The 129,770-nt window shown below is 38.8% G+C and overlaps 1 protein-coding gene and 1 long non-coding RNA gene across 2 annotated transcripts; both read right to left on the reverse strand.

The window, feature by feature from the left end:
• Positions 1 to 8,971: 8,971 nt before the first annotated feature.
• On the reverse strand, positions 8,972 to 12,607 carry LOC134761771 (uncharacterized). Its single transcript, XR_010140871.1, has 3 exons — positions 11,766 to 12,607; positions 10,052 to 10,148; positions 8,972 to 9,148 (listed from the first exon to the last, which is right to left on the reverse strand). It is a non-coding gene; the product is annotated as an uncharacterized LOC134761771 (long non-coding RNA).
• A 15,979-nt stretch (positions 12,608 to 28,586) lies between these two features.
• SCIN (scinderin) lies at positions 28,587 to 106,931 on the reverse strand. Its single transcript, XM_002818193.6, has 16 exons — positions 106,545 to 106,931; positions 99,286 to 99,440; positions 96,262 to 96,423; positions 77,523 to 77,672; positions 59,237 to 59,329; positions 56,985 to 57,117; positions 56,263 to 56,351; positions 55,314 to 55,529; positions 52,910 to 53,031; positions 46,004 to 46,094; positions 41,690 to 41,860; positions 37,877 to 38,054; positions 37,485 to 37,606; positions 32,652 to 32,729; positions 30,297 to 30,357; positions 28,587 to 29,602 (listed from the first exon to the last, which is right to left on the reverse strand). The coding sequence occupies exons 1-16, from the start codon at positions 106,741 to 106,743 to the stop codon at positions 29,475 to 29,477; spliced, it is 2,148 nt and encodes a 715-aa protein (XP_002818239.1). The 5' UTR covers positions 106,744 to 106,931; the 3' UTR covers positions 28,587 to 29,474.
• Positions 106,932 to 129,770: the final 22,839 nt, after the last annotated feature.

The raw sequence follows: 129,770 nt of genomic DNA on the forward strand, positions 1-129,770 counted from the left end.
TTGAACCCAGGAGGCGGAGGTTGCAGTGAGCCGAGATCACGCCACTGCACTCCAGCCTGGGCGACACAGCAAGACTCTGTCTCAAAAAATAAATAAATAAATCATTGTTTAATATTTTAGATTATAAACTATAATTTCTAAACAGTTAAAAATTTTTATTTTAGATTTTACTCAAATATTAAGGAGTATTAAATATATAAATTCAAACTTTTTATGAATTCCAAGAATATAAAATTATTTTGATGGCTAAAAAATTATGTGCAAAGCTAATGGGAATATAAAATGGTACAGTCACTTTGGAAAATTTTTTGATGGTTCCTCAAAAGGTTAAATATAGATTTGCCATATAAACCAGTAATTCCATTCCTACGTACATACCTAAGAGAAATAAAAACATATTTTATTAGTCCATTTTCACACTGCTATAAGTAAATATGTGAGACTGGGCTATTTATAAGAAAAGAAGTTTAATTGGCTCGTGGTTCTGCAGGGTGTATGGGAAGAATAGCAGCTTTTGCCTCTGGGGAGGCCTCAGGAAACTTTCAATCATGGTGGAAGGCAAAGGGAGAGCCAGCACTTTACATAGCTGAAGCAGGAGGAAGAGAGAGGGGGAAGGTGCTACACGCTTTTAAACAACCAGATCTTGTGAGAACTCACTCACCATCATGAGAAAGGCACCAAGGGGATGGTGCTAAACTATTCATGAGAACTCCACCCCCATGAATCAACCACCTCCCACCAGGCCCCACTTCCAACATTGAGGATTACAATTGCACATGTGATTTGGGTGGGGACATAGAGCCAAGCCATATCACATATGTCCACACAAAAATTTGTATATGAATGTTCATAGCACCATTATTCATAATAGCCCCAAAGTGGAAACAATCCAAATGTTCATCAGCTGAGGAATGAATAAACAAAATGTAGTGTATCCATACAAAGTAATATTATTTGGCAATAAAAAGAACTGAAATACTGATGCATGCTGTAACATGGATGATGCTTGGAAACATTATGCTAAGTGAAAGAAAGTCACAAAGGATCAAATGTTGTATGATTCTATATCATATGTATGTATGACTCCATATAAATATTGTATGATTCCATATATACACATATATATGGACGTCTGGTATAGGCAAATCCATAGAGACAGAAAATCTATTAATGGTTGCCTAGGGCTGGGAAGGAGGAGAGGTAAGAAAAAATGGGAAGTGACTGCTAATGGGTGTGAACTTTCTTTTTAGTGTACTAAAAATATTCTAAGACTGATTTTGATGATACTTACACAATTCTGTGAATACACCAAAAATCACTGAACTGGGGGGAAGAAAAGCAAAAGCAATCTCTCAAAACTAAATAGCTTCTATCGGTAAACCATGTTTCTTTAAAAAGACTTGCACACTTGCCCATGTACAAGGAGTTTTAAATCTAGCACAGGTTTACAGGTTAAAAAAAATTTGCAATACTCTAGCTCTTCAGGATATATATGTAGGCTATTATTCATGTCATGTTTAGGAGAACTGAATTTTGATTGAATTCATTACAATTTCTTTACTTCAAAGGAAAAAGATCATCAGGCTTCAATAGATCTCACTAAGTTTTTGCATCAAAATATCCAGTTATCTGAAGAGTAAGATTTGCTGACTTGCAAACAATTAACATATACTAACTGATTATCTCCTGTGTCATATGCAAGACTTCACAAAACAACAGAATGCCTTTGAGGGGTTCAATTTAGGTTAGGATTGTGTCCACTATGTTTTCACGTCACAAATAATTCCATTCCAAATAAAGTAGAAAAATTGCACTGCTACAACATCAAAGAAGAGAACTAAACAAAGATTAAGCAAAGGTATTTGGCAACCCATTGTGCCAGCGCATGGAAACACAAGTCTCCACTTTGGCAGCTGTGTTTGTATACATTCCAGTCCAGGCTGAACATTAGGACTCCTTACCACATTGAACACCATGTGACTGGTGAAGCTTCAGCATAAACACAGACAGTGTTATGTATATGGATTCACTTTGCAACCTGATATTTATGTCATGTAAATTAAATATGCATTTGTACAAAGATTGAATATATCAGTATATATGCACAATATTTAGAGACTGCCTTCTTGCCAGCACTGTACTAGACTCTGGAGAATTATAAACACATGACTATATCCTAGCTATTTATAAAAACATGCAAAATAAATACAATATGTTTTTAATCATTGTCATCATGTATCTCACCACATATTATTTTTCTTCATAATTTTAACCCTAAACACACTACAAATTATTTAATTAATACATAGGATCACTAAAATTTAAATTTGCTTTTTTTTCCTTTGTGCTTTTTCTATACACATGATTCTAAGTGACTTAAAAGGGTCCAGACTTCTCTTTTTCCATTCTAACGATCTCTGATAACAAATCATTTCACATATAGAAGAGAGAAAATGTTGTTGGCCTTTTCTTAAATTTTTGATGTTTCCAAAATTATTTGCGAAAGCCACTTTGGGGACTCTTCTGAGATTGTGGAACTTTCTGCTTTATCCACTAATGTCCTGGAACCACAGCCTTCATTGAGGTCAGAATTAGAAGTGACTATATGGAAAGATCTTTTTTTTTTTTTTTTTTTCAGGAAACCCTCAAATCCAACACTCTGGTCTGCGTGTATATGTCAGGGTTCCTAGCTGCCAACAAATAAAATCAATTATGGTTAGTTAAGCAGAAAGTAATCTTAAAAAGATGTTAGGGAGCCCTCTGAATCTGCTCGGGGGCCAGAGAGCCAGGCTTAGAGCCTGGACAGTTAAGAACAAAGTTCTAACTTAACCATTGATTAACTGCCAGCAAAGACAGACCTGCAGCCATTGTTGGGCAATGCCATCATAGACTGGTACTTCTCAGGATGAGCCCTGGACAAGACTGCCACAGCCTCAGCTACGGGCACCTTCATAAACTGGGCACATCCACCAGTGTCCTCATCAAAGTAGATCCCACGGTGCCATTGTCCCTGGCTCCAAATTTAAGCCTGATATGCTTGCATTTGACAGGTGGTATGTAGGCCCCATGCTTGTGCCCCCCCAACCCTCACCACTAACTGCAAGGACAGATGGGAACACTGGCTTCTAGGTTCTCTGTAGGAGATGGGCTGTCAAAAAGTAGAGAAAATGTTGGTCAAAGAGTTGGAAGACATAACAGTCTAAAATAGTCAATGAAATATATAAAATCCCACATTGCTTTTTAGGTTACTTAGCTTTTTTGTGAGCAATATCTTTCCTTGCACTGAGAACATAACTTCTAAGATAGATGGAGAGGATGGGAGAAGGGGGTTTGAACTAATGATTCTTTCCCAACCATGTTATTCCCTGACTCAGAATTCTTCTATCTATTTATCTTCTTATGTATAAATTTCGGCAACATAGAATTTCAATTCCTGGAGTATGAGATTTTATAATAAATTTTGTGGTAGAAAATTTGGAAAAGAGGAAATAGGGCAATTGAAAATCTGGCCAAAGAGGCAATGTGTCTCTGCCTTCTTTATGGGCCTGGAATGCTGCTGGAAGTAACTTAATTATCCACCCATAATAATTGAAACTTTTACAAAGCCATGGTTATAAAACACATCTGGGCTCTCATCACCTGCCACCCCACCCCACCTTGCTTCCACATTTTTCTTTCTTTTGAAATATTCTTCTCTCCATAGTGGTTATCTTAAACCTTTTCTATGTGCCTCATGTGTTCGAATACACCATGTCCTTTCTCACTCTGTAGATAATCATACCTCCCCAAACTCTGTGGCACCATTCTTTTCTCCAGTGACACTGGAAGTGAAGAGCCATCTGCCTGAGGCTAATCTTGCTCCAGTGCCTAGATCTATCTACCCCTGCTTTTTCTCAGTACCTACCATCTCTTATTTAACTTTATGCTGTGTTCTGAAACTTTACATTTGTACTAGTTATTTCTCTGCAATATGTAAATATTTTCAAGGCTTTTGCATTCTTAAAAAAATCTGCAACCCCAGATCCTGCTGTACTTACTGGGCTTTCCATTGCTCTGACTGCCAAACTTCTTCAAGAGTGTTTCCTGTACTAGCTTTTTCTGTTAACTCATTTTGCTGAATCCAACGAATATTTCTGGGATTTTTATCTTCCTTGATTATGCAGCAGCTTTGACAATACTGATACCTTCTCTTTTTCCTGGATTTCTTTTTTTTTTTTTTTTTTTTGAGACGGAGTTTCACTCTTGTTGCTGAAGCTGGAGTGCAATGGTGCGATCTCGGCTCACTGCAACCTCTGCCTCCCGGGTTCAAACGATTCTCCTGCCTCAGCCTCCCGAGTAGCTGGGGTCACAGGTATGTGCCACCACGCCCGGCTAATTTTGTATTTTTAGTAGAGACGGCGTTTCACCATGTTGGTGAGGCTGGTCTTGAACTCCCGACTTCAGGTGATCCACCCGCCTCGGCCTCTGAAAGTGCTGGGATTACAGGCGTGAGCCACCGCGCCCTGCTCTTTTTCCTGGATTTCTTTGATACCTCAGTCTTTTCCTTCTCCCCTCCTCCCTTGTCCTCCTCCTCTCAGGCTCCTTTGCAGATTTTATTTTCCGTCTTGTTTACCTGTCTGAGTTCATTTGGTCGGCTACAACAGAATATTATAAACTGGTTGGCTTATAAACAACAGAAATTGATTTCTCACAGTTCTGGAGGCTGGGACATCCAAGTCAAGGTGCTGGCAAATTCAGTATCTGCTGAGGGCCCACTTCCTGGTTTATAGACCACTGTCTTCTCCCTGTAACTTCAGATGGTGGAAGAAGTGACAGGTCACTTCTCTCTCAGACTCCTTTCATAAGGGCACTCTAAAGGGTTAAAGTCAAGGATGCATAGCTCAATGATTTCTTACAAAGTGAGAACCCCCTAGATCTCTGCAGTGTTGTATTTTTGGGGCTTGTGTATATGTGTGTATTCTATTTTATGTGGGATTTTTTTACAATGAACATGTGTATGGGTTGAATTGTGCCTCTAAAATGATTTGTCCGTGTCCTAATTATAAAAAACCAAGTATGTCCTCATTTAAAAAAAGGATTTTTTCAATGTGATTAAATTAACAGTTTTGAGCTAAGATCATCCTGGATTAACTGAGCGGGTCCTAAATCCAATCACAAGTATCTTTACAAGAGAAGACACAGTGAAAAAGGACATAAAGGAGTCAGAGATCGGAGTTATGATGCCGCAAACCAAGGAATGCCTGGAACCACCAGAATCTGAAACAAGGAAGAACTTTCTCCTAGAGCCTTTGTAGGGAACATGGTCCTAAAGACACCTTGATTTTGAACTTCTGGACTCCAGAACTGCGACAGAATAAATTTCTGTTGTTTTAGACTACCAAGTTTGTTAGGACATTCCTGGGGAACTAATACAGCATGTGTAATCATTATGACAGCAATAAAGTAAATATTATTAAAGTACAAGATTTGCAGTCCTCCCCCTCCCCCTACCTTCTAAGGAGGCACGCGGCCTTTGCCAGCTAAGCAAGCTTCTGATTGTTGTTTTGACCTTGATCACGTTGATGGGTAGAATTGAGCTGAAAGCTCAGGATTAAACTCTGGTTTTTTTTTTAAATCTTGCCCAAATTCCTATCTAAAGGGTCTGGGGAGTCATGCCCTCAGATGGGTTTTATACCCTGTATACCATGATTTACTTTCCAACCTGACTCTGGCATAACATTATGAGACAAAGAAGAAAATCAAAATATTTTACCCCAAAACATGTTTCTTTGCCATATTTTGAAATGGCCCTGCAAATCTGTTCTTTATGGGGGAAAATTTGCGTCTGTAAAGAATCTCTATTAACATATCTACATCTTTTTCTTCCAGACCCTCCCAATCCTAAAGAGATTAAGATCTGAATAGGAAACATTTGTCATCTATTGTCTCTAAGGGCAGCCACTTCAGAAGAACTTCGGTCTCCATGATCTTTATCTTAACCTGAACATTCCCTTTCTATCAATCCCAGGTCTTTAGACAAACTCAACCAATTGTCAACCAGAAAAGGTTTAAATTCACTGATAGCCAGGAAGCCACGCCGCTTTGAGTTGCTCCACCTTACTGGACCAAATCAATGTATTTCTTAAATGTATTTGATTGATGTCTCATGCCTCTCTAAAAACGTATACAACCAAGCTGCTCTGGGACTACCTTGGGCACATGTTCTCAGGACTTCTCCAGGGCTGTGTCATGGGCCATCGTCACTCATATTTGGCTTAGAATAAATCTCTTCAGATATTTTAAAGAGTTTAACTCTTTTCATCGACAAAGCTTAGGATAATGAGGGTGGGATATGAATGAAGAAAAACGTTAGAAAAATGAGCAGCTTCAGGAAAGAACAGAAGATCTGGGGGAAGGCTTGCTCTGGGTTCTAGCCCCAGTGGCCAATTTACCAGGGAGTAATAGATGAGGCCCAAACATGACAATATCTCTGCTCTGACATTTTGATTTTGTTAATTTTCATTTGATATCAATGAGTGAGGCCAGCATGAGCATCAAATACTCATATGCAACAATCTACATAACTGAAAACTCCAAGGCCACATGTGGTGTGTCATGCATGTCCTTGTGAAGAAGACCACCAAACAGGCTTTGTGTGAGCAACAAGGCTGTTTATTTCACCTGGGTACAGGCAGGCTGAGTCTGAAAAGAGAGTCAGCAAAGGGTGGTGGGATTCTCATTAGTTCTTATAGGTTTTGGGATAGGTGGTGGAGTTAGGAGCAATGTTTTGCAGGCAGGGGGTGGATCTCACAAAGTACATTCTCAAGGGTGGGAAGAATTACAAAGAACCTTGTTAAGGGTGGGGGAGATTACAAAGTACATTGATCAGTTAGTATGGGGCAGAAACACATCACAATGATGGAATGTCATCAGTTAAGGCTATTTTCATTTCTTTTGTGGATCCTCAATTGCTTCAGGTCATCCGGATGTATACGTGCAGGTCACAGGGGATATGATGGCTTAGCTTGGGCTCAAAGGCCTGACATTCTTGTCTTCTTGTATTAATAAGAAAAGCAAAACAAAATGGTGGTGAAGTGTTGGAGCAGCGAAAATTTTGGGGGAGTTGGTATGGAGAGATAATGGGCGACGTTTCTCAGGGCTGCTTCAAGCGGGATTAGGCGCGGTGTGGGAACCCAGAGTGGGAGAGGTTAGGCTGAAGGAAGATTTTGTGGTAAGGGGTGATATTGTGGGTTTGTTAGAAGGAGCATTTGTTGTATAGAACGATTGGTGATGGCCTGGATGCGGTTTTGTATGACTTGAGAAACTAAACGAAAGACACAAGGTCCAAATAAAAAAGGAGAAAAATAGGTATTAAAGGACTAAGAGTTGGTAGTACCCAGGATGTCCAATTAGAGAGTGTCCAAGTGGATTCAACATTATTGTTTGCTTGGTTGGCGAGTTTTTAGGCTCTATCCTTGAGTTTTTTTATGTTGTCATATACCAGGCCAGATTGATTTAGCTAAAAACAACACTCTTCATTTAAAAATATAGAGTCCTCCTTTCTCAGCAGTGTGTAAATCGAGGCCTTGGCAATTTTGGAGCAAAGAGAAACGCAAAGCCAGCAATTGTTTGTTAAAGAAGGATTAGAAACGGCTAGGAGAGTGAGTGAGATTGATAGTGTGGTGGAGACAGCTGGGGAGAGGTAGAGGGTGGCATAAGAATGGGAACGAGAATAAGAGTGAGTATAAAAGTAAAGAGTAGGACTTCAACAGGGCGAAAGTATTGGAGTGTGCCCTGTCAGCAAAGATCATCTATCCACTCTAAGAGGGAGTCAAGAGTGGCGGATTGGGGATAGATTTTCACAATGGAAAGGAAATGAGAGGTTTTAAGAGGCAGGCTAATGGCTTGTAACCTACATGGAAGAGGTTATGAAATGACGACAGAATAGAATGGGCCTGTAAGGCTGGAAGGAGTTTTTTTTTTTTTTTTTTTTTGGTCTAAGAACCATCTGCCTTGAGTGGAGAAGGATTGATAGGTGGAAACTTCATTTGGAGAGTAAATAGGACTGACCAATGAGAAGGAGAAAAACTGGCCATGCCATGAGGGACAGAAGTTGGAACACTAGCTGCTTCTTTAGCTACCTTATCAGCATAAGCATTGCCCTGAGTGATGGGACCTGATGCCTTTTGATGGCCTTTGCAGTGAACGACTCCAGCTTCCTTTGGAAGTAAAGTGGTTTTAAGAAGAGTTTTTATTAAAGAGGAATTAATGGTGGAGGACTCTTGCATAATGAGGAAATTTATTTTTGCCCATATAACAGTATGCTGGTGCAGGATATGGAAGGCATATTTAGAGTCAGTATAAATATTGATGCGTAGTCCTTTTGCAGGAGTGAGGGCTCGAGTTAAGGCAATGCATTTGGCTTGCTGAGAGGTAGTGGAGGGGGGCAGAGCGGTAGCCTCAGTGATAGATGTGGAAGATACTATAGCATAGCCTGCCTTTGCTGGTGTGTGGCGATTAGGCCTGGTGGAACTGCCAACAATAAACCAAGTGTGATCAGGGTGAGGAACAGGAAAGAAGGAAATATGGGGAAATGGAATGAATGTCGGGTGGATTAGAGAGAGACAGTCATGGGGGTGGGGGCCAGCCTAAAACAGTAAGGTTAAGTTGTTTGGACAAAAAGGCTGCAGGGCATGGTCTGGCTCTTGTGTAAGAATTTTGACTGCACAGCCCTGCACTTTAGCTGTGTGTAATGAAAAAGGGTTGGAATGAGTTAGGGAGATCTAGTGTGGGAGCACTCTCTAAAGCTGTCTTCAAGGAACAGAAAGAGGAATGGGGAAAGGATTTAGGATATATGGGGTCAGCTAGGTTTCCTTTTGTGAATTTACATAATAGTTTTATTAGGATGGCAAAACCAGGTATCTAAAGATGAAAGTATCCAACCATGCCCAGGAATGAAAGGAGCTGTTCTGTAGAAGGGGTTGGGGTTTGAGAGATCAGTCAGACACGATCGGCAGGGAGAGCATGTGTGTTTTTATGAAGAATTATGCCGAGGTAGGTAATGGATGGAGAAGAAATTTGAGCTTTGGAGGGGGATACCCGATATCCCTTGGAGAATAAATGTTGAAGGAGCAGGAAGGTGTCTTCTTGAGAAGATTCAAAGGAGGGGCTACAAAATAGAAGGTCATGAATATATTGAATAAGGTGAGAAGCAGACGGGTGGAAAGAAAGTAAATCATGAGAAAGAGCTTGGCTGAAGTAATGAGGGCTGTCCCTGAAGCCTTGCGGCAGTACAGCCCAGGAAAGCTGCTGGGACTGATGGGTGTCAGGGTCCGTCTAGGTAAAAGCAAAGAGAGGCTGGGACCAGGGGTGTAGGGGAATAGTGAAAAAGCATCTTTAAGATCAAGAATGGAATAGCGAGTTGTGGAGGAAGGTATTGAGGACAAAAGAGTGTACAGGTTGGGCACCACAGGGTGGATAGGCAAAACAACTTTGGTTGAAAAGTGCAGATCCTGAACTAACCTATAAGACCTGTCTGAATGTTTTTGGACAGGTAAATTGGGGGAATTGTAAGGAGAATTTATGGCTTTAAAAAGCCATGCTGTAACAGGTGAGTGATAATGGGCTTTAATCCTTTTAAAGTGTGGTGGGGTAAGGGTGATTAGATTTTAATGGGATGGTAAGGGGTGCATGATCGGTCTCCAAGGAGGGAGTAGAGGTGTCCTATACTTGCAGATTAAGGTGGGGAGATACAAGGGGAGGATTCAAAGGAGGCTTTGAACTGGGGAAAAGGGTGGTAATGAGGTGTGGCTGTAGCCCAGGAATAGTCAGGGAAGCAGATAATTTGGTTAAAGTATCTTGACCTAATAAGGGAGCTGGGCAGGTGGGGATAACTAAAAAAGAATGCACAAAAGAATGTTGTCCAAGTTGGCACCAGAGTTGGGGAGTTTTAAGACATTTAGATGCCTGGCCGTCAATACCCACAATAGTGTTTTAAGGGAAACACGCCCTTGAAAAGAAGGTAATGTGGAGTGGGTAGCCTCCGTATTGATTAAGAAGGAGACGGACTTACCCTCCAGTGTAAGAGTTACCCAAAGCATCTGTGGTGGTCCTGTAGGCTTCCGAAGCGATCGGGCAGTGTCAGTCTTCAGCCACTAAGCCGAGCAGATCTGGGAAGGAGTCAGTCAGAGAGCCTTGAGCCAGAGTTCCAGGGGCTCTGGGAGTGGCTGCCAGGTTGGACAGTCCGATTTCCAGTGGGGTCCCGCACAGATGGGACATGGCTTAGAAGGAATCCCGGGCTGCGGGCATTCCTTGGCCCAGTGGCCAGATTTCTGGCACTTGAAGCAAGCTCCTGGGGAAGGAGGTCTTGGAGGAACCCCTGGCAGCTGCGGATCAGGCATTTGGAGTTCTTGTGTGCTGGAGATGTGGCTGGGGTTTGTCTCACAGTGGAGGCAAGGAATTGCAACTCAGAAATACATTGCCACTTGGCTGCCTCTACTCTATTATTGTACACCTTGAAGGTGAGGTTAATTAAGTCCTGTTGTGGGGTTTGAGGGCCAGAATCTAATTTCTGGAGCTTTTTTAAAGTCAGGAGTGGGTTGGGTAATAAAATGTATATTGAGAATAAGACAGCCTTCTGGCCCCTACGGGTCTAGGGCGGTAAAGTGTCTAAGGGTTGTTGCCAAATGGGCCATGGACTGGCTGGGTTTTTATATTTGATGAAAAAGAGCCTAAATGCTAACAGATTTGGGAGAGGTCAGATAAAGAAAAAGGAGCATTAACCTTGACTATGCCTTTAGCTCCAGCCACCTTTTTAAGAGGAAATTGTTGGGGAGGTGGGAGAGAGCTAGTCTAGGAAAGAAACTGTAAGCCGGACCGGGTGTGAGGAGGAGAGGTGATAAAAGGATTATAGAGTGGGGGATCGGAGGCTGAGGAAGGATTGGGACCCGGCTAGGCCCGGAGAGGAGCAGCCTGGGGAGGAGGGGAGAGGTCAGACGATTCCATAGAAAAGGAGGATTCAGAGGACTCAGAAGTTGGGGTGGAGACTGAAGGAACAGACAGGAGAGAAAGAAGAAAGATTTGGGACGAGTCACATTGGGAACAGAGACTAGGGAGGAACCGATGTGTAAAAGAATGCCTGGACATCAGGCACCTCAGACCATTTGCCAATTTTTTGACAAAAATCATCCAGGTCTTGTAAAATGGAGAAATCAAAAGTGCCGTTTTCTGGCTACTTGGAACTATTGTCGAGTTTGTATTGGGGCCAAGCGGTATTGCAGAAGAAAATAAGGCATTTAGGTTTTAGGTCAGGTGTGAGTCGAAGGGGTTTTAGGTTTTTAAGAACACAGGCTAAGGGAGAAGATTGGGGAATGGAGGGTGGAAGCTTGCCCATAGTGAAGGAAGTAAGTTTAAAGAGAAAGGTAGAGACATGGAGAAGCGGGGTGGGGAGCAGCCCTGGGCTGCAATGTGGGTGAGCAGCCAAAGCAGGCGTCCCTGCAATTGACTTGCCACTGAGGGAATGTCGGTGAATGACCAAAACAGGCATCCCTGCGGTAATCAGACACCAGTGGAATGTGGGTGAATCATCAGGCAGGCGTCCCCACCGTGATTAAACACCAAGGGAAGACTGTCTTCCTGAGTCTGTGACCAGAGCTGGAGTTTTGGGTCCACGAATAAAATGTGTCTCCTTTGTCACCACTAGAGAGGCAAAAGAACTGGAATTGGAAGGACAGGGAGATTGAAGGGTAGCGAGAGAGGCTGGAGGAGAGAGTGAAAAGACCGCTTACCCGATTTGAAATTGGTGAGATGTTCCTTGGGCTGGTTGGTCTGAGGACCTGAGGTCGTAGGTGGATCTCTTCACGGAGTGAGGGTGAGGACAGGGGACTGGTCTCCCAAAGGAGTCCCTCTGACGGGGGTCTTCGGCACCAAATGTCACACGCGTCCATGTGAAGAGATCACCAAACAGGCTTTGGGTGAGCAACAAGACTGTTTATTTCACCTGGGTGCAGGCAGGCTGAGTCCGAAAAGAGAGTCAGCAAAGGGTGATGGGATTATCATTAGTTCTTATAGGTTTTGGGATAGGTGGTGGAGTTAGGAGCAATGTTTTGCAGGCAGGGGGTGGATCTCACAAAGTACATTCTCAAGGGTGGAAAGAAGTACAAAGAACCTTCTTAAGGGTAGGGGAGATTACAAACAAACTTTTTAAGGGTGGGGGAGATTACAAAGTACATTGATCAGTTAGTATGGGGCAGAAACACATCACAATGGTGGAATGTCATCAGTTAAGGCTATTTTCACTTCTTTTGTGGATCTTCAATTGCTTCAGGCCAGCTGGATGTACATGTGCAGGTCACAGGGGATATGATGGCTTAGCTTGGGCTCAGAGGCCTGACATGGTGTGTACTCTGTGTAAAGTGGGGAGCTAGTTATTTTGCACAGGGCAGTCCATGGTCAGGATTTGCCATTGTGCCATTTTAGCCAGCCACTGTGGCTCTTTCACGACACTAAATATGGCTCAGACTAGGGACAGTGATTTGCACTATGTTTACCTGTGATATCTGTCTCTGGGTTAAATATAGTATATAAGTTATGTACACCATTTTCTTCCCCTGGATGACCATGGATATACTTATCCTGAGACTTATTTCCTTCATTAATATAAAGCCATCATGGTGGCTTTAGATATCCATGCCAAAATGGCACATGATGTTTGGAAGACTCTTTATCCCAACTTCAGGCATCACCAGTTAAGGGAATCTCCTGCTTTCATGGACAAATCTAGCTACCTGATTTCTGGCTTCTGGTTTTTGAAGGTGCTGTTCAAATACAGCCAAGTCTGTATTTACCTGTCTATTGTTTACCAGCTCATAGAGACATAGATTAAGTCCATAGACAAATGGGTGGTAAATGGTGCTTTTAAAAAACATAAATAGGGCCGGGCGCCGTGGCCCATGTCTGTAATCCCAGCACTTTGGAAGGCAGAGGAGGGTGGATCACGAGGTGAGGAGTTCAAGACCAGCCTGGCCAACATGGCAAAACCCCGTCTTTACTTAAAAATACAAAAAATTAGCCAGGCATGGTGGCGGGCGCCTGTAATCCCAGCTACTCAGGAGGCTGAGGCAGGAGAATCGCTTGAACCTGGGAGGCAGAGGTTGCAGTGAGCAGAGATCGTGCCACTGTACTCCAGCCTGGGCGACAGTGCAAGACTCCATCTCAAAACAAAACAAAAACAAACGACAACAACAAAAAACATAAATAGTGGTGTCATTGCCTACTTTCACCCCTCTGAATTTGTAGGCTGGAAAATACAATAGCCATTCAGAACACTATACATTCTACAGCAATTACAATTTCTACTCGTAATATTCCATGAGTTGCCCAACTTTACTGATAAACTCTAATGCTATCTGTATCTAAAATAAATGATAGGATGTATATCAATACCTTGAGGACTCCTTCCCACAGCAGAGGGTGCAGCCCCAAGCTAGAGAGGAAGATCATACAAGAGAGTCTTGGCATCACCTTTCTGTATGACCAGGTTCCCCAAACACCTGGCTCCTTCAAAATAATGGAGATAATCAAACAACTTCAGTTGCCTCCCTTTCTTATTTCATTGTATCCTCTGAACTCTGCCATAAACTCCATTATGCATGCCAAAACTCTAAAATGTGGAACAACATTGTTTCTCAGAAGGTATTGTGTTACTGAAGAATCCAGGCTCAGGTTTGTCGGAAAGGGAATGCGTCAGGAGAGATTTTCACCTACATAGCATCTTTGGTGTGTCAATACTCCAGTGAAACCCTGCCCACATTCACCTCTTCCTTTGACCTTTCTAAGGAGTTAAGGGCCCTGCTCTATCATTCTCACTACTATTTCAGTTAAAGCTCATCAGTTCCCTGGGAGGTGAGATCTGGCAAAATATATTCCATCTAAGGATCACAAGCTAATGACAATGTCAAATAATTAGGAAAACTCAAATTTGCTCATTCTTGTTTACTGTTTACCTAGAAGTTGGCATTAGCCAGAATGATTTGGATAACATCAACATTAGTTTTATTTCATGAATTATTAAAACCTTAGATTGAGTCATAGTAAACTTGCAGGGATATTTTAATTCAGTATTGTTTCCAATCAGCACAGAAATAATGGAAAACAATTTATGATGAGACATTTTTAGTAAAGGTGTCATTTTTATTATAATAACATTAAAAATAATCTCTCTAAATAAGATGGAGTTTGTCATGTTAACTAAATTAAAGCATCAATTTTTTATAGGCAACAGGAAATATGACTACTGAATTCTTATTCCTATATTAGGAGAAAAGTATATTAGAAATTATCATTCTGAAGAAATGGAGACATGATGAAATGCATGCAAATGCCATAGTCAATTACAAACTAGAAATAACATCTTAATAAGGGACTGATATTGTCAAATAATACTTGGCTGCTTTTCACATCAATATGAAGAAGAAAAAAACAACACAGGCTGCAAAGGCCCAAGGGAAAATAATACCTCTGATTTGTCTGCCACTGATTGCATTATACAAGGAAACTGCTAAACAATATCTTTGTTTTTTTGCTAATGCAAATATATATATATACATATACATACATATATATAATACATATATATGTAACTTAAAAATTCGTGTCCAGGTGCAGTGGCTCATGCCTGTAATCCCAGCACTTTGGGAGGCCAAGGCAGGTGGATTTCCTGAGTCTAGGAGTTCAAGACCAGCCTGGACAACATGGCAAAACCCCATCTCTACACAAAAAATTAGCTGGGTGTGGTGGCATGCACCTATAGTCCCAGCTCCTCAGGAGACTGAGGTGGGAGGATTGCTTGAGCCCAGGAGGCAGAGGCTGCAGTGAGCAGAGATCACTACTGTACTCCAGCCTGGGCAACAGAGTGAGACCCTGTCTCAAAAAAAAAAAAAAAATCATATTATATCCTTTAGTACACACATGTATGCATTTTTGTTGGGTATATACCATGGAGTGGGATTTCTGGATTATAGGATATGTGTATGTTCATTTTAGTAGAAAGTACAAAAACCGTTCAAACCCATTGTATCAATTTATACTTCCCCAGTAGCGGATGTAAGCTCCAGTTTCAGTACCTCCTTCTCCTCTATTTTTACTTGGCATTACCAAGTAAAATATTTGATTTTAGTCATTTCCTAATGAATAAATATTAAAGTTGAGCCACTTTTTACAGGTTTTTTTTTCTTCCTCCTACCTCTCACCGTCACCCAGGCTGGAGTGCGGTGGCGCGACTCGGTTCGCTCCAACTTCCGCCTCCCCGGGTTCAAGCGATTCTCTTGCCTCAGCCTTCCGAGTAGCTAGGATTATAGGCGCCCGCCACTACGCTCAGCTAATTTTTTGTATTTTTAGTAGAGACGGGGTTTCACTATGTTGGTCAGGCTGGTCTCGGACTCCTGGCCTCGTGATCCACCCTCCTTGGCCTCTCAAAGTGCTGGGATTACAGGCCTCAGCCACTGCGCCCCGCCTTTTTACAGGTTTAATGGCTACTTTTCTATCAGTTTTTGTGAAGTGCATTTATAAGCCAGTATTTTCCTCTGAGTTGTCCGTTTTATCCAAGAGCAAAGAACACAGTGGAATGAATGATAATTCTACATACGCGGGGCATTTGTAGGCTTTTAAATTCAAGTCCAGTTCAAATCAATTAGGTTTAAAATAAATGTTCAGTGTTTTCCTTTCAGTTCAAAGTAATTATCTACTTATTTTTTCAGCAAAAGGGCTTGCGTCACTACACAACAGTATAAATTCACAGTATATAGCTTTGGAGAATGATTGGGACAAGAATTGCTTCATGACTGAATAATGAGTTAAGTGGACAGATGCTTTATGCTTATAGTGTGTTCCTAATCATTACCGGAGGCCAAAACATTATTCAAAATACAATGTGAAGGCCATTCTCTTTACCAGAACTGCTAGAAATAAATGGTGGGAAACATTATTTGATGAGCTACCTAAGATGAGATGAGAAGACTGAGGATTGTGCTTGAGAAAATACAGAGGATCTAAATGGCTCACCAGGCTCTCCAGCACCAAGAGGTAAATGCAGGACTTCTGTTTGACTGAGTTGAGTACGAATTTCTTGAATCAGAGAGAAAAGATGAGGCTGACCTCTACTAACAGTAGGCTTCCTGGGTCTTTCTGTTCTTTCTTTCTTCTGATTAAATATTAGATAAATATGCCAATATATCAGTTTGAAGAGACGCAAGCATATTAACTTGCTAGGGAACACCTGTATCTCTTTCTCCACATGTACCCAGTCTAATGTGTTTGGTTTTAGATTAGTACATATGTTTGGCAAACATATAATATTTTATGTGTATGTTTACAAAAGTAATACTGTGCTATGGATCAAAAAGTTTTGACCAGTCTATACACCTATTAATAGTTTATGGGTGAACCTGTAACCCTACACTTTGATGACCACTAACATTTTAATATTTTAACATTTGCTAATCTGGTAGATAGATAAAAATATGATTATTTTATTGTGAATTTATTTAATTAAGAGTATCTTAGACTATCTTTACATTATTTACTGGTCATTTTCATTCTTTTCTGTGAACTTTTATTCGTGTCTTTTGGCCATTTTTCTATTGGGTTGCTGACTCATTGATTTGTAAGAGTTTCTTTTCAGTGAAAGGAATTCCTTATGTAGCTATAATGTTAGCTGTATGTATTACATATTAATTTCTAAGTTACTCATCTGTTTTGGGTACTAGATACAGTGGATTTATCATATCTGTGGGTTCTACATCTGCGGATCAAAACTATTTGGGGAAAAAACAATAAAATAACAATACAACAATACAAAAATAATGCAAATAAAAAACCAATATAGTATAACAACTATTTACACAGCATTTACACTGTATTAAGTATTATAAGTAATGCAGAGATGACTTAAGAGTATACAGGAGAATGCTATAGGTTTTATGCAAATACTACACCATTTTATATAAGCGACTTGAGCATTCAAGGATGTTGTTATCCATGGGGGTCCTCGAGCCAATCTCCCGTGGATACTGAAGAACAACCGTATGTCATATTTTCATGTAGTGAATGTATCATATTTTTAATTTTATGCTTCATGGGTACATGCATCTTTGCTGTGATACATTCAGAAATTATGCTTATGTTCTTCTCTTTCCATCTTTTGGGCAGGTTAAAACTCTGCAACAAAACTGAATAATCATTTTAGGCACTTAGCAACTTTTATTCTGCCTTATCATCTTGCTGCTGATCTCATTTTTGATATTGCCATTCAATAAATATTAACTGAGACCCTACTATATGCCTAGGCCTGTGCTATAAATTGGAAATGAGAAAAACCACTGGCTAAACTAGAGAAACATCATCAAATACAGTGTACCCTGGGCCACTCACCTTGCCCTTTACTAATGTTGTGAAAAAGTACTACTTATTAAATCATTTTATTCTCATTATCCTTCAAAAAATATTAAGCTTGACTCAGAAGATATTTATAAATATTTTTAAAAATTATTTTTCACTCAATTACATTCCTAGAAATGTTAAATGTCTACTTACATCATTTTTGTTGCATGCAGGACTAGTGCTATATTTATTCAGGTTACACTGCCATAGCAAGAAAATGCCTTTTTAGGTAAATGTTCCTTTAGGCAAATGTTAGAGTTGGATCACATGGTCATAATCAAGTTGAAGTAAGGCTGAGAAATCTCATGCCTGCCTGGATGGCCACATTATCTGCTAAAATATCAGTGAATTCTATGATTAAAAAAAAATAGAGATATTCAATACTAAGGGACATTAGCTTCTACCATAGCCCATTTGTGTGGTAAGTCAGTTGTCTCTTTAGTTTTTTCATCCCACATGAAGGATGAAAAAAATTCATGTGGGATGAATTGTTGGACCCTACATTGTTCATCCTTTAGGGCCCAACAATTCTGAGCTTTTGGCTAAGAATCTAGAATCTCTACATGAGGCAAAGTTCTTTCCATGGGTTCTAATGTAGTTTCTTCTTTTTCAATGACCTATATAGACTGGTAGATAATGTAACTGCCACTCAGTGTATCAGTATATACTGATATACAATGGCATATTGGAAATAAAATAGAATGAAATAATAGAATACGATAGAATGGAATGGAATGGAATGGAATCAGGGTAACTGCGATAAAAATTATTACTTGGAAAAGGGAAGAATGGAAAACATAAAAACTCACTTTTCTGTAGCTTTGCTGAAACCTTGCAGGACAAAAATTGCTAAGATTCTCTATTGGCTACTTGCCAGTAAGTAGCTTGATATCATTAACTTACTTGAACTTGGCTCTGCTCCCTGGGATACTCCCCTGTCCATTGTCTTTTTGATCTCTTGGCTTTGCCCTTAGGGAAATTGTTCCCTGTCCACAATCCTTTGGGGCACATCTACAGTGAATGTTGGAAGGCATAGCTTCTTTTCTACTTTAGATGTGATAATGGCCAAGCAATTCTAGGTTTTGAGCTGAATACAGCATAAGTTTCTTAACTTTCTGCTGATTCAGGGTTAAAGTCTTAGGCGATGCTTTATGATTAGACAATCACATGCCTTTGTAAACTAGGTTTGCAAGTTTTTTGGAATGCAGTATGCTCAAAACCATAGTTGACTCCTGATCTATTTGTTTCCAGGCAGTTGTATATCAAAGAAACCAAAAAGGCTTTATCTGACTATAAGCCTTACAATGCTATTGTCACTCTCTCCGTTGAATTAATAGCAGCTACAATGGTGGGGAAACAACATCCTTAATCTGATTTTGTGTTTGCATTGGTCTCTATTTTTGGTTGCAAACACATAAGGGAAGGCTCTTGAGCAAGGTCCTGAGTAACAACTTAACTACTGTTATTTTGTTTATAGAAACAGTTGAGTTTTCCCAGTTACTAGTCCCTCAATTTAGATTGCTTGCCATCTGCTGATAATAGAGCAGGATTATATCCCTTCATCTCTGCATTAAATTGATTAATTTTTGCCTGCCTTACCCTCTGTCTGATAGCACATTGCTAAGAGCAGCAAGGAACAGCCAATACACATTAATATCCTGAATTTTCCAAACCCCTTTTCCAGGAAATATAGGCTTTGTAACTACTATTAAAAATTTTACTTAATGTTTTATCATAGAAGGGATGACTGGCCTCCCAGCTCACAAAATCTATTTACTCACTCTCAGCAAGTCTACAATTAAGGCAGAACTAGGACATTTTTAAGGAATATCCCACTTCTGATAATAGTTTTTATATTAATTAGGGTACAGACTAAACTGCTTAACAATGAGATTCTGAAATGCACTGACTCAAACAAGGTAGAATATTCTTTCTTTTTGTTTATCAATCTTTACAAATTTATTTTTCTTCGCCATGCAACACTTTATTCAATAAAATGGAATAAGCGTGTCCTTGCCTATCAGTCCTAACATGAGCACATCAAGTCATAATAGGGAAGCTCTGCCATCTGCTATGTGTGGTTTCCATCGCTGGCCTCAAAGTGGCTATTCTAGCTCTCATCATTTCTCAGCCAGTGGGAAAGGAATAGACAAGTGGAGGACAAAGAGCTTCCTTTTTAAGAAGGTGACAAGAAATCTGCCCTCATAACTCATAGAACTTCTGCTTGTGTGTCATTGGCCTGAATTTAGTCAGATGACCACACTTTAACTGCCAGGGAATGTGACCTATTATGATATGCAGGCAGGGTTTCTATTACTAAAAGAGAAAAGAGAAGAACGGATAATGGAGATCATTTAGCAGATTTTTCACATCTGTTGGGAAGAATGGCATGCATATTCAGAAACAATAGTTTTAGCTCCTAGATAACATAAAAATTATACATTTTTGATCTATATTTCATATTTTTAAATATGTTCATCATATTTAAAATTTATCAGACTGTTTTATCAGTCTGATATAATATTATTATAAGAGATATATTATTATAAGATATATTATTATTATATTATATTATTATATTAATATATTATTATAATATCTTATAATATTATTATAAGAGATAAATTTGTCTTTATGTTTTGAAGGAGTTTCCCCTAACTTCTACACAGGTGTTTTTCATCCTATTTTTCACTTCTCACCTCTGCATATATAATAAACCTCATCAAGCGCAAAGTACTACAAACTAGCAATAGTTTCTGGCATTCAATTTTTTTCACCATCACCCTACCCTCACCAGCATTCTTGTTTTATTTATTATTTATTTTGGGCAATCATTGAGTTTTTCCCACTACCTCCTCACCCCTTTTGAGTTTTTCAGAACGTTTCCATGAGTAGCTGAACATTTACGCTTATAACTCCTTTCTTCATCATATACACTTTTTGACGTGTTGGTTTAATTTGGTTTTGTTCAGAAAGTTTCTCTGTCTTCATCATATTCTGTATATTCTGAGACTGTGCCATGCTCTTGTTCATGTCTTCCTTCTCTTTTCAGCTGGCTTAGCTGGGGGTAGCAGCTGAACTAATTCCTCCTGACTTCCAGCAGCTGTGCTTGTTTCTTTCCCAGCATTCATACTCCTCCGTGAAAGACTGTGAGGTGAGTAGGCAGGCAAAATACATGCTTAACCATTAGAGAAACTACAATGAAGTGGTTCACCTAGTATATCTGGCCCAAATAATAACAGTGGAGCCAAGATTATTCCGAAGGTCTTTTAATTAAAGGACCTAACAAGACGCCATGCAGTGTTCTCTAGTATTACATCGCTATTGGAATCAACCACACTGCTTTCAGACAAAGCAATGGAACTCCAACAGCATCAGTAATCTGTCAGTTATATTTGGCTATTAGGTGTCATCTTGGGAATACCCGGGAAAGAATCTGGTTCCACCAAGACTTACTTGAAAGTTTACTCTTCTGAGGGGAGAAAAGCCATGCCTGGATAATTGAATGAAATTATGCTCTTTCTTTTTGGTTTCACTTAATTATTACCTTAAAATCCAATGAGTATAAAATACATTTTTTTAAAAACCCATAAAGCTCAAACTTTTAGAAGCATGTCATATTTTTGCAAGCTATGGAATACCTGTAATCCTTATTAGGAAATAGGACATAATTTTCAGGGTTTTTTTGTTGTTAACTTTTTTCATTAAAATTTGGGGAATCACTATTCGGTGACCATTTCTGCCTACACATTCTTCTGGGCTTGTGGCAGTTTTGGTGCTGAAATATGAGCTGATTTGCTCCCATATAATTTATGAAATTCCTTGGCAAATATTTATAACTATGTTTGATGGTGACCTATTCTCTTTAGGAATGTCATCATAGAAATCATCCATGTATGGATTTTAGAGAGGCCAGTTAGGCATTATGTAAGTTTTTTGTTCTGAGTTACTGATGACCTCTTGGAGCCTGAGACATTACAAAGGGAAGAATAGAATGCAGACACAAATAAGCAGCTGATTCAAGGACTGTAAAATAAATGTTCACTCTGGTGCCCTCCATAAAAGTTCACGTGAAATAATACTTGACCTTATAAAACATGACCTTTTTTGAAGCACATTTATATTCAGAAGTTGAAATCTCAAAATAATGATTTCTCTTTATCAAATCTGGGTTAAACATTATGTACCATTAGAAGCCTATTGGCTAACCCTGACTGATAACCTGCTGAGAATGTTATCTTTCCAGCGATGTCCTTCCTGGATTGTAAAATACATAACATCTATAGATATCCTGTAACTGAGAATAGAAAAATACCACTCTCAAAATCCAAAGCTCAAGGTAATCTTATGAAATTAGATCCTTAGTTTAAAATATTTTGTTTTTGGTTTAACTCAGCTGAAATATCCTATGCACTCTCTTGTTTCCGTAATTGTCCCACACATACTTTTGAATTTCAGGTAGTGTTACTGTAATTGTGTAGACAACAATAACCTTATATGAGCTCAATATGTGAGTTTTTTTTTTCTGCCCAAGTATGAAAGATTGTTAGATTGAAACAAGAACAGACATTTTTCAAGGATTATGAAAGAGAGGAAATATTGACTATATTTTCCCCCAGTTGCTATTTATTTTATTTTATTTATTTTTTTTTTTTGAGACAGTATCTGACTGTTGCCCAGGCTGGAGTACAGCAGCATGATCATGGCTCACTGCAACCTCCACCTCCCAGGCTCAAGGGATCCTCTCCTCTCAGCCTCCCAAGTAGCTGAGACCACAGGTACGCACCACCACATTTGGCTAAGTTTTGTATTTTTTGTAGAGATGTGGCTTCGCCATGTTACCCAGGTTAGTCTCAAACTCCTGAGCTCAAGTGATCCTCCTGCCTCGGCCTCCCAAAGTGCTAGGACTATAGGCATGAGCCACTATGCCTGGTCCAATTATTTTCTATTTTAGAAATGAGGAGGCCAGTGCAATGGTTCATGCCTATAATCCCAGCACTTTGGGAGGCCGAAGCAGGAGGATCACTTGAGGCCAGTAGTTCAAGACCAGCCTGGACAACATGATGAAACCCTGTCTCTACAAAAAAAAATACAAAAATTAACCAGTAGTGGTTGTGCACACCTGTGGTCCCAGCTACTTAGGAGGCTGAGGTGGGAGAATCACCTAAGTCTGGGGAGGTCAAGGCTGCAGTGAGCCCTGAGCACACCACTGCACTTTGGCCTGGGAAACTGAGTGGGATCCTGTCTCAATAAATAAATACATTGATAGATAAATAGATAGATAGATAGATAGATAGGTACATAGATAGACAGATAGACAGAGGTCTAGGCTGATGGTAGAGTTAATGGAAGAGAGTGGGAATATTGACCAGCTTTTCAAGGTATCAGCTTTTACCCAATATACCAACTGACTAGAATACTAGCTTCACCGTACACCTTTTTACCCAGGCAGAATAGCATCCCACCAAATATGTCTACATATTGTGACAAAGATGTCTAGGATCTGTGAATGTTACTTTACATGCCAAAAAAAGGACTTTGCAGATGTGATTAAATTAAGGATCTTGAGATGGAGGAGATTATCCTGCATTATCTGATGGCTCAATAATCCACTGGACCATTGGACAACATAAGCAAAAGCATTCTTATAAGTGAGGGAGGGAGGCAGGAGAATCAGAGACAGAGAAGGGGATGTAACCAACAGAAACAGAGGCCAGATAGGAAGACACAGATTTTGAAGATGCTATTTTGCTGGCTTTAAAGATGGAAGAAGTGGACACAAACCAAGGGAGAGGGTCTTGGGAGAGGAGGATGCCACTGGTATCTGCCAAACAGAGGCCAGCAATGTTACTAAACATTCTATAATGAACAGGCAGCCCCACGAAATAAAGAATTATTTATATGTGTATAGTGCCAAGGTTGAGAAACTGCCTTGTTAGACACGTTAGGACCTCCAGCAAAGTACGGAATAGAAGAGATGAGAACAAACATCCATCTCTTGTTCCAGATCTTAGTGCAAAACATTTAATTTTCCATTCTGAAGTATGCTGTCAACTGTATAGTTTTTGTAGATACTCTTTTTAAGATGGAAGACCCTCCATTCTATTCCTACTTTGCTGAGAATTTTTACTATGAATGGTTGCAGAATTTTATCAACTGCTTTTCTATATCTATTCAGATGTTCAAATGGTTTTTAGTCTGTTAATATGGAAAGTTATTAATTTTTAAATGTTAAAATGAACTCCTGGGATAAAACCCAGTTATAAATTGCTGGATTCAATTTGATAAACTTTTAATACTTTTACATCTATGTTATGAGGGATACTGGTTTTATTACTGTCTTAAATGTGTTTTTTCCTCCCAATCTGCGGTAAACTTTCTTAAATGTTTAACAGAAGTCACAGTGAAGCACAAATCGGCCTGGATTTTTCTCCGTGAGGAGATATTTAGACCAGGCACTGTGGCTCACACTTGAAATCTCAGCACTTTGGGAGGCTGAGGAGGGAGGATCACTTGAGCCCAGGAGTTCCAGAACAGCATGGGCAACATAGCAAGGCCTCATCTCTGCAAAACCTAAAAACAAACTAGCCAGGTATGGTGGCATGTCCCTGTGAGTCCCAGCTACTTGGGAAGCTGAGGTGGGAGGATTACTTGAGCCCATGGGGTCCAGGCTGCAGTGACCTGTGATTGCGACACTGTACTCCAGTCTGGGCAACAGAGGAAAATCCCGGAGTCTCAAGAAAGAAAAGTTTGACTATAATTTCTTTTTTATTTTCTTTCTTTCTTTTTTGAGACAGCGTCTCGCTCTGTTGCCCAGGCTGGAGTGCAGTGGTGCAATCTTGGCTCACTGCAACCTCCACCTCCTGGGCTCAAGTGATCCTCCCACCACAGCCTCCCAAGTAGCTGGAACCACAGGCACTCACCACCATGCCCAGCTAATTTTTGTATTTTTTGTTGAGATGAGGTTTTGCCATGTTGCCTAGGCTGGTCTCAAATTCCTGGGCTCAAGTGATCCACCTGCCTTGGCCTCACAAACTACTAGCATTAATTTGATTTCTTTGTGTGTGTGTGTGTGTGTGCACATGCATGTGCATATTCCTACTTAGATTATCTATCCATTTCTTCTTGAGTTAGCTTTAGCAGTTTCTGCCTCCCAAGGAATCTATTTCATCAATGTCAAGTTTATTGGCATAAATTATTTCTCTTATATATTTTAATGTCCATAAGATCAGTGGTGGCATCCTTCTTAATCTTGATATTAGTAATTTATGTTTCCCCACTGTTTTCTTATTAGTCTGGCTAGAATTTTATCATTTTATGATTCAGAAGAACCGTTTTTAAAAAAATCTATTAGCATTCCCTTTTCTCTGCTTATTTTGGGTATAATTTGTCATCTTTCAGTTTCATAAGGTAAGAACTTAGATTATTGATTTGAGGGCTTTTTATTTATTTAATGTAAGCATTTAATGCTATAAATTTCCTTTTAAAAAAATTCTAATTTCTCTTGTGATTTCTTCTTTCACCCAAATATTTGGGGACTTGCCAGATATCTTTGACTTCTCAATTAGTTCCATTGTGATTAGAGGCACAGTTTGTACGATTTCATCTTTTTAATTTGTTGGCATTTGTTTTATGGCCTAGAATATTTTCTATCTTGGTAAATATTTTAAGTTCCCTTAAAAAACAAATATACATGCTGGTGTTATTGGTGGTGTTCAGTAAACATCAAATCGGTTAAGTTGGTTGAAAGTATTGTTCAAGTCTTTTAGATTTTTGCTGATTTTCTTCTTATTCTGTAAGCTACTGTGAGATGATTTCCCTATTCCAACGTGATTCCATGTATTCTTCCATTATGTTCATGGTTTCATTTTCACGTGAAAATTTGTGAACTACATGGAATTTATCCAGGCACATTTAGTAAGATGTGGATCCAACTTTTCATTTGTTTTTCCTTTAAGACCAAAGCATTGCATCATGAATGTTTTAGGTAGCACAATAAGCTCAGTTGGTATTAAATAGAAAAAAAAATTTTAGAGAATATGTATAATACATGTCATACTTTAAAAAATCTAACACAAGTCTTTAAAATTAAAAGGGGAGTTAACATAGTGAAGAGAAAATAAGACAACAGAGCAAGGCAGACAATTTTTGAAAATATATTTAAAAAATTACAACACACCCATCCTGTATATATAGTGAATACTATTATTCTTTTCTTCATTTTGATTAGAATTATATCCCTCTGAATAACCTATACAGTCCAGAAATTGTTTTGAAGCCAGTTTACTGATTATCTTGCAAAACAAAGCAAACAAATGATAGCTAAGGCCATAAAACAATTGTTGACTTTACCTGGGTACTATGTTTCCTGGTTGTTTGCTCAAAGTAATGCCATAACTTGATTCTTTATTTTAATTCTTGAGATGTACTACTCTTTTTAAAATTATTTTTATTTTTGTTTTTGTAGAGATGGAATCTCACTGTGTTGCCCAGGCTGGAGTACTGTGGCTATTCACAGTTGCTATCATAGCTCACTACAGCCTTAAACTTCCTCTCGCCTCAGTCTCCCAAGTAGCTGGGACTACAGGCACATACCACTGTGCCCAGCTTATTATTTCTTACTAGATTAATTATTTCTAATTAGTGCTTGATTTTTCTGGATTCATTTACATATATATATATTTTTTGTTGATTAGTCACAAATTTCACACAACTAGGAGTGTACTATATTGTTTGGGGCAAGAAAGGGTCCATAAAGCACTGGTAGCTGAGGCTAAATATATTTGTTTTGGTTTCTGATCCCCAAAATCCATGAGTAAAAGCAGAGAAGAAATAAATCTAATATTTCATATTAAAAATTAGTAAGTATTAGCTCCACCAAAGAAAAAAAAGAAAGTAATTATAAAACGTTTCTATTTATTAATTAGGCTGTATGAAACTGCATTTCAATTCCAAAGGACTAATTTCTATAAGGAATTACATGTAATTTGAGTTTTAAGACTACACAGTATCATTGAACAATGGAACACTCTCTAGAATAATTTTCTTTAATCCCGCAAACGTTCACCTTTTTAGAAGTAGGTTTTGTTTTTGTTTTATATGGATTTTGCTTGTGTTGCAGATGTTTCTTCAAGCCACATCAGCTTTAGGTGTGAAATTAAAATACCAACTCCATAGGGCTCATAAGTGTTCTTGCAATAGCAGCTGTAGTTGCTGACAATTTGTGTTCACCTCTACTGGTCAGGCTGAGCAATGGGCATAGGTACTTCCTCCCCACAGTACTTGTGCTGCTGATGCTGTTTTTTGTTTGTTTGTTTGTTTGTTTTTGTTTTTGTTTTTGTTTTTTGTGAGACAGAGTCTCACTCTGTTGCCCAGGCTGGAGTGCAGTGGCATGATCTCAGCTCACTGCAAGCTCCGCCTCCCGGGTTAAAGCCATTCTCCTGCCTCAGCCTCCCGAGTAGCTGGGACTACAGGTGCCCACCACCACGCCCGGCTAATTTTTTGTATTTTTAGTAGAGATGGGGTTTCACTGTGTCAGCCAGGATGGTCTCGATCTCCTGACCTCGTGATCCACCCGCCTCGGCCTCCCAAAGTGCTGGGATTACAGGCGTGAGCCACCGCCCAGCCTGATGCTGCTGTCTTGTTACCATCACTGCCTCGGATTCCCTGGGTTTGCGATTTGGAAAAGTAGTATTCTCACATCTCAGGCTGTGATGAAATTTTTTCTAGTCCAGTGGTGACAGTGGAAGAGAACCCTGTGGAATCTCCCTGTTTCTCTAGACTTCAGCCCATTCTACCAGGCATGCTTTCCTTTCAAGGCCTTTGCTGTTGGTACTCCTTCGGCCTGGGTGTAACCCTGAGGTTCACTCCCCACTCACTATCGATTCTTTTTTTTTTTTTTAATTTTTATTTATTTATTTTTTTACACAGAGTTTCACTCTTATTGTCCAAGCTAGAGTGCAATGGCGTGATCTCAGCTCACTGCAGCCTCTGCCTCCCAGGTTCAAGCGATTCTCCTGCTTCAGCTTCCTGAGTAGCTGGGATTACCGGCACCTGCCACCACGCCTGGCTAATTTTTGTATTTTTAGTAGAGACGGAGTTCACCATGTTGTCCAGACTGGTCTCAAACTCCTGACCTCAAGTGATTCGCCTGCCTCAGCCTCCCAAAGTGCTGGGATTACAGGTGTGAGCCACCGCACCTGGCCTCGATTCTCTGTTTAGATATCACCTACTTAACTACACCTCCCCTGACCATCCTATTAGTATTGCCTAGCCTCCTTCCCTGTATTTTCTTCTCCACAGCACATATCTTCTAATGTATTTTATAATATATCTATGTGTTGATTTGGGTTTTTTTTGCCACTTCTGTAGAATATAAACTCCATAAAAGTTTAGATTTTGTCTATTTCATTCATGTTGAGTCCAAAGTGCCTGAAAGAGTGCCTGATACTGAATAGATGTCTAATGAATATTTATTGAATGAATAGTGCCTTGAAGTACAGCTTCTCTCTGCTTCCTTACCTCCCACGCAAGCTCCAGGATCTCATGGGAGCATTCACCATTAGGCCATAATAAAACTGGGCCCACTTCTCCATGCCAGGACCCAATTTGAAATACATATGCCCTTCATTTCCCCAGAGAGAAGGTAAGAACTCCTCAGATCACTTCCCTGCTTCATTTCTTCTTCCCATGGAAATGTACCTTCCCCTCCTCAACTACCCAGTCCTCTATCCAATGACCAAATTCAGTTCCTACTTTATTGGGGATCCAGATTCTGTCTCAACTCCTGTTTTCTGGGGACCTATGTTTTGCATGCAATCTCATATTTTAAAATTTTCATAATGATCTGACCATGAACAGCTGTTGAATTTTGACCACCTGAGGATGAATTAAGAAATACTAAACTCAAATCTACTTATGCATAGATGTATTTGACCTTAAAATTAATAGTGTAATTAACTCATCAAATTTGAATAAAATGTCATTAACACAAAACTTTCGAAGAGATGTATTTTAATAATGAAAGACAGCATTAGTGAGGTTTTTCCTGTATGTATCTTTTGTGATATTAAACATGTACTGTCAAATGTCTATCTATCTATCTATCTATCTATCTATCTATCTATCTATCTAAGTGGATAACAATACAATTCATTTTGTCATGAAAGAGCTGTGTTTTCAAAGGCTTTTAATAAGGTTAAAAAAGATAAAATTCCTCTTAGAAAATAACGCTTAGCAGTTAATGGCATCAAAGTCACATTGACTAAAGAAGGAAAATAGCAATCAATTGTTAAAGCCACCTTAACATAAACCTTATTGCAAGTATACAAATCTTTTGAACACAATCTATAGAAAAGAGAATAACTTCCAAGGCATTACAACTTTTTCTCTGGCATGTTAAAAAACAAGTTTGACTAATGGCTAATGCATTATAAAATTTACTATCTGACAAATCTCTCTAGATTATGCATAGTATTTTACTTTTGAAAGGTCATAAAAAAGATATAAATCAGTTTCCATAAGAGCTAATATTGGCCCATAACGAAAGTTTCCTTCAGGTTATTTTAATGTATTAACGTAAGAAAACTCCAGTTTAAGAAGAATTTCAAGCCAAAACTAAGCATTAAAAAATAGGCATTTGGTTGAGGTTAATTTCTTTTTTTTTTTTTTTTTTGAGACAGAGTGTCTGTTGCGCAGGCTGGAGTGTGGTGGCGCAATCCTGGCTCACTGCAACCTCAGCCTCCTGGGTTCAAGCAATTTTCCTGTCTCAGCCTTCCAAGTAGCAGAGACTACAGGCGTGCACCACCATGTCCAGCTAATTTTTTTGTATTTTTAGTAGAGGCAGGGTTTCGCCATGTTGGCCAGGCTGGTCTCGAAATCCTGACCCCAATGATCCGCCTGCCTCAGCCTCCCAAAATGCTGGGATTACAGGTGTGAGCCACCGCGCCCGGCCTTAATTTTCAAAAGACAAATAAACAAAAAGGTTTTCTTGTTCCTCTCCCAAAACAGCAATGAGATAACTGCCTTGTAATGTTTGTTTGCTTTTTACAAACACCAATTTACCACTTGCTGGAATCCCAGCCCAGGAACCAGCCTGTGAACGTGGGTGGCTCATGGCCCTGTTTTATGATGACAATTGGTGTCCTCTTGTCTCTTCCAGAAGGGTCTGTCTCAAGGTACATTTTGGCTAAAAAGAGTTGTAAAGACATATAAATTCAGTTAGTTTGAGTTAAACTAAAGTAACTGCAGATTGAAAATTCTTCGAATAAAAGTAATAAATTAAATTTCCAGAAGAACAAATAAATATTGGCCACATTGAAAATGAAAATTCTTTGAATACAATTCTTCAAATGAAAGTAATAAATTAAATTTCCATTGACCAGGTAGACAAATACAATTTCTTTTTGATTTCTCTCATCTGCCATGAAAGGCAACATGCGAGTCTCATTAATGCCTGAAAGAATTCCAAGTTTTATGGAATTGTCCTTGTGGCATAATTATTGTTATACGTTTCAGTAAAAGCAAAATTGTGCCAGAAAGAACAGCATTGTCAAAAGGAAGTTTATAAAATCTGGCTTATCGCAGTCATGGAGGTTTTACTCTTATCATAATAAAACAAGGGTTGAAATGAATTTAAGTTTTTCAGGTTAAATTGATATAATTCTATTCTAGATTAGAAAACAAAACATATTTTTTCTTGTGCCCATTTGGAAATTCTCCAGTTCAAAAAATCCCATTACTCTTTAGTTTTGAGGAGGAATGCTAAGCTACTTCTTGATTTTGAAATGTATTTTTGTAAGACATGGTGGCAAAGAGCAAGTCAGACACTCGGTCATAATGGTGCCCAGTTACTGCTATAATTGTCCATCGATTGAGCTTACCAGACTTCAGAGATTCTTTTTTCTCAACTTCATTAGCATCTTTGCCAATCCAAATAAATATCTGAAAAATGAAACAATAACAATATGTATGATTTTTGGGATGTTGACTCAGTGCTAGGCCCTGTGTAAAGTGCTTCACACACACATTGCTCATTCAATCTTCACAATATCCGCAGAAGTTAGGGATGTGGAGGCGGTGGCCCAGAGAGGTACCATCACTTTCCCAGTGTTCACACTTATCAGGAGACACCTAAATTTACATCCAGCCAGTTTCACTTCAGATTTCACACTTGGATATTTTATGTTTACATGGCATTTTCTAGTTTGTAAAGTGATCTTTCACAAAAAAAACAGATTGTCTGGGTGGATTTTTTTTTTTCATCCACCCCCTAGGGTGTGACAGCAGTCGAAGGAAACCAAAATATTTCACCTCTGAATACACTTCTTTGACATATTTCGAGATGGCTGTTCAGAGGACTTGCAAACAGAGATAGCCCTGCAAAGCTGCCTTTTGTAGGGGAAGATCTGCATCTGTAGAGAATCTGCAGTGGTGCAGCCGGACTTTCTCTGAGGCCTTCCCTTTTCGGGATCTAGGGAAGATTAACTGAGAGTCTCACACTCTTAAAGGTCTGAAAGAAACATTTACCATCTATACTTTATGTGAGGTTTTATCCATAACAAGACCACCTTTCCTAGCCAGGCCTCTTCTCTCCCTCCCATAACCAGTTTTGGCATCCTTCAATCCCCCATTATTTCTGTAACTTCAAAATGGTACAAAAGCATCAACCATCCAGCCATTTATTTAGTTCTTGCATTCTGTATGACTCCTGTGCACATTAATATATTTGTATGCCCTTTCTCCTATTAATCTGCCTTTTATCAACTGATTTTTATGTGAACCTTTGGACAGTGAAGGGGAAATTTTCCCTTGGCCCTTACACAGTCATTATCCCCATTTCCTAGATGTGGATCTTGGCTGGAAGAGACCACATGTGGACCACATGTAGAGCTTGTCTGTGGGTGATCCCAGACTCCCTCTAGGAACCTTTGATTTAATGTTAGTGTTTTTCTCCTCTAGTAGCTTGCCCTCCCTATAAGATGTTGGTAAAAATGCTATAATGTTTAGTATTTAAATAGCAATTTTTTTAAAAAAATTGATATAATTATACAATCTGTATATATCCTTCTCCTTGTCAAGTGTGTGGGTGGGGGTACTTTAATGCTGAAAAAAATTTCCTGAATTACCTTATTTTTGAAATCACTTTAAAATCGCTGTGGCAGAGCAATTTTGGTCAGTTACATTTAGATTGTATTCTATTTCATACTGAAAGTGCTGAAATATTTGTGTGCAGGGAATAGAACAAATCATGAAAGCATGGTAATTTAAATAAAAAGTATGATTTTAAAAAATGAAATGTGGCATGGTAAATATTCTAAAAAGTATCCATGATTACAGAAACAGGAGTTGACTACAAATGAGAAAAATTAAATATATATCTGAATAAGGAAGTGTAATTCTTCTTTAATTCTTAAATACACAAGAATGTTTTATTGACCTGGAGATTAAAATCTCATCTAGAAATAAGTAATCCGTTCACTTGGCAAGAATCTGAGCCTGGGCCCTCAAGTCAAACATGGTCATTGTAGATCAGAAGCTAGGGTGTGATATAACTGAATGGTTTATCAATTGGGAACAAACTTAAAAGGAACAATCTCTGTGCTTGACTCTACGACTAGGCCTAATTCAGATAAGCATTTCACACTTGTTCTATATAGTTTAGTTCATAATATACTTACTTTTCTCTTTCACTGTTAATTTACATAGAGGTTAAAAACCTATCAGATGTGGCATGTCAAATCACCATTAATTTCCTTGAAAATTAAGATAAATAAAACAGTAACATATTTTACTGTGTAGATTCAAAGCTATTCTGCCTGTTTCTTCCCCAGGGGAGGGGTACCCATGACTTCTTGTCAAATTTCAAGAGAAACTTTGAATATGTCAGTTTCCTCAATGGCATTGTACCCCCATGACACTGTACACACGAATGCACTTATTAGTTAAATGAATTATAAACAAATTAGGAATGAGTAACTTACAAATAAATGAAAAATAAAAGTTTTTTGCCTACAACTGTAAAGCCAAAGACGGTAGCTCTGGAATTATTTTCATAGTAAGAAATCAACTTGCCATATGTATTAGTTTCATTTTTTACCAAATGTGTGTATGTGTTTTTTAAATACAGCCTAAATCTCTAGGCTCATTTATATCTAGACTTACCATTTCTCAAATCAAGTTCTGTCTTCTCCCAACCAAAAATGCATTCTCTTCTTATGAACAAAATGTAGTTTTACCTGTTCCCAAGCATCTAGTAACATGACATCATCTTCTGCTAAATCATCCTGTGTGAACTCTCCTGGAACCTCTTCAATCTGAAAGGTATAAAAAGCTATATGAGCAAGAAGTAAAGCAGTAATTTTTCTAATACATAGGATAGAAATGCCCTGTATTTTTTTTTGAGTATAGTGAAAATAAAATTTGGTAGTAATTTTTTTCTTCTTTTTCAGGTAATAAAAATTTAAATAATTGTTCATTAATTTGGCATCACAAACTAGTAGTATTTTATTTGGCCAGCACAGTATTTAATATAAACATTGCATTTGTGAAATTAAATAATTCAAATATAAAGCTGGTGGAACCTTAAATTATTTTGAACTTTGAGAGGAATGTGGCTATGTGGCCTGAGTCTTGAGGCATGCACTCAAGCTTTTGTCTTTTTTTCTGCAAATAATTAGGAAGACCAAAGAGTGCCAGAGGTAAGACCCCCCTCAGATCACCACTCCTCACAGAGTAAGAAAGTACTCTTCCTTGGAATGTATTAATAGCAATCTGTAACCAATCAAATCACTGTCAGTATACACTGGTCTTATATAAAAAATTACATAATCCTGCTAAAATTTCTCTGTTTCTGCCTATTGTCAGTGAAACTTTAACTCCTCCACTTTAAAATGCTGACCCCATGCATTTGGAGTCAGTGTTTTCTGGGTGGCTATCCTTAAGCTTTGCATTTCAATAAACTATATATTTAATCACATTTTCTAAATCTCATCCTTAGGGTCGACACATTTGAATGCCCACATATATAGTCAATTTGCTCACAATCCTCTGTACTTCCAGTCCTTTATGACTAGTTGTTTCACAGATTTATGTTGCCTATCTAGTTCCTAAAAACATTTGAGTTTATGGTCTGAGTATTAAATTATCTTTCACTTTGTAGGTCAAGATTACTTTTAAAAAGTCAATAGGGCCAGGTGTGGTGGCTCACGCCTGTAATCCCAGCACTTCGGGAGGCCGAGATGGGCGGATCACGAGGTCAGGAGTTCAAGACCAGCCTGGCCAATATGGTGAAACTGTGTCTCTACTAAAAATACAAAAATTAGCCGGGTGTGGTGGCAGGCGCCTATAGTCCCAGCTACTTGGGAGGCTGATGTAGGAGAATTGCTTGAACCTGGGAGGTGGAGATTGCAGTGAGTCAAGACAGTGCCATTGCATTCCAGCCTGGGGAACAGAATGAGACTCCGTCTCAGGAAAAAAAAAAAAGAGAGAAAGAGAGAACAAGTCAATAGGCCTGGTCATTTTAATAAATCAAAAATTTTCAATAAGATGACATTATAACATAATATTGCATATACAAATTTTTTTTATTTTTAATGGGTTAAATTGTGTTAAATTATAGTTAGCATTAAAGGGTAATGGAAGGGTTAGCTTCATCCACCCAATACCAGTGGGCATGTATTAATCTAAAGTTCAGTATTTTTAGAGAATTCTGAGTGAAAACCCCCCTGATCCTTAGGCAGGAGTTTGGATTTTGGTTCCCCATTCTTTATTCACTCCCTCTGGCATGTGACTTTGCGGTGCTATGGAGCTGACTGGGGCCTTGGCCATGTCATATTAGCAAAGGCGACTCAGCAAGGGCCTTTTTGTGTCCTTGACTTTGTCACTGGAAAAATATGTATAAACTCAAAACATGCGCCCAGCATAGATAAACCTAGTTCCCAGCAGCCTGCAGACATCTGAGCATGACAATTCATGTTTGTTGTAATCTGATGAGATTTTGAGATTGTTATACAAAATAAACAAAACAAAAAACCTTGACCATTTAGAAGGCAAAGGATTTGTTTATATTATCTTTTTAGAGGACATATACCAATCACATAATGATTTTAAAAAGAAAAACTTTAAATAGCACTTACTTGATGTCAGGCACTGTTCTAATCTTTTATATGCAACAGCTAAGTTATTATTCACAACAACTCTATGAAGTAGGTACTAAGATTACCACCATTTTAGAGTTGAGACAACTACAGCCCAGACAGGCTCAGTAACCAGCCTAAAGTCACACAGCCAGCAAGTACTACCACCAGATAAGTGACAGCACATGGGCAGATTGGTTCTAAAAGCTGTGCTTTTAGCTAATAAGCTCTGCTGCCTTGTAGCTGCCTTGTAGGAATCTACACGTGTAAAGCCTACTTTCTGATAGTAATTATAAGATCAAAGATTTGTTAGCAACAATCCTTTGCCTTAAACTATAAAGGGAGCAGAAGGGGTTCCAAATATCAAACAAGAAAATGAGTTGGTGCAGAGGAAATGTATATTTCTCTTAAAGGCTAATATATGTGCATAACAAAAAGCCAAAGACTAACAGATCTTTTTTCTTTAAACACACTGAGAACAAAGCCTAGGTACTTGTTTTTGTAAAATATATTTTTCTTGGAAACAAACATCTAATTTATAGCAATGTTAATAAATAATTCTAATAAGAAATTATAGAAGCATATGCTGAAAAATAAGTTGCTTGGATGCAGTATCAAGTTACCAGTCAAAACAATAAAACAGCAGATTTTTCTGATGACAAATCTATAAAATATAGCAAGTTCAGGGATTTCCTGTAAAGTAGGTGAGCAAATTGTGGTATACAGCAAGCAAATATTTATCTCAATGCACTGTTTAAATCTTTAACTTGTAGGTCAAATCATTTATAAGCTTCAAGGGAGACTTGAACCACTTCATCTCAAATAATTTTATTTCTAGTAATCAAAATATCTGACAAAGTACACGGGAAATTTTCTTTCCTGTGTTGAAAAATAAAGTTTTCATTTATTCACTAGGGCATGTTGACCAAAATCTGTAGATCAAATTTTATATAAAAGAAGAATTCATTCTTTAAATGAAAAATTTACCAAAAACTTAGCATGTCGAACAGAGAAAGTATAACTTTTTTTTGAAATTTAGGTGAGAGGCTGTGGTTCAGGATGATATTTCAGAGCCCAGTGTAAAATCACTCCTGTATTCTTTTGTATTGGATGTTTGTTTCCCCCCAGAATTCCTATGTTAAACCCCTAGCCCCCAATGGCATGGTAGTAGGAGGTGGGGCCTTTGGGAGGTAATTAGGTTCAGATGAGGCCACGAGGGTACAGTGCCCCTGCTTAGTGTCTGTCTTAACAAAGAAAGAACAAGACTAGAGCTTGCTCTCTTGGCCATGTGAGGACACAAGAAGGCTAGGAAGTGGCCCCTCACCAGACATCAGATCTGCTGGTGCCTTAATCTTGGACTTCTCAGCCTTCAGAACCGTGAAAAATAAATGTTTGTGGTTTAAACCACACAGTCAATGGTATTTTTGTTATATAGGAGCTTGAACTAAGACATGCATACACATACTTCTAATTTTACTTCTGACTGGACTGGAAGTCAAAGCTTGTAAATGACTATGAAATAAAACATTCCTGTTGATATCAGTTAATTTGTAACTGCATATATAGCTTTCTGTGATTTTTGCCCAGTGATCATAATATTTCCATAATATTTTTAATTCAGTCAATATGGTGAAAATTTTTACTCCCCTGGGAAATTGACATGTAAAATTTACACAGTTTGATCAGAAATAATGATTGCTGCCCACAGAAAATGCCAAATTATTAAATTAACAAATCTAGCCACATATATATTCATACAGCAACTGCATGCTCACACAGGTATAAAGTAGCTGGTACTTTTAAGAGCAGCTTAATCTATATAGGACATCACAACATTAATGCTTTCACATTAATTATATCATTAACCCTTAAAATACCCTGTGTAAGGAACAGAAAACCAAATACTGCAGGTTCTCACTTATAAGTGGGAGCTAAATGATGAGAACACATGGACACATAGAGAGGAACAACACACACTGGGGCCTATCAAAAGGTGGAAGGTGGGATGAGGGAGACAATCAGGAAAAATAACTAATGGATACTAGGCTTAATACCTGGGTGATGAAATAATCTGTACAACAAACCCCCACGACACAAGTTTACCTATGTAATGAACCTGCACATGTACCCCTGAACTTAAAATAAAAGTTAAAAAAAAAAATATCCTGTGTAGAGCAAAGGTTGTCACCGTGGTTTGTGGGCAGGCTGAAACTGAGATTCAGAACAGTAGCATGTCTGAAAGTGTCAGAGCCACATGTGAATGCCCATCCTGGCATTGTTAGGTTCTATCTCACTGTTTTTTGTTTTTTTTTTGAGATGGAGTCTCACTCTGTTGCCCAGGCTGGAACACAGTGGTGCCAGTGGTGCGATCTTGGCTCACTGCAACCTCTGCCTCCTGGGTTCAAGAGATTCTCCTGTCTCAGCCTCCCAAGTAGCTGGGACTACAGGCACGCACCACCATGCCTGACTAATTGTTGTATTTTTAGTAGAGAGGGGGTTTCACCACATTGGCCAGGCTGGTCTTGAACTCCTTGATCTCGTGATACACCAGTCTCAGCTTCCCAAAGTGCTGGGATTACAGGCATGAGCCACTGTGCCCAGCCTTTTTTTTTTTTTTTTTTTACAGAGTTTTACTCTTGTTGCCCAGGCTGGAGTGGAGTGGAGTGGCATGACCTTGGCTCACTGCAACCTCCACCTCCTGGGTTCAAGTGATTCTCCCGCCTCAAGCCTCCTGAGTAGCTTGAATTACAAGTGTGCACCACCACATCCAGCTAATTTTTGTATTTTTAGTAGAGACGGTTTCTACATGTTGGTCAGGCTGGTCTCGAACTCCTGACCTCAGGTGATCCACCTGCCTCAGCCTCCCAAAGTGCTGGGATTACAGGCATGAGCCCCCGCACCCAGCCCTATCCCACTGTTTTTAAAGACACTTACAACAAATCTTCCAGTTTTGTTAGAGCAGCCATAAAGCCGAGGTGGATGGTCTTCAGCCTGGGTTTCCAGTAGTGGTGAGGTCTGGTAGTCTTTTTTCCCTCCAAGGGAATTCCAGAACTCCTCTGTGGAAAACACACTCAGTTATCCAGTGCATTTTCAGGGACATATGCTTGCTGTTGCTTTACATGAACAAATATTATCTCATCTTGATTTCAATGTTGAGAAATTACTTAAAGAAATCAGGTACCATCACCCACCCACCTCTGCAACTAATGGAGAGATTGTCAACCCTTATAAGCCATTAGAAAGTGACTTTTTGGTGAAAAAAAGATGATTAGCAATCATATCAGTATAAATTCTAGTTAGTGCCCTTGGCCCCACAGCACACACACCTGGCTCCTTGCCTTCTTGGATCCTTAAGGTTTTGCACTTGAGGACACTTGCTACATACTCTGCTCCTTTCTCCTCCTCCTGGCTAGCACCTTTTCCTACCCAGATGTAGCCACTATTTTGTGGCAGTTTCAGGACAAAAACATCGTTAGAATTCAGTGAATTTGCATCAACATCAACCTGGAATATGAAGAAAAATAAAACAATGATTCAAATTCATTGCTGCTCCCTCAATAAACATGTCCCAGAAGCTGTGACTGTGGTGAACCATACATAGCCTTCTGCCCTATCCCAGGAAATTAATTCAGGGCAGCTCTGGGACACCACTATGGTGTTTTAAACCCTAGAGTAGGAGCACTTTGGTCTGTGTCACTTGTGAATTTGTGACTCTGTGTCTGTCTCTGTGAGAAACTGTCTGACCATATGACTGTGCTACTATGTCACTGGTATGACTTTCTGCATAATTGTCAAACAAGTGTGACGTGTGATTCCAGAAAGAGGAAGAAGAACCAGTAAGCAAGACTGAGGGGGAGCAGCTGAGACGGAGGAGGAAAACAAGAGTGTAAAGTGATCTTGAGGCCAAGTGAGGAAAATGCTTCAAGAAGGCAGGGGTGATTTGCTGTGCCAAATGGTGCTGCTTGGCCAACCACACTGAACTGCCAGGATGAAGGCATCCATGATGTGGAGAGTTGAATTTCGCCAGGTTTGTCAGGAGCCTGTCGAAGGAGAGAACACTAGAGGTGGAAGGAACGGCTGTTGGAAGTTTTAAAGGGATGTCCAGGAATTGGGAACATTCAGGAAAATGGTTAAAGTCCTCTCTCAGCAGGAATGAGGCACAGACCAAGCTCAAAGGAATCTATCAGATGTGATGATGGAGAATTACAGGAACCAAGTCTGGCTTCCAGGGCTTCCAATTTCTAATATAAACAGCTCATTATGGGTACAGAGGAAAGAGCCAGGATGATGGCTAGAAGGTGACAAGAGACCTGTGCCCAGACTGGTGTGAGATCAGGAAATGAGATCTAAAACAGAACCTTTATAAAGCCTTAGCCTGCCGGGAGATGAAGACAGGAAGACCTGTAAAATGACCTTGACTGGTGCATTTCAGAGAGGTTGGGAATGTGAAAGCTGGTTTGAGAGGCTGCAAGGAAATAAAGAGATGCACACAAAGCAGCTGATGAGGTCTCACAAAGGAATGTCCACTGGGGAAGAGATCAGAATGTAACAATGGTGCATTTTGGTTGACTTTCCCATCTGAAATCAACTGAGAATGCCCATAGATAATGAATGCTTAAATGTCATTTTGATAGTTTTTAAATGTCAAAAAAAAAATAGTCATAATTAAACACAGAAGAATCCGTGCACAGAAGGTTCTGGATGAGATCAATACATATGCTGGCATTTAAACCATATGACTGAATGAGACCACGGTGAAGGGGCCAAGGCCGAGGCTTGGAGCGCTCAAGAACTTAGAGGTCAAACAGAAGAGGAAAACGCAGCAAACTGACCCAAGAGGAGTGGCCGATAGGTTAGGAAGAAACCGTGGTAAGTGTGGGGATACATTCACCTAGTGAAAAAAGAAGTGTTCAATAAAACTGGAAAGGCCGAGTGGCAAATGCAAGTGGGAGGTTGAGAAAAATGAGATCAGAAAAGTGACCTTTGTTTGTGGCATGCGGCAGGTCATTGGCAAACTAGATAAAAACCATGTTCAGTGGACTAGTGGGATGGACACCTGATTGAGGTGGCTTTAGAGAGAACTGGCTTTAAAAAGTAGAGATGGTGAGTGAGTGAAAACACTCAAGACAAACCTTTCAATGATATGTGCTCTTAAGAAGGACAGCGAAATGATGCAGTAGCTGGAGAAGGTCATGGTCAAAGTCAAGACACAGTTTTTAAAGAAATGACAGGAGGTTTTTGTTACAGCCATCTTTGTAGTTCAAAGTGAATGATTCCAGATGGAAAAATAAATTGATGATACAGAATGAAAGGAGATTACTGCCTGCAATCATGATGAAATAGAAGTGGAATAAATGCACGGGAAAGACAGAAATCCAGGAGATCCCTTAGGAAAGCAAAAGAGGGAAGGATCCGAACAGAAGTTGGTGGCCAGATGGGCAGGGGAGGACTTGGGCCTTAGATAGGAGTGATAGTCTATGTAATAAACACTTAATAAATTATTTATTGATATATCACTGTATACAAATATATTACTCATTGCTAATTTATGGATAATAGTATATATATAATATATATAGTATATAATATTCACTTATGAGACACTTCATCACATGGAAATTCCTAATATAAAATATTTACTAATTTAAAAATATAAATAAAAATTTGATATTTATTTCATAAAAGAGGAAGGAAAGAGAATATATACACAGATGCAGACAAATTGATAGAGTTGCAGGGGAGTAGATAAGGTGATTTATGCCTGATTTATCTTCTCTGTGAACTCTGAACCAAAGTTATCAGTAGAGAGAAGGAGGTGCTGGGGATCTGGGGAGAAAGGAGGACATGAAGCGTGGGGTGTGAAGGAGGCAGCGGGTTCATGGATTCAGCTACAGGCCTGGAGAATTGCCAGAATGTGCATTCTGGAGTAAAGGAGCCAAAGGACAGGAGAGAGTTGTCAGAGATTAGATGACTGAAACAGATTTCTGAGGAGCTATAGTTACTGCAAATGGCAAAATTTAGTATAGGACCATGTGAGTGTGAGATGAAATGCGGTCAAGGAAAAGACTGCTGGAAGAGAGAAGCTGGAGAGATGGAAATAGTGAGATAATGAGATAATGGCTGAAGTCATTAAAGAAGAGGAGGACTGGCAGTTCAGTCTATGAAAGCACAAGAGGTCTAGAGGAGGGAAAGTCTGATATAAAGGAGAGAGGCAAGATAAAATCAAAGAGGTAAGGGTGAGCAGGGAGTGAACTTGTCCAGCCCCATCCCTGAGGCCATGGTGAGTGGGCCTTGGGAAAACACAAGTTCCACTTGAGAGGGCTGCCGGGGAATCTGTCCTCAGAGGACAGTCATAGAGAAATCAGGTGCAGGGAGAGGGAGGCTTAGAGAAGAAGTTGCAGGTGGAGGGATGAGATGACCAACCCAAGTTTAAGGGGTCTGCCGATTGACTTGTATGGAGGGCAAGTTTGGGGGAGAGCTCCAGGCTTGATATGCAGAGCATGCCAGGCAGCGTAAGGGTGATGTGGAAGACCTGGATTTCAATGGTGACTGGGGTGACAGGATTGTTCTAATGTGAAAGCACCTAGCCATTTAAAAACCTGGGCAGGCTGGCCTTGTCTATACCTGGAGGTCTTCTTATCTTGTGGCACCATGGCATGGGGTTTGATCCCAGCTGCTGTCAGAAACAGCTCATGGGGCCAGTTCAGTTATGGTTCTGGTCCAGTGTGGTGGGACATGCCTCCCATATTTGTTACGCTTGTGCAAACGAGGGCCTTCCCTCTCAAATGTCTCCAGTGTGGTCAGTCACCTGACCATCACCCGTGATCCATCCACCTCAGGCCTTTCAAGATGGAGCTTAAGCAGCCTCATGCTTTTGACAGCTAATTTGTGATAGTATTCTTAAAAATTTATTTGTTTGGGTTCAATGTAATTGAAAAATGTGAAAGTCCTGGTATCTGGAGTTTTACTTTTTACTCAAATCTCCTGCTTTAAGTGTTTTTAAAATTTTGAACAGTGGATTAATTATAGAAATGAAGGGAGTTTATTTGCCAAGTTTTAAAAGTCTCATATTTGCTGATGGCTCATGTCCATTGGGAAGCCCATAACTAGGGCATGTTTTACGGAATGCATGACATTACCTCCACAATTCTGGTGATAGATGCCAGGTTTCTCCGGACTTGAAAGAGGCGTGTAGGGGGAGCAGGTGCCTGACCTCCTTTCTTTGATGTTCCATTCTTGTAAATAATGAGCGGTTTGTCTTTGAACAAACTCAGCAGGTGAACAGGCTCTTTGCCTTGGGAGACTCGGATCTGATGGGGGAGAGGGGGAATAAAAGAAATGTAATTAGGAGTGCTGTGAAAGAAGGTTTTAGTTCCAAATGTGTTCTTATGTTGTCTTTTTGAAAATAAAACAAAAAATAAAAAGTCAAGAGCAGGAGGAATGATGATTAACAGAACATATAGGTTAATGATAATCAATTTTCCCTGTTGACTTAAGAATCTTTTGTTATCGCAGGCACGGTGTCCGTGAGTAGTTTCTTGTCAGGGGAAACATAACCATGCTCCAATACTTTCTGTTTTTGAAAAGTATGAAGATGTAGTCTGTTCATCTACATCTCCGAAAGAGAAAAGGTAACACCAAGGTGCTGGTATCTGCGACCTTATGTGAAAATCACTCTTCTTTCAAGGGCACCAGTAACACTTACAGATATTTACAGAAGTACTAGAATCTCATGTGTTTTGGATCTGGTTCAGAAGGTTAAGAGATATGCATTCAAATGCTTCAGAACATAAGATGACCCCAAATCATACTCATTATTTCTATATCTCTGTATTTGTAAAATAAAAAAAATTACACACACACACACACACACAAAGATTTCTATGCAAGCATTAAAAATGGGCAAAAATAAACAGAATATGTTTTCCACTTTTTAACTTACCTATAGAAATGTAATACTAGATATGCTCAATATAAGAAACTTTAAAAAATACAGTATAAAGACATTTCAGGATGAGAAAATTGAAAAAAAAGGGAAATTATTTGCTGGATTTTATTTATTAGCCCCAAATATTGGATTAGAATTTCCTATTTCTCACACAAACTATTGATGCATTTACATAAAGAGTCCAAATTTCATGTCAGTCTCCCATTGTTTTCATTTGTTCTGCCCTATGCTAAAATTGAACTGTCTCACTTCCCCTGATTTGTCTTTTCTAGAAGCCAGGTGAACGGGAATGCTGATGCATGTACTCATTACATGCATATACATACATGCATATAGGGAGGCCAAAAGGCATTGAAAATAACTGACTTCATAAGTATATTTCAATTAGTAGGAATTCAAATAAGTGAGAAGCAAATTATGGAAATGTTTTGTCAGTTATAGTCTCACAAATACCTAAAACTGTTAGCTTAGCATTTCATATAACATGGAGAAAACTTTAATTGCCAACATGAGAGAAAGAGAAACACTGATTAAGGCCCATCCCTTACTGTCAAAGGAGAATAAGAAAGAAAAAAGGCTGATTAAAAGATGTTCAATATGGTTAATATAGTCTACAAAGGAGCGTTGAAAACCGCAATACTTTAGTTTTTTCATGCATTATTGTAAGCTACTGCCATCTAGCGATTAAACTAAAAATTACCATTTTGTTGTCAATTTAGGATTCAACTGGCTGACAACTCACGGTAATTCATTAATTGAGTGCATCAAATATAGTACTATGAAATATGAAATATGTAAGACAATGCATATCTTCAAAGTTTTTTAATAGTTTGGTAAGTAATACCTTAAAGATCAACTAAATTCCATAGAATTGAGTGCATTTAAAGAATTCAGTCATTTCATTAATTTATTAATTAAAAGTAGCAAGTTAACTTATTTTTAAAAAGTTAATATGTGCCTTTAAATTTAGATTTAACTTGTTTTATGTATCTACTAACTTGTATCAAGATGGAAAGGAAACCAGCGGGAAGACCAACTTCAGCCTTCACATCTTACACTTTATGTTCTGAAGTGTCTAACTTGCCTCTCTCAATTATTACATTAAAATAAGCAATTACACACTTACAAAGATTTGAAAACAAGACAGAAAAACCCTTTTGTACCATATAGAGTCTTAGCTCCCTCGACACCAGGAATGAGGAAGTTAAACAGGCACAACCATGTAAAGGGAGTGTTTAATGCTGCTGTATCAGAAACTGTATCACTTGGCATTGGCCAAGTAAGCACCTGCTTTCAGTTTGAACTCTAATCTGTAAGATGCTTTTCCCACCAGATGGGAGCAGATGGCTTCTCAAAAACTGGCCAAAGACAACAGGCAGGCAGAAAAGAGGCAGCAGTGTGCGCAGCTCCAGCTAGGAAGACACAGGGAATGAGAGAGAGGGAGAGAGAAAGCTCCAGCTAGCTGTAGGAAAAAGGAACAAGCAAGTACCCTCTCACAGAATGAACAAGAAAGCAGACAGACACACTGGGGCACACTAGAGGAAAACAGGGTTTCCTTGAAGTCTGTGTGTCAGTTATACAGTAAGGGAATCTAAAAAACAAAGACCCAAAAACTTTTTCATGCTAACTAATAAGGGTCCTGAAACAAGTAGCAGATACTCCACCATAAATATAAAAGGAGGAGCAGTTGAACTTAGGAGAGTACAGAAGGTTGAACCAGGCTAGAAACAGCAGTCTCTTAGACACAGTGAGGAGATCTAGAACTAGACATTGATGTTGTCTGACATTGTATAACATTTAAAGTTTTATAATAAATAAAGCAGCATATTATCTCTTCCTGCCCCTTTTTCTCTATCTTAATCTCTGTCTCTAGAGACAGATAAGATAGATAAGTTAGATAGATAGATATACTAAAAAGTTGACTCATTTATAATTACATGAAATTTTCATTTTGAATTTTGATTCAGTCATTCTCGACAAGTAATTTTTTATTTCAGAAATACCCAAGTAAAAAAATACATCTCTCCTCCCTCTCACGCTGTCCTCTCCCTTGCCCTTCCTCGTCTCTCCTCCCTCTTTTCTCATTTCTTCCTCCATGATTTCCCTCTCTTCTCTTCCCTCTCCTCCCCTCGTATCCCTTTGCTTTCCCCTTTCTCCCTATCTTTTCTCTTTGTCCCTCCCATTTCTGTTCGTCCTTTCTCCCTGTCCACCACTTCCTCCCTCACTTTTGGGTGTTGGACTTTGTTTCAGTAAAGATTCTGGTACCTAAAAGGGAAATATAAGGACCCATGCTATTTTATCAAGATTTATTTCTGTTTACTTGTGCAAAACATAACTTACGCATGTTTAGGATTTGCGAGTGTAAGAAAATGCATTTTTTTAACCTATTAATTAGAATTGTTCATCTGTGCTTGTTCTGTACTGTTGTATTTATTTCCCATTGTTGCTGTAACAAATTACTATGATTTAGTGGCTTAAAACAACACAAACTTATCATCTTACAGTTTTGGAGGTCAGAAGTCTGAAATGAGTTATGGGGCTAATTTAGTAACTGGGCTAAAATCTGGAATAACAATTTAGTCACGGGGCTAAAATCAAGCTATTGCAGGGCTATACCTTTCCAGAGGCTCTAGGAATCAATCTATTCCTTGCTTTTTCTGGCTTCTAGAGGTTGTCCATATTTCTTTGCTGGGGACTCTCTTCCACCTTCTTTTTTTTAATTTTTATTTTTTAATTGATTAATAATAATTGTAGATATTCATGGGGCACATACAATGTATAGTGATCAAATTAGGGTAACTAGCATAACATCATCTCAAATATTTATCATTTCTTTGTGTTGGGAATGTTCAATATCCTTGTTCTAGCAATTTGCAACTATATAATATGTAATTGTTCCCTCTATCCTCAAAGCTAGCGATCGCTGGTTGAGTCTTTCCCATGCTGCACCCCTCTGACTCTGTCTGGCTTTCTGTTTTACTTATAAGGACCCTGGTGATTACACTAGGCCCACCCAGTAATCCCAGATAATCTCCCTAGTTTAAGATCTGCTGATGAACAACCATAACTCCATCTCCAACCTTAATTCTCCTTTGCTTTGTAATATATCACACTCACAGGTCCTGAGGATTAGGACATGAACACCTTGGGGGCATTATTCTGCCTACCGTATCTGTTGAACAACAGCTGGAAACAGTAATACAGGTAAAACCGTTTTAATGTCAAGCAACTATCATTGGCATAGGGTGTGATTCTAATGGGAAGATTCTTTTGGAATCTTACACGTGTTGATAGTTTTTGTTTTTGTTTTTGTTTGCTACCTCCTTTCCAGAATCTGAGAGAACTAATTTGAAATGAGAGTAGGAATATTTGAATTTCAAAATGAAAAACAGTTCATATCAAGAAAATGTCAAATTTCTATCCCAACTTGGGAGGGAGCTATAGCTATCCATTGAGCTAGCAAGACTTTAACTTGTGTGAGTTTTGGGGGTAAAAATATCCCAACCTGCACAGCCTGTCCTCCGAGGGACCGATCCAACTGAACAGTCAGGAAGGCAGATGTTGTCAGCTCATCTCGTGTGGCATTTGCTCCTTGCCTAGAGGAATGAAAGTGAAACGAATTAGCTTGCCTTTAAGTTTTAAGATCGTCGCATGTAGGCATTGCAAGCAGAGACAAGTTATTATGAAAGATCAAGAAGAAGCGAACTGTTTTAACATGATATGAGCTGTTAAGCTATGTTTTTGTCAAGGTATCTAACATTTAATTGTCCTATGTGTTGTCTAGAACTGTATATGGTAGGCATTTTTATCTCCACTTTAAAGAAATTGAGCTTTTGCTCCTTACATAATTTAGCTAAGTAATCGGGTTCACCTGATTTTAAGTTGGAGCTGCCTGTTTTTTAGAAAACACCTCTACAGTGAAAAATAATCCATCTGAGATGAAAATACGAGCCGAACTTATTAGGTTGAATGTTAGGGGCATTTTGTCTTTCTTGCCTTTTTATTTTTTTTACTTTTTTTGAGACGGAGTCTCGCACTGTCACCCGGGCTGGAGTGCAATGGTGCAGTCTTGGCTCACTGCAACCTCCACCTCCCGGCTTCAAGTGATTCTCCTGCCTCAGCCTCCTGAGTAGCTGGGATTACAGGCGCCTGCCACCACACCCGGCTAATTTTTTGTATTTTTAGTAGAGATGGGGGTGTCACTATGTTCGCCAGGCTGGTCTCAAACTCCTGACCTCATGATCTGCCCACCTCGGCCTCCCAAAGTGCTAGGATTACAGGCATGAGCCACTGCGCCCAGCCAGCATTTTGTCTTTCTATGAATATTTGGTAAGCATGAACCAAATGTCTGTAACCCAGAAAAATCAAGAAAATAATAATGAGAAGTAGACAATGGAGAGGCCCCATTTTGTCATCTTAGCAATTCCATAAGGAATTATTTATTATTATTATTATTATTATTATTAGAGACAGAGTCTCACTCATCACCCAGGCTGGAGGGCAGTGGCGTGAACTTGGCTCACTGCAACCTCCACCTCCCAGGTTCAAGCAATTCTCCTGCCTCAGCCTCCTCAGTAGCTGGGATTACAGGTGCTAATTTTTGTATTTTTAGTAGAGACGGGGTTTCACCATGTTGGTCAGGCTGGTTTCAAACTCCTGACCTCAGGTGATCCACCCGCCTCGGCCTCCCAAAGTGCTAGGATTAAAGGGGTGAGGCACTGCGCCCTGCCCACCATAAGGAATTATTAATAAGGCTGTACAAGAGGCTAAACTTCCAGCACTCAGATAAGGGTCAATCAACATGTCCAGTTCATTCGTAGCCTCTCTTTCTAGGGTAGCTTGTGGCTGTTAACTCTGTGTCACCTTAACCTGTAAAGCAACTTGTGGGAGATCTGCTGTTTGATGAGCTTGTAGAGAAGACAATAAAAGAAAACAAAACAAAGCCCCAGACATGGTAAAAGCATTCATTGAGCATTATTTATTTTTAGCCAGCTATCCCATTTCTATTTGACTAGTGGTTAGCTTAGCAGCAGGAATACTAAACTTGGATTTAGACTTTGAAAGTTAACTATTAGATTGGTGCAAAAGTAATTGCTGTTCTGCTATTAAAAGTAATGGCAAAAGCCGCAATTACTTTTTTTTTTTTGGAAATGGAGTTTCGCTCTTGTTGCCCAGGCTGGAGTGCAATGGCGTGATCTAGGCTCACCACAATCTCTGCCTCCTGGGTTCAAGTGATTCTCCTGCCTCTCCCGAGCAGCTGGGATTACAGGCATACACCACTATGCCTGGCTAATTTTGTATTTTTAGTAGAGACGGGGTTTCTCCATGTTGGTCAGGCTGGTCTCAAACTCCTGACCTCAGGTGATCTGCCTGCCTCAGCCTCCCAAAGTGCTAGGATTACAGGTGTGAGCCACCGCGCCCGGCCCACCCGCAATTACTTTTGCCCCAACCCTAATATATCTTTTCTTCTAAAACTTTGACAGTAAACTGTTCCATACTCGGAACAGATTAAAATAACCTGCCACCTTGGGCAACACACACACACACACACACACACACACACACACACAAAACACACACACACATACACCCCAAAACACTGGGAACAGGGTGTATATCTTATCATAGAATTTTCCATTGGACCAGAATAGGCAAATGGTTGATGTAAAAATGTTCTACAGAGGGGTGCAAAAAAAAAAAACATGCACACAAATGTTGATAAGAAAATAAAAAATTCTTTCCCTAATAAAGGAACTACTAAAAACGTAGTGTTTTAATGTCAATAGCCTACATTTCCGAAGAGCCTATAATGTTAGGCAACACATCTGTGTGCACTGGAAGCACAAGGTGAGGAGTTACACAGAGCTGCATGACGATGGGCCACCGCAGGGTCTGTTATCATGCATTGTTTCTTTGTCACATCTCTGGTTTCCTGAGTTCTCGCTTCCAGCTGTTAAAAATGGCTGCTTTCCATTTTGCTTTTATTCTGGAGGGAAGAAATCCAACCACCAAACAGACAATATTACCTAACTTTTGTCTTCATTTTGCTCCTTTTATTTTTTTGGAGTATTTTAACTAGCAAACCTGAAAAACATCACTAAGTTCTGCCTCATGACACCCTGAACAAATACTTCTGTACTCATCTTAAACCTCTCTTCTGGATCCCAAGTACCACACTGCCATCCACACAGATTCAAGTATTCCACTCCAATCAAGAAATAACACAGTCGCTCTTTGTTTCTAATTCTGAAATTGTATACTGAACAAAAAAAGCAATCTACTTTGACATATTTTTTCTTTATAAACCTGTGGTGGTTGTTGCTCATTAAAGATGAGTGCTGTGTAAAAATGGGAGTTACTACTTCAAGAGATTCATCATTGTCATCTGTTCAATTTTAATTACCTGTTATTTCAGATAAAAGATCATTGCTGAATTTATTTTTGTCCTGTCATTTCAGAATACAAGTGATTTCATAACTGATTTAATTCTAGTTTCTCACCTTTAACTCTGACTCTTGGACTTAACCTGTTTATGTCCCTGTATTGAAATTATCACATAAACTGGAAAGTTGTTTAATTTGAAAGCCAGTCTTCAATGCAACTGCTTATTTTTTGAAAGCCTCTTCACTATCTTTATGGAAGCTTTTGAAGTTCCACAAACCATACAACACTAACAAACTTACATACTTCACATCCATGATTTCAAATGGTGAAGACTCACAAGAGGACTCTGAAGTATCTAACTTATATTCTTGATATCCCCCCAATATATACATTCTTATGATGGAAATGTTGAACATTTCAAATTGGAAAGAAGAAAACTAAATGACCATCCCCTCCAGCCCCATTCCAAAGACAGTAACTTTTACCAATGTGGTGCCTTCTCTTTCTCTTCTTTTTCCTTTTGCATTTTTTTACAGTGTGGGCCAAACCTGTCTTCTTAAGATTTTTTAATCTCAGGAAATAAAACACTACCCATTTATGCTCAGACCAGAAACCCAGGGGTCATCCTCAACTTTGTCTTCTCCTTTCCCCATTAACAGTTTTTCTGGTGCCAATGCCTTAACACCTTGCAAATTTGTTTCATTCTTTCCTTCCCTGTTGTCACTACACTAAATTCAGGCCACATCATTCAGCTGGATTACTGCAACACATTCCCAGTGGTCTTCCTGCCGCTAGCCTTCCTCCACCAATCCATTCTGTACATGTCAATCAGAATAATTTATCTAAAATAAAAACCAGGCCAGGTGCAGTGGCTCATGCCTGTAATCGCAACACTTTGGGAGGCCGAGGCAGGTGGACCACTTGAGGTCAGGAGTGCAAGACCAGCCTGGCCAACATGGTGAATTACTATCTCTACTAAAAATACAAAAAATTAGCAGGGCATGTGGTGTGTGCCTCTAATCCCAGCTACTGGGGAGGCTGAGGCAGGAGAATAGCTTGAACCCGGGAGGCGGAGGTTGCAATGAGCCAAGAGTGGCACCACTGTACTCCAGCCTGGGCAACAGAGTGAGACTCTGTCTAAAATAAAATAAAATAAAATAAAATGAAAACCAATCATGTAACACCCCATACAAACTCTTTGAGTGACCCCCAATGTCTTAAAAATAAAGTTTGTCCTCTTCAGCATGGTTTATGAGGCCATTTGCAATTTGGCTCCTTCTAATTTCCCTCGTTTTATCTTTTGCTCCCTAAATGTTCTTCAGCCATACTCTATGACGAGTAGATTGGAGCACACTATTTTTCTGCATTTCTTGGATCAACTTCTCTGTTTGCATGCCTGTCTAGCTCCCACTTCAATGTCACTTTTTCTAGGAGCCTGTCTTAGTTCATTTTCTGTTGCTTATAACAGAATACCTGAAACAGGGTAATTTATAAGGAAAAGGAACTTATTTTTACAGTTATGGAGGGTGAGAAGTCCAAAGTCAAGAGATCACATCTGGTGAGGGTTTTCTTGCTGGAGAAGACTCTGCAGACTCCTGAGGTAGTGCAGGTCATCACACAGTGAGGGAGTTGAGTATGCCAGCTCAGGCTTCTTTCTCTTCTTATAAAGCCACTGGCCCCATTCTCATGATAACCCATTCATCCATTAATGATCTCATCCATTCATGAGAGCTATCACCTCTTAAAGGCCCCGTCTCCCAATACTTCCACACTGAAAATTAAGTTTCAACATGAGTTCTAGAGGGTACAAATATTTAACCAATAGCATAGGGGTATGGTGGAGGGTCTGTATATAATGACCCAAAGATCACTCAACTTGATCTTACATAAAATCCTTTATATTGCACTAAAAACACCTGTTAATCATCTGTTTCTCATTACGTATAGGCTCCTGAAGGCACAGGTTATAGTTTTCTTTCCACCACTGTATCTCCAGAAATTAGTACAATGCTTGGCACATAAAGTGCTCAATAAACACTTCCAAATGATACAAGAAATAGTTAGTATTTAAAACTTAAATTTAGCATTTAAAATTTGTAACCTGATTTACTCTATTTTAGTATGTCCACATAGGCATTTATATGAGTGGCAAATTGTTAATTCCTCAAAACACTCTTTTGCATTACTTGCTTAGTCTTTTTTCGTTTAATATAAGTACCACAATCAATTATGTTTTTCATATTCAAAAGAGAATTAAGAGGAAGACCATGAAATAAAATGCAAAAGAAAAGTTAACTGGGAATAATTAATTTATCCCTATAAATGGCATGATTTTGTTGCACAAACACTTTTCTGAATTAAAATTTTAGAAAAGGAAATTGCAAAATAAGGACATAACTACCTGGTATAGATATACTCAGGCCTTAAAGAGACCAATAGATTAAGATTTAAAATGTTGCTTTACCAGTTACAATAGCTGTGACTTTGAGTTAAATTACTTAACCTGTCTAACCTCCCCTGCTCCACTCTTTTTGGAAAGAAATAAAAAATACAAGGAAACATCTGGCACTTTGCCAGTGCAAACATGCTGCTCACAGAATGGTTGCTATTAAGACGACATGTTAATTGCAGAGCTAAATAGCTAAATGCATTCATCTAGGACAGCATATGGATTGACTGTGGCGTCAGAGATGATCCTGGGTGCGGTGGTTCACATGGATGTGGTGGTATAGATTAGAATCTCAGGATTCCCCCCAGCTGAGATTTTGATTTATTCGGTGTGGGTGACAGCATTTGGATTTATGAGAAATTGTCCAGGTTATTCCAATATGCAATCAGTGTTCTAAACCACTGCCTGAAGCAGTGCCTGTCAATCATTAAAGTGCATATGAATTACTTGAGGTTCTTGCTAAAATGCAGGTTCTGCCTTTGTGCGTCAAACGTGGTGCCTGAGAGTCTACATATCTAAGAAGCTCCCAGGTGATATTGATGCCTCTGAGTTCCCAGACCACTCTTTTGGTGTCATCCCATCTCCTGAACTTGACTGGGCTCAAGGCACTGGGCAGTGTAGATGACCAGACTATGGGTATGCGTGTGACCCTGTCTCTGTGTGTGAGGTTCACCAAAAAGAAATGTCACCATATCAGCAGAGGACTGAATGCATCTATATTCTATACACCTATTATAGGTTGTTATCATTATGTAGGCAAAGGTAGGCATCTGCCCTGCCTTTGTACCTTACGCCCACATTTCTCTGCTTGAAGATCTTTTTTAAGAATTATTTTCTTTTTTCCAGCCGTCTTAGCAATATTCTATTTTTACCTGATTTCACTTAATAAAAAGTTAGAGAATTTCACATTATATAATTTGTTGCAGAATCCCTATCACTTGACATATCCTGGCATGGTGTATGCACATAAATTACTTGGTTGGACATTTGATCATTTCCTCCTTGAGTAGGGCATTGGTAAATTTAGACTTCAATTAACTCAAATCATCATGCAAAACCATGTAAGATGAAAACACAGTTGCATATTTTTTCCATTATTGTTGTGAATTTAATGGAAACAAGAATAAGAATTGCATCAAGTTGAGGTATCAGTGGAATCACAAATTGTATCTCCTACAGGTTTTGCCATATTGCAACTTTGCAGCTCCAATTAGGATGGACCTCTGTGAATTTTAACCATAAGAAGCCATGGTACCTGACACTTGCTGTTGCAGTGTTAACCTGCATACAAGATGAGATATTCAACTACATATCCACTAGGAGAACATCACTGGTTTAGGATATCAAAACTTTTTTCCTAGACTAGATAGCATGATCTTTATGTGACTCCTGCTGCCTGTGGATGGCAGCTGCAAAACATAGTCAAAATCATGCAAAAAGAAAATACTATATGCATGCTATACAAATCTCACTGGGGTGATTATAGGATTATTCTACCCCATAATGCATAGAATTTAATACTTTGGAGCAAAATCTGGCTCCTGTGGAACCTGAGATCTTTGCATGATATAAACTCACCACGTGTAAATAATCTGTCCTCTGGGATAGGTATAGAGTATGATGTAGCAGTCACCACCATAGAATTCACCATATGAGTTTTGGTCGACTTGGATCCTACCATTGTTTTCTACACGCCAAATCTGGAAAGAATGGAATATATACAACAAATTACAATTTTCTTGATCTAATAATATTTCTCATACACTTTAAATAATTTTTGGTTTAAATCTATTATTAAACAACTTTTAAATTATTTTTTAACTAGTTTACAAATCAAGCAAAGGAAAGAAATTGTTATCAATTTGCCAATTTATTGACATTTTAACTACTTTTATGTGTCTTTTGCTTCCTCTACAGTGTTAAGCTCAGTTCCGAGCCTGTTGATTATTAAATACCTATTGTTTCATCTACTAGTGGAAATAACATGACACTCCAGTGGAATAAAAAACTGCAAGATTCAGCTCAGAAATATATATCACTTTATAGTATTTTTTTTCTTCAATTATGAAATAACATATATATATATATATTTTTTTTCCCTGTGCTTTAAGATAGAGACTATTATTTTCCCAGGCAAGACTTGATAGACTGTGACCAAATACTAAAAATGCTACAACACACTGTCCCTCCACGATTTATGTTGAAATCCTAACTTCTAGTGTGATGGTATTAGGAGGTGGGACCTTTGGGAGGTAATTAGGTCATGAGGCTGGAGCCTTCATAAATGAAATTAGTGCCCTTATAATCAGAAAGCTCTCTAGCTCCTTTTCCACCATGTGAGGATGTAGCAAAAAGTCTATGAACCTCGAAGTGGATCCTCCACCAAACACTGAACCCATCAAAACCTTGAGCTTAGACTCCCCAGCCTCCAGAATGGTGAGAAATAAATGTTTCTGCTTAAACCCCCAATCTATGGTATTTTTGTTATAGTAGCCTGAACAGACTAAGACCATGCCAATATGACTCTGTTTTTAAAAGGTGCCATCCAGGAATAAGACTGAAATGTGATGATGGGATAAAAGCAGGCAGAACTACTTTCATTCTACCTCCTCGTCTTCAGTACAGATTAAAGACCCTCCAAGTTGGAGAGATGAGAATTGTAGATGAAACAGGAGAGTAACAAATGAAGGAGAGGCTGCCAGGCACTGTGTGTGTACATGCAAGCACACACACACACACACACATGCACACTTGCCTAAGTTCTTGGTTGGGAAGGGCAGACTCTTTGCTTTGAAATCTGAAGATAAGCAAGTGGAAAGGAACAGTGCAGTGCTTCTAGAGAGAGGCCACCCCATACTATCCTAGTGAGCAGAAGCCTTAGATCCTAGAGAGAGTACAAGATCCTAGAGAGAGCCCCCAGATTTCAGCAGCCGTAGGATGGCACAGGAGAAGGCTGCAGCCAGGACACAGCTGGTGCTGGGGACCAAGTTTGCCAGGAGGGCTGAGCTCCATCATGAATGTCTGAGCAGGAGACAGATGCAGACCCAGAAGTCGATACCCCTCTGACAACAGCCATGAGGGATATTTGTGACCTTCTCCCTTGGCACTTCCCACTCTCCAACACCCATGCCGCTTAGATTCACGCTTCATGTCTTTGAAAAGAGGAAAAATTATTTCACTAATTTCTTGACCGTATACTTTGGTCCAAGAATTGTGGTAAGCCCTAGGAATATAGAGATGAAATATTTCATTCCTGTCCTCAAGGAATTGATGAGAGGTCTAGGAGAAATCTGGCAGTAAATGAACAATTCTGTGGTAGGTATATGATAAATTCTGTGAAAAATATTGCTAGAGGTTGAGCACAGAGAAAGGCCACTTCAGCGCTGAGGGAAGCCTTCTCAGAAAAGGTATGGCTTGTGATTTAACTGAGTTGCCAAGGAGGCGTAGGAACATTAGCTAGATGGCAGAGGGGAAGTCAGTCCTCAAGGCAGTGGAAGGGTGAAGCCAAGAGGACGGAAAGGGTCAAGGGTCCAGCTGAAGATGGAGCTTCTCAGGAAGGCTGTGGAGAGCCTTTAAACATGTATAAATATATTTAGATATACATTTATAAGTATATATGTATATATACACACAGATATATATGTATATATACACATTTATATATATGTGTGTGTGTGTGTGTGTGTGTGTATACACACATTTCTCACTCTGTCACCCAGGCTGGAGTGCAGTGGTGTGATCTTGGCTCACTGCAGCCTCCACCTCCCAGGCTCAAGCGATTCTCGTGCCTCAGCCTACCAAGTAGCTAGGACTACGGGCGAGCTCCACCATGCCTGGCTAATTTTTGTATTTTTAGTAGAGGTGGGGTTTCACCATGTTGGCCAGGCTGATCTCGAACTCCCGTCCTCAAGTGATCTCCCCCGCCCTCCCCCAACATACACTGGCATTAATGGGCTTGACAAAAACAAAAACAGGTAAATACCTCCACTTTGCCAGAACCATCATCCACCATATAGTGCTGGGCTGCCATCTGCGGAGAACTGTGTAATTTTGAGGCATCAAAGGGAATTTGTTTTATTTGAGCCACTTTCTCTGTGACATAAACTTTCCCGAAGCCATCACTCTGATCTTTATCTCTCCAGTCCTTAAAGAACTGTTTGAAGATTGGCGTTTCACCTCCTTCTGGAAGAACTTGAATCTGAAATTTAAAATAATAATAATAATAAACAGGAAAGTAAGAAATTAAGGGAAAATATGAATCTGGCAGTGGAGACAGAACTAAGGAAATGGAAAATTATCCTGGTTTAGCTATCAAGCTCATATAATCCAAAATTGCTTTTTCTCACAACTAAAGTAATTGCCGCTGAATTTGAATATTTGAGAGAAGAATCCAGTTCTTTAATATGTTACCCCTGCAGTAAAATAAGTTTGTCTTTCTACATAAGGTTCACAAGAGCTCTGTGACCTGGAAGAAATTATCTCATTGTGTTCCTTGTGCAGGGACATAACAATGAGGAGAGTAGATGAGGCTGAGAGATTCAGAAAGGAAAGGAGTAATTAGCCAGGGTCTAAATTGATTTTGATGAAGACAAATATCATCTGGGTTTCAGGCCAAGTCTGCACAACTTGCTCTAAGGAATAATAACTCATAAGTGCCCTTAGCTAAATCTACTGTGGTTTACTATCTTGAATTAAAGGCTGTGGAGGAAGTGAATGGGCAGCTCTATGGAAAGTCTGATGTGCAGTTTCTAAAAAATTCTAACCCCCACACAGATAAAGAAGAGGGACATCAGATTGTAGCAGACAGGCAGGTGGAGAATCACTTCACATACAGACGTTACTTTGACCCAAACTTTTTCATGAGTTTCGTGGAGATGTCATGAGCTCCCATGTTTTCTATTTTTTTCTAGCCAGTTCACTTTCACACATACTTGGGTATTCTTGGAATAATTCATTTGCTGTAGAAATTCTTCAGCTGTCTTCATTGCAGCCTTCCTCTCTTGGGGATTAGCATCTTTACCTAAAATACAAGATAAATTAAAGAGAAAGAACTTCAGAGAAGGAAGACATTCTATGATTAAGAAATACTTGTGTACCATAATAAACATAATTATAACTGAAGTTAAATACAGCAGTGAAAGAATAGCAAAGTTGGCCGGGTGTGGTGGCTTACACCTGTAATCCCAGCACTTTGGGAGGCCAAGGCGGGTGGATCACGAGGTCAGGAGATCGAGACCATCCTGGCTAACATGGTGAAAGCCCGTCTCCACAAAAAATACAAAAAAATTAGCCGGGCGTGGTGGCGGGCTGCACTCCAGGCTGGGCGACAGAAAAAATAAAAATAAAAAATAAAAAGAATAGCAAAAATTTCCTGGTATAGTAAGTATATTTAACAATACAGGAAAAAACGTTATTTGTAAAACAATTCTTTTTATATTGCCCAAATGCTTTTTTTTTTTTTTTTTAACTCCATAATCCTTGGTATATGATGTTGGTAGGAGGAAAATGGCTGCATTTTATGTGAGACATTTATAGATCAGGGCTTAATTAAAAGGTGGGCTTTTTTTAAAAAATCAAAAAATATATTTTATTTACCCTTATAGAGGAAATATCTATAAATCTGAAATACAGCATCGTCAATGGAATTTTTTACCTTTCCATACAAAAATTTGTTTTGCAGCCCCGTGGTCCAAAATAAAGCATTCTTCAGACAGCAGCATTGCCATTGAGAAGGGGTTTTCTTCTGCCACCACAGTCACTCTCATGGAGCCACTCGCATCTGAAACCTAATATAAAAACCATGACCTCCATGTTTTCATTTGGGGATGGTAAGGATGTTCTATAATTAGATTATGGTAATGGTTGTGCAACTCAGTAAATGTCATGAAATAAAAAGCATTGAATTGTACACTTTAAATGCAAGAATTTTATGTTGTATAAATTATATCTCAATAAAACTCTTTCAAAGGAAATGAAAAGAATCCGCAAGACTAATTATACTGCAATTTTTTTTGAAAGTCCTTTGGGGTAAAGGAACTACAAATAAAAAGTTAAGTTTTGACACTGTGCCTAAAACATCAGAAAAGAATAGTGATAATAATAATGGCTGAGGTCTATTCAGATGCTCTTATGTACTAAACATCATGTAATTAACTTTACCTCATTATTTCTTGTACATTTTGGAGCAATCTTTTCAAGTAGGTAATGATCTTAAAATCATTACATACACACAAGAAGATGAAGTTAAACATTCACTCAGTCAACATTTACTATCTACCAGTCACTTTGTTAAGGAGGGTATTGATATAGTTTATGCATAAAGATTTTTTCAACATAGGTCCTGCAATTTAAGTAAACTTTGTATAAATTATCAAAGTAAATTTCTTCTGTCACATTTAGAAATGACTACAGACTATTATAACACATTTTTAAGTGGTCTTACAAAATTGAAAATGATATTCACGTGCAGGTTAGGATTTACTGGTTTTCAATGGCCAGCTTGTATGCTACAGTTTAGTTACCTATTATACAGATTCCAGGGCCCTCCCTAGATCAGTGGAGTTTTGCAGGACGAGGGTGGAGTCTGAATTCTGTAGTTTTAGAAAATGCCCCAGGTGATTTTGCTTGCCAGCCTTGTTAAGAAACCCGAATTATTTTTCAAAGGAACTTTATACTTTATATCCATGTAATACAGCATAGCTCCACTAGAGGAAGCTATGACTCAGGATGAATATTTTCCCATCTAAAAATACTTCTTTAGTTCATAATGCTGTCCAAGAGGGAGAACAGTTTTGGTTGATGATGTGAAAAAAAAGATATCTGTCAGGCTGTTGAAAATGAGTTTTAGAAATAGTAATTTTTAAAAGCAGTCACAAAATATTTAGGTAACACTTTCTGTATGACTCATATTAAAATTACCAGTATTTAGCAGAAATGGTAACCATGTTTCCTTTTGCATCTAGGAAGAAAAAAAATCCACTTATTCATTATGAAAAGAAAGTTACGCTAAACAAGTTATTAGTTTGGTCTTCACGTAAAATTACAGAGTTTCGGAGCCAAAAATCCCTTAAAGAGCAGCAAATATAGTTTCTTTCTGTTACAGATGAGGAAAGTACTAAATTCTGCATGGAGATTTATGATCTGCTCCAAATCACACGCTTAGAAAGTTGCAAGGGGAGGGAACACTGGAAGAATACCACTGTAGCGATCTCCTTAACTGGAGTGTCTTGCAGTTTTTGTTACCCTCAACAGAAAAAACAAACAAACAAACAAAAAATAAAAAAAACTATAGATTTGGAAGGAACCTACTTTCTTTTTTGTGTGTGGATAAGAATACTTAGACCCAGAGTGGTTACGTCCTGTGCAAAGTCATGCTGCTAATCATGTGCTATAGAGCTGATATGGAAGTAGGTATGTTAATGCCTGGAACAGAACTGTTTTTACCCTGTTTCCCTCCAGCTGTTTCATTTGGTAGCTCAGCCCTCCTGTAACAAAGAACTCCTTCATTATGGCTAAAGACAATGTTTTAAATAGGGCAAAGACTTTACATTCTTATCAAGAATTTATAAGAAAAAGCTGATAAAATATTTTTACTCCATAAAGGAAACATTGTATTGAGTACTATATATCAAAAGATTGTTGCAAACTAGTACAGCAACAATATATAATTTTATGTAAATCACAGCAATAAGTTCACATATTTGTTGTTTTCATAAAAATAACAAAAAGTATTAAAACTTAATTAAAAAAACATATAAGAGCAAAGAACTGATTCTATCTACACATTGCTCTTGGAGAGCAATGAGGAGAGTTCTCAACTGCAGCAAAGGGAATCCCTCCCTATACAGGCCTCTCTAGCTACATCCAGTACTGTAGAAACAATAAATTTGGTTACAGTGAACTCACCATGTATAGTTTAGCCATTTTCCTGTTACTTATGTCTGCTATAATGTCATCATCATTGCCTCCATCTGGAAGCTCTGGCTTTTCCCCTAAGACCTGGAAAAAAGTGAACAGTGGATGCAAAGATAAAGATCTCCCATTGAAGGATGCAGTTAGAAAAATACACTTATAAAGACATGGATTATAAAATATTTGCAATTAAAATGACCAGGCTCAAACACTTCTCATCAATGCATACAAGGTAGTCCTTTTCACATAGGTCAAATCAATCAATTGCATTAAGTAAACAAGCACTGAGGTTTCTTGTTTGCAACCTCAAACAATGAATTTCAAGAAAGGAAAATCCCTAATTTGAGAGCCTAGGTGTCCGTATTACTGAAAGCTAGAAGGAATTAATTAAAATTTGAGCTCTATGTTCAGCTCTGCGCAGAATTTCTTCTATGACCTCTGCTTCTAGAAATAATCTCTCAGTTTTATGAGTTTATTATAATAAAGATTTGAATCAAAATTACTATTTGGAGGTAAAATACTATTATAATTATTGACATATAGGATAAAGTGCAAGCTCTTGATCACCCAAATCATGCTTCGTTTTCTGCTGTATCCTTGGCACTTGGAACAGTTCTTGGGACATAGTATATGCTCAGTAAGTATTTGTCAAAATAATGAATAAATGAATTTATCTATTCTGTGCATATGTGATGCAATCCAAAAGTCCAAAAAAGTGTTTGGTAGAAAATACATTTGAATCTGCTTTGAATTTCTTTATATTAAAGTAAAAAATATGTCTATGAGTACCTTAATTAATTTATTAATTAACACAAACAGCATAGAATGTCAAGGACAGGAATCAAATATAAACTTATTTTAAATAATTTAATTTTTATAATAGAGATATAAATTCAAGTTTAGAAAATGCAAAGATGTTCATTTAGATACAACAAATATTTAACACACAATAAGTTCCTTACATAATGTGTTTTTCCTTACAATATATTGCATAAAAATGTGTACTGCAAAATACCAGAAAACAATAAAAATGTACTTTAATCCTTGCATGAGTATAAGTACACTCTCAAATTTAGAGATGCATCAGAGAACTTATGTCCTCTGGGAACATACCTATCTTTTTATTTGTACTGTGATCAATAAAATGTTTTAGATACTGTACATGCTAAATGATAGTAATACAGTTTTTCTTTTTTTGCTAAAAATAGAATCAAGCAACAAACAAACAAACAAACAAAAAACTAAAACACTTGTGACCAAAAGCTTTTTCAAAAAAACACTTTTGGTAGAAGTATGTATAGCTTGTAAGAGCCATCAAAGATCTCCTCACATATACTTTTCTAATTCTACTCCAACTAAGACCGTAGTTTGGAATAAACAGTTTGTGTTAAGGGCATATCTAATACTAGGAAACCTCCCAGCGGGCGGACCCAGTCTGGGATTTGAGGCACACTCTAACTTTTAATTTTCAGACCACAATTCCCATATTAGCCAGGCATCTTAATTAGCTTCTCAAAGGACTGCAGCGTAGTTGGGAATTGAACTCAAGGGATTTAGCAAAAACAGGCTTAACTCCAGAGGCAGAGAGATGCCATATATTGTCAGGTATCATCTCTAAGGATCACTTTAAAATTGAGTTCAACTAAGCATTTATCAAATATTTGAGGTCACTGGGGTATGTAAATGAGTCTCTAACCACGTTGTCCCACACTTAAGGACTTTACATCTGGCGTAGAAAGAGCAAAATAACTAAATATGTTCACTTTATCAACTAGGCCATACATTTTGATCTTTGACATAAACTGTAAACACAGCTTGGAAGATCATGCCTGAATGTAAAATATTTTCATTTTGGGTTGCCCACGCGATTGGCATTTAGCTCATGTAATCCTTTGTTGTATGTGAAATAACATATATTTTGACAATTTAATGGGGTACAAACACAGAGAAGCCTCATTTGACGGTGTTACCTAAAAATTTCATCAATTGTTCTAGCCAAGATGTATCTTGCAAGTTTGGAGCTCCTCTTTCAATTACTTTCTGTAAGTTTCTGTTTAAAAGTATTGCCATCATCTAAATACTCCAAACTGAACTTATTTTCTACAAAACTAGCCACTCTCAATTCTCCATTTGTGTCAATGTATCTCTATTCTCTCCTCTTTATATGGACTTAATATTATGTGGTCAGTTTTAAATACTTCCTCTCCTCCAATTTGGATCTCCTACCCACTTAGTCATTATTATTTTTAATAATGGTTAGTCACTGATTCCTGTCTATTCCTGGACACTGGCTGCAAGGCCCCTTATTTCACATTACTCCTATGTTGTAGGAATATGACTCTAGAGCAAGGAAATCCTGTCATTTGCAACAACATGGATGAACCTATTGTACATTATGCGAAGTGAAATAAGCCAGACACAGAAAGATAAACAATGCATGATCTCATTAATATGTGGAATCCAAAATATCCAATTCATAGAAATACAGTGGTAGAATGGTGATTGCCAGGGGCTGAAAAATAGAGGAAATGGAGAAATGTTGGTGAAAGAATTCAAACTTTCAGGTATAAGATAAGTAAGTTCTGGAGACAAAGTATAGTATGATGGTTATAGTTATTAATAATGTAGTTTATACTTGAAATTTGCTAAGAGAGAAGATATTCAAATATTTTCATCACACACACACAATGTGAGGTGACAGATGTTAATTATCTTGATTGTGGTAATCATTTCACAACTTATACATCTATCAAAATATCACATTTTGTATATGACAAAGTTTGTACATATATATCTATCAAAATGTGATATTTTGATAGATATATATGTACAAACTTTGTCAATTATCCCTTTATAAAGCTGGAAAACATTTAAAATTTCTTTTTAAATTTTTAAAAAATAAAAAATAAAAAAGATTTATATTTTACATCTGCTGCAGTGGTTCCTGAACTTCAATGTACTCAAGCAACACCTGTGTAACTTTGCAAATACAGATTCTCAGCTGCCAGCCATTGAGTCAATAAACAGGTCTATGGTGAGGCCCAGGAATCTGCAATCTAGATTATTCTGAATTGGGTGCTCCCACTGACCCAAAACTTCTGTCTGAATCCCAAGTCCCCTTCAGATGCTGAATGTCATCTACTCTGCCTTATTTCTCAGCATTCCCCCTCCTCTAATCAGGCTGACATACTCGGCGTTCCCTATGGAAGCCATGCCCATTCCTTCCCCATAGCTAGCTAGGAGATTAATAATCGACCAGCTTCAGAGTTTCTAGGTTCTCATGACCTGTCTCAAGACCACCCTTGGTGTTTGTTTATTTCTTTCCCTACTATGATCCAAGGTGAACTTTTCTTTTTAAAACTTAAGCAGGCTTATGTGGAAATTTGTATTTTCAGATAAAAGGATCAGGCAGCCAAGAAACAATTGCTATACTCTTTTACTCTCTTAATCCTTAGTTTTCCACAGCATGTACATCTGTTTTTATTTATTCATTTATTTTTTACCTTTTAGTCAACTTTACCTACTTTGGATAAAAACTTCCAACATTTACACTGTCTTGTTCTCAAGATGTGGTTACCCTTCGTTATACAAAAAAGTCAAGATGTTTGGCCACTTTAGAATAAATATTTGTAATGCATCATAAGAAAACAATAACTATGCATGACCTGGAAGAAGCACAATATATAACTCAAAGCTACATATCACTGTAGATGAAAATGTGCCAAGTTGGTGCCAAGTCCTAAAGGCATTTATCATTGAGGGTCTTATGTGCTCCCAGCAGAACTCTGAGAGAGAGGCAGAACCTGTATCATGATTACTTTAACTTCATAGATTAAGAAAATAAGACTGAAGGAAGTTAGGAGTTTTGCCTTAGATCCGTGTCTCATAAATATTAAAGCAAATATGTAAACCCCAGGCCTTCTAACCTCTACTTCAAAGCTCTTTATATAGAAAATGAGGCATTTCATTCTTCTCACCTTAATCATTTTAGGGTAGATGACTCTGCTTTTATTTTCACTAAAAACAGAATCAGCTCACAGGTTCCAAGAATGAACATTTTAATTAGTAAATTCTGTATCTTACTTCTTTTCCTTAACTGAGAAACAATCAGTAGAGTGTAACATATGGAGCACAGAAATAAATTGTAAGAGTGAAGCTAATCCTTGTTGTTATGGTATATTTACTTGCTGCAAGGCATTTTATGCCTTAGGTAAGACAAATATTTGATAATAGGGAAGATCCACAGAGATATAAAATGACCGGTGATTCCGAGAATGCTGTGGTCTTATTTAGCCAGCTCCACCCACTCTAGATATAAGATTCCAACATTTACTCTGCTGCTCTCTCTCAGTGATGGCCTCAAAAATACCTTTATCCCTTTATTCATAAATAAAATAGAGGGTGATTTCATATATTAAAGAATGGATAAAGGTATTTTTGAGGAGGGAAAGCATGTGAGGTATTTTAGAGGTAGGAAAGCATATTTGGATAAAAAGACAAAGTGAACTGGGCCTCTGCAAGAGGTTTAGCTATAGCGCAGTGCTGTCCAGTAGAAATTTCTGCAATGATGAAATATTCCACATCTTTGCTGTCCAACACAGTTCTCACTAGCCATTTGTAGCTAATGAGTACCTGAAATGTGGCTAGTGTGACTGAGTAACTGAATTTTACATTTTATTTAATTTTAAGGAATTTAAACATAAACTTAAATAGTCACTCATGTCTTGAGGATGCCAGACGGAGAGTGCAACCCTAGAGGCCTCAGGGAATGCTGTGGCAGCGCATTGCATGAACTTATCATGAGGCAGGACTGGGCTTCAGCATTCCTGGAATATCAGCGTATTAGAGGATAGATGTTGAAGGGTCAAACTCAGAAGAAAGTTACCCCAAAAGTTACTATATTATGGAAAGTTACCTTAAGTTACTATAACACAGAAAGCAAAATCACAAGTCATTAAAAGCCATAAGCCAGAATGCCAACTTATTAGACAAGAGCAGTTGTTTTCACTGGCTGCATATTAGAACCATCTGGGCTGATATAAAAAAGAATGCCAATGCCTGAATCCAATCTCTAGAAATTTGGATTTATTTATTCTGATTGGAGCCCATGCATTGTATATTTGAAAAGCCTTCTAGGCCTGGTTTGGTGATGTGATTCAAGTGCTCCGTGGCATCAGCTTTGCTAGCCTGGTTTATCTACCTCAACCATTGGGATAGGTCTGCCAAGCATTTCTGAGGTTCACATTAGCTTGTTAGAACACATCTCCCCTGGACAAATTATTAGGGCCTGGAGGTCTGGGAGCTGCTCTGGGGCAAATCTCAGGTATTAAGATTTCAGGTCATTTGCCTTTTCTGGACATCACCAAACCTTTTTCCCTAAGGCTTCAAACCCACTTTGGACATTTCTGTCTGATCAGTGCTTGGATGAACTCTTCCAAAACTTGCCTTTGGGGTTCCTAATTTCTATGCATTCCTCCATTGTCTTTTTGACACCTCCTTTCATTTGGCAGGATCAGGCAGGCTGAGCTGGGTGGAGCCACTACTAAGAGTCTCTGTAATCTCGTTTCCACATTTAAAATGGTATAATAAATAATGTGGTTCAATTATCATGTGATTATTACTATGACTAGCATATGGTGAAAATTCAACAAATGGTAGATCCTGTACCCTTTCTTCACCTTTATATATGCAGAGTCAAATCTTTCCCTGGTCAAAGCATTACTCTTTCTGTCTTATACGACCCTGCATATTACTGGACTAATCCTTTGCATAATGATTTTACCACTGGACTTCTTGCCACGCACCTCCTCATGGACTTACACTTTATTATTTGTTCATGTACTGATCTAATGATTTTATAAAGCAGTCTATATGTCTTGGTAATGTACCTCTGTCAAAAGGTACATTTCCCGTCACGGGAAAAAAAGGCAGGAGAAACTATATCTTAGATTTAAACTACAAATTGAATATAGATCTGTATGTCCCTCTCCAGGCAAAACCTAGAGAAAAGTCTTTTATGCAATCAGCAGAAGAGCAGGTGACAATGCTGAAAAAAAGGAATACGGTATAGTAATCTCTTCCTTTCATTGAAGTCCACAATTGTGGTGTCTATGATGTCGTTAGTCCTTGATTATAAAACGAATTCTCTGATCCTCCTTCTGTGTTTCCATCATATTTTCCCATATAGTCTTGTACATATGACCTTATTTTGGTGAGGCAAGATATATCTGTTATGTAAGGTTTATTTCTTGAGTGTCTATAATATTCTGGCTCTGTGGGAAAGAGCTGAGTCTACAATGGTTAACAGGTTAGCTTTGATCCCTGCTTTAGGTGAACTAACTTTCAGTGCAGTGTTTTAGCTGTTTGGAGTTGCTATAACAGAATACCACAAATTAGGTAATCTATAAAGAAAATAAATTTATTTCTCACATTATGAAGTCCAATATCAAGGTAGCAGAATCTGGTGAGGCCTTCTTGCTACCTCATCTCATGGTATAAGGAAGAAAGGCAAGAGAATGTGGAGAGCAAGAGAGCAAGAAGGGGCCAAACTCACTTTTATATAATAATAAACCCACTCTCGAGAAATAACCCACTTCTGCAATAATAATGTCAAACTATTCATGAGGGCTCTAGTCATCTCTTATTAGGTCCCATTTCCCAAAACTGCTGGGTCCATAAAGACCATTCTCCTCCTCTCACGACTGGGGCTTCACTACGGTGTCTCTGGTAACATTATTAGTCTCAGTAACTTCTTGCTTATTTTCACTGACTTTGGAAAAGATCACCCTCTGGTACTCTAAGTTGGATAAAAAACTAAGTTGGATAAGGGGAGAAATGGAGAAGAACATAGGGCACCCCTATAATGAGAACATGAGCTAAACCTCGAGTATTTTTTCACTGCCCTGTATCACCATATACATATACGTATACACACATTTATATGAACTTGTTTAATTTTATCTCATCTTATCCTTTGAGGAGAAGGTACATAAACCTGATTTATATATAACTTTTCATTCAATTTGGCCAAGTTTTGTTTCAATGGCAAGGGAGTTGGGAAAACTTTTTTATCTACATAATCCAGAAAATTTCCAAGCACGAAATTTTAATTGAGCAAACTCAAAAATGGCTTTTCAAGTACTCTGAGGCACTTAAAAATATTTGCATGCCTTCTATGTTATACATTAAGAAAATGTATATTTTTTCCAAAAAAAAATGTGTACCCCAATTACCCTGAACCTAATGCCTCTGTAATTTGGATGAAGGGCTGAATGCTAATGGTAAGAGATAAAAAACAAAGGGGTAAGCCAGTTGAATTAGTCAATTTTCACACTGCTATAAAGAAATACCTGATACTGGGTAATTAATGAAGAAAAAAGGTTTAATTGACTCACTGTTCCACATGGCTGGGGATGCCTCAAGAAACTTACTATCATGGCAGAAGGTGAAGGGGAAGCAAGGCACATCTTACATGGCAGCAGGAGAGAGAGAGTGAACACACAGGAAAAAACTACCACCTTTAAAACCATCAGACCTTGTGAGAACTCCCTCACTAGCTCGAGAACAACATGGGTGAAACTGCCACCATGATCCAATCACCTCCCACCAGATCCCTCCCTTGATGTGTGGGGATTACAATTACAGATGAGATTTGGGTGGGGACACAGAGCCAAACCATATCACCAGTCCACTAAGTACAAACACTGTGCTATTAAAACTAGTAATTATTATATGGAATATATAAAATGAGGCATAATTATCAAACATTTCTGGCAAAGTTTTTGAAGTTATAAAATAACTTCACAGCAGTTGGGATTTCCCTTGCTCTCTATGTTTAAGATCACAGTGTCTGTAAGAAAGATAGTTTGGGTGTGATCCACAGATTTCTTATTCTTATTTCTACTTAAGCAAGTTACATAGCCTCTCTAAGACTCAGTTTCCTCATCTGTAAAGTAAGGATGTAGCAGATGCTATTGGTGCTCTGCCCATATCACCTTGATCTAACTTAGAGGTCATTTGCAGATAGTGTCTTAAAGCTCTAAGTCTTCTGCTCTCTACATGGTGGCATTATCTGGCCATGGAGCTGTCTATAGATAGTATCTTAAAGTTCAAAGTCTTTTGCTTTCTATCTGGTGGCATTATCTAGCCATGGAGCTGTACTGTGTCCAAATACAAGGCAGACTGCAGGTTCTGGGGCATTAAGAACCAAGGAGCAACGCTCAAGCAATGAGGGATGGGAATTACTGGCTAGACCCAGCAACCACTCAGCCTTCTGAGGGCTAATGCCTGAGGGTCTCTTTGGGACTCAACCCCAGTTGCTCACTGCAGTAAGACACCTGTCAACAAAATGTTGTCTCACTTTACTCCCACTTGATGCTTTCAGGATCACCTTTCAAATAACAACCTGCCCCCAAGTCCCTGTCTCAGAGTCAACTTTTGGAGGAACACAACATAGACAGGGAATAAAAAATGTCTCCATTTCATAGTAAGGGTTTTAAGAATTAAATCCTGTAAAGCCCCTAGAAGAGTGCCTCTTCTATGGTTAGCACTGAATATTTGTCAGGGTAGTAGTTGTTAGCTCTTTTGCAGCAATTAAAATCCATTTCCTAGATTATTTAATTCCTGTGTTAATAAGAAGAAGCACTTGTATGCTATCAAGAAAATGTAACAAAAAGATTAAGGAATAAACAGAAAGTTCAGCCTACCAGTGAGCCATCTACATTTACCCTTGCAGAATACAAGATGAGAGAAGTCGTGCCATTCCCTAACAATATTCTTCTATAACAGTGAATATCACAATGCAGTTGTAGAGCATTTGCTCCTTGTTTCAAAACTGTTTTTAATCAATATATTTGTCTTCTCTACATGCACTCTATCAGACATCGTTAAGATGTATTTTTGACAGCAGATTGCAGACCATTAATATTTAATTTCTCTGTGATACATGGTATATGACTTCACTTACCAACATAGTTCTATGAAGCTTTTTTGTTTACATACAGATATTAATATATTTTAGTAGCATGTTAGTAACTTTTTCATGATTAGTAGATTATGGGATATCTAACGCTGAGAATTTCCTATTGGTTTCCACTGAGCAGAATACTGTATTTACATGAACAAACATCCTTTCCTTACAAAGTCGCTTTAAAGCCTTTAAATAAACATATTATTACATATACATTTTTTCAAAATAATGTAATTCTAAAAATTGTGATGCACTAGACACCCCTGCAAACATAATAGCAATTCTGATATAGTAACACTAGTTTATACAAGTGCTGTCAGTATAACCCAGTTCCAACACTCTGTGATTCTAGGCTCTGGAAAAACAGTACTTGGAAACACAATCCAGGTGGCCACCATTTAAGGACGCTCTTTCGAATATGTGAGCATATTTCCTCATGATATTAAACAAATGCTTGTTATCAAATACATACTAAGGAGATATGAATGGCTGAATCTTGCATATTTAACATTTTCGTATCTGGGCTTGGCTAACTCTAAGCACAATATGTAAGAGGAAACTGATACAAAGTAAATATTATTGTTTATTATTACATACTTAAAAACTAATTTACAAAATGAATGCAAGAAATCATGAATCACTGAATCAGAGACCTGGCCCTTTTATATCTGTGTTTAGCTGATTCTTAGCACAAAGGATAAGATGAACTTGACCTAAAATTACTGAAAAAATACAGTCTGACTGTTAGTTTTTTTAAAATATATTATCACTATTGTGACAAGTGGAACACTAAAAGGATAGAACAGAAACTGCCATTATAGTTCAATATTTATATTCGCTTATCAATTCAGATACACACCTTGTGGGGCAAAGATCCATCCCTCTCCCCTGTCCTACCCATTAAATCCATCTGTCTTGGAACTGCATTATCCTATTTACAGAGTCTATTGATATTCCCTCACTTCAGCTGCAAGCTAAAGGGAAAATTACCTCATTCAGAGATGATTACCAAGTGGTGTTAACTTGGACGGATTATATAACAGTGGTACCTTGTCTGTAAGGTTACAACTCTTCGTGATGAACTTCGGTGTGACAAAGGGGGAGATTATGTGAAATGTTATCACTTTATTGCAGCATATGATAAGCTGTTACTATATGAATTTCTTATCTTTGTTCAGAACATTTCAACTTCCCCCACTGGATGAATTGGTGAGGAACAAAACGGGTATCCAAATTCAATACTAGAAATCCAAGCAACAAATTCATTAAATTAAATAACAAGAAATGAATAGTGTCTTGAACAGTGCTTGGCAAGCAGTAAGCCATCAATACATGGTAGATCTAAATAGCTAGAGCAACACTAGTGTTCTAGAGAGTGTTGCAACCTTGGGGCAGGTACTCCTTATCACTGCAATACTTTGGATTTCAGGAGTGTACTAAGTATTATTGCAGTAAAGCAAAATGGAGAAAATGCATTAATTACAATGCAGCAAAGAGGAGAAAAAGAAAGATTCCTACTTGCTTGTATCTCTGATAGTTCATCTCTTCTCTATATGCAGTGTAGCCTCAGGACTAATTTAGAGAGGGTTGCAAATATATCTCCCTTTAACTTAAAAATCTTTGAATGGTAAGTCGGTAAATGGACCTCCTCTTTCCCAGTGACTCTCATAATAATGTTATTTCAATCAAATGACAAATACTTGATGAGCAGTGCCTATGTGTCAGGCACAATGCTACATGAATGAGGGATTCCAAAATATTTAAGACATTGTTTAATTTCCCAAGGACTTACAAAAAGTCATAGGAAAATAAAAGCAGGATAAATAAGGAAGCTAAAACTACTTGGAAAACACACAAGTATTTAGACCCAACTGATAACTCAGACAATTCAAATTTCCATTCTTACAAAGTACAGGGTTTCGACTAGAATGAAAAAAAATAGGAGGGCAACAGAAAAATAGTTTAATGAGTTATTTTTTGTGTGGGTATTACAAACCCATAAAACAACCTTAATCTATTTTTTTTATTTTAAGAGACAGAGTCACTTTATGTTGCCCAGGCTGGAGTGCAGCGGCTATTTACGGGCATGATCATAGCTCACAGCATCCTTGAACTCCTGGACTCAAGCAATCCTCCCATCAGAGCTTCCCAAATAGCTGGCACTATAGATGTGCACCACCAGCCTAGCTGTATATCTATTGATATCATTTTCCTATAAAGCTTTAGATGCTTTCAAAAGTGCTAAATATATTGTTCCAAAGTGGTTGTGAGGGGGATTTTCACAAAGCTCCCTATTTCAATTACTAGTACTTCTTTGGTTCATTCGATACAACCCTACAAAGACAAATGGAGAATGACTGATTTATCTAATCAAAGATCACTCCCCAGAAATAAAGCTCTTTCCTCTCTCTGTAGTATCATTTTCAAAACAGTCATTCTTTATTTAAATGTACAACTATATTTTCATTAAAATATTAAAATATAAACCCATGTAAGTCCAGTAAACTCAGGACAAACATTTCCACAGAAAAACTTTAAGGAATGCTGACAAAATCCTAAGCTTCCAAATTCCAATTTGATTTGGTAATCTTTTACTTTGTATTCTGAAATGTATGAATGTTCCAATGATCAAATTATTAAAATTTAAAAATCACTCCTATTTCTGTAAATTTAAAAGAACTTTGGAAGCACTAGCAATGTGCACAGCCTTTTGACATTAAGTTTGGGGGAAGAATAAGACAAATGTACTAGATGACTCAATAATAAAGCACTACATCTGTGTAGATCCTTGGAGTTCACGGAGCAAATTCACCTTTAGTCCAGAGCAGTGAGCAGTGGTGGCCCCAACAGTTCCCAAAGAGGCAGCACTGGAATTGCAGGCAACAGCCAATCAGGGTAGCCAGGCCAGTGGGCAGCAGTGTTACATGCTGTCCTGGCAAGAAAAGAATTGGAGTTTTGTGGCTGCTGGATTCTAAAAGGGGTGATGACCTGACCTGAGAGGGACATAAGGTAACATGCATTTTAATTCATAGATGAAGAGTTTTAGATACTAGCTACATGTTTCCTACTGTGTGAAGCACTTTCACTTGGAGTATATGCCATCTGCCTAATATGTGGGACAGTATTGCACTAAGTATAAATAAGCTCAAGACTTGTTCGTTGTTTTTTGAGAGGCTGGTTTTAACTATCACCTGAAAAAAGAAGAGGAGCAGAATATTTGTATTATCCTTTCTAAGTACCAACTGCCCTTCTATATAAATCTAGCTGGTCTTAAAACTTATTTTAATCAGCATATGACTTTGTTCATGTCTACATCAACAATATCACCTAAAACACGGAATTTTTAAAGCAGTACCATCCCCTAAAAAACAGAAAAACAAGCATACTTAGTTTCTGAAACTATATATTTCACAGTTAATTGTCTTAATTATCCAAATACTAGTGGGCAATGAGTTAGAGCTGTAAGGGCTACACAAATATAAAGGCAGTGCCTGCCCTCAAGGAACTTAGTATTGATAACATATAAATTTTATTTTGCAAAGTACTTTGAACAAATATGGCTACAAATTTACTCTTTGCCTTAATAGGCTTTGTAGAGTACATCTCTAAAAGATAACTTAAGAACTATCTTCACTATTCAACTCTAGTTTTTACTAACAGGACAGCCAGATCAGCATAGAGTAAATATCCCATCAACTTTCCATGAGAATGGCTGAATACATTCTTTTGTTTTCATACTGTGAATTATGACTTATAAAAACAAAAGGAACACATTTTCTATTTTGGGAGAACCTTTGGAGTTTAATCTAGACTATATGCTAATATCATAAAGTCTAAAATAGGATTTTCATCATGAAAAGTCTTCCAACAAATTGTGGTGTTATTCAGACCATGCTCTCTGGCCTCTGAAGACCCTCACGATTCTATTCCCACACTTTCTGACTATTTTCTAGTGCATGCTTATCTCCTCAACCAGACAATAAAGTAAGCAGAGTCTTCAAACTTCGTTGGGAACCAACCCTGCACTTGATAAACAGTTATTAATGGAGACATAATATGTTATTCTGATTTTCTTTTTTTTAGGTCAAAAATCTGAAACATTCATTGCATGTATGACTTTCCAGAGAGCCTTACAGTCGTTTTTATAAAAGCAAGAGTTCAACAACAGTTCAGCAACACAGCATCTGCCTACCATATCCCTGCAGTATTTTTACTGCCAGTATTTCACCACCAGCATTTACAATGATTATAGGCTTAACGAATTCATTAAACTATATTTAAAAAGTCTTTCCAGAATAAAAAAAATTGTTGTTGTGTCAAACAACTTGCCCCTTCTTCATCTTCATTCTTTTTATATCTACCAGATGCTGGGTTTTTTTCTTAATGAAAGTCTATAAAACATAGATATTTTTTTCCTTGGGTTTTTTGTTTGGTTGGTTGGTTTTTGTTTTGTTTTTGTTTCTGTTTTTATTTTTTGCTTTCCTCCTAATGTTTACAAAATGATTAATCAAGGAATAAAGTTTGGGACCTTAGGGCTAGTGAAATATTTAATTTTTCTTCACATTCACTGATTATTTTAAATATGAAAAGAAGAAAGATCACGAAAAAAGCTTTACAGAATTTATGTGCAGTCATTTATGGTAAATATATTTGCAGCAAAAACAAGCTCAGAGTAGAATTTGACTTTAGTTACAGAGTTTAGTTTTTTCCACCTACAGGATTGTCTTCCTATTTAGGCACATGGGCTTTTAAAAGTACTAAAGATGCAGAAAGGAGGGTGGGCACACATCCTGTTTCCCCAGACAGTCTTGTTAATGATGGTTGTGTCCTGTCTCCTCAGTGCCCCCTTTTACTCTACAATGTGCTTTGTATGGAGGATAAATTTATGGTCATCCTGGAGATAAGCCATATAAAAACTGTGTGAAAATAGTGTGATCAATAGCTGAAATACTTCAAACTAAAGATAAATTTTTCAAAAGACTCTCAGAAAAGTTTGAGTTTCAGTGTTGAGCACTTTAATGTCTTAGACAAGTTCAAAAAATTCAGCACTCAATACAGAGTAATGAAAACAGGCTCATTTAATTGATTAAAATATCCTTGCTTTCAAGCCATTTCAAACTTTCACACAGACAGGCTTTCAAAGCTTTTAAAGTTAATAATTTTAAAAGAACCCCATTAGAAATGAATTTTTTAAAAGGTCAAATTTAGGCCGGGCGCGGAGGCCCATGCCTGTAATTTCAGCACTTTGGGAGGCCACAGCCGGCGGATCACAACGCAGGAATTTGAGACCAGCCTGGCCAACAGAGTGAAACCCTGTCTCTACTAAAAATGCAAAAAATTAGCTGGGTGTGGTGGCGGGTGCCTGTAATCCCAGCTACTTGGGAGGCTGAGGCAGGAGAATCACTTGAACCTGGAAGGCGGAGGCTGCAGTGAGCCGAGACCATACCACTGCACTCTAGACCGGGTGACAGTGCAAGACTCCAGCTCAAAAAAAAAATAAATAAATAAAACGTCACATTTAAAATATATTTGAAAAATTCTTAGATTTTCAGACTCCATCTCTAGTAAAATCAACAGTTGCACTAGAGTCTCAGAAAAAGAAATGCCATTTTTAAATTTTAAACAAGGATACTCTGTGTGTGTGTGTGTGTGTGTTTATGTGTGCATGCGTGCTATAGACTGGTTTGGAACACTTCTGAAACCTATTAGTTCCCTTCTAAGAAAAATATTTGCTAAATGCATAAAAGAAGATACAAAGTATTATAATGGAAATAAATTACATTGAAATGCAACTATTAAAATATCAAAATACATATATTTTAAAGTTTGGTAAAGTAATATACGAGCTTTTCATTAACTCATTAAATACTAGTGAGCAGAAGATCTAATAACAATAATAATTACCAAGTAGCAATAAGCATAAACGTATTTTGAGGTTGTGTACAATAGCTATAATGGGAGCTGAAAAGTCACAGGACTGTTCTGCTACTCACGTTTGCTTATTACTTTCACAATTGGAGGAAAGGCCGTATTTCAGTTATGAGGTTAGTGAAAATAAAGTTGTAATTCTTCCCAACCAAGTTCATGGGCTTTTTGTATTCTATCCTTATCATTACAACACTAAGAAAGCCTAGAAGTCAAACAAGTTTGTTATAGGTGTTCAATTAATTAATCAAATAATTACTCTTTCTTGTAATCAGGCTACAAAACTACATTTCCAAAAACGAAAGCCCACTGAATGCTTTTTTTTTTCCTTATCTAATAAAGGTTTTCTCTGAAAATTCATCTCAGTTGATTGTGTGAGTGAAAGCAGTCAAATAAAATGTAGTATAGACACTGAACGTATTGAATGAAAACAAAGTGGGTGCTTTGTAGGATTTTTCTAAAAACCAAACTGAGGAGTCTTGGAAACACAGACATCACATTTTATCTTAAGCATTATATCTCTTTATCCTTATCACTAATATTTTAAAGTCAAATTATATTTTTGCACAGTTTTTCTTCATTTGCATTTTCTTATTTTAATTTTACAGTGTAATGTATTGACTGTTTACACTTTCTTTTTCAAAACATTGAATGAAATCCAATAAGCAAGGACACCACGTATGTACATGCACAGCAAGGCCCCTCAGCCACAGCAGCATCACTTCCTGGAACAGACTACAAGTGGCAAATGAGTGGTAATTAAACACAGTTGCTGCCCAAGAGGTAAGGTAGAAGCATAGATCATTAGAATCTAAATGGACCAGAGAAGCCATTTTGTCTAACCCTTCACTTTGCAAATGAGGAATCAGAGACAATGAGTAGTCAGGAGACTTGCTTTGGGCCAAGGGTGACCCTGGAGAAGCATGAGTGATATCTGATAGTTAATGTAACACTCTTCTTACCACTTCACAGGGCGAGTCCTGTTCCTGAGTCTGATTCTATCCAAGCATAGCTATTGAGACAAGGGGTTACAGTCAACTAGAAATACATCTTATTTATAGAGTTTTGCTTCCAAATATGCCAAGTTAGAAGACTTACATGGTTGATCCCATCTCTAGAACAGAGGCCTTAAAAGAATATTAAAAGATCAAGAATTCGTTTTGAATACTTTTCAAAGTCTGATTTATTAGCTATGTTATTCTAACCAGTAAAAATCCAGTAAAACCATCCCTAATTTTATCTTAATTTTTTAAATGGCCTTTTTTTCTGATTATAAAATGAATCATATATGTTAATTATAACAAAGACAAATGAAGAAGAAAAATAAGCAGCCACATCCCAAGATGTAATACTGGTAATATTTTAGCACATTTTTCTAGGTATGTACATATGTATGAATACAGAGCTATATACACATATTATATATTAGTATAATGCATATAAAATTTTATATTCTGTCTTTTCTCCTAGCATTATACCATGAGAATTTCCCCGCTGAATTAAAATTATTTCCAAAACATCATTAATGTGAAAGTCTGTGTCTGGGCATTATTAAAGCAATAAAGTTTAAAGACATTACAATACATAAAGTTATTTCATATAATTTCTGATCACTGGATTTTTAGGCTATCACTGGACCATGTAACTACTGCATTAAATTTCTGTAAGTCAAAAATATTAAAAATGTTTATGAGATAGCCTTTAGATAGATTTAAATGCAAATCTAAAATTACTGGGGGAATATGTATAATATTCCAGGAAATCAAAGAAATGAAAACTCAGAGATACCACCTACCACTATTAAACGCAGAAGTTTCAAAAAGGTATTATATCAACAGATTTTGACAGGGCTCTGTAAAGTCACGATGGAACACAGTGCTCGTACAAGGAAGTAGCAACTGGTGCAAACATTTAGTGCCTGGCACATCACAGGAGTACAATAAATATTTGTTGTGTGAACAAATGGAAATTAATTTGTGAATACGTATGAAGGCATCTTAATATAGTTATACTCCTTAACTGATAATCTTATTTAAAGGAATATATACAATATATGCACTTAGGTAGTCACTGCAGTGCTCTTAAAAGACAAAGTTTGGTCACAACCAAATGCCTAAGATTCATATAATTGTTAAGTAAATGATGTAGGGTCTATAGAGCCATGAACACTTAATTTTCACATTAATTTAAGAACTACACTAAAATCATAAGTGTGTTGCCTGTAATTCTTAGCTTAAAATGATTGAAATATTTTAAATACTGGCATATTTAATCTCTTGGTATAAGATTTTATTTAATTCTTTTAACAAAATACAGGTTGAGCATCCCTAATCCAAACATCTGAAATTAGAAATACTCCAAAGTCTGAAACTTTTTGAGTCCTGACGTTATGCTGCAAGTGGAAATTCCACCCACAAGTACTTAACACACATCTTGTTTCATGCACAAAATTATTTAAAATATTGTATAAATTTATCTTCAGGCTGTGCATGTAAGGTGTATGTGAAACATAAATGAGTTTCATGTTTAGACTTGACTCCCATCCCCAAGATATATCATTTTGTGTATACAAATATTTCCAACACCCCGGGAATTCAAAATCTGAAACACTTCTGGTCCCATGCACTTTGGAAAAGGGATACTCAACCTGCAACTGTTAATTTTAAAATTGAAGACAACCACCATGTTTGAAAAAAACCCTGAGAAGGCTGGGTGGGGTGGCTCACGCCTGTAATCCCAGCACTTTGGGAGGCCGAGGCGGGCAGATCACAAGGTCAGGGGATCAGGACCACTGGCTAACACGGTGAAGCCCTGCCTCTACCAAAAACACAAAAAATTAGCCAGGTGTGGTGGTGGGCGCCTGTAGTCCCAGCTACTCGGGAGGCTGAGGCAGGAGAATGGCGTGAACCCGGGAGGCAGAGCTTGCAGTGAGTGGAGATCGTGCCACTGCACTCCAGCCTGGGCCACAGAGCAAGACTCCGTCTCAAAAACAAAAACAAAAAAAAACAAGTAAAACCCTGAGAAGCCCAGATGAATAGATGAAAGAACTATTATATTGTCTTCCTTCCAAAATACATTCTTATAGTCAAGTTCAGAAGTGTCACTCATTTGTTTCACCTCATATACTATAGAAGATAAGGCCAGGGCTTCCTTTGATAGTGACACCAATGGTGAGAGAGAGTCATGACTTTCTGTTTTCCCAGTTCCATCACTTAGAACCCTGTTGTTTCCTCTTACTAATTGTAGCTGGGCTCACTATTGAAAAATGTGTTGAATCTCTTTCCCCTTCTTCCCCACCCTGTCGCCTTACACACACACACACACACACACACACACGCACACGACTTGGAGTGGTAACCCTTTAACAAACAACAGGAGTCACAATACCTCTATAAGTTCTGAGGGTTCACTTCCTTCTTCCACGACAATTAGTTCAGACCTTCCTTTCCTTTCATTGTAGCGAATGCCAGTAGCTACCTGGTTTGCCTTCAGACGTTCATATTTGTTGCACGAGGAACCACACCACTGATAAATTTCCTAAAAGAAAGAGACAGATCTGTTGACCCTAAGAATATGAGGAAGACATTCAGCCTCAGTGTAATACTTGTGATTGATTAGGAAAGAAAAAGGAAAATTAAATTATCTATTGTTGAGGTGTATACATAATTGTTATACTTCATTCTGCATCCTGCTGCTTTCAGTTAGCATTATAAAGTAAGCAGTTTTTAAGCATAGAAAATATAAATATATATATCACCATTCTCTGTGTATACAATCTATAAATTACAATTTATAAAAGTAAACATATGGATTAAATTAGAAATAATACATATATCACTCTTCAGAAAAGTAGTCAAGAATCTGTTAAAATGAGATACTCTTGATGATAACATTGATATAACACTTCTGTAAAACTATTCATGTTTTTAAATTGACAAATACATGTTGTATGTATTTATTGTGTATAACATGATGTTTTGATATATGTATACATTGTGGAATGGCTAAATCAAGATAATTAATATATGTAAAGCAATTTAACAATTCTTATCAAGAGCCATAAAAAGAGTGATATTGTCCCAGTAATAACACTATCTGACACTTACTTTAATAAATTATTCATAAAAGGAGAAAAAAACCCACACATATAAGGGTTTTCATTGCTATGTGATTTTATTGGTGAGGCCCTGGAAAGGCATTAATTGTTCAAGAATAGGATAATAGTTATATAAATTATGATACATAGGGAAATTTTGATACTTAACTGTTAAAATTAAACTTTAACATCAAAACATGAAAAAGTCTAAACAGAGTAACAGTGTGATATATTGTAGAGATTATATTAGCTACCATTTAAACTACTATATATTTTAGATTGTAGATTTTAGTATCATGTCCGGAAGGTATACAGATACAAATGTAAAATAATAATAAAAATTATCTCCTCCATTAACATTGTTTGTCAAAAGAAAGAAAGAGAAGTTGAATAATACCCAGACCTGGAGGGGCTGTGGGAATGGGCATTATCACCCACTATTTGGGTGATATAAACTGACACAGGTTTTTTAAGGGTGGTTTAGCATCATTATAAAAAAATTAAGGTCGGGCATGGTGGCTCATGCCTGTAATCCTAGCACTTTGGGAGGCCGAGGGGGTGGATCACAAGGTCAGGAGATCGAGAACATCCTGGCTAACACGGTGAAACCCCGTCTCTACTAAAAATATAAAAAATTAGCCAGGTGTGGTGGTGGGTGCCTGTAATCCCAGCTACTTGGGAGGCTGAGGCAGGAGAATGGCGTGAACCCAGGAGGCGGACCTTGCAGTGAGCGGAGATCGTGCCACTGCACTCCAGCCTGGGGGACAGAGCGAGACTCCGTCTCAAAAAAAAAAAAAATATTAAATGTGCTTTTAATGTCAAGAAATTCCATTTATAGGAATCTATACTACAGAAATATTTGAACATGGCATATAAAAACAAAAGAAACTGTTGCGGGAAGTCAGGGGCCCCGAACGAAAGGACCAGCTGGAGCCACGGCAGAGGAACATAAATGTGAAGATTTCATGGACATTTATCACTTCCCAAATAATACTCTTATAATTTCTTGTGCCTGTCTTACTTTAATCTCTTAATCCTGTTATCTTCCTAAGCTGAAGATGTACGTCACCTCAGGACCACTATAATTGTGTTAACTGTACAAATTGATTGTAAAACATGTGTGTTTGAACAATATGAAATAAGTGCACCTTGAAAAAGAACAGAGTAACAGTGATTTATGGATAATGCTTTAACAGGATTTAGTTTAAAAACCATTCGTTGACTTGATTTAAGTATGCTAGACACTGAAAATTGTAAAGCAAACAGTTTCAGGGGCAACTATTTCACCATCTAAGATCCTAAGGCATTTAACAACTCAACACTATCATATTTCTCTAGGGAAGCAATGTTAAAAAAAAGCCCTGTAAATATGAAATTATCCATTTATAAATAATTTGGAATGAAATCCACTTAAATTCTGGCAGAAAGCTGATGTACATATTGTATATGAACATCCTCTAGCAGAAGTTTGTGAAACTATAATTAACTCTTAATACACAAACTATTAAAGAAAAACAACATTATTCTGCACAATTGGAAAAGGAAGAAATAAGACTATAAATACAATCTGTTACTGGCAGTTAGTCTGGTCCACTATTTACAAGAAATAAGAGCAAGCAAGTTATATTTATAGAAACAACCACATTTGGGGAGGGGAGTCCTATTATTGGTCTTGAAAATCAGAGGTTTCTAAAATTTCTTTAAAACTATGTGGTGAGTTAACAAGTGCAGCCAGACATCATTTGAGGACAGAAAATAAGGGCAAAAATAAAACAATGCTCAATGGTGCCCTTGAGGAAAAGCAAGATTTCAGAGGCTGTGTTTAAAGGAGCACCCAAAACAGCCTATGTGATGTTGACTCAACATGTGCAAAGAATTCAGCATAGGCTTGCTACTCTTTTGTCCTTTTCTAAGTTATTATTCTAAATACATCTAAAATTTCATTAAAGGAGAATGTGAGGCCAGACTTCTTCCTCTTCCTGGCATCTATTGGCTTTGTCTTTCCTGTGTTTAGCTTTCCCTTAGATCTAGTTACCCAAATATAGAAATTCATTAAGATGTATCTTTAGCCTAGAGGTTCTCTAAGTATAGTTTAAAAATAATGATTTGTGAGATAACTCCAGGAACCTTTTTTATTTTAAAAGTTTAAAATATGACTTATCTCGTTTTTCAATAAACAAATGTTTCTTTATATCTATTTTGTTGTCTCCTCAAAGCCAACTCAACTCAATATCATTCAGTTACATATGTATTGAAAGATATTGTGTGTGTTTTTCAAACAACTTCTGAATGAAGGACGCAAGATGAATGGAGTGGTGTGCAGGGCCACTGAAGGCTTGGTGGCCAGAAAGGAAACAACTACATTTGAATTAGGGCAGATCAGTGGTGATAGAGAGAAGAGAAATAAATATTTAGAAGGTCTAAGCCTATAGGATTGGTCAATAATGCCATTTGGCTGTGCAGTAGAGGGACAGGGAAAAGGAAAATGACTTGGACAATTCTAGCTTGGTTGCTGGTAGTGATGCCACTCACCAGGACCAGATGAACAGTTTTGGGAGGGATCTTTGCATAGCACCAGTGAGCACAGGTGAAATTATATTCTCTTACCAGTCAAAATGTTTGCCAAACCAAAAAAAAAAAAAAAAAAAAAAAAAGGCTTACAGTCATACTTTAACAAAAAGCATTTCTGCCAGCCACCTAAGTTGGTGACTCAACTGCTCAATCAACATCAAGAGTTACCGCTTCTTCATGCGTATTGTTACAGGTAGTTACGCAGGCATGAGTAGGGCAGGAGAGGGCCCTCCCCCAACCACTAGGAATGTCAGCTGATGGTTCGGCAATGATCACATTGCCTCTCTAAAAGTGATAAATTGGCAGCTGGCACCAGAAAGAGGCCATTTCCTGAAGGTCCACACCTGTTGCACTAAAGTGAACGCAGACGTCAGGGAGGCCATTTCCTGATGGTCCACACCTATTGCACTTAATTGAACGCAGACGGCAGGGAGAAGCAACTTCTTGGGGATGTGCATGAAGAGACAACATAGTGGTGTATGACCTTCTGGGGACACACCACTGGAAAGGAAGAAAGCCTCAGGTGGGCATGTGTACGACTTCCTAGACACACCGCATGTGCTCACCTCCTAAGGGTAAGGAGGGCACTGCACATTCAGGCAGCCCATCCTAAGGGAAGAATCATGGGAAAGGAATCTATAAAGTCCTAGGATCAAAGTAAACACTACGCTTGACTTTGGTGCCTGCTTGGGTCTCTTCCAAGCATACGTTCCTTTCCTTTCCTTCCTGTTCTAAGCCCTTTAAAAACAAACTTCCACTCCTGCTCTGAAACTTGTCTTGGTCTCTTTCTCTGCCTTATGCCCCTCAGTCGAATTCTTTCTTCTGAGGAGATAAGAATTGAGGTTGCTGCAGACCCATATGGACTTGCCACTAGTAATGTGGATGCCTTCCACTGGTAACAATATGACCCTGAACTGCCCAGCACCTTTAGACATTTTCTTGAAGTGATTTTCAACATTCAGTGTACATTATATTATGGTGTCCTGGAGGGAAGGAGTCTTAAGAAGTCCAAACACCAAATTCCAAAACTTTAAAATCAGAATCTTCAGGGGTCAAGTCACAGTTACCAGTATTTTAAAAAACTTTTCCAAATGATTCTAATGTGAAACTATGGCTGAGTATTAAAGTACAAATCATAACATCTTAAGAGTTGTCTTTCCTAGTGCCTGCTCCTCTCCCCTCAACCATTGCCCCTATCCAGCAAGAAGCAGCCAGATGACAATGGTGCCCCTCTTCTATTACCTATTAAAAGGCTGGAATGTTAGGAACAATCTGCCCCAGGACCCCTCCCCTCACCCCAATGCAGCTGACTCTTACCCCAAATACTCTGCAGCTGCATTCCTGGACCCTTATCTAGGCCTACAGCAAGGTCACCAGACTTGCTTACAGCCCTACGGGCGGCATGGGGGAGGTCACGAGAAATGTGGATAAACCTAAGTTACGCCTTCTTGTAAATTCCTATATTGAAACCTGGTCACAAGATGATATGTGGTAAAGTTAACTGACAAACAACCCCAGGGTCTCTCTCCCCCATATAAACCCCTCATTCTGTAAGCTCAGTGCTGCCTCCTCTGACTGTGGTGGAGCAGCTCAGCAGGATAATAAGCTTACTCGCCTGACCTTGGGTCTCTCTCTCATCCTTTCTCTTGGCTAACCTTCATTTTGATGCCAAAACCCAGGAAGGGGATAGGCTCTGGCTGGGCATCCTTAGAGGACTCTCTCTCTCTCTCTCTCCTATCATCCCTTACCTAGCCAACCTCCCCTTCCCGAACCTGCTGAAGACCCTAAGGATCTCCCAGAATTCTCCCATTGTTGGCGACTTCATCCACCATCAGAGCCTCTGCGAAGGGTGAGTAAGAGAGACTTTTGCCTATTACCCGGAACCCTTGACCGTCTCTTCACTCCCAAAAGACCCAACCTTGGGCCAAGGGCTTCCTTTGGCCTCCAGGCCTCTGGTTCCTCCATTTCAGGGACGCCTGACTCGGTGGCTACCTCCTCTATTCCATACAAGGCCCGCGAGACAGGGGCCCCCCTCTCGTCCTTGTCATCTGTGGTCTCTTCTTCCTCTACCCTCACCTCCTCCATTCACTATGGGAGCCTCTCAGTCTACCCCTCCCAAGACCACCCCCCTTGGGTGTCTCCTCCGCAATCGCAAGTCTCTCGGCCTCCGTTCAGAGATCCGTTCTAAGAGGCTTATCTTTTACTGCAATACTGTATGGCCTCAATACCAATTGGACAATGGCTCCCAATGGCCCGAAAATGGCACTTTCAATTTCAATATACTTAGAGACTTAGACAACTTTTGCCATCGCAATGAGAAATGGTCTGAGATTCCTTATGTTCAGGCTTTCTTCATTCTCCGTAACTGCCCTTCTCTCTGCCAGTCCTGCTCTACTTTCCAAATCCTACTCACCAGCTCAAAACCTGACTCATCTCCCACCACCCCACCCACAGACCCAGCCGATGACTCCTCTTCCTTTGACCCGGTGGATTTTCTCCCTCCCCGACAGCATCGTGATCCTCCACCAGAGCATCATGATCCTCCACCGTATGTCCCTGCTCCGGCTCTACCCCTCTCCCCCCATCTCTCTAACCAACCTGCTTCTGACTCTGAGTCCTCTCTGCCTCCTCCCCTCACCCGCTCTCGGGCCCAACGTGCTCAGCAACCAGCTCCCTTGCTTCCTCTCTGGGAAGTAGCAGGAGCCGAGGGGATCGTCCGTGTCCACGTCCCTTTCTCCTTCTACGATCTCTTACAGATTGAAGAACGTCTCGGGTCCTTCTCCTCTGATCCCGATACTTTTATCAAAGAATTTAAATATCTTACTCAATCTTATGAACTCACTTGGCATGATCTCTACTTTATCCTCTCTTCTACCCTCCTTCCAGAAGAGAAGGAAAGAGTGTGGCTCGCAGCACAAGCATATGCCGACGATCTTCATCGGCAGGATCCTACTAAGCCCGTAGGAGCTGCTGCTGTTCCCTGGGAAGAGCCTTCCTGGGAATACCAACCCACAGACCCTGGCCCAGCGTACTGTAGCCATATGATTACTTGCCTCATTGCAGGCCTTAACAAAGCTGCCCATAGGCTGTAAATTTTGAAAAACTTAAAGACATTTCCCAAAAGGCAGATGAAAATCCTGCCCAATCTCTTTCCCGCCTTACAGAAGCTCTCCAAAAATATACCCGCATCGACCCCGCCTCCTGAGAAGGAACTATTGTTCTTAATACCCATTTTATTTCCCAATCTGCCCCTGATATCCGGCACAAACTTAAAAAGGCTGAAGATGTCTCTCAAACCCCACAACAAGACCTCCTTAACCTGGCTTTCAAAGTCTTTAATAACAGAGATGAGCAAAATAAATTAGATAAAGCCCAAAGAGATCGTGCTAAATACCAGCTTCTAGCAGTGGCTATCTGTCAGCCTAGCCATAGTACCCAAGGGCACAAAAGACCCGATTGCAGCAACCCTCCTGGGCCTTGTTTTAAGTGCAGCAAAGAAGGCCACTGGATGTGGGCATGTCCCCACCCATGAGTGCCGAAGAGCCCTTGCCTAGTCTGCCAGCAGATGGGCACTGGAAGTCTGATTGTCCTCTCAACAGATGGGCAGACAAGCATGCTCCTCAGAGCCACCATCCCTTCAACAAGACAAAAAGTGAAGAATCACTTGCACTCTCACAGCTCCTTGGCCTAGCCACTGAAGACTGATGAGGCCCAGGGCCCCTGGGCCCCGGCCCCCGGCCCCCACTGCCATCACTGCATCGGAGCCCAGGGTAACTCTACTAGTAGCGGGTAAGCCGATCTCTTTTTTAATTGATAGTGGGGCCACCCACTCAGCTTTGCCTGAGTTCTCAAGACCCACTCATCCCTCTCAAGTCTCAGTTGTGGGGGTTGATAGACTCATCTCTTGTCCACTTGCCACCAGACCTCTTACTTTTTCCCTGTTTGATGCCGTTTTCTCACACTCTTTCCTTATCATGCCTCGTTGCCCCACCGCCATTCTAGGCTGAGACCTTTTAGCCAAAGTCAAAGCTTCTATCACCTTTTCTTGCCCCCCTTAACTAGAGTCCCCTCCTGCTCTTCTTTGCCAGTCTGGCTCCTGACCCCTCTCCCCAGTACCCACTTCCTGCCTCTCTCATTAACCCTTCCATAGCTGCTCATCATGACCCCACCAAAATCCAGTTAAAAGACCCTTCCAAATTTCCCAGCGTTCCTCAATACCCCATTGCTCTAACCCACCAAAAGGGCCTACAGCCCATCGTAAACAAGCTCTGCTCATGCGGTCTTCTTAGACCAACACACTCTCCATATAACACCCCTATCCTCCCTGTTAAAAAGTCTGATGGCTCATACCCACTCGTTCACGACCTCTGAGCCATCAATCAAGCTGTCCTCCCTATTCATCCCATAGTCCATAACCCCTATACACTTCTCTCTCTCATCCCTGCCAACACCACCCTCTACACTGCAATTGACCTGAAGGATGCCTTCTTTACCATTTCCCTACACCCTGATTCCCAAAACCTATTTGCTTTCACCTGGACTGACTCTGACACCCTCCAGTCACAACAACTCACATGGACTGTCCTCCCTCAGGGCTTCAGGGATAGCCCTCATTTCTTCGGACAAGCTCTAGCCTGAGACCTCCCTTCCTTATACCTGTCTCCCAGTCATCTTCTTCAATACATGGACGACCTTCTTCTTTGCAGCCCCTCTCTAAAAGACTCTCAAACTCACATGGCCACTGCTCTCTTAAACTTTCTCGCTATCAAAGGGTATAGGGTCTCCCCCTCCAAGGCCCAACTCTCCATCTCCATGGTGACTTACTTAGGAATTCAACTTTCCCCTGGGGCCCAGGCTATGACTCCAGCCGGGGCAGCATTAATAGAAAATCTACCCCCACCCTCCTCCAAAAGCGAAATCCTTTCCTTCCTAGGGCTAGCAGGCTTCTTTAGAATATGGATTTCCAACTTTGCCCTCCTAGCTCGTCCCCTCTATGAAGTGGCCAAAGGCCCTCCCAATGAACCTCTAAACCCCACACATAACATACTCCCCAGCTTCCACAAACTCCAAACTGCTCTTGTCACTGTGTCAGCTCCGTCCTTACCTGTTATCTCCCAACCTTTCACTCTCTATACTGCCGAAAGCTGAGGAACAGCCCTCGGTGTCTTAGGACAACAGAAAGGAAATCCTCCTTCCTTTGCCCCTGTAGCTTACTTCTCTAAACAACTAGATAACACAGTCAAAGGGTGGCCAACCTGCTTTAAAGCACTAGAAGCGGTGGCCAGCTTAGCTCTAGAAAGCAGGAAACTAATTTTCAGCCAGAATACCACCGTCCACAGTTCTCATAATCTACAAGATCTCCTCTCCTCCCAAGCATTAAGCTCCCTTCCTCCTTCCAGGATTCAATTACTCCACACCCTCTTTATAAAAAATCCCAAATTCAGTCTTGCCAGAAGTGCTCCCCTCAACCCAGCATCCTTGCTCCCCGTATCCTCTTCCCTTTCTACTCATTTTTGCACCAATATCCTGGACCAGGTACAGCCACGTTTCCCAAACATTTCCTCCGAGCCTCTCACCAACCCGGATGACCAACTATTCACAGATGGCTCCTCTTCCGGGCCCACCGGCTACCCCCAAATTGCTGGATATGCAGTTGTTTCCCTTGACCAAGTAATTGAAGCCAGGATCCTCCTCCCAAAAAGCAGAACTCATAGCTCTCACCAGGGCCCTAACACTTTCCAAAGGCAAACGAGTCAACATTTATACAGACTCCAAATATGCCTATCACATTCCTCGTTCCCATGCTGCTATCTGGCAAAAGAGAGGACTCCTTACTGCCAAAGGAACCCCTATCACTAATGGCCCCCTTATTTATTAACTCCTTCAGGCCACACACCTCCCAGCTAAAGCAGGAGTTATACTGGTTCAGATGAAACCTGAAGGTTCAAACAGGTTCAGATGAAATCTCAAGAGGCAACAGAAAGGCCGATGAGGCAGCAAAAGAAGCCTCCCTTTCTTCTGCCTCTGCCCCTCTCCTTCTTGTTACCCCAACAATCCAACCAAAGAACTCTCCCACCGAGAAAGCTTTGCTACTACAGCAAGGAGCCTCCTTTCAAGGGGACTGGATAGTCAAAAATCAAAAGCTTGTCCTCCCCTAAGAGCAGACCAAAGAAATTCTGACATCTCTTCACCAATCCTTCCATATCAGTGTGCGCCCCCACACCTACTCCTTCACTCTATTTCTCCTTCCCCCATCTATTCACCTCACTAAGAGACATAACCTCAAACTGTCCTATATGCTCTGTGACTTCCTCCCAAGGGGCCCTCCACTCTCCCTCCATCCCTACACATCAGCTCAGAGGAACACTCCCAGGTGAGGACTTGCAAATAGACTTCACCCAAATGCATCCCATCAAGAGGACAAAATGTATTCTTACTCTTATAGACACCTTCTCTGGATGGGTAGAAGCATTTCCTACCTCTTCAGAAAAGGCCACAGAAGTCTCCCAAATTCTTGTAACAGAAATCATCCCTAGATTTGGTCTCCCTGGCTCCATACAATCAGACAATGGCCCCTAGCTTCATCTCCCAAATCACTCAACAGGTTTCTCAGTCCCTCGGCATCCAGTGGTGTCTCCATATCCTATGCTGGCCCAAGACATCCGAAAAAGTCGAAAGGGCAAATGGGATCCTTAAGGCTCAGTTAACCAAACTCACTCTTGAAGTCCAAAAACCATGGACCTCCCTTTTGCCCATAGCACTGGACAGCATTAGAGCCAGTCCAAAAGCACCCTCCTTCCTCAGTCCATTTGAGTTAATATACGGACGCCCTCTTCTCTTACAAAACAGGCCCCCTTCTAACTCTCAGCTAGAATACCTCCCAACACTCACCCTCATCCGCCATCTCCTCTGCCAACAAGCCAACCAGGCCCTCCCAAAACCCCACGAAGGGGTCTCCAATTCCAAACAGACCTGCTCTCCAATTCCAAAAGACTCTTTAAGCAGCAGTGACACTTCAAAACCATCAAGGTTTAGATCTCCTCACTGCCGAGAAAGGCGGACTGTGTATCTTTTTAGAAGAGGAGTGCTGTTTCTATACTAACCAGTCAGGACTAGTACAAGACATGCTCGACGAATAAATGAAAAGGCTTCTGGCCGGGTGCAGTGGCTCACGCCTGTAATCCCAGATCTTTGGGAGGCCGAGGCGGGCGGATCATGAGGTCAGGAGATCGAGACCATCTTGGCTAACACGGTGAAAGCCCGTCTCTACTAAACATAGAAAAAATTAGCCGGGCGTGGTGGCGGGCGCCTGTAGTCCCAGCTACTCGGGAGGCTGAGGCAGGAAAATGGCGTGTGGCGTGAACCCGGGAGGCGGAGCTTGCAGTGAGCCGAGATTGCGCCACTGCACTCCAGCCTGGGCGACAGAGCAAGACTCCGTCTCAAAAAAAAAAAAAAAAAAAGCTTCTGAAATCAGGCAGCGCCTTTCAGATTCCTGGCCCAGGTGATTTCGTAACTCCTGGGCACCCTGGCTACTGCCCTTCCTAGGCCCTACCATTACCCTCTTCCTCCATTTAGCACTTGGCCCATGTCTCTTACATCTCTTTACCCAGTTTTTACAGGACCATGTTAGAACCTTCACCCATGGAACAGTACAAGACATGATGCTACTCCGAGAACACCGACAGCTCCAGGAACGGCAGTCCCTACTACCCAGCCACTCCCCCCAACCATCGCCCCTATCCAGCAAGAAGCAGCCAGAGGACAACGGCGCCCCTCTTCTATTACCTATTAAAAGGCTGGAATGTTAGGAACAAGCTGCACCAGAACCCCTCCCCACCCCGCCCCACCCGATACAGCTGACCCTTACCCTGAATACTCTGCAGCTGCGTTCCTGGACCCTTATCTAGGCGCTACAGCAAGGTCACCAGACTTGCTTACAGCCCTGCGGGCGGCATGGGGGAGGTCACGAGAAACGTGGATAAACCTAAGTTACACCCTCTTGTAAATTCCTGTATTGTAACCTGGTCACGAGACGATGTGTGGTAAGGTTAACCAATAAGCAACCCCAGGGTCTCTCTCCCCCGTATAAAACCCTCATTTTGTAAGCTCAGGGCTGCCTCCTCTGACTGTGGTGAAGCAGCCTGGCAGGTTAGTAAACTTACTCGCCTGACCTTGGGTCTCTCTCTCGTCCTTTCTCTAGGCTAACCTTACAGCGCCCTCATCCATTCTCCAATTATAATGTGTTTACACCTTTCCTCCTGCATGTCTCACATTTTACCTTGTCATCCTCTTACTTGTGTATGTGTCTATGCCTCCCAGCATTTGACAGTACCTGAAGGTCAAAGCCTATCTGCTGTTTACCCTTACAATTCTATTCACTCAGCACACACTAGGCACAGAATAAATGCCATTCATCCCTACTTTTACTTCAGGGTACATTTTAGAGATCTAATATTTGGTGTACCTTTCCCCTTACCCATTCTTGTTGCCTCAAGGCTCTCCTCTTATAAATCTAGTGGTATGCATTACTTTGGGGGTAAGGAAAAATTTATCCAGAACAGAGAAGATTTGGTTCAGTCTTTAGTTTTAAAATGAGCATTTTTAAGTAATAGCAGAGACAAAAGTCTGAAAGCTAACATAGTTTTAATTTAAAAGAAACTTGATTTTGCTACAGCTTTTTGGCCAGGAGTAAGTGAGGATGCTGTTTCGAAAGCTGGTCTTGCGTCGTAAGCAGTACAGTGTTGGTCTTAGGGGCTGGGGTGTATTTTGCAGGAACCACAGAGTAAGCAAGAATGTGAGGTGGTGTAAGACTAGTTTGCCTGGTTCAAAAAGTAAAAAAGAAGACTGAAAAAAGTAGGAAATCTAACCCAAAGCAATGAATCTTTGAGAAGAGCCCAGCACACTTCCCTTCCAATTGATTTGTCCTACACCCATCCACGAGCCTAAGCATTAGAGCAGAAATGACTGAGGGTAGCATCCAAGCCATTGGGCCAAGGGGCACTGGTACGATGAGGATACAGTGTCCCACAATTCCAGGGTAGTCTGGGAAAAACAAAGCAGAGTTCCTGAGAAGAGTGCAGTAGTGGCTGACAGAACCAAAAAGGGTGTTGTAGTGATATGTGGCCATGACATCAGATGACTAAAATGAGGCTATGGATATTCCCTAGCAAATGTCTTGGGAACAGAGGCCAAAGCCGAAAGCTCAAGAATCACTGGAATGAATGGAATGACTATACCTCAATGAAGGTTATAGATTAGTGAGGACTGATGACTACAAACCAGATTCACACATCCATCCTCATCCTCACTCCCCACCCCCAGGCCACAATATCACATATATGTCCCCTACTCCTGAGGGATGGAAAAGAGGATGGGTAGGATAAGTTCAAACTGCTTTAATGGCTAACAAAATTCACCTTTATTCCCTTTTATTTTTAGTTGACATGTAAGAATTGTACATATTTATTGGCTACAGAGTGATATTTTGATACAAGTATAAAGTGTGTAATGATCAAATCAGAGTAATTAGCACATCAATCACCTCAAATAGTTATCACTTATTTGTACTGGGAACACTCGAAATCCTTTTCTAGCTTTGAAAAAATAGACAATAAATTATTGTTAACTGTATTCACCACATAGCACTATAGAACGGTAGAACAGAACTTATTCCTCCTATCTTGCTATAATTTTGTATCTGTTAATTAACCTCTCCCTATCCTCCCCTACCCCTACCCTTCCCAATCTCTCATAACCACAATTCTACTCTCTAGATCTATAAGCTCATTTTTTAAGTCCCTGCATTTGAGTGAGAAGATGAAGTGTTTATCTTTCTGTGCCTGACTTGCTTTGCTTAACATAATATCCTCCAGATTCATCCATGTTGGTGCAAATGGAAGGATTCCATTCTTTATTTTATGGCTGATTATTGTTCCATTGTGTGTATATCACATTTTCTTTATTCATCTGTTTATGGATATTTATGTTGATTCCATATGTCTGCTATTGTGAATAGTGATGCAATAAACATAGGGGCATGCGTATCCCTTTGATATACTAATGTCCCTTCCTTTAGATAAATACCCAGTAGTGGGATTGCTGGATCATATGGTAGTTCTATTTTTATTTTTTTTGAGAAACTTCCATAATGTTTTTCATAATGGCTGTAGTAATTTACCTTACCACAGCGTATAAGAGTTCCTTTTTCTCTGCATCCTCATGAGCATTTGTTTTTTCTGTGTGTGTTTTTGATGACAGTCATTCTAACTGGGATAAGATGATATCTCATAGTGGTTTTGCTTTCCATTTTCCTGATAATTAGTGATGTTCAGCATTTTATCATTTTCTTACTGGCCATTCAAAATTTATTTCAATAAATCAAAATTATTTTTAAAACTTCTGGGGAAATAGGAGCTTGAGAATAGGGTCCAGTTGAGTTATAAATGAATAAAAAAACACTCTAGACATGTGACTGCATGAGCCATATTCTTTATGCTGGATAGATATACATTTGTTGAAACATTTGTTGAGTGACTATAAGTTGTAGGCTTTATATTTTAGAAACACAGTGAGTGAGGAAGGCTGATAAGTAAATAGACAAGCAATATAAAAAAGGCTGAGAAGCAAGTCTCTGCATAATGACAGGAAAGTTAAGTCTAAATCTGACCCTAAAGGGCTGGGACACTGGACAGTGGAAGCAGAAGAAAAGGTCAGGAAACAAACTATGAAGAAGACAATATCTGACGTGGATATCAAAGGATGAGAAAATATTGGATGCCTGCTGGAGAAAGGTGCCAAATAAGAGGCGAGTATTCTAGGAAAGGAATCCATCTGCAAAAGCAAAAGTCTGGTGACTTGAAGGAATGTGTCAGGCACTGGGTACTAAGACAGTATCAACAGCAATGAAGAGAACAGGAAAGATTCAAGAGATAATCAGAAGGTAGAATAGGCTAGGATAGCGATTAAATGAATGTGGAGCACTTGGGAGAAGTCAGGATGACTCCTGGATTTTGGCTTTGAAAACCTGAGTGAGTGGTGGCTCCATTAATAAGATAAAGGCAATTAGAGAAGAAATCACTTTCTAGATGTGTTGAGTTTGAGGTTCTTATGACACACATAACATGAAATATCTGAAATACTGATTTGGAGCTCAGGCAAGAGGTCTGAGTTAGATTTAAAGTTTAGATTGACTCATGGGTAGTAGTTGAAGCTCTGGGTGGGGATGAGTTTGCTTAGGAAGAATGTATAAAAGAAGAGAAAATAATTAAAATCCTTTAAAAAAGCACTTGAAGGTGTGGGCAGGCCATGCAAAGAAGAACAAGAGTGGCCTGAGAGGGAGAAAAACAAGGAAGCCAGGGGAGGAGTGAGGCTGGAGAAGCTGGGAAAAGTCAAAAGTGTGGGTTGCAACACAAGAATCACGCGCATAATGTCACGGTGTCCACCGGATTTAGCAGGGGTCATCGATGCCCATAACAAGAACAGTTTCCGAGGAACTGTGGGAGTGAAAGTCGGACTGTGGGTTAAAGACTGACTGGTAAATGAGGAAGTGGAGACTGTTTTTTCAAAGCAGCATGACTGAACAATGGGAGAGGGCATGATCGATTATAAATAGTGAGGAGAACAGGGTAAAGTTGCATCACTGACCAAACAGCAAGGAAACAGAACATGGGGAACATCAGGATCAGCAGCTCACCGCAGGAATTCCTACTCCTGGGAAATCGAATTCTTCACTAGTGGCTGACTGTGACATATCTTTCCAAGAGTTAGCCCCAGACTCCAAATCTTAAGAATATGGGCTTTTCTTCCACTATCATTCACATTCTGCAGTTACTAGTAGTATTTTACAGTATTTTCAGATGTAAGTTTACTAATTTCTAAAAATACTTCATATCTTTAAAAATAGTGGGAAAATCATGACTAATAAATTCACCAACTTTAAAATACATTGTTCAAAAGTGTTTTTCCAATGACTCTGTAAATTGGTAAGATCTAGCCACATTTCATGTTATTTTCTAAAAATATGCTAAATATGAGACAATGAGTCTAAATCATTCTCCAAAATATTGATGATGTTCTTCACTTTCAAACTGGCTAAACTGATAATTTTACTATCTCATGCCTCAGGCTGAGGAGGTTATATTGTAATGTCCGGGAATATTTACTATAATTTAAAATTCAATAAAAGGACAAATGTTTCTAAGAGATAGGGAATAACATATTAATAATAGTGACTGTTGATCAAAAAAGCTGATTTCTCTGATATATGATCAAGGTATGGGATTTAGGTTATATCCATAACCTTAGTTTTGGCCAGGTGGCCTTAGCTGGGTGATAACTGGATGTTTAACCTAAGTTTTTCATACCTGGGTCACAATACAAACTTGAAGAAACTGCACTGGCATCCTTTTAGGCTCTCTGATGCAGAAGGTTGTCTTTAAATAACTAGCGCAATGACTACTATTAAAATATTATGGTACAGAAAAGTTTAGCTACGTGTATTTCTTTGTTTACTGACACACCCCAAAATAAAGTTGCCAAGGTAGTTCAAGATCTTATCACCATTCAGAAACTTTTGGCAACATACCAACTGGCTAAAGGTTAATAACACAAACACAGATCCTGGAGGTATTTGCTGTAGATTATGTAGGAATCTGGTGCTTGATTCTCACCAGGGTATCCCTTTTGAGTATAGGAAAATTCCGGAATATAATTGATAACCAAGCACCAGTACCTCTGCAACAAATATCTCTCATTCCAAATATCTCTTTTACAAGGCATGGGAGAAGGGAACTTGAAAGTTATTAAAGATAATTAACTATATAAAATAAAAATAATTTACTATTAAATAGATGAATGCCCTGGAACTTTATAATAGAGACTCTGTCCCTATTACGTGAACCTGGATTTGTAGCCCATACTCCCACAGGTTGACTATGGGAAGAGAGTATACGGTACAAGAACTACAACCTGTCTACCACCACATCCAACTACCTGGCCCATAGTGGAAACTCTGTATTTGTTCCACAAAATAATAAATGATTTAGTGAATACTACTGCTTTCAGTGGAATCTCAGCAGATTAGGCATCATCAGTTCTGAATTCAGCAGATTCTGAAACTGTCACAAGACATTCTATTACCAGGCTATACTATCTAATATACTACCAAGTTAGCTTAGTGTGGTGAAAAAAATGTAAAGTAGGAATAGAAAAACCCAGGACCCATCCTAGGTCATCACGCAACTGGCATGAATGTGGAGTGACTTGCACATACCTTCTAAGGCGTAAGGCTTTTGTTTCCCCTTTTGAAACTGGGATGATAACTGCCATTTCCCAGATGTGACTGTGTGTCAGATGAGACTGAATCATAGTCAGCTAAGGATAAAAGTGGTATCAGAAATCAGAGTCAAGATGTAAAAACAAATGAGGAAGTTAAGGCTCAGAGACATTAATGAGTTGCCCAGTATCATAGCAGATAGTTAGAAAGCTGAATTGGAAGCTATTCGTGACAACTGAATAGATTATTATATTTACATAGAAATTACATTATATATAACAATTTTTTTTTAAGAAAAGAAATACTTTCAAGTAATGGCAGTAATTAATTACATTATCACTAGGAAGCGCTCTTCTGGTTAAGGAACCCTCGCGATCACCTAATCAAATATTTACTTTTACAGATGAGAACCTCAGAGTACAGCAACTGGAATGAGAACTGGGGTCTCCTTTTTCTAATAAAAATGCCATTTTATTTTCAAAAGCACTTATAAAGGGCTTTAGAGTGCAAGTGGTGGAGATGAAAGTTGAGATAGAAAATTATTGTGCATAAGGTTTGAGAGACTGAATGCTGCAATTGCTTTTGGAACTGTGTGGCTGTAGACATTTATGTGCAAGAGTTATTTATTTCTTTATTTATAGTGTAGGGGGTGGCGGCAGTAGGGGAGAATGAAAGGGTGGAACAGTATGTGTATTCTGCCTAGATCTGAGAGTCAGGACTTAAATCTGTTAGGAGAATGAATTAGCTATTGAAGTTGAAAAGGACTTTCCCATGAAATGTATTGTGAGATTCAGGGCAAAAGTACTGCCATTTAGGGTGTAGATGTCTACGTGTAATATTAAGAATTGTACTTTGGGCATTTATATTATTGTGACCTCAACTTTGCACACAAGCTGGTATGATCCAAGACAGTTGGATTATGTATAAGTAGTAATAAAACTATAGATGCACGCTCACTTAAAGAAAGTGATGCAATTTATATCTTGGGGTCATTTTCTAAATAATGTATAACCTTAGTACATTTAATCTCTGTACTGTTGTTAAATTAATATTGATTAAACAGAACTTTGTAACTCTATTTTCAGAATCTTTTGTGTCCCTCCTCTATGGAGATGGAATAAGCTCTTTGGGCTTCTGTCTACTGCTTTATCCCAAAATACTGCCCAAGTACATGCAATAAAACAAAATGCTTCGTTGAGCATCAGATATGCTGAGAGTCTATTCCTGCCTTCACCATTTACTGACTTTGCAACCTTGAGCAAATTCCATAGACAAGCCTCATGCTAACTGAAGCAATTCAGGTCAGCTCATGACTCTGTTACAACGTTTGGCCCAGAAATGTTAGGAATGATAATTAGAATGTTGAGATGTATGGTGTGATGAAAATGATGATAATGAAAAGCAGGAAGAGGAGATCCTTATAAGTTCTGTGCTTTCTTGCTTTCATTGCTTTTGCACATGGCTTTTCAGTGGAGGGAAATGCTCTTTATTTCTATTATAAAAACTTCACAAAGTTTTAAAGACACAACTTATATTCTACCTTCTAGGGTCTAGCAAAGGGTCTTGCAATAATGCTTCTTTGTCATGACAATAATGATTAATAAGTATACCTGACATTAGAGGAGTGTCTTTTCCAGGAAGAAAACATAAGTCAGGTATAATATACCATTGCCCATGCCATTAAGATGATACTTGATATTTGTACTTGTGCTAATTGAAAAGTGTGAAATGGCATGGTGTGTTTATATATGTATGTCAAAATATGTCTTTAAAATTCTTTAGGTGGCTGTTTAGATTCATCTTATGTCCATATTATATTCTAGAACCTTTTGTTGCTGGGGGAACCAGTTTCCCCCTCAAGCTATGTTTTCCCATGCACAATTAGAGACAAAAATAATTAGAGGAAGCTCTTGTTCAGAGAGAAGGGGAAATGTATTAAAAATTAGTCAATTTCTGTTCTATGGTAGGAAGAACTAAATCACTATTCTAAACCTATCAAAGAAAATAAAAACTTTGAAGTCTCACTTCATGCATCATTTAAATACTTGGCAATTACTCAGCTCACATAAACGTGGCCCCTTTCTGGTGTGTAGAAAAAGTGATTCTTTTCAATGGCATGTACATATGATTTGATCTGAAAGCAATTCACTTTTCTTTAGACATCGATGTGTGTATATGAAACTTACGGTGCCAAGGTCAATGATGAAGCAGTCACCCTTGTTGAAACTGTCCCAGCTAAGGGGAACTTCTGTGGCTCTCACCACTCTACGACCCTTCACATGTAGGAGCCTCCTGGCTGTCAGGTCGTTCGTAAGAACATGATTTAATCCAGATGCCACGCCTCCAGCCTGATAAATGAGGGAAGACAGACACACAAAAAACAAAGAGAAAACTGATGAGGTGTCTACCTAGACAAAGCAAAGCACAATAATACTGCTGGTGTTTGTGCCAAAACTGTACCTGTCAGGCCAAGTTAAAATAGCCACCTATTCCATAAAACAAGAGAGAACCCCTTGGTAATCAACAGATTGTATTTGTTTGGTCTCTTTATTCTTTCAGTTTTAACCATTCAATTGACAACTGCAAGTATTTACTGAGCACCTTCAGTGTATAAAACGCTGCTGCAAAAACAAAAAGAAGAAGCCATAGCTCTTGTCCTTTGGACACTAATGATCCCCAAATCATTAATGAGCAAGAAGGCAAAGATTTCAGGGAAGAAGGTGACAGGTGGCTAGAGGAGGGTCAGAAGTAACACGTACAGATGACAGCAGCCAGAGAAGAAGGCACCCAAAAGTTCACACTGGTACAGGGTTGGGACAGAGATGGTTGTTGAGTGCTGGCCAGGAATGGGTTGATCTTATGTATGGACCTTGTTTTTACATTTAAAGTAATCAAATGTCTTCTTTATTTTCTGGTAAACAGTTCTTACTATTAATAAATATGCTAGGCCTGAGTGTTTTTGCTGTAAGCTAGGAGAGATGCAATATCTTGACTGTATATCCCCAACCAAAAAAAAAAAAATAAAATGAAATACAATCACACTGAATTAAAGAAAAATATTAACTGTATCAACTACATCTTCTTATATTATTTGCAATGATCTTTTACCTTTTCATTTTTTCTAATTAAGTGATATGAACCATATATTTATTTCTACTATTAATTATAATTAATTATATGTGAATAACTGAGCTACAGTATAAACAAAACTGTCATTGATAGATCAAAAACCTCTATAATAATGGCATGGAAAATTAGAGCTAATTTGTCATTAGCACATTCCTTTCCATTGACTTTAAATTTCCACCGATCTCCAATAAAAGTTGGTATAGATTAAATGTTAATTTCAGGACAATTAAAACCTCAAATTAAAAAAAATATATATATACAATGATTTCCCAGTCCATAATTTTACAACAACTGCTACATTTCTTGGTTGAATAAACTAAGTATTATATAATTAAATAAATACAAGTTTTCATCTATGTACTCCTGTTTTGAGACGGAGTTTCACTCATGTCTCCCAGGCTGGAGTGCAATGGCACGACCTTGGCTCACTGCAAACTCTGCCTCCTGGGTTCAAGCAATTCTCCTGCCTCAGCTTCCCTAGTAGCTAGGGTTACAGGCGCATGTCACTACGCCCAGTTAAATTTTGTATTTTTAGTAGAGGGAGTTTCACCATATTGGTCAGGCTGGTCTCAAATTTCTGACCTCAGGTGATCCATCTGCTTTGGCCTCTCAAAGTGTTGGGATTACAGGCATGAGCCACCACGCTCGACTACCGTTACTTTATTATTTAATTTATTCCTTAATACAACACCTGTATGAGGAAACTGTTATAATATTCATTGTTTGGGGAAACTGAGCACAGAAAGCTCAGTATTTTCCCTAAAGCAAACAAGTCATATGTGGCAGAAATGGGTTCATAACTAGGACGGTGTCACAGCACCTGCTTTTAGTAACTACAAGACTCAATTTATTTAAAATGTTGAGTTCACTGACATAAAGGAAGTTTCAGTATCATTTGTCATAAACTGTAGGAGCTCTTGTGAATCAAATAAAATGAGAGGTAATAGTTTTGTATTTAGGGTAGTTCATAGCCTAGAATAAAATAATGATTTCAAGAGACATAAGAGAACCTATAATGTATAAGTGTTTTGTTCTGATCTCAATAGTATCACAAAATATTCAACCAAGACTCTGAACAGGTAAAAGTATAAATAAACCTTGCCATCTTAGTAACTGGACTTAGTATTACAGTCAGAATTGTAGTGCAGCTCTAAGGTTTCAGGTCTTCACTAGGGTAGCATGCTCACAGGGCGGGGCAGTGGGGTGTGCAGAACACTTGCTAGAGCGTGTTTGATTTCGGAAATCTGTGATGTTTGTCTGGGGAGGGTATTCCTCACACTTTAACTGAACACGTGTGGAGGGGTGAGTGGCAGGAATGGTGAAGGGAGGGCCAGTCTGGAGAGCTAACTAGGAGGATGCCAAAAAAAAAAAAACCCCAAAAAAAACCAAACCTGTCCTATACTGAAGGCTGCCTTAAAGGGACAGAACCATTTAACTATTTGTTCTTATTTATTTTCAGAAGTAAAGCCAATTGATCAGTGTTTCAGACCAGTGTGCATAAATTGTATATGTGCGTGTGTGTAATTTACCTGCAGAATTTTAAGCTCAAAATTTTCATCTGCATCCCTTCTAAAATCAAACCACACTATTTTGGAAATACATGTATAGTTCTTTACAGTTACTAAAATTATAATTATTATAAATACTGTATTAATATATTCCAGAACAATTGAGATTTTGAAGGCTTAGGTTACTTGCAGAAACTTCAGAGATTCTCTAGAAGAGCAAAAACGAAAACTTTTAAGACCCAAATTACCAAAATTTAAATGTTGAAATAGCTACAAAATATTAAAAAGGTATCTTGTGAAGACACAACTGAAAGCTCTTTTAAAAAATTAACCTATCAAATTAAATTGTCACAATATTTCACATATTGTACCACACGTTTCACAAACATTTATTGAACACCTACTTTGTATCCAGCAGGTACTGGGGATATATCCATGAACAAAACAGATTAAAACAAAAACAGATAAAACAAAAACTCCTGCCCTCAACGAACTGTCATTCTATGAAGACAGGAGGTATGGATGGACAAGAGGAGAAAGGGATTCATAATGGAAACTGAGGGAGCTGCTTACCTTGTATTTCAGACCACCTTTGAAATAGCTAACGAAGTCATTAGACTCATATCCTTGAAGTTCTCTATTCTGCACTGGCTTGCCACCCAAATAGTCATCCATCTGAACAGTGAAGATGGCAGCAGCTGTGCTTTCATCCTGGGAACACTCCTTTCCTAAAACAGTGAACAACAGCACCTCAATTATCAAGCAAGAAAAAGGATTAAGGCAGAGTTTCTGATATGAAAGAAGTCAGAAATTTTCATTTCAATTATGTATCAATAAAACAGTCTTCTACAGAAAGATCTTTTAGCTAAAATAGTGTATGTAATACGTTATTTTGCTAATAATTAACAATTTTTTTAGTCTATTTTTTTTTTTTTTGAGAGAGGGCGTTGCTCAGTTGCTAAGCCTGGAATGCAATGGCATAATCATAGCTCACCATGACCCCAAACTCCGGGGCTTAAGTGATCCTCCTGCCTCAGTCTCACCAGCAGCTTGGACTACAGGTGCATGCCACCATGCTTTGCTAATTCTCAAAAAAGAGTTTTGTAGGGAAAAGGTCTCCATATGTTGCCCAGGCTGGTCTCAAACTCCTGGCCTCAAGCAGTCCTCTGGCTTTGGCCTCCTAAATTGTTGGGGATTACAGGTGTGAGCCACCGTGCCTGGCCTATTTTTGTTTCTGCTTTTTCCAATTCCTTTAAAAATTTTAAAAAGAAGCACTGTTGTGTGAAGTTGCTCAAGAAGATAAAACAATCTATTCCAATGAGATTTAAGTAAGCATTAATTTGGTAAGGTCAATAAGATCAGACTATGAAAACATTTGACAAGTGGTTTAGCCTTTATTAGGATAAATCTTTGGTTTTATGATATGTCAATATGTTAATTGATGTTTGTGAGAAACATGAACATCATGAGCCATAATTAAATAAGTGGTTTTTACAATGGGAAAATGAATATAATTTAATTTTACCCCTATTTTTTGGTCTTTTTCCCTACTTCACTATCTGATTGGTTTTGTTTGAATGAAATAATGACCTCTGGAGGAAAGGAAGAGCAAAGGAAGCAGCATACTAACATTTATTAAGTGTTAATGTACTTGGTATTGTTCCAGGTATTTTACATAAAACATACATTTAATTTTCACAATTGCAATACACATCACATCCAGGTAACTTCACTAAGGTCAAAACAATTCCTAAGAACCAGTGTCTGTAGTGTACATAAAGGTTACAGTATGGACAGTCAGGAGGGGCACTCACATTTTATGGAAAACACTTCAAACTCTTTACTACATCCAAGCTGTAATAAAAATCTTAAATGACTCTAGAAATAATAATAGCCCACATTATACATTTATACTACCCCTGTGGGCCGGACACTACGCCAGTGTTTTACATGGATGATCTCATTTAATCTTCAAGCAACCTCATAAAGCAGAACCTATTTTCTACTAGATTGGAACAGAGAAAATGGAGGCTTAGATTGGCTGGGTAACTTTTCTGAGGTCATAAAGCAACTTTTGGGAGAAAAGGACCAGATGTGGGTTTGTGTGACTCTGAAGCACAGGTTCTCAAAAACTCCAGTACACTTGTGGGTATTTTTTTGTACTCAGGCTCTCATTAGCGGCACAATTTTATAGTGACAAGGTATGTTAATTTCTTCCATGGATAACTGATGCATAAAAGCTTAGGAGCTGTAATAATTTAATAGTTCACATGAACAACCCTAATTGAGAGTATTCACCAAAGTTGAAGAAGGGAAATCAGTCAGCTATATTAAACAAAGAATCAGATTTCCTTACAAGTCCCCTCTTACTCTCAAAGGAGACCCATATACCAAGTATCTTCTGAGGGGAAAAAACAACAACAACAACAAAAAAACAACTCAGTAGCTAGAAGATTACTTGACGTGATAACAATTTTGTGAACTTGCTGTGGTCAAAGTTAAGTATTTGACACACCGGCAATTTTGCAATCTGAAAGGACTCTGGTGTCATTCTTCTGCCGATTTGGAATCCGAACCCTAACTGAGAATACCATAAAGATGCAGATGTAGATTTTTATGATGCTTTAAGAGAGATGCTTTAAGAGATACCTTGGAATCAAGGTTAACATCAAAAGTGTTAAACATGATGTATTTGACATAAACATCCTTACCTGACTACAAGTTGAAACCTGAATCTCTTTAGGTAGATGTAAATGGACAGGTATGAAGTTAATGAATGAACTGAAAGTAAGTTAATTAAATTATCCTATCATTTGCTGATGCTTATGTAATGTGGTTGGCCAGGGAACATCTGTATGAATAAAACAGGATGCCTGAATGAGATTGACAGCCTTGATGAAGCCAATGTCAGCCTTTGGATGTGAAAATTAGAATCAAACCCAGTTGTAGCATGATGGAATTCCAGAAAGTGTTTAGAAACTTATGAACTTTGTGTATAAAGTCTGCTTAAGAATCAATTTAGTTTTCCCCTATGAATCTGCTTATGATTTCCATTTGTTGTTTCCCTACACTGATTTTACCGGTGTCTTTTATGTTCTGTTACACTATGTTGTGCCATGTTGTTTTATATTATGTTAGACTTCTGTACAACCTACAAATTTCTATAAGTATTTTGTGGATGTAATGATTTTGTAGATAAAAATAGAGGTTTAAAACTAGGTTACTCCAACAGCCATTCATGATAAAATAAAATAAGTCAAATTAGGAATAGAGAGGAACACCTTCAAACGATAGAGTCAACAAAAAACATAGAGCTAACAATGCTGAACAGTAAAAGACTGAATGTTTTTCCCATAAAATCCAGAAAATGGGTGTGCACTCTCACCACTCTTATTCAACATAGTACAGCAAGTTCTAACCACTGAAATAAAGTAAGAAAAAGAAAAAAAAGGCATACAAATTGAATAGGAAGAAATAAAAAGGTCTCTATTTAGAGACAACTATATTGTTTACATAGTGAACTCTAAGAGACCTATCCAAAAAAAAAAAAAACTCTCCTAGAAATAAAAAGTACATTGAGCAAATTAGCAGGATACAAGATTCATCAGTAACACAAAAAATCAGTCACATTTCTATATAGAAACAATGAACATGCTGAAACTGAAATTAAAGGCGCAATGCTATTGACAGTCACTCCAAAGAAACTGAAATACTCAGGCATATAGTTTAAAAACATGTACAGGATCTGTATGCTGAAAATTACAAAATGGCATGCAAAATATCAAGGAAGACCTAAGTAAATGTAAACGCTTAGTGTTCATGGATTTTAAGACTCCACATAATAACGATGTCAATCCTTCACAAATTGATCTATAGGCCTAATGTTATTCTTATCAAAATCACAGTAAGGTTTATTATAGATATATACACGCTTATTGCAAAATTTATATAGTGAGGCGCAGGCCCTGGAATAGCTAAAATAATCTTGACAAACAAGCGTAAAGTGGGAGGAATCACTCTACCTGATACTAAGGTTTACTATATAGCTAACGTGATTAAAACAGATTGGTACTATTGAAGGATAGACACAGACCAATAGACCCAATTTCCCCCAGTAGTGGCAACTTTGTAAAATTACGGTATGGCTTAATATACTAACATATAATAAAGTATAGCACTGAATACCACAACCAAGATATTGGCATTGATATAATCCACCTATTTTGTTCGTATTTTCTCAGTTTTACTTGTACTCGTGTGTGTGTGCATTTAGTTCTATAAAATTTTATCACATGTGTAAATTCATACATCTGCTATCGCAATCAAGATGCTGTATAGTTCCACCAAAAACATCCTTCAAGTTGCCCTTTTATAATACACTCTTCTCCTGCCCACATCATCCCCTCTTCACCCTATCTGTAACCAACAGCAATGCCAAATCTAAAATTTTGTCATTTCAAAAATTTTATATAAATGGGATCATACAGTATAAAGCCTCTTGGGGTTTTTCACTCAGCATGATTCCCTGGAGCTTCATCCAAGTTGTTGTATGTATCAATAGTTTGTTCCTTTTTACTGCTGAGTAGTATTAGTTGGTACAGATGTACAACTTGTTTAACCAGTCACCTGTTGAAAAGCATCTGGGCTGATTCTAGTGTTTGTTTATTCAAATTAAACTGCTGTGGATATTCAGGTACAAGTTTTTATGTGAATACAAAACTTCATTTTTCTGGAATAAATACCTATGAATGCAATTACTGACTCATATGGTAGTAGTATATTTGGTTTTGTAAGAAACTACTAAACTCTTTTCCAGAGTGCTGTACCATTGCATGTACCCACCCCCATGCTCCAGCAATGTAAATGATCCAGTTTCTCAGCATCCTAGCCAGTCCTTCGTATAAGTTCTTTGTATCATATATTGTAATCCAATCCTTTGGATTCCCAGGGCATTGCACAAGGCCTGGTACAGCCCACTTATAACATAAATGTATACTGCTTTAAAATATATTTGTGTAAAGTTTAAAACTGGCAAAGAGAAAGAGTGAGGATAAGTGTTTGTAGCTTAGGTTAGGGATGTGACAGGGAGCAGTTTTACTATCTGGACCTACCCATTGATTTGGTGCTATAAGGAACTACAAACAGAAGGTGAATGGATGCATTTAAACCGCTAGGTGCAAAGCTGAAATGTTTTTAAAGAAGGGCTAATGCAATAACATTTAAGTTCTTTGCAATAAATTTTTACTTTCATTACATTTAAGCATATGATGTTAATACATTTAAGCATGTAATGTTAATACAATAAAATAATCTGAGATATGCCAAGTGTTATGGAAACACTGAGAAAGAGACCATGAAAGACGACTCTCCCCCTCTGTTCTCTCTTGTTTTAGGTCCAACTTCTTCCTGTTTCCCCTTTTTGCCTCCCATTTGGCCTGTTTCTTCATTTCTATGCTATGCACCTTTTTTCATCTCAGTTTAACTTTAGTTTCTCTTTCTTCCAGCTGATTTCCTTTAACCAAACATTCTTTTCCCCTGGAAGTTCAGCTCTCTCTCCTGTGACTTTCTCTCAATCTGTCTCTCTGATGAATCCTCATGGATTCATCCTAATTTAGGTCTTAGACTACACTATTTTGGATGAAATTCTGTCTTCTTAGGGAACTGAAGTAGGAAGAGCTGTTGGGCAATCCCATCTGAAGGTCCTGTTGACTATTTTACTTGAAGCTTTTTTTCTCTCCATGATTCTCTCTTGACACAAAAACACTTCCAAGTACTCTCATTCTTTTTTTTTCTCTAAAGGCTTCTGTTTCCCAATAACCACAGACACTTTGTGCTTTCACAGTAACTATCACATTCTACCTGTGTTATATCACTTTTTGTCTTTTTGCACCTTTGAGGTGATCAACTTTTAGAGAAGTTTCATTAATTATTCATATCCACAAGTGCCTTGTACAGTACTGGCCATATTGAATAATTACTGAATGAATTCGCTTGTTATTAACATGTTATTGACTTCAGTTTTAGCATGTCTTTAAGATTATAAATGTTTCTGCCCAAACCATTTTCTATTATATTTTTGAAATTTATGGGCACCAAGTGGATAATTAAGTAGATAATTAAGTGAATAAGGTGAATCTGTAAACCCTACAAAACATAGTAGTTAAGAGGTCAACTTGGATAAAAATGTATAGAATTAAACAATTGTGTTCAAATCTCCCTTGTGGTCATCTGACAAAGTCAAACTTAACTGCTGTCTACAGTAAGATATGGAATTATTTTCACATTTTAATTTACTCAAATGGCAAATGTGGCATTTCAAACACATTCATTCATACTAGATTTAAGTTCTGCGTGGAAAGCCCTCTGTAAGGACATCATTATTCTATCTGGCATCATTCATTCTTGAACATGGGTTATAAAAGTTTCAGTGTTTTCTGGCAGAAAATACAAACAGACGACTGTGTATTACAACATTATAATAGGAATAGCAGCAATGCAACAAGAAGCCAAAATGTGTTTAGAACTCAGGCTGAGCCTTCTCTGCCTCCTCAAGCTAACACAAATTTTTGACTCCAAATGGTATAATTAAAAGTCTTATCTTCATCTACGTATTTTTCATTTCTCATTTCTCAAATGTCTGTTCCAGGTGTTTGCCAATGTTTAGACAGTCACTATTCAATGTTTTCTACTATTTTGTTTCTTAAAATCTTCAAATGTTAGAAATTACAGTGTTGGCTTTCAGGGACTTAAAAATGTATATGTGTGTGTGGTTTTGTGTGTTTTCCTCCTAAGCTCAGGGATAAAACTAAACAAACACGAGTACTGGGCAGGCTAGCTAGTTTTAAAAGAAGGCAAAAAGGCTCAGAGAATAGGCATGTTGTTAGACAGGGTGTGCCCACTGGCACAAGACCTCCTGGGGAGAGGCTGGACATTCAGGATGTTTATGAGTAAAAGTAGAAGGTGGAAAAAGAACACACAAGGCCCAGTGTCCTGACAGCCTGGCACGAATGCAGCTCAAAATAATTACTACTGCTGAAGGAGTCGTTTCTGTTCCATCTTGTGTCCTTGCTAAAATAAATAATAAATAATAACAATAAAGCAGTCTATCTACATAAATATATGAAATACCCATATAGAGCTATTTATTTATATATAAAATATCTGTATTTTTTTCTTGCTTCCACCTGAGGACGCCAGCTTCCTAATGAAGCGGAGTTTTTGTCTACCTACAAGCAGCATGGTGCGGGCAGAATCCTGTTTTAAAGAGGCCCAGAACAATAATTCCCGCAATCATAGAGAAAATAAGCCAGTGCCCGAAACCAACAAATAAAAATAATGTGTGAAGAAAAACAAAAAGACTTCTCCCTAGCGGAGGCAGATGCCCCCAGACTTTATGACTTCCTCTCCATCCCGACAGGGAAAGCAGGACTGAGTTTGTCGGAAGGTGAGCGGGGCTTGGCCAGAGACGGTGTGCGCTGAGGCAGCGCCCCTGGACAAGAGTGGCGTTTGGATACTTGAAGGTGAATGGGGAAGAAGCCAGAGTCACCAGCACCAAAGTCCAGGAACTACACCTGGCAAAGGTGAAAGCCTGCGAGGTAAGTCAATTGCGGACAACGCCTGAGCCCCGCGTTTGCAGCCGGCAAGTTGACTTCGGTAGGGAGAAAGTGGCCGGCCCCAAAGGGCAGCCCCGTGAGGGCGCGAGTGGAGCGACAGGTCTCCAGTCTAGCTCAGTTTGCGGTCCCCTTTACTCCCACGCCTGCAAATCTCAGACCCCTACGTCCTCCCCTCGCCGGCCTTGGCGCGTCGGGGTCCCGCCGCCCGCCGTCCCTTACCGAGCCAGAAGTGCAGGCGGTAGGTGAAGCCTCGGCTTGTCTTGGCCGTGTGCAGCACCAGGTAGGCATCCCCGACGTAGAAGTCGCCGTGAGCGCTCTGGGGCACGGGCACCAGCTCCAGCTTCTCAATCCTCCAGACCTGCAGCCCCGCCTGCTTGCCCGCCCGGGCAAACTCCTCGTAGTATAGCTCCCGCGCCATGGCTCCTGCACGCGATGCTCCGGGGGTCGCGGGATATCGTTGATCTTGGAGTTGGACTAAACCGAGAGCAGCAGGAGGAACCTTATTCGCCGCCACTTTATAGGGTTTGCCATCCGGGGAGGCGGCGCCCTGAAACGGGAGGGGCTGAGTGCCCAGGCGCGAGTTGACGGAGGCGGCGATCGCTTCCCACAGGGAGCGCAGCGCTGGCTTCCAAGCTCCCACGCCCTGCCCCAGGCCAGGAGCGGAATCGGCGTCCCAGAAGTCTTGAGATTCAGAGGGAGTTTATAGTAACTCGTGCCAATGCCTCCTCCAAGGAAAGACATTTTCTCTAGCAATAGACGAAGAACATTAACGATTAAAACTGCTTGGCACTCCTTCGTGCATACCCATCGCCACCGTCCTGCATATTTCCCCTTCTCTCGCTAATCCTGTTATTTCTGGATCTCAGTTGTGCCTGGCAGGAGGGGTCAGGTGAGGAAAGAGCGCGCCAGCCCTACAGAGTTGAGTCAGCGTTTACCCGGGTGGAGCAATACCTGTTCTTTCTGGCCCTCTAGAATAATTCTTAGAACAAGGCTTCCTCTGCTAGTAGCAACACCTGCTATTAGGCAGCAGACGAGTGTGTCACATTAGCATGCTGGAATAATTTTAATACATCCTTCTTTAAAAAATTGGCTTTTTGAGTAACAAGCATCCTAATGATCAATTCTGTCATTTCATTGGGCAATCTCTCCATTCCTGATGACCAAAGTTTCTGTCTCGATCTTCCAGTTTGAAAATACCATGAAAAACAGCATGTCAGTTTTCTTGGACAGGAAGAAAACCTGGGAGAATGGCAGTCTTACCCCAGGTGACAGAGCTCTGTAAATCTCAAAGAGTTCAGGAGCTGTGGTTGAGCTTTCTTAACACCTGCTTCCTTTGGCCAAGAAAGATGAAAACAACAATAACAACAAAAACCCAGCAGCCGCCCTCCTGAGATGTTCTCTGCAGGGCTGTTTGTAGCTGTAATTTTATGCTTGACCGGACTTCTGGGTTACCTGTTACCTAGCTTCAAGGTGATAATTTTCTTTGTTTTACCTACAGGTTTTGCTTTTGCAGCATGGCTAAAACACTATGGAATACAGATGGAAATTTTACTCTTGATTTGGCATTCGTTTAACAAGCTGGTATAGCAAAGGATTCTGTTACTGAAAAAGGCAAATCACTCAGGATGTATAGACTAAGAAAGCTGAATTTCATGCGTGTAAAATTGTTTTCATTCAATTTCTCAAATTACATGAATCCCTAGAAGGTCAATAATAATGCAAAATTAGATTTTTTTCCTTAATTAAATTATGTTTTTAATAGTTTATTACATGACCATGGTAAAAAAATTAAAAGTACAAAATGTGTGCAATAAAAAATTATCTCCATTTCACCCTGCCACCCAGTTGCTTTCCCCAAAGGCAATTACATTACCAGTTTCTTATGTATTTTTCCAGACACTCAAATTTTGTCAACAAGAATATAGATAATGTAGTTATTTTAAATTTTTAACAGAAAATGTAACATATAACCTTTTCGAATCCCCCCCCCCCCGTGTGTGTGTGTTTGTGTGTGTCTGTGTATCAACACACAGTACTCATAGAGCTACTGGTTTTTACTGACCACATGGTATTCCACCTTATAAACATACTAATTTATTTTGTCTATCTCAGTTCATAGTGTAGGGGCCAAGGGAAAACTTCCCCTCTACCCTCTGAAGTTTCACTGAAAAATCAAGTCACAAAAGGCAGATTAACAGGACAAATGGCATACAAATTTATCAGCGGGCATGGGGGAGAATCACAGAGTGATTGGCCAATATCCCAATGAGGTACAGAGGGTTGTACATCCTTATTAGAGGAAAGGCAGATGGGTGATGTATGGGTGATTTAGGGGGTTAGAAAATGATTTTTAGGGGAATTCAATGGGTTTGAAGAACATACAGTGGCCTGAGACAAAGTGTATTAAGCCTGCAGAGCAGACAATGGTTTGTGACAAAAGTCTCTCCATGTGTGTTGACAGACTTCTGTCTTTCTTTCTGCAATATGAGTTCAGTTTGTGGAAAGTCAGGGAAGAGACCAGAGGTAACTGTTTTCTTCTTTGGCAAGTCGAGACTTTAGGCAGATAAGGGAACTTCAGAGAACACCTTCATCCTGTGCTTTGGGAAAGAGAGGATTGGTGAAGGAAGGTCAAAGAAAACTTAAGCCTTCTTCATTTCAGCAGGTCAAAGTGTCACATTTTGTGGTATTGGTTTCTGAGCCCCAACATTAGGCATTTAAATTTTGTGTATATTTTGCCAATACAGTGTTACAAATAGCACATTGAACATACTTTATTATGCATTCGCAGTATTATAATTGAGATAAAACCCTGGAAATATAATTGGTTAGGATTAAATAGCTTTTATGATAGTGACGATAATTATGAAACCAATTACTACCACTTACTGATCTTTGACAATACTAGGCTATAGTACACATTACCTTGATTCAATTCCTGCTTTCATCCTTAGTTCTGAGGCTTTCAGGAAGTTACTTAACTACACATAGCCAGCCTCATGTTCCTCATCTCTAAAATGGGAAAATAATAATATTTGCCTTATAAGATTATTTGGTTTAAATGAGTTGACACATATAAGGTATTTGTGTCTGTTACACAGAAAACACTCAATAATTAGGAACGATTATTATGTGGTGGTGAGCTTCCTTTTGCTCCTTTAGATATCTTCTCTATCCTGCACCATTCCATCTTCCCTTGAGGTTGATCTGCAAGAGCTAAATCAAGTGGGCTCTGATGTCCTCTAGCTTGAGGCTTGGTTGGAGACCAGAGGGAGAAAAGAGAGTGAGGTCGGAGTATTTATTTCCTTGGCTCCTTCTGCAAAAAGTCACTGTTCTTTTAAAGGCAAACAACTCTGTCTGACTTTTTGTTTCCTGTTGGGTCATAGCAACTCTCCCCTCACATGTTTTATTCCTTTTGTTTTCTCTGCCTCTGTTGTTTTGTATATAGCTTCCTAAAAATCTCCTGGAATTTTCCTATTTTGCATGCATGCTCTGTTATAAGTTGAGATCCTGATGGATAAATTTTATTAGCTACATTCTTTTTTTTTCTCCTGACCAAAACAGCGAGAGGTGGATATGAAGCCTCATTTTACTGATGAGGGAACTGAAGCTTTGGAGTTTGCCATAGGTCAGTCACCCAGCTGATGAGTAGCCAAAGGGAATTCAAGTTCTCTCTCTCATTCAAAAGCACTTGCTCTTTCCAAAAACGTATTCTTTCAATCTAAATTATTTGGCCAGGTGTTTTTCCCTGAAGCATACTTTATAATTTTATTTTCTTCAAGGTTGTATCTAGAGAAGCTTCTGATCTAGTATGTCCCATGCAGCCCTAAGAAACTTAGTTTTAACTTTGAGCCGTTAGGTCTCAGTTTCCTTATCTGTAGACTGAAATCATGTGTTCTCTTCCTCCTGATGAAAAAAATATAAGAACTGGTGCTCTAGACTTAAGATAATTTAAAAACCAGAGGTGTCTCAAGTTCAGTTTCAATTTCAGTGATCATTCCTTTCTTGGAGAAATAAAAAGAAGCTGTGGCATAGATGAAAGTGAAATTCCCTCTAGGTTAGGCCAGAGCTAGTGTGAGGCAAGTAAGACACACGCCTAGGATGCAAAAGTTAAAGAGGCACAAAAAACAACAACAACAAAGTAGCATTCAAGATAAATACTATTTTAAGGTGATATTTTAAAGCTCAAAATTAATGCAAAATATCATGATATAACATTTCAAATAGAGACAGGATTGTTAATAGTGCTGTACAGGCTGAGACAAAGGAAAAGTACTGATCCTTCTATTACTTAAAACTTTGGGCTGGGCACGGTGGCTCACCTGTAATCCCAGCACTTTGGGAGGCCGAGGTGGGCAGATCACGAGGTCAGGAGACCGAGACCATCCTGACTAACACGGTGAAACCCTGTCTCTACTAAAAATACAAAAAATTAGCTAGTTGTGGTGGCGGGCGCCTATAGTCCCAGCTACTCGGGAGGCTGAGGCAGGAGAATGGTATGAACCCGGGAGACGGAGCTTGCAGTGAGCCAAGACTGCGCCACTGCACTCCAGCCTGGGAGACAGAGCGAGACACTGTCTCAAAAAACAAAACAAAACAAAACAAACAAAAAAACCACTTTGATAGTTAGTTAATAGTTTTGGCATTAATTTTGATATTTAAAAAAGTGCTGCATTGAAATACTATTTTATATACTAAAATACTTGATTTCTTTTTTCTTTTTTTTCATCCTATTAATTTTGTGCATGAGGCAAGTGCCTCACTCTCCTGACCCTAGTCCTCTCCTGGCTAAGTGAGCTCCAGATCTAAACTTCCAACTCCCTGATAGATATAGCTACCTGATTGGTCCTGTTGAGGTCAAGTTCAACATACTCACAACAATCTTATCGTTTTATCCAAACATACTTCTATTTTTTTCTAATTTCACTAACAGATCATTTAATTTTGACCTAACACTCTCTGTTTATCTCCATATGCAATCAACAACCCAATCCATCCCTAGTAGCCTGCTCTCTTGCTCCTCCTCTGATCTTCAGTAGAGACATGCAGTGAAAGTTAAGCGGCCTAACTTACAATATTGCTTTGACCTAGGTTGAATCCTTGTTCTCCCCCATTTCAGCTCACTGAGCTGCGGCAAGTTACTAAACATTATGTGTCTCAGTTTTCTCATCTGTGGAATGGGGATACTGACAGAAATTTCCTTGTAGAATTGTCATGAGGATTAAATGGATAAATACATATAAACCTGGAAAAGTACCTGGTACATAGTAAGCGGCAGTAAACTCCACTGAGACTAACAAGTGATTAATTCATTTCTCCAAATTCAATCTTCAACGAATAATGTTTCCAGAGTCCAGATAAGGACTGCCCATTTTCTACACAAAAAAAATGGTCTCCAAAACCAAGTGCCAATTTCCTTTCCAGGCCTGTATTTTCTCTTCCTCTCTCATACCCTAGTTTCCTAAAAGTAAATAATTTCCTTCCATTTGTGTTATTGCCCTTCTTCCATATCTGTCTGTTAAAGTTCCTAATTCTTTAAAGTCTGCTTCCTTAGGGTCATGATTCCCCCAGATCCATTAAACTCCAGCATCCTCTGTGCTCCCAGCACTCCAGATCTGCTTACATCATAGCAGCTCCCACACCCTGAAGTGTGTTTTCTCTCTCAAGTTTGAAGGTTCACTTAGAGATTCATGTCTCATTATTTGATTCCCTGGCTTTATGGTAACACATGCTGACTAGGTATGATTGAATTGTTTGTTTTAGATTAAATTACATTTATATTTTCATCAATTTACAAACCTCAGTCCAAGAAGAAACCCCCAGTGTGAATAAGTCTTTACCAAGAGTCAGGAGGTTTGAGGTTTGGGGCCATGTGATTGGACTCAAGGTAAGTGTTCTAGAATATTAATACCTAGAGGGGAATGTTGCATACGTTATTCCTCTGAATAAAAAACAATGTCAAATAATATAATTGATGTATTGTGCAATTCAGTAAAATGGGTTGGGAAAAATGAATCAGCTTCAAGCGATCTTCATTCCTCAGGGGTAGAATCTCAGAGTTGAGAGACATTTTATTTATATCATTGCATTGTGATCCCAGAATTGTTGAAACTAAACATATGAAAGACAGGGACTGCACTTTTTTCCCCCAGGAGAGGTAAATGCTTTGAATGTGCTATTTATTTGCTTTCTTTTTTTTATAGAAATAATGAAATAATGTAATTAAAAATACATTTCTTTTACTGGTAGTCCTGCTAAATTGTAATAACTTAACATTTGTTTTACCAAATTATTTGAGGGTATAAGCATGGAACCTGGAATCAGGGGACCTGAGCATTGTGAGGATTAAAAGAGATTGTGTATGTCAAAGCCCTAAGCAATCAACAAAATCAGTTGATAATCAGCAAACACCATTTTTTCCAGTACCTATCAAAGCTTCACTTAGAAGTGAAAATACATTCCAGGGAAGTGTATTTCCATCCTTTCGGCTCATTCTAAACAAACTAGAGCTTAAAAAAAAGCACTTTTTTTTTTTTTTTTTTTGAGACGGCGTCTCGCTCTGTCATCCAGGCTGGTTAGTGGGTTGCCAAGGTTGATTTTCAGTACTCTAGTTTGCTACTTAGACTACTTCATGGATAGGTTCTAGAAATTAATTCCACATTATGTTTTTTTCCAGCATTATTTCACACAGGTCTAAAATTGAGACACAGAATGGCAACTCAGAGTGAGAAATGCATTTGCATTTAAGTGCCCTGTCAAGCAAGTGGTTTAAAGGAAGCATGCTTATGAAAAATCTGATACCAGCCTCATTCTGCTGTGCTTGTCTCGGGCTTCAACATACCCTCAGTGGAAAATGCCTGGAAGCAGGTTGCATCCGGCATATTTTGCAGGAAAAATGAGAAACTTCACTGAAGGTGATTTATAGGCAGTGCTCATGGGCAACAAAAACCCTTTCAAAGCTTTGTCAGAAAGATGTCCATCTCACAGTTCAGGAAGACAAAAAACCCACCCACTCATCTGTTAAATATAATCCCTTTGCCATTCCAGTTTTCCTACAACCTCCACCTTTATGAAAGCTAGTAAAATGAGGAGGATTTGAGCAATGACTCATTAGCACTGACAAGAGAAATCAGTGTGCAAAGCATTTGGCAGGAATATTCTAACAAAAGACAAACCTGAGATGTCCATGCTGCAGGAAGAACTCTGCATTAGACACCAGAAACATTCACACACTGGCTGTGTAAACAACAGCTTTGTGAACTTGGACAACTCTCGTCACCCAGGCTGGAGTGCAGTGGTGCGATCTCGGCTCACTGCAAGCTCCACCTCCCAGGTTCACGCCATTCTCCTGCCTCAGCCTCCTGAGTAGCTGGGACTACAGGCGCCTGCCACCATGCCCGGCTCATTTTTTGTATTTTTTAGTAGAGACGGGGTTTCACCATGTTAGCCAGGATGGTCTTGATCTCCTGACCTTATGATCTGCCCACCTCGGCCTCCCAAAGTGCTGGGATTACAGGTGTAAGCCACCGCACCTGGCCCAAAAAAGTACTCATTTTAAAAAAAGCTTCAATCAGGATTTTGGACCTTCCCTTTCATAAGTCAATTATTTTTAAACTACACATAACACTGTAACTATAAAGTAATACTGAGCCATGAACTATCATAGTCCAAGGTTCAGTACTAAAGTGAAGGTTTTATTGCTGTTGAATGTGTGCTGGTGTGCTATATGGTCCATTTTTGTAAACCTGCTTACTACAGCAGGTCATAGTTGGTTGATTTGACATTTCTTCTGAATACTATGATGTAGTATTTTATTATGTAAGCAATGTCTAACCCATGTTTGATTATTTACAGAAACATTATCATTACTTTAGATAAGAAAGGTTGAGGATGAAAGTTTCATGAAAATTTATGATTTAAATGTATTTTTTTCCTTTAAAATTATATTTGTATAAATGGAGATCATATCGTCTAAAATATAATAAAATTGAGGCTAATGGTGTTTGAGCCTATGTCATCTTTTTTGCCTGATTTTTCTAAATGTCTCTATTTTACTAATAATCACAATTAACAATTTATTCTGTTTTGCTTGCTTATTTGTAGCCCTGGCATTACCACTTTGTGAGAAATAACTTCAGATTTTCAAGGACTAAGTCAACAATACTTGAATGCTAGAACTGTGTAACCATAGAAAATGATGGAAATCAGATATGATCAGATTGTTGTAAAGATGATCATTTTGTTGTAAAGATACTTACAAAATATGATCATTTTGTTGTAAAGATACTTACAAAAATAAGGTTAATTAATTCATTTAAACCAAATAGAAGGTTGTTTTCAAAAGTTAAAGCTTGAAGATTTTTTTTCTGCTAGCCAGAAATAACTTCCTTTAGCCAATTCTCTTTTTGTCACAACCTCCCTTTATATGAGTTGAAATTATGCAATTTGACTGTAACTCCTTTTACTCTTGGTATTTTGAGGCTTCCTTGAAATCACAGGCCTCTATGGAGTAAGCAAATTGACTGAAAGGATTTCCGAAGATACTTTATTTTACATACTTCAGAGAACAGTGTCTTTTGAGGCTGGCAAAGGGAGCCTCATCAACTCCGTATCTACCCAGTTCCTCTCCTGAAATGACAGAATTTTAAAATAAACAGCTTAACAAATATTCCCTGGACAGCTGGTACTCATGCTTCTAGCTGAGGCCTACTGAAGAAAGATGGAGAGCAATTTGCTTCACCCAAGAAGTCTTAGGGCACTGGGATACTTGGGGCAGTGAAGATGAGGGAGAATTCTTTTTGTTTTCCCACCATTTCTTTATCTCAGTATCTACATGGCATTTTTTTCTGATTGCCGTGGTTACACATGTTTACTGAAGACAATTTTGAAAATACCAATTACAAATGAGATTAAAATTATCCCTAATCATACAACCTAGGGATATGCTCTGATAACGTTTTACACAAAATTAAGATCATGATGTAATACTGTACATTTCCATTTATAATTTGTTTAGGACTCATACTACACAGATCTTTTCTTTGAGTGGTTGGGGTTAAAAGCAGAATTCCCAAAAGTTCCATCCTTCCTTCCATTTGGGAAACCCTGACTTGTTAGGCACAGAAATATTCCATGTCATTTTAGCATCACTCAATTGTATAATTTTGACATTTATTTTTATGTGAAAATTATAGAAGAATTACACTCATCCATAATCATGTCTTTCTTGCTCGCTCTCTGTTTTAACAAGTGTTATGTTATTTAAGAAGTTCAGTGGCCTTGGCCGGGCGCTGTGGCTCACGCCTGTAATCCCAGCACTTTGGGAAGCCAAGGCGGGCAGATCACGGGATCAGGCGATCGAGACCATCCTGGCCAACACGGTGAAACCCCGTCTCTACTAAAAATACCAAAAATTAGCCGGGTGTGGTGGTGAGCGCCTGTAGTCTCAGCTACTCAGGAGGCTGAGGCAGGAGAATGGCTTTAACCCGGGAGGCGGAGCTTGCAGTGAGCCGAGATCGCGCCACTGCACTCTAGCCTGGGTGACAGAGCAAGACTCCGTCTCAAAAAAAAAAAAAAAAAAAAAAAATAGAAGTCAGTGCCCATCATTGACTCATAAAATGCCATCTTTTGGAGGTTACAGCATTTTTAACAGTTTGATATCCCTTTCAAATTGTTGAGTTGATAGACATGCCTATGCATTATCTTTCTGTCTGTCTGCCTATCTCTGTTCCTCTATTCATCCATTTCTGTTCCTCTATTCATCCATTTCTCTCTGTATTAGTGGTTAAGAGCACAGGCTCTGGAACTAGCTGTCCTGAGTTTAGTTTCCTGTTCTGCGAGTTCTAGCAATGCTGTGGCAAGTTACTTTGCACCTCAATTTTATGATCTCTAAAATGAGAGTACTATGTGATAGGATTGTTATGAAGGTTAAATGAGTTAACACAAATAAAGTTCTTGAAATAGTTCTTACCAGCTAGTAAAACGCTCAGTGAAGGCACATTACAGTTATTCATGCATAAACACACATACACATCTACCCACAGGTACTTCAGCCAAAATGGAATGCATATCAGCATCCAGCTTCCTTTCATTTAAACAAAATCGTATTAATAGATTATGAACATTCTTTCAGGTAAGTATGTATGGATTTACCTCATTAAAAATAATGGCTTTGCATTCCATTGCATTAAGTAATATGCAATTTCCTTATTTTGGTACTTTTAGTTGCTTTACATGCATAAATTCAAATAATATATTAATAAACAACCTTCCACACATATCTTTCTTTGTATACACGTTACTATTTCTGTAAGATAGATTTCTAAAAGTGGAATTTCTAGGCCAAATGATTTACACGTTTTTTTGTTTGTTTGTTTGTTTTTTTTGAGACGGAGTCTTGCTGTGTCACCCAGACTGAGGTGCAGTGGGATGATCTCGGCTCACTGCAACCTCCGCCTTCCAGGTTCAGGCGATTCTCCTGCCTTAGCCTCCTGAATAGCTGGGACTACAGGTGCGTGCCACCAACCCCGGCTTATTTATGTGTTTATTTATGTATGTATGTATTTATTTATTTTGAGACGGAGTCTCTCTCTGTCGCCCAGGCTAGAATGCAGTGGCGCGATCTCAGCTCACTGCAAGCTCCGCCTCCCGGGTTAATGCCGTTGTCCTGCCTCAGCCTCCTGAGTAGCTGGGATTACAGGTGCTCGCCACCACGCCTGGCTAACTTTTTGTATTTTTAGTAGAGATGGGGCTTCTCCGTGTTAGCCAGGATGGTCTGGATCTCCTGACCTTGTGATCTGCCCGCCTCGGACTCCCAAAGTGCTGGGATTACAGGCGTGAGCCACTGCGCCTGGCCTCGCCTGGCTAATTTTTTGTATTTTTAATAGAGACCGGGTTTTGCCGGTTTTACACATTTTTTTTAAAGGTTTAAGGATATCACCAAATTATATTTTCTAAGTCAGTGGACAAAAATGACCATTCCCCTTATCTTAGTACTAAATTCTAACAATTTTTTATTAAAAATTCATTTCCAGTCTAATGCATGAAGATTATATCTCATTTTCTTAAAGTTGTATTTCTGTGTTTTTAGTGAAATTTAGCATTTTTCTATATATTTGTTACTATTTTTATTTCTTCTGGAAATTTCTTAATATATTATTTGAACATATATCAACAAATCATATTTTGTGTTAGTGTGTTAAGTATGCTAATTTTTCCTCTTAGATGGGTTGCAAACGTACCATTTATTTTCCTTCTTTGTTTTCTCCTTAGGAAAGTTTTCCTAACGTGATGTTAAATAACATTCTGATATACTCTATTGCAATAATTTTGAAACTTTGTATTTTTTCCTTAGATCTTTACTTCATCTGAAATATATATTTGTGTTATAACATAATTTAAAGATATAATTTTAATCTAAATTTATAACCACATTTCTTAACAAGATTTGTTAAATCATGTATATGTACTGATTTGAAAGATGTTTATAAAATATAAAATTTTTGTTTCTTAATCTTCTATTTAATCTACTAACTTATTTATTCATTTATCTGTAGAATGCTTTTTTGTATCACACTAATTTTTTGTTTCCCTTTAATCTCTGCTATGGCAGGTCTTCACTGTTTTTTTCTGTCTTAGCAATGCTTACATATTTTTCCACATAAAATTAAAAATCAATTGAACATTGTGTTTTAGCACTAATTTAATCTACTCTTCTGGGAACATTGTATAATTTTAGCGTTTGATCATATCTTGGCTTATAGTGGTCAATAATATTTCAGAATCTTTTAAAGTTCTTATTTCTAGACTTTTCATAAATAAATATGACATTTTTGTTATAATATTCTAAGCAAGTAAATGTCAATAAATTTGAAATTCAAGTAAAATGAATATAGTTCTAGAAAATGTAAAAATGCCAGAATTAATGCAGTAAGAAATATAAAATCTTAAATACACGTTAAATTAACAACATTGTTTTAAAAGCAAAAACTTCCCTCCTATAAAATACAAGGCCGAAAAAGTTTTACATGTGATTCACCTTTACTTCCTATTGTACACTAGTTGATGTAGAAAATACAATTAAAGAAAAGCTGCTAAAATCATTTTGATGAGGCTATTATAGCTACACAACCCAATAAAGGTATTCTAGAAAATATAATTATGGCTCAATTTCATTTATGAATATCAATGCCAATGTAATAAATAAAATTTTCTCCAACCAAGTAAAAAATGTGTTTTGTTTAAAGAAAAAACAGTAGGATTATCCTACTAGAGTAAAAAGTAATAAAATTCTTCTTTTTCAATATTCTTAGAAGGTTACATAGAAGGGAACTTTATTAATGTAATGGCATAATAATAAATTGCATTAATAACATAGTAAATAAAAAAACTTTAGAAGAATTTCATCTATGGTTGGCAAAAATGATAGAAAAAAACATTAAGAAATCCACTATCTCACTACTCTTCAAGAGGGTACAGAAGTCTTTGACAATGCAAAGACTGGAAAAAGACATACAAGATATTAAGAACTGCTAGGAAAAATAAAAATTCAATATTTGTAGATGATAACCATGTAAATAAAAGGTCTAAGAAAATGTACTGACAAATGAAGAGACCTCACAAGAAACTATAGTGATTATCAAATGATTCAAATAATGTAAAATGAAATGTAATAATGTAAAATATAAAAAATGAAATAGAAATTCAAAAGAATCAAAATCTATAAAATTGAATGTCTGTATGAGTTCAGAGTAGAAAGGGCTTTCTTAAACAAAATCTCAAAACAGCATAAAGTACAAAGGGAAGAATGGATAACTTTGACTACATCAAACTAAAGATGTAACTTCAAAATAAGACAACAAAGATGAAGTTAAATGTTGGCTGATAGACTGCGTAAAAATAAAAATATTTTCTATTAAGTATATCAGGAATATACATATAAACAAAAAGGACTCAGCAAGAAGAAATTCAATAAATCTTATGGAACAGTAATTTCGAATATTGATACAGGAAATAGAAATTATTTAGGCAGATAGTGAGGGTAAGAGAGTCCTCGGTAAGGTTCCTTTTTAATAAAAAGCAGCTTCAGGCCAGGTGTGGTGGCTCACACTTGTAATTCCACCACTTTGGGAGGCCAAGGCGGGTGGATCACCTGAGGACAGGAGTTCGAGACCAGCCTGACCAACATGGTGAGATCCCATCTCTATTGAAAACACAAAAATTAGCCAGGCATGTGGTGCATGCCTATAATTCCAGCTACTCGGGAGGCAGAGGCATGAGAATCGCTTGGGAGTCAGAGGTTGCAGTGAGCTGAGATCGTGCCTCTGCCCTCCAGCTTGGGCGACAGAGCAAGACTCCATCTCAAACAAACAACAACAAAAAAGCAGCCCCCAAATCATTTCTTTTCTAACAAAAAGCTACCTGAAAAATCACGCTGCAAGCATAGATAAACAAGCTAAAAGCTTGCATAGGTAAATGCCAGCAGCTCTGCCAATAGGAAAGGAATACCTGGAAGCCAGGTATATTCAACATGGAGGTTCCCTCTTCCCTTTTCTTTGCCGCCATGTGTGCAGTAAAAAAGCAGGCAACATGGCACCAGCCAGGTAGAGACCCTATCTGCATACTACAAGATTAGGGTGGGATGGCCAGCTTCTTACTGTACTATGCAAACAGCACACCTGGTTCAACCAATCTCTCCGGCCCTATGTAAATCAGACATTACCTCCTTAAGCTCGTCTATAAAACCCCCGTGCATTTCACCACAGTACTGGAAGACCCACTTGGGCGCCCCGTCTCTCTGCAAGAGAGAGAGCTATTCTCTTTTTCTTTTGCCTATTAAACCTACTTTCTTAAATGCACTTTTTGTGTTTCTGTGTCCTCGATTCCCTTGACGTGAGACAACGAACCTCAGTTATTTATCCCAGATGATGCCAATTCAATATGAAGTAATGTGAATGGCCAGTAAAGCATGAAGAGTACTCAGTGCTTGGGTCCTCACTATTTAACTGGAGGAGTCACATAGCCAATATTTGAGTGTTTACGATGGCCAGGCTTTACTAAATTCTTTTAAAATATAACTGTTCTGATACCTGTAGCAACTTTACGAGCTATGTATTATTATTATCTCATTTTACAGATCAGAAAACAGGAACAGAAAGCTACATAAGTATTCTACCTACCTAGAATATGAATCTAGGTAAGATTGCTTTGAGCCCATGTACCTAACGACTGTGGGATATGATGAGGTTTCTCTTTGAATAGCCTGATCAATCCTTTATTCTTTAATTCACAGTACCCCTCCCCCCTTTCTCTTTTTCTCCTCTTTCCTTTCTTTCTGCCTTTGTTACATGCCCAGACATGCCAGAGTACCAGGCATTATCAGTACCAGCTTGCATTCCTTTCCTTATTTAGACAGAAGACTAGTTCTCTAGCTCATTTCAGACACCTCTTCCCCATTTCCTCTCTCTCTTACGTGCCCACCTTATCTAAAGAAAATTCAAATGTTTAGCCAACCGGTTAGTTTAGATTGTGTGGCCCAACTCCAGTCAATGGAGAAAGGGTACCGGAGCAGGGTTTGCGTCATGAATAGAGGCTCTCATGCCCCTTTGTTCTGGTGTGCTCTCATGGACACTGGCCAGGGAGAAGCACCCCTCTGCGCATAAGTAAAATTGCTTTGCTGAAAATCCTTTGTTTGAGTGTTCAATTTCCTTAGTATTTTGAGCATTATTCCCAACACCACTACAACCACTACGATCCTACTTCTATTACACTATTTTATAGCTATCAGTTTGTTAAACAATTAGAAAGATTAAAAAGTTATATAATATCAAAGGCTGATGAGGATGTGGGGAAACGAGAAACCTCCTACAACATTGAGAAAGGCAGCTCCAACATGACATAGCCATTTGGAGAGCAATCTGGTAGTATTTACTGAAAACTGTAAGCACATACTTTGTATTCCCAAATTCCACTCTTGTATTTGTACTCTAGACATGCTCTTTACAGATGCACAAGGAGACATGTACAATGATGCCTGCCAGAGCATACTGTGTGTATAAATAAGTTGAAGGCAACCTAGGAGATCAGACATAGGTAAACGTATGAGTAACGTGGTACATGGGTATGTACGAGAGAAATAACATACAGTGTCAGAGGCAATAAACAGCATGGAAGGAATAGCAGCATAGACAAATTTCAAAAAAATAAAGTTGAATAAAGTAGTAAGAAACTGAATGCAATACCACTTATACTGAGAGGTGACAGCATGCTGGCAGCCCTGGCAACCCTCTCTCGCTCTGGGTGCCTCCTCGGCCTCTGCGCCCACTCTGGCCACGCTTGAGGAGCCTGTCAGCCCATGGCTGCACTGTGGGACCCGCTTTCTGGGCTGGCCAAGGCCAGAGCCGGCTCCCTCAGCTGGCGGCAAGAGGTGGAGGGAGAGGCGCTGACGGGAACCAGGGCAGCGCGCGGGTTTTGCGGGCCAGCGCCAGTTCCGGGTGGGTGTGGGCTCCGCGGCCCCGCACTCGGAGCGGCGGGACTGCCCCTCCGCCCCCTGCAGTGAGGGGCTTAGCACCCGGGCCAGCAGCTGCGGAGGGTGCGCCAGGTCCCCCAGCAGTGCCGGCCCACCAGTGCTGTGCTGGATTTCTCGCCGGGCCTCAGCTGCCTCCCTGTGGGGCAGGGCTTGAGACCTGCAGCCCGCCATGCCTGAGCCTCCCCCACGCCATGGGCTCCTGCACCGCCCAAGCCTCCCCGACGAGTGCCGCCCCCTGCTCTGCAGCTCCCTGTCCCATCAACCGCCCAAGAGCTGAGGAGTGCGGGCCACTGCGCGGGACTGGCAGGCAACTCTACCTGTGGCCCCAGTGTGGGATCCACTGGGTGAAGCCAGCTGGGCTCTTGAGTCTAGTGGGGACTTGGAGAACCTTTATGTCTGCTAAGGGATTGTAAACACCAATCAGCACCCTGTGTCTAGCTCGGGGTTTGTGGATGCACCAATCGGCACTCTGTATCTAGCTAGTCTGGTGGGGACTTGGAGAACCTTTATGTCTGCTAAGGGATTGTAAACACCAATCAGCACCCTGTGTCTAGCTTGGGGTTTGTGGATGCACCAATCGGCACTCTGTATCTAGCTAGTCTGGTGGGGACTTGGAGAACCTTTATGTCTAGCTAAGGCATTGTGAATACACCAGTCGGCACTCTGTATCTAGCTCAAGGTTTGTAAATGCACCAATCAGCACCCTGTGTCTAGCTCAAGGTTTGTAAATGCACCAATCTGTGCTCTGTGTCTAGCTAATCTAATGGGGACTTGGAGAACTTTTGTGTCTAGCTCAGGGATTGTAAACGTGCCAATCAGCACCCTGTCAAAATGGACCAATCAGCTCTCTGTAAAATGGACCAATCAGCAGGATGTGGGTGGGGCCAGATGAGGGCCTAAAAGCAGGCTGCCCAAACCAGCAGTGGCAACCTGCTGCAGTCCCCTTCCACACTGTGGAAGGTTTGTTTTTTTGCTCTTTGCAATAAATCTTGCTGCTGCTCACTCTTTGGGTCCACACTGCCTTTATGAGCTGTAACACTCACTGCGAAGGTCCGTACTCCTGAAGCCAGCGAGACCACAAACCCCCCGGGAGGAACGAACAACTCCAGAGGTGCTGCCTTAAGAGCTGTAACACTCACCGCGAAGGTCCGGAGCTTCACTCCTGAAGCCAGCGAGACCACGAACCCACCAGAAGGAAGAAACTTCGAACACATCCAAACATCAGAAGGAACAAACTCTGGACACACCACCTTTAAGAACTGTAGCACTCACTGCGAGGGTCCGTGGCTTCATTCTTGAAGTCAGTGAGACCAAGAACCCACCAATTCCGGACACAATACCATTTAGAGCACACCCATATTGATAAAAACAAATTTTATGGAAGAATGTATTTGCAAATGGCCATCAACTACGTGGAATGTGGTTTGGAAGAGTGTTCATTGTCTGCATGTAAGTGGATGCCTGGTGGAGATAGGAAGGGGATGAATGATGCAATAATTAATGGGAAGAATCTCGAAATGAAATATAAAATAAGGGAGGTGCACAGTTAGAATAAAAGCCGGTCATGAACTAACGAGTAATGCCAATTTAATTCTGTGGACTTGAAATGCAAGATCCCAAAGCAAAACAAAATAAAACTTGCAACATCAATTTCAACATCGATTTTGTATCTCTATTTTAGTGATAGATTTAAAAAAAATTAGTATATCAATATATAAAATTTAGACTTGATATAATAAAAATCCTTATGGATTTAAAGAAATTTTGGGAGCCGGAAGAATAATACAAAAAATTATTAGAGATTAGTGTAGTGGTTCTAGGTTCACTTTTTCCTGTGTATACTTTTAGCTCATATGACACAAAGAAAAAGCTTTAGCTCAGGAAGTGTTTCACATGAACTGTAAAACCTCGGTTATTAATTTACTATTTTATTGCCATTTGGTTTAACAACATGTAGAAAAATGCTTGTTCTTAAGACCTGAAATCCTCCAGCCTTAGAAACTTTACAAATCATTTGAACATCACAAAAAAGTTCAAATAATTAAGGCCAATATGTTCTATATTACATTATTTTGACCTTTCTTTTTATCTAATCGCAAATCTTGTAGTGACCCACTGAGCATATTTACCTTTTGAATCAAGGAAGCAGCAAGAAGGAAACAGCTGGGTAAGTACTTATAGAAAGAGAAGGCAGAAAAATGAAGGAAAATGTTTCCCTTTCAGGTATATTCTTTCCAGTTGTCTTAATTACTATCCTCTTGCATTGATGGCCTTTATTGAGTGATTGCAATGTTTAATTTTTCAAACAATAACAATGAAAAATTATAGTGTATTAATATATTCCTTAAGAGGTAAAAAATGCGTTTTTTCTCATCTAGCGATATAGTGAAATATTTGTGAATAAAATGATACAATGTCTGGGATTTACCTTGAAATATTGAGGGGGGATAAATGAGATCGTATTGCCAAAGTGATTGATGGTAATTGTTGATCTTAAGTAATGCGTATATAGAGGTTCACTATTCTCTTAGATCAACTTTTGCTTATGTTTAAAACTCTCCATTATAAAGAGTTTCTCAGTAAAATGATAAACTTAGGTTTTGTGTGGTTTTAAAAATCATTTAGCTATAATCGCCTTCTGAAATATTTATGAAATGAATAAAGCTCTTAGCATTGTATGGCTGGATATATTTGTCAGAATTTAAGGTGCCAGTCCAACTAGGCCCACCATATTAAAGGCTGACATTTGTATTCCTTTCCAAAACAATGGGCAGGTGTGAGCTGCTTTTCCTTATGTGAGGTAATCATTGGTAACTTTTCTTCCTCTCCAAGTTTGTGTATGGCAGATCTTGTCTACAGATGTTGCTTTTTCTCTCATCAAGCAATTGCACAATTCAACTGTCAAGTGTGAGTTGCTTCTTCTTATGTGAGGTAATCATTGGTACTTTTCTTCCTCCAAGTTTGTGTAGGGCAGATTTTGTCTACAGATGTTGCTTTTTCTCTTATCAAGCAATTGCACAATTAAACTGTCAAGTAGTAAGTATCTAATACAGTCTAATGACTTTGTGAAGGAAAAAACTAATTTATAAAAGACAGCACAGAGAACAATTGTCCAAAGGAGATTAATGAGAAAACTGGCTCATCTTACTGAAATGTTTAAACTAATGATTATGTACTTTTAGGGAGAGTTTTCTACATTAAAACGCGAGTTGAAAATTGGTAACATTTATTGCCACATTTATTATGAAAGTTCATGATAACTTAAATATTTTGAATGGCGAATACTAAAATCTGAAAGAGAATGTCCATAGGCTGAGGAGAATAAATAACTCTGAAGGCCTCTGTCATTCAGGCTTTATATTGTGAGGATGTAACTTTTTGGCTTCTTTGTCCTGTCTTTTTTTAGAGAAGGGGAACTTCTGCAAAACACCTTCAGGGGGTTAATTTTCCCTTGTGTCATTTGGCAGACCCAAGCAGATTTTCAACTTAGCCTTCCCTTTTGGGACTATGAGATTGAAAGTGAATATTTTCTGCAGAAAGCTCTCTGCTCATCTGTTAAGAGCAGTTTAAAAGTTTCATAAATGAAATTGAAATTTTTAAATATTTAAAGTCCTATCTCAATGAAAGGAAAACTGTTGAAAATTTGAATATTTTAACTTGTGTTTCAACTAGTGAAAAAATGGAATGTTTCTCTATAGTCAATAAAAATATGGTGATTATCTTTTAAGTTTTCTATCTTAGAAAACACAGAAAATGTATTCTTTAACTCAAAGAAAAAATACTACTTTTCACTTTGTGCATTAAATTTTGTAGAAAAATGAATATGCCAAATTCTTAGTAGTTTAGGAGCTATGATTTAGCAGAATAGTTTTCTAGTGATAAAATTAGAGATGAAAAGACACTTGAAACCTGTTTCTTGCCATTAACATGCCTAAACTCTAGAGACATTGCGTATAGTGGTTAGGAATCTGGACTTCGCAACTTAAAAAATAAAAACTACCTGGGTTTGATTTCCAGATGCTCCATTTATAAACTGTGAAGTTAGGTAAATTACTAACTTCCTCTACCCTCCCACGTGTAAAATGGTGATGATGAATCCATATTCAACACATATATAGGAAACATATGTACATTGTCATAAAGATACAATTGGACTATGCATACAATGCACATAAATAACTAGAACACATAAAATTTGTTCAATAAGAAGTAGTTATTATTTGCTCTGGGACAGCATTCACATTTAATTTAAAATATATAGCAATGAATATGTTTGGTACAATAATTGTTTTGAAAACAAGTTTTCGAAAATTATTTGCTTTATAGAAAAAGGCAAAAATGCAGCATTTAGCTACAAGGCTGAAGGATTCTGAAAGTTATCCTGAAATCAACTAAAATATACTCAGTTTTTTAAAACTACTTCCTTTGAGTTTTAACATGCATCTGGTTTGAATTAGCGTTGGAAAACACTATTTTTTTTTCCTAAATAAGGGCTTGATAATCTCCACATTGACAATAATATCGTTTAATTTTTTAAATAGTCACTTTTTCAAAACTTGCTCAAAATTTTCACTTGCTCAAAAATTTTACAAAAGGAAATACAAGCAGCAGTTTATACCTCGGCCTTAACCAATTGCTAATGTAATTATTTGACCAAAGAGTGGAACGGGTTCATCTTTCGTTCACCATTTTTGTATAGCTTTATGCAAATGCAGGCCATTTTCCCTCATTGCTTTAAATTCTTAATTATTAATATTCTCAGCAAGCATAGAAGTAAATCAATTTTATTGTGTCTCCAATGGAAAGCTTTTTCTGTCAATCAAATGTCAGTATTTTCTCCAAAAGCGGCATTCTTTTTCTTTCTTTTTTTTTTGAGACGGAGTCTTGCTCTGTCACACCTCACGAGAGTTCAGTGGCACGATCTCGGCTCACTGCAACCTCCGCCTCTCGGGTTCAACTGATTCTCCTGCCTCAGCCTCCTGAGTAGCTGGGATTACAGGCATGTGCCACCAAGCCCGGCTAATTTTTGTATTTTTTAGTAGAGACGGGGTTTTACCATCTTGGCCAGGCTAGTCTCGAACTCCTGACCTCGTGATCTGCCTGCCTTGGCCTCCCAAAGTGCTGGGATTACAGGCGTGAGCCACCGTGCCTGGCTGAAAAGCTGCATTTCTTATCTAACAGAATCTTAATATTTTAATTTCACGGACCTACCATTTTACTCCATAGAAGTATTGATTTAGAGATCCAAGTTAGAATTCAGCGACCTGAATTAGAGAGCAAAAGGAGCCCAAGCCTTGAAAAAGACAAGAAGAACCCTCAAAATGCTCACGCATGACTCAGAGGAAAGAATAAGATCCTTGGGATGTTAAGAGTTTGACATCTCTAACCAGGCTCTGTGGTCTGCTTTTGCTTTCAAGCTGATCCCAATGGAGAGTTTAAGAGGTGCAGGTTCTGGAGACCAACTGTATGAAATAAATTCCAACTCTATTGCCAACTGTGTGACTTGAGCAAATTGCTTTTACAAAGGGAGAATACTGATCTCTAGCTCAAAGGATGATTCTGAGGATTGAATCAATTCGTTATAAAATGTGGAGGATAGTGCCTAGCACAAGGTAAAGACAGTAAATATTAGCTATCTTATATAGATATATAGCTGGGACTACAGTCGCATGCCACCACGCCCGGCTAATTTTATTATTATTTATTTATTTACTTATTTATTTATTTTTTGAGACGGAGTCTCACTCTGTCACCCAGGCTAGAGTGCAGTGGCGCGATCTTGGCTCACTGCAAGCTTCGCCTCCCGGGTTCACGCCATTCTGTTGCCTCAGCCTCCTGAGTAGCTGGGACTACAGGTGCCTGCCACCGCGCCTGGCTAATTTTTTGTATTTTTTAGTAGAGATGGAGTTTCACTGTGTTAGCCAGGATGGTCTCAATCTCCTGACGTCATGATCTGCCTGCCTCGGCCTCCCAAAGTGCTGGAATTATAGGCGTGAGCCACCGCGCCTGGCCAGCTATTATTATTTTATAAACACATATATATACAGGCTAAAGCAAGTGTGTGTGTGTGCGTGCATGCGTGCACACATGTATGCAAGCATATGTGTATACATGTATGTATATTTACACATAGGCCTGTATGAATATACATATGTATAAGTATGCATACATACATATGCACCAAAATAGTGTGCCTTTTGGTTTTATCTTAAATTTTTTACTTGTCATGGACTACATTTTCAAGTATACATAGATTTATCTCATTTAAAAAAATTGCTGTCTTTTATCACATTGTGTAGATGTACCATTGTCACATTGGTGTACCTTTAGTTTTTCTTTCCAGGATTTTTGCTTTGCAAATAATACTTAAAGGTACAGGTTTCCGTATATTACCTAGTACATGAGTATCATTCTTTCTGAAGAATAGATTCTTGGAAGTGAAAGTGATGGGTCAAATTATGTTTATATTTTAAATTTTAATTGATTCTCCCAAAGTATTCCCCAAGTATATCAAACTACTTCATACTCCTAAAAACTGTTTATAAGACTTCATTTTTTCAGATTTTAGCCAGATAATGCTAAACAGTTTAGTTATTGAAAATCCAGTGGGTACAAATTGTATTGCATTTGGCTTTAATTTGGATTTTCTTGCCGATAGTGAACTTGAGCATATTTATACTTTTTGGCTGTTTACAGGTATTTTGTGACTTTTATGTTCATAGTATTTATATGTTGGCCTATTGTGTCTTTCATTTCTTTAATCATTGTGTATGTTAGAAATATTAACTCCTTGTCTCATATATGTTTTACAAATATTTTATCCTAATTTGTTGGTTGTATCTGGAATTTTTTTCCTCTTTAAGTTGGACTTTCCACACTGAACTTAAAATATTCTCCCATAGTGCCTTCTAATACTTTTATAGCTTTATTTTTTCCCTTTAGATATTTAATCTACATATATTTATGCATATGATGGCTGCAAATATATAGTTTTATTTTCATCCACATGGGTGCTTGATTTTTTCATAGTTGAATAAGTACAAGATCCAAGCTAGAAATTGAGAAATGAATAGGATCTTACAAATTCCTTAGTCCATGGTTCCATTTCACTATTCAGGTGACTAATTCCCACCAAAAGAAAACCCCAGAGTTTAAGGCAATTTGATTTGAACGTTAAAGTTTGCTGGCTCATCTGAAATTGCGTCATTTGGTCAGATCATCTCTTGCCATGACATTTCCTGCTGCATGGGTCTGCATTAATCAATTTGGCTTGTACTGTTTCCACGTTTAGCTTCCCCTTCTAGATATCTTTGGCCTTCCCTAAAATTATACCCCTTTACACCATTATTTCAAACAGATGGTAATGATTATTATTGCATCTTTTCTGTAAGATAATGTTTTGTTTTGTTTTTTCAAAATTCTGAGAGTTTCTGCAACTTCTGGTTTGGTTCAACTCTCTTCTGAAAATAACAAAGCTTAATATTCCATTAATAAATGTCTACCAGACAGGAAGATACTCATTTTTGTAGGCCAGGCTCAGGTAGGAAATATATACGAAATTTGATTTTTAAAATGTATATATATCGGCACATTTGGGCAAAAATTCTAAAGGGATAAGCCATGGTACAAGTTTTTATGTTTTATTTTTTATTCTTTTTAGACAGGGTCTCACTCTCTTGCCCAGACTGGAGTGCAGTGGTGTGATCACAGCCTACTGTGGCCTTGACTTCCTGGGCTCAGGTGATCCTCCTAACTCGCCTCCTGAGTACCTGGGACTACAGGCATGCATCACCACACCTGGCTAATTTTGTATTTTTAGTAGAGACTAATACATGGGGTTTTGCCATGTTTCCCAGGCTGGTTTCAAACTTCTGGACTCCGGTGATCTGCCCACCTCAGCCTTCCAAAGTGCTAGGATTACA

The sequence above is a fragment of the Pongo abelii genome, chromosome 6 (genome assembly GCF_028885655.2).
Source record: "Pongo abelii isolate AG06213 chromosome 6, NHGRI_mPonAbe1-v2.0_pri, whole genome shotgun sequence".
NCBI classification, from domain to species: domain Eukaryota; kingdom Metazoa; phylum Chordata; class Mammalia; order Primates; family Hominidae; genus Pongo; species Pongo abelii.

Excerpts from the sequence above, each read along its gene's own strand:
- SCIN (XM_002818193.6), bottom strand. The coding sequence starts at position 106,743 with ATGGCGCGGGAGCTATACTACGAGGAGTTTGCCCGGGCGGGCAAGCAG. Across the intron at positions 53,032-55,313 it reads ATGGTTCTGGCAAAGTGGAG|ATTTGGCGTGTAGAAAACAA; the intron begins GTATTTACCTGT and ends CATTCTTTCCAG. Across the intron at positions 29,603-30,296 it reads AAAAGAATCTCTGAAGTCTG|CCAAAATGTACCTTGAGACA; the intron begins GTAAGCTCAATC and ends AACTCTTTTTAG.